Raw genomic sequence first — 131,208 nt, 5'->3', positions numbered from 1 at the left:
CTCTTTGCAGGTAACATGATACTTTATGTGGAAAACCCAAAAGATTCCACCCCAAAACTGCTAGAACTCATACAGGAATTCAGTAAAGTATCAGGATATAAAATCAATGCACAGAAATCAGTTGTACTTCTATACAACAACAAGACAGAAGAAAGAGAAATTAAGGATTCAATCCCTTTTATAATTACACCAAAACCATAACATACCTAGGAATAAATCTATCCAAAGAGGCAAAGGATCAGTACTCAGAAACTATAGAACATTCATGGAAGAAACTGAGGAAGACACAAAGAAAAAATGGAAAAAAATTCCATGATCATGGACTGGAAGAACAAATATTGTGAAAATGTCTATGTTACGTAGAACAATCTACACATTCAATGCAATCCCTATTAAAATACCATCAACTTTTTTTTCACAGAAATGGAACAAATAATCTTAAAACTTGTATAGAATCAGAAAAGACCCTGAATAGCCACAGCAATGTTGAAAAAGAAAACCAAAGCTCGTGGCATCATAATTCCAGACTTCAAGCTCTATTACAAAACTGTAATCATCTAGACAGTATGGTACTGGCACAATAAACAGACACATAGATTAATGCAACAGAATAGAGAACTCAGAAACGGACCCTCAACTCTATGGTCAACCTATCTTCGACAAAGCAGGAAAGAGTATCCAATGAAAAAAGACAGCCTCTTCAACAAATGGTCTTGGTTAAATTGGACAGCTACATACAGAAGGAATATGGACCATTTCCTTACCCCACACACAAAAATAGACTCAAAATGGATGAAAGACCTCAATGTGAGACAGGAATCTATCAAAATCCTTGAGAAGGGGCGCCTGGGTGGCTCAGTGGGTTAAAGCCTCTGCCTTCCACTTGGGTCATGATTCCAGGGTCCTGGGATCGAGCTCCGCATCGGGCTCTCTGCTCAGCAGGAAGCCTGCTTCCTCCTCTCTCTCTCTGCCTGCCTCTCTGCCTACTTCTGATCTCTGTCCAAAAAAAAAAAAATCCTTGAGAAGAACACAGGCAGCAACTCTTCAACCTTAGCCACAGCAATTTCTTCCTAGACACATCATCAAAGGCAAGAGGAGCAAGGGCAAAAATGAACTACTGGGATTTCATCTACTATTGGTAACATTCAAAAAGCAAGATAAAATGCTTTTGCACAGCAAGGGAAACAATCAACAAAACCAAAAAACAACTAACAGAATGGGACAGAATATTTGCAAATGACACATCAGATAAAGAAAGGGCTGGTATCCAAAATCTACCAAACTCAACTTATCAAACTCAACACCCAAAGAACAAATAATCCAATCAAGAAATGGGCAGAATACATAAACGGACATTTCTGCAAAGACATGGCCAACAGACACATGAAAACATGCTCAATACTATTAGGCATCAGAGAAATACAAATAAAAACCACAATGAGATACCACCTCACACTAGTCAAAATGGCTAAAATTAACAAGCCAGGAAACAAGACACTAGCAAGGATAGGGAGAAAGGGAAACCCTCCTACATTGTTGGTGGGAATGTAAGCTGGTGTAGCCACTCTGGAAAACAGTAAGGAGGTACCTCCAAAAGTTGAAAATAGGACTATTCTATGATGTAGCAACTGCACTACTGGGTATTTACCCCAAACATAAAAATGGACTGATCTGAAGGGGCATCTGCATCCTAATGTTTATAGCAGCAATGTCCACAATAGCCAAACTATGGAAAGAGCCCAGGTGTCCATCAACAGATGGATGAAGATGTGGTACATATATATATATGGCAGAATATTATGCAGCCTTTAACAAAAACAAAATCTTGGAGCACCTGGGTGGCTCAGTGGGTTAAGCCTCTGCCTTCAGCTCAGGTCATGATCTCAGGGTCCTGGGATCAAGTTCAGCATCGGGCTCTCTGCTCAGCGGGGAGCCTGCTTCCCCTCTCTCTCTGTCTGCCTCTCTGCCTACTTGTGATCTCTGTCAAATAAATATTTAAAAACAAAAACAAAACAAAACAAGAAACCCAAAATCTTGCCATTTGCAATGACATGGATGGAACTAGAGGGCATTATGCCGAGGGAAATAAGTCAATCAGAGAAAGACAATTATCATATGATCTCACTGATATGTGGAATTTGAGAAACAAGGTAGAGGAGAAGACAGCAAAAAATGAAATAAGAAGGGAGACAAACCATAAAAGACTCTTAATCTCAGGAAACAAACTGAGGGTTGCTGGAGTGAAGGGGGATGGGAGGGATGGGGTGGCTGGGTGATGGACATTGGGGAGGGTGTGTGTTGTGGTGAGCACTGTGTATTGTGTTAAGACTGATGAATCATATCTTAAAAAATGGGGGAGCTGTGGGTGGCTCAGTTGGTTAAGCCACTGCTTTCGGCTCAGGTCATGATACCAGAGTACCAGGATCGAGTCCCACACAGGGTTCCCAGCTCCGTGGGAAGTCTGCTTCTCCCTCTGACCTTCTCTCCTCTCATGTTCTCTCACTCTGTCTCAAATAAATTAAAATCTTATTTAAAAAAAGACTGATGAGGGGCGCCTGGGTGGCTCAGTGGGTTAAGCCGCTGCCTTCGGCTCGGGTCATGATCTCAGGGTCCTGGGATCGAGCCCCGCATCGGGCTCTCTGCTCAGCAGGGAGCCTGCTTCCCTCTCTCTCTCTCTCTCTGCCTGCCTCTCCATCTACTTGTGATTTCTCTCTGTAAAATAAATAAATAAAATCTTTAAAAAAAAAAAAAAAAAAGACTGATGAATCACATACCTGTACCCCTGAAACAAATAATATATTATATGTTAATAATAAAAAATAAAATAAAGGTCAAGTTTAATGTATGTTATCTTATTTTCAACTTATGCTCGGAGTTCACATAAAATGGATTCAGTTATCCACACAAAGAGAGCATGCAAACAAAATGTTAAAAACGGGTGAAACTACTATAATGTACATTCACTGTACTGGATGTTCAAATTTTGTTCAAAGTTTCAGATTTTACAGAAGAAAAACTGAGGGGATAAACCACACTCAGTCCAAACATCCTGTTAAGGGTAAAGTCAGTTATTCTGGACTAGTGCCACAAGGCCCCCACCTTTTTCTCCTGGAGGCCCTTCTTGTGATGGTTTGTGGGGGATGCCGGGGCCCAGGATGTTCAGAGCACGAGACAGCGGAGTATTCTTGCTTTCATTTAGAAGAATGGCTTGTGGCCCATACATGTCCCTTCTTATACACAGAAATACACACACCCTTGAACCTAAGTCTCTTTTCTTTCTACCCATAGGTAACGTTCAAAAAGAAAAACAGGGGGCGCCTGGGTGGCTCAGTCCTTAAACGTCTGCCTTATGCTCAGGTCATGATCCCAGAGTTCTGGAATCGAGTCTGGCCTAGGGCTCCCCGCTAGGTGGGGCGCCTGCTTCTCCCTCTGCCTGCTGCTCCCCCTGCTTGTGTTCTCTTTCTGGCTGTCCCTGTCAAATAAATACATACAATCTTTTTTTAAAATTAATTTTTTTTTAATTTGACAGAGATCACAAGTAGACAGACAGAGAGAGAGAGAGAGAGAGAAGGGACTCAGCCTCCCCGCTGAGCAGAGAGATCGATGCGCGGCTGGATCCCAGGACCCTGAGATCATGACCTGAGCCAAAGGCAGAGGCTTTAACCCACTGAGCCTCACGCGCCCCTAAACACATAAAAAATAAAGAAAAAATAAAGAAAAATAAAGAAAAAATAAAGAAAAGAAAAAGAAAAACAGACAATGCCAAGGCCAAACGCTAGCAAGAAACTTTCTCTTGCCTATGAGTAGAGGAAAGGCCCGCTGAACCAAGGCTCCGCCGGTGCTCACCACAAGGGCCAGGATTGCCAGCGTCGTGAGAACCGCAGGGCACCGGGTCGGGACAACGTCCCTGGCTCGTCGGAAGTTCACTTCCTCCGGGAAAAGAGTCGCAACGGTTACTTGAGGCGTCTGAACCGGGAGGCACCGTGGCCGAAAACACTCCGCAGGCGCGCCCTCACCGCACCTCCCGGCCCGGCCCAACGCGGGCACCAGCGACCGCGAAGGGCACGAGCTCAGGGATTCCTCTCCTCTCAAGAGGCCGCTTGGAGACTGGGTCGCACCTGTATTTTAACGCCCTCCGCGCATTCGGGCTTCCTTTTCACGCGGCCTCGCGGAACACAGGCTCAGCCCTCCGACGACTAACCTGAGTCGCCCAGGGAGACGCTGAGCATTGCGGCAAATACCGCCGCGCGCGAGTGACGCCACTTCCGCTTCCTGCCTTTCGCCGTAAGGGGCGGGGCTCCAACTAGAACGGCCGGACTCGTTGGACCACTTCTTGCTGGGAACCCGTAATTTCCTCTCCAGTGGGTGCTGAGGGTCTTCGAGTTGGGCCAGCGTGGGGGCAGACGGCAGGGACAGACCCCAGAGACTAAGTGGGGTTCGAGCCAGGCTTGTGCTGTGTTTGGAAGTCAGGAGGGCAAGGCTGGGCATGGGGCGGGGGGCGGGGTCTACCCTCAGAGGATGCTTTCTTAACAAGTAATTTTGAGGGTTCCCCCTTACCCTAAAAATTCTCTTCAAACTCTAGAGTCCAACAGATTTCCTAATTTTCTTCTAAATGCATTGTTTTTAGTGACATTTTAAGAATGTAGTTTCATGGGATAGCAGTGTGGAATAGTAGATCTATTTTTCCTTTCCTTTTTTTTTTTTAAAAATTTTATTTATTTGACACAGAGAGAGAGAGATCACAAGTAGACAGAGAGGCAGGCAGAGAGAGAGGGAGGAGCAGGCTCCCTGCCCAGCAGACAGCCGGATGTGGGGCTTGATCCCAGGACCCTGAGATCATGACCTGAGCTGAAGGCAGAGGATTGACCCACTGAGCCACCCAGGCCCCCTCATTTTTCCTTTTTCTTCACAAATAAACCGTACTGTAGTAGGACCTATTGATAAACTATCCGTGACATGCGGATTTAAAATCCCACTTTTGTTATGTACTAAATTCCTCTATATACACTTGCATTGGCTTCAATTTTTTTATTTTTCAAAAATTTCCATACAGTCCAGGGCTCCCCATTCTAAGTTGTGGAACAGCACCTATAACAGGCATTTTCAGTTATTCAGCAATGGTTCTAAAGTTCCTACCAGTGTCGGGTGATGTGGATTTCAGTGGGTGGTCATGGTGGAGTTCATAAAGGTTCTTTTAGATCCCAGTTTATTAGCACATTACCGAGAATGGTTTATGTGCATTATCAAATGTGTCTTACTCATCCCTTGAATTCATAACTGTTTTGCTATGTTCATGTTTCTGTATAACATATTTCATTTTCATGTAGCCAAAGGAATCTTTTGAAAAAAATCTGGTTTTTTTTTTTGCCTTGCCTTGAAAAATTCTCTTTGAACTCTAGATTACATACATGTTTCCTACTTTCTTTCTTAGTGTATGTTTTAATGACATTATAATGTTTATCCTCCAAGAATGCAATTTATCATGTGATGTTGGAGAGTGGATCCATTTTTGCTTTTTCTCCAGAAACATAGTCTTCTGTAGAATGATCTACTGATAAGCTATCCTCGACATACTGATTTGAAATTCCACTTTCATTAAACAGTGAATTGCTCTATATGCACCTGTATCAGGTGCATATATCATATTTCTAGACTTAGGGTCATATCATACTCTCTTTTTACAGTAATTTTATACTATATTTTAGCATTTAGTGGTAAAACTATTATGGCAGCTAATGGTTATTACATCTTTTTGCTCAATGTTCTTCAGAGACAAAATTTTTTATGAATTTACTTATGTAGCTATTATCATGATTTTCCCTTTGGTCTGTGTTTTGCAACAGCTATTATTGAGATATAATTCACATATCATATGATTTACTCTTTTAAAACTATACCGATCCACTTTTTTTAGTATATCACAGAGTGGTGCAAACGTTACATTTTAGAACCTTTGGATCACTCTGCAAGCACCCGTGGCTGTCCAACCCTTATTTTCTTCCTCCATCAACATTTAAGCACCCACAAATCTATTGTCTTTCTCTATCAGTTTGTATTGATTGTATAGTCATTTCATGGAAATGAAATAATATAATTTTTATTAGTGATTTTTTTCACTTAGTGTGCTTTTCAAGGTTCATATGCTTTGTAGTATACATCATTTAAAAAAAGATTTTGAGAGAGAGAGAGAGAGAAAGCACACTTGAGTGGGGGCGTGGCAGAGGGCAAGGGGGAGAGAGAATCTCAGGCAGACTCCCTGAGCACAGAGCCTGGCTCAGAACTCAATCCCAGGACCCTGAGATCATGGCCTGAGCCAAAATCAGGAGTTAGCAGCTTAACCAACTGCACCATCCATTCACCCTCATCATGTTTTTTCTTGGTGACTAATATCCCATTGTATGAGTATATTACATTTTATTTACTTATCGGTTGATGAATATTTGGATTGTTTCCACTTTGTGCGTATTAGGAGTGTAGTTGTTGGGGTTTTTTTTTTTTAATGTATGCTCTATGCCCAAGGTGGAGCTTGAACTCATGAGCCCGAGATTCATGTTTGTTTGTTTTTTTTGTTTTTAAATATTTTTATTTGTCAGAGAGAGCACAAGCACGGGGAGCAGCAGGCAGAGTCAGAAGCAGGCTCCCCACTAAGCAGGGACCTTGATCCCAGTACCCGAGGATCATAACCTGAGCCAAAGACAGACGCTTAACTATCTGAGCAACCCAGGTGCCTGACTTGATACAATTTATACAGGAATTTTACTCAGGGCATCTTAGAGATGAGGGCATCAGCTGGATGAAATCCAGGTGCTACGCACCTATTCTTTGCAAAATCCAGAACTTACTCCACAAATTTTATAGATCAAGAGGATGCCCTGGCTTTTTTACCAGGGAGAACTGTAGGGAAATCAAAAGTTTCACATGCACACAATTGACAGATAACATTTAAATAGATTTTGTGGTGCACCCTGTGTGTCACCAAGGGGAGAAACTATGTTATCTTGAACAAATTTATAGAGGACCAAAGCAAGCCTACCCCCATCCTGGCCTTGGCTATATTAGTCTACAAGGGGCCCAAAATAGGTAGCCCCAAGAGAGGTCATCATTTGAACATGAGCAAAAAGGAGGCTTAAAGCTGCAGTCAATATTGTCAGTGATCCTACAGTCCTTAGGTTCTCACTGTGGCTCCCACTTCCTAAGGACAGCCCTTCCCAACTACTGACTCTTCTACATCAAAAATAAACTTTTATGGACACTGTACATATTGTTGCAGGTCATGAACCAAATGTTAATGGACTGGACTGTAGTCAACCCCGTGTTGGGTCACCCATTTCTTCTTTCAAAATTAAGGGCTTAACTCTCCAGGTTCAGGGACTACAGCCATCTGACAACCCTCAGCCTTTAACCCTCTTGGAGAATTGCCCGCAGCTAAAGAAAGCTGACTCACTTACCCACACAGATCTCCTGCTGCAGGAGCATAACTGCCTGACAGCCATCTGTATCCACCACTGTATTTGGTCTGAGAATCCTCCTGGGCTGCTCCCATCCACTGATTGGTCACAGGTGGATACCAGAGCACGCCCACTGCCAGGCTCACGCAATGACATTCATGACGACGGTCAATTAACCCTGCCAAAATGGTGTCTCCTCCTTCTGGCTTAACAGATCTCAAATTCCAGGCATCTGGAAAACTTCAATATGACCTTGGCCATGTTTCTGGAAGTGCTAACCTTGTAGGTGTCAGGAGCTCTAAAGCTGCTGAGGCCAGAGTTGAAGAGACCTGAAGCAAATACTGCCCAATTGGCTCACTGGGCATGACATTAGACAGGGCTGCTTCTAACAAGCCTTGATTTCTGGACCCAAGTATCCCATATATTTGAGTTAGGGAACATTATGATTGTCACTGACTTAGAGTGTATATGCATCCTGTGAACTGTGTAGTGAGAATATCTACCGTATGCAAAAGTCTGCTCTAAATGTCATCATACTTTTTGAAATTAAGCCTGTTGCATACTTCCCATTAAACAAAATTTTCAAAGATTTTATTTATTTATTTGGGAGAGAGAATGAGAGAGACAGCGCATGAGGGGGAGAAGTCAGAGGGAGAAGCAGACTCCCCGATGAGCAGGGAGCCTGATGTGGGACTCGATCCTGGGGCTCCAGGATCAAGACCTGAGCTGAAGGCAGCTGCTTAACCAGCTGAACCAACCAGATGCCCCTAAACAAATTTTTAAAAACTAACCATACTCACCATTTTTCATCTGCATAGTTTTGCCTCTATCCTCACACTCTGTAACAAAATTTAGAGGTGGTTTATATTGGCACCTCTGTTTCCTCAATACTCACTCATCAACCCACTCTACCTGGATTGTTTATGTCCCTCTCCCTCATGTTAGAGGTAAAAAATGGAGCCCTCTCTAATATCAACAAAGGCCTCCATGTCACCAGCAAATGTCAAGGGATATTTTTAGTCCCCATTTGGTTAGTCCTTTCAACAGAATCCAAACTATTAACCACTCTGCTTTTCTTCAGAAAGGACCTCTTTGCCTCCATGACACTGTGGACTAAGTGATCTTTGAAATCTCCAGAGATTCTTCAAGGAATGGGTATTCCACAAAGTTGATTCCTGGTTTTGGTTCTTGTAGAAATTAAATGTTTCTTAGGGGATGTTTTCTCATTTTAAGTCAAACCAAAGAAAAAAGAATTTTTTTTTGAGAATATACCTTCACCTTTGCCCACTGTTGCCTACCCAGACATGACTGTAAAATTCCCATTCCTTCATCTTTATATCCCAGGGGACCTGAATTGTTTGCAGTGAGGAAAGTCAGAAGAACAATTTTTTCAATGAGGACCTTTGAGAATTCAGCCACTGTGATAATAACATGTCCCATTCCCCCTTTCCTGTAATTCTCTGAGGGCAGCTTAGGGGTTCTCCTGGGACAGACTGCTGAGAAGAGAAAGCTTCCATGATAATCATCAGAGAGGGTAGGATCATTGCTTCCCAGTCATGGCTGGAGGAGTAGGGGGAAAAGGGGTGAGAAAGGGGGAACTGGATTTATCTCTAGAGTAATGAGTTAGGTTCAGTCCCATATTTAGTCAGTCTACAAAGCTGAAGTCGCTGTAGTATGAAGGTGCTTTACTTGCTTAAACCAGTCTTCCCCAGCTCTTGTTCTGTTTCCTTCTCTTTCAGAATCTAGAGACACTCTTCAGTAAGTTACTTTCCAGTGAGTCTCATCTTTATCATTTCCCATGGATTCTAGTTCCTGCTCCATCACTTATTATTAACTACTCACTCGATACATGTTATGCATGATATGTTGTCCTCTTTATTCCTCAAGTGATTAGATTTTTAAAAATTATATTCACTATTTCTGCTGGCAGATTTGCCTTAAGTGTCTGATCACACTTAATAGTTCTGTATTGTCGTTGTTTTCCTTTAGTGTCCACAATATGTCTACAAATAATGCAATCATTTCTGACATTTGGTATTCAGGCTAATATCCACTCCCTATCTTACTAATCTCTATAAATATTCATGAGAATATGCAGTGATTGAGTTGAAGCAGATTGTCTTGACCTGCTCACAAATTTAAGAGAAATAATTTAGTGTATTAATGTAGAATACCCTGTTGGCTGCAGTTTTTTTTTTTTTTTTTAATGTGACCTCTGTGCTGAGCATGGGGCTCAAACTCACAACCCAGAGATCAAGAGTTGCATGCTCTACTGACTGAGCCAGCCAGGTGCCCCTTGGTTGCAGTTTGAAACAACTATTCTTTATTGTGTTAAGAAACTGACCAAAGTTCCTTCATGTAGTAAGAGACTCTTTCCAGGCAACTAAGCACAGGAATGACTATTACATTTTCTCAAATATTTTTTTCCATTGTGATTATGGCTATGTTCCTCTTCATTTCTTTATCTTTGTGATGCAGACTTTTAGCAAACATTGTAGCATTAAGGAACTTTCCATTCCTAAAATACTTGTTTTACTTGTTTAGGATATACTACTCTTCTTAAATAGGCATGACTCATTGTATTTAACTTTACTATTCCAAGTTGTTGTTGTCATTGTTTTTGTCTACATTTAGTCATATGATGAGCTTGAAGATTCCTTTCTTGCGTTATAGTGGAAGCTTTTGGTCTCAATCTTTATTATACACATAACATGTCATGTGTGGAACACCTAGTATGTGCAGACACCATGTCTTTAGAAAGACAACGGAGAGCAAAAACAGTTACAACCTCTGGCCCACAAATAAACATAAAATCACCAATGTGAGAGGCACATTAAGGAATAGTACAGGAAGCTCCCTGTGTGCTCCTCACATACTCTGTCCCTCCTGAACTTCACTGTCTGCTCTCCATCTCACTGGCCTCTCAAATCCCTTCCATTACTGAGCTGACCCAACCACCGAGAAAGTGCAAATTCTGTTCTCAGGACCTGAAGTACGTGCTCTTTCCTTATTTCCCTTGATTAACCATTACCCATCCTTCCTCTTGCAGCTCAAGTGTACCTATTTCAGAAAAGACTTTTCTATGTACCTCCTCAGACTAAATTGGTTCTCAGTAATTTTTTCTCTTTAATTGCGATCTCTAGACATTAGGAATAACAAGGACCTCCTTTTTGTCATGGATAATGTAAACATTTATTTTCATGTTAAATTTGCCTTTTAATTTTTTTGCCTTTTAATTTTTTAAGGATGATTTCCTTTATAGAAGTTTTTGAATATTTTAAATGAAATCTACCAGACATGTCAAAAATCAGCAATGGAAGTGCTGATTTTTAATACAACAGACACCTGCTCTGGAGTGGCCCACAGGAGCACACACTCCCAAACTTTGTATTTTACTTTAGTGGTTGTGTGCTTCTGTTTCACCCTATTATCTATGTAGTCCACCTGCTCATCTCTGTTCTTAGAGAAATCCACCTGGCAAGTGGTATCTGAAAGAGGGAGGTATAGGGTATTCATGGATGAGAAGTGCTTGAAGGTGGTCAAAAGAGTTACCAGACCTATTGTGTTTATAATGATCAGAATTCCATCTTTGATGGATGTCTCAGTTTAATATTGATAAGTGATAGCTATACAAGGCAGATCTATTGTGATGGTAAGGGCAGAAACTCACATTTTCCAAGTGTCCACAGAATGTCACAAGAACTACAGTAGAAACATAACATGCATCTTTTCATTTAATTCACTAACCAGGCTTACAGTGTAGGGAATAATAACCACTCCTATTGTAGAGGTACACTATCTGCAGCTATAAGAGATTAACTTTCTCCAGGTCACACACAGGGAGTACATTGGTAGACCAAATTTCTGTTCTAGAAAGACTGACCCAAGATCTCATATTTGGAATAGCAGGTCTATACTGAGTTTGGGGATATTTGTCTACCAAAGGAATTGACAAAAATAGCCATCATTTATTGCCATCCTACTGTGTACAAGAGCATTCTGAATCCTCACAAAGAAGTTAATAGCAATAACTGCATATTTAGAATGAAAAATAATGACACATAATAATAACAGATAGTTAACTGTCATGTTGATAGGCAGCATCACCTCATCAAAGAAAGGCTATTTGAGTTGAGAATCCACATTGTATAACTAGTATAGAGATATCTGAATAATGGAGATTATCAAAGAAGACATTTGATGTCTTCACTTCCTTTGAATGATCGTATCATAGAAGAAATTGGCTTATGTCCATGGCCTCAAATAGAATTAGACCAGTGAGTAGGAAATTTAAAAAAATTAAAAATTTAAAAATGTTTAAATTTAAAAAAATAGAGAGATGTCTAAATTTTTGAAAGGATACCTAAGTACATTTAGATTGAAAATGAGCTACCACTTGGGTGAGTGAATGAATCATTGCCTTTGGAAGGACTAATGGAGGGTGAAGGATGTCCACCTAAAGGTGGTTATTAGAAATATGATGACTGGCTGCTGTGCCAGTTGGCTAGTCACTGAATATTGCTTTCAACCCCTGCTCTAGCAGGCACATTGGCTACATGGAAGCAGGAAACCATACCAGAGGATCCGAATTCTTCCTCCAGGGCCTCTCAGATGACCCAGAACTGTAGCCCCTCCTCTTTGGTTTGTGTACTTGGTCACCATGCTGGGAAACATGCTCATCATTCTGGCTATCCTCTCTGACTCCCATCTCCACACACCCATGTACTTCTTCCTCTCCAACCTGTCCTCTGTTGACATCTGTTTCATCTCCACTACTGTCTCAAAGATGCTGATAAACATCCAGGAACAAAGCAAAGACATCTCCTATACTGGATGCCTCATTCAGGTGTATTTTTTTTTTTATGATTTTTGCTGAAATGGATGGTTTCCTCCTGACTGTGATGGCTTATGACCAGTTTGTGGCCATCTGCCACCCCCTCACTACACAGTCATCATGAACCCACGCCTCTGCGGCCTGCTGGTTCTGGTGTGTTGGGTCATCATTTTCTAGGTCTCCCTGATTCATATCCTACTGATGAGGTGGCTGACCTTCTGCCCAGGCACAGAAATTCCACATTTCTTCTGTGAAGTGGTTCAGATTCTCAAGGTGGCTTGCTCTGACACCCTCACCAATAATATCTTTTTATATGTGTCCACTGCCATACTGGGTGTGTTTCTTCTTATTGGGATCCTCTTTTCATACTCTCTGATTGTCTCTTCTTTAATGGGAGTATCCTCTGCAGCAGGAAAATATAAAGCATTTTCAACCTGTGGGTCTCACCTCTCTGTGGTCTCCTTGTACTATGGGACAAGCCTGTGACTTCATTCTTCACAGAGTTCCTCTGCGACTCATTCTTCACAGAGCTCAATTGGCTCAGTGATGTACACTGTGGTCACTCCCATGCTGAATCCCTTCATCTACAGCCTGAGGAATAAGGATGTGAAGGGGACCCTAGGAAGACTCCGCAATCCAGGAGCCCTTTGTCCATGACAAACGACTGGCCTAAGAACCAAGGGGACATTGTGGGCTCCAAAGGCAAATATTGTGCGTGTAAATCTGGGTTTCTTCCCTCTCCTAAAAGACAGGCCTCACTTCTTCTATTTCTAAAGTACTCACAAGTTTGTTTTTGTTAGGTTTTGTTTTTGTGTTTCTCCCTAACAACTTCCTCAATAATTTTTTCTCCTTTTTCTTCCCTATTTGGAGCCTATAATATTCTTTGGTCAGCTTTCCTACAGCCATTCCTGAGATTTTCAATATTACATGTGAAGTACTTATATCAAGTGCTAGCATGGTTTCCCCCCCAAATTGTCCTCTGGAATGCTGATATCCTTCACCTTAATTTGGTTATATGTTTGTTTTAACCTGGAAGAAATGGAATGGAAATCATACAATAGTCATAACCAAAGTGCTTGCCATATTGAGATTGTACTTATTGCTCTACATCTGCAAATTTATGTATCTTGACATTTCCTTAAGATATTTTCTCTCTTTAAAAAAGGTTGGCATTGGGGTGTGGAAACCTGACTCTGAGCTCACACTCCTAAGTTTGCTACCATAGTGTTCCTGAAAACACTGGTCTCATTTTCAACTTCAACAGTGGGAATGTTGATTTGAAACCTTGTTTGTTCAGGTTTTTTTTTTTTTTAAAGATTTTACTCATTTGGAGAAAGAGTGCAAGAGCACACAAGCAGGGGAGTGGTAGGCAGAGGGAGAGGGAGAAGCAAGCTCTCCACTGAGCAAGGAGCCCAATGCGGGACTCAGTCCTTGGACCTTGGGATCATGCTCTGAGACAATAGCAGACACTTAACTAAGACACCCCGGTGTCCCTCATTTGTTCAGGTTTGTAGGTATTATAGTGCATTGCATATCACTGAAATATTGCCTACTTGTCTTCTTCCTCTTCCTTCTTTCCCTCTACATACTCTTTGTTCTATTGGACCTTTATTTCTCATGTCAGGCTCTCTGCTCAGTGGGGAGCCTGCTTCTCCCTCTCCCTCTGCCTGCTGCTCCCTCTGCTTGTGCACTCTGTCAAAAAAAAAAAAAAGTCTTCAAGAAATAGTAAACAAGAACAAAAAAAGAATTTTGATAGAAATGAGTCTGCAGTGAGGAGTATATTTGTCAGCATTTCTCCTCCATTTGCAGGGATCCTTTCACTTTCTCCATTGCATACCAACCTGCCAATCAGTGTTCAGCAACAGGTGCTCAAGGTAAGAAGTAACAGGGAATTATGCCCCAACAAGGATAGCTCTCTCTCTCTTTTTAAAAGATTTTGTTTATTTATTTGATAGAGAGAGAGGTGGGGAGCACAAGTGGCAGGCAGAGGGAGAGGAAGAAGCAGGCTCTCTGTCGAGCAGGGAGCCTGATGCAGGGCTCAATCCCAGGATCTAGGATCATGACCCAAGCTGAAGGCAGCTGCTTAACCGACTGAGCTCTTGGAGCCCAAGGACAGCTCTTGATGGAGAGGTGTGAAGTATACCGTCTTCATCATCAATTAGCTGGCATAATTCTCATATCTCTGTTTTGCACCACTTTCCAATATTTCCCCACAGGAAAAAAACTGTTGAATTGCTGTGGGAGCTGACTTAGGGCACATTTTATTGGATGTACTTTCTTCCCTGTTTCACTTCCCCTCTCCCTAACCCATGTCCTTCTTCCTTGCTTCTTCCAGTAATGGGCGTGCCAATGAATCACTGGCTCGGTGTCTTCTTCTGAGGAACCCAAATGAAGTGATGTAGTAAAGATTGTTATGGGTATTAAAACAATTATCAGGGATGGAACTAATAACTTTTGGGACAAAACCAACCCGAACAAAAAACAAGTATTCCATATATAATTAGATCTTCAAATTACTGGAAAAAAGACATATTTCAGCAATATGGGGTGGCTTAAATTCATTTTCAGTCCATTAAGTTTCAAGCAATGTTTAATTATTGTCTATGTGTACAATATGAGGGTACCAAAGAGGTAAATATGATTGCAATACAGAATTATGAGCATAATAATGTTGGTGTGTAATAGAACCTGTTGAAAAGAAAGGTAAAAGTTTACGACTCAAGTAATTCCAGAGAAAACATTTACTTAATGAAATTATTGAGATATAATTTGTATACCATAAAATCCATTCAAAATGTAAATTCAGTAATTTTAGTAAACTTATAGAATTATGTGCCTATTACAATGCAATTTTAGAACATTTCTATCACCCAAAAATTTCCCTTGTCTCCAGTTGCAGTTACTGTCCACTCTCACCTCAGTCTTAGGTAACACCATATCTGCTTCCTGTCTCTATAAATTGGCTTTCTCTAGATATTTTATGTAAATGTAATCATACAATATATGGTCTTTTGATTCTCACTTCTTTCACTTAGCATAATTATTTTTGAGGGTTATCTATGTGGAAAACTTATATCAGTATTTTGTTTCTTATAATTGCAGAATAATACTCAAACATATAAATATACTTCTATTTGTTTATTCATTTATCAGCTGGTAGACACTTGGATATTCCAGCTTGGGGTTATTATGAATAATTCTATTTTGAACATTTGCATGTGTGTCCCTGTGGTGACATGTGTTTTCATTTCTTTGGAGTAGATAACTCATGGTGTAATTACTGAGTCACATGGTAAACTGATGTTCCATTTTAAAAAATCTCCTAAACTGTTTTTTCAAAGTGGCTCCACTATTTTACATTTTTACATACATTCCCTTGAGCAATGAATGATGGTTCCACAGTTTCCACATCACCAACACTTGGGATTCATCAAAAACTTCTTAAAAAGACTTTATTTATTTATTTGACAGAGAGAGAGATTACTAGTAGGTAGAGAGGCAGGCAGAGAGAGAGGGGGAAACAGGCTCCCTGCTGAGTAGACAGCCCAATGTGGGGCTTGATCCCTGGACCCTAAGATCATGACCTGAACCGAAGGCAGAAGCTTAACCCATTGAATCACCCAGGTGCCCCAAAAACTTTTTAAAAAAAGATTTTTATTTATTCATTTAATTGATGGAGAGAGAGAGAGAGACAGCGAAAGAGGAGAGTGGATATACACAAGCAAGGAGAGTGGCAGAGGGAGAAGCAGGCTCCCCACTGAGCAGGGAGCCTGATGCGGGGCTCAATCCCAGGACCCTGGGATCATGACCTGAGCTGAAGGCAGACGCCTAATGACTGAGACATCCAGGTGCCGCTCATCAAAAACTTCTAATGGGACAATACACTTGAGCACTGCGTAACAAATAATGAGTAGAAATTTAACTAAAGAATGGTTTGGGTAGGAAGTAGAGAGAAGAGTCAGAACTAGAGCAGAAAGGAACCACATACACATAAACATGGAAAATTCAAGACTAAGGCATTTCAGGATGATATATAGAACTGTTGACTGAGTTATTAGAAATAAACCTAGAGGGGAACCTGGATGGCTCAGTGGGTTAAAGCCTCTGCTTTCAGCTCAGGTCATGATCCCAGGGTCCTGGGATCAAGCCCCACATTGGGCTCTCTGCTCTGAGGAGAGCCTGCTTCCTCCTCTCTCTCCTTGCCTGCCTCTCTTGCCTACTTGTAATCTCTGTCCGTCAAATAAATAAATAAATAAATAAATAAATAAATAAATAAATAAAATCTTTTAAAAAAAGATATAAACCTAGATATGTAGATGAAGGACAGACTATTAAGAATCAAATTTGAAGGATGCCTGGGTGGTTCAGTTGGTTAGGGATCGGACTCTTAATTTCGGCTCAGGTCATGGTCTCAGGGTTGTGAGATCAACAGGAGCCTGCTTGAGAGTCTCTCCCTCTGTCTTCCCCACTCCTCCCCGCCTCTGCTCTAAAAAGAGAGAGAATCTAATTAAGGATTTTGAAAGCAATGGAACACTAGGGCCATGCTGTAACCACAGATGTATTACGAAGACTTTAGGGTTGCTCTGAGTGGGAAAAACTGGAGGCAGAAGTAATATTTAGGAGACCCTTGAAGTAGTTGAGGGGAAAAGATGATGGGGACCTGACCTAACCAGTGGCAGTAAGATGGGAAGATTTTGGAAGAGAGATATATTAATTTCCTATTGAAGCTATAACACACTGCCATAAGTCTAGTGGCTTAAGATGACACAAATTTATTATTTTACGTTTCTGGAAGTCAGAAGTCTAAAATGCATCAGCAGGGCTACTTTCTTTCTGGAGGTGCTTGAGGAAATCTGTTTACTTGCTCTTTCCAAATTCTAGAGACCTCCACCATTAGTGGGAGTTTTGGTATTCAGGTATAAGACTACAAAGCCCCAGCAGAGCTCAAGAACAAGGAGGGACATTTTGAGAGGGCAGACCTATGCCCAGATGGTTGGCTAAATATAGTCCCAGCCACACACTTGGAAACAGTTTTATCCTCATGTGGACTTGGATATAGCTCCATTTGGCTCTGGCACCATCCCTCAGCCCCCAGAAGAAGACACAACCACCCATACCTTTCAGGTTAACAGGCTGCTGACCTCACTTTGAGATGCGGACTATGAGCAGCCAGCCTGTGATCCAACTCCAGTCTCTATGATCTGGGGTCTTCTGCACGTAAGAATCCAGAAGGACATGTGCCCGTCTGTGTCTGTGCCTGCCAGCAGGTTTGCCTCCAGACCTGGTCTGACTGCAGATCTTGAAGCAGCCCACAACCCAGCTCCAAACACTCTGAGTCCCACCCAAGGGGAGACTCGTCCATCAGTGCCCACTGAAGCAGGCCTACAGAACTCAGACATGGAGGGGACCCTAACGCAGGACATGGCTCCAGCCCCTCTCAGCTGTGCTATGGGGCCATTCATGCACGTCTAGTGAGAGAGCCATACTTTCCCACACAACTAGGAAAATAGCTCTGCCGCCTGCGGATCCTGACAAGAATCCTTGTGCGGGGCCAGCCCTACTAACCAAGGTCCTGGAGGCGGTCCTGTCTACCCAGGGACCAGGCAAGGTTTACTGCCCTACTAACAGGATTTTCAAACAGACTGTTACAGATCCAGGAGCAGCTGTATTACATGGCTCCAACCCAGCTCAACTATGATCCTAGAAGCAAACCACCAGGCCTGAAACCCAGCAGAAGGTCTTTGAGTGAAAGCAGCTTCTAAAGACTGAAAGAAGTGTTTGCTCCTTCAAATGCACAGACCCTAATACCAATACCACTTGTCTGCATACTCTACTAGCTGATCTGTGAAGGATGTCAAGCTGAATACCTACTGCGGTTATATGCAACAAATATCACCTACCATTATATATTTACCATGAGATATTAAAACATATAAGCCTACCATAATCAAGAGTGAGATATGTTTATATATAAATACATTACTAGTACACAAGAGTTTTAGAAACTGATACAGGTATTTATAAGAATTGTTTTTTAAATAGGGGTGCAATTCCAATTCAGTGTGCCAGTTAATTTATCAGTAAGTGGTACTAAAACAATTAGCCATGTTTTCTGGGGGAAAAATGTGCCTGGATCCACTACCACACACTCTATGTCAAAACACATTCCATGCAAATTAGAGATTTAAGTGTCTTTAAATATATTTAAGAAGAAAATGATAAAATCCAAATACGATCTGTTGTTTGAAGAGACTTTTAAAATTAAAGCAGGATGGGCGCCTGGGTGGCTCAGTGGGTTAAAGCCTCTGCCTTTGGCTCGGGTCATGATCTCAGGGTCCTGGGATAGAGCCCATCGGGCTCTCTGCTCAGTAGGGAGCCTGCTTCCTCTTCTCTCTCTCTGCCTGCCTCTCTGCCTACTTGTGATTTCTATTTGTCCAATAAATAAGTAAAATCTTTAAAAAATAAAATTAAAGATAGTCTTTTTGCGGGTGCTTGGGTGGCTCAGTCGGTTAAGGGTCCAACTCTTGGTTTTGGCTCAGGTTGGTGATCTCAGGGTCGTGGAATCATGCCCTCCATTGGGCTCCTTGCTGGGCAGAAGTCTGCCCAGTCTCTCCCTCTGCTCCCCATACTCTCTCATAAATAAAATCTTTAAAAAAAAACACCCCTAGACTTCTTCATCAACATAACACTTAGACCTTTGTACAGATGGCCTGAAGGGCAGGGCGTGAGGCGTGCAGGAGGGAGAGCGCCTAGGCTGGGGCAGTGCTCAGGAGCATGAGGGTCACAGTACTGCAGTCCTGGCATTTTTTAGCATCTGTGAAAGCTTCCTTGTAATTCATTTCCTCTCACTACAGTATTAAGAATTATACCAAATTGAAGGGCTCTTGGGTGGCTTAGTCGTTAAGCATCCGCCTTCAGCTCAGGTCATGATCCCAGGGTTCTGGGGGTAGAGCCCCACATCAGGCTCCTTGCTCAGCGGGAAGCCTGCTTCTCCCTCTCCCACTGCTTGTATTCCCTCTCTCGCTGTCTCTCTCTCTGTCAAATAAATAAAAATCTTTAAAAAAAGAATTATATGAAATTGAAAAGATATGAATGAATATCCTAAAACAAGAAAATGTAAGACATTACACTATTCTTGTCACTCACATTCCTCTGGAATAAGCAGAATTGCAGACGAATTCAATGGAATTTTTTCTGTTCAGTTATAGTATTTGTTCTATGAGAAAACCAGACTAAAATATTTTGACAACAGAAAGGATGACTCTGATAAGAGACATCAAATGATTTGCCAAAATTTACAGATGTAATCAAGACCAGAAATAGAAATTCTAACTACCTTGTTCCCAGTCCTGTACTGAGAATTCTAGACCAAACTGCCTTTTGTGGAAAAAAAAAAATCTGCTGATACTGAAATTTGTGATGAAGGGTGTGACTCATCTGAATTGGCAACCAACAAACTCAAGAGGAGAGTCCTATAGGGGCACCTGGGTGGCTCAGTGGGTTCAAGTCTCTGTCTTCAGCTCAGGTCATGATCCCAGGGTCCTAGGATCGAGCCCCACATCGGGCTCTCTGCTCTGCAGGGAGCCTGCTTCCTCCTCTCTCTCTCTCTGCCTGCCTCTCTGCCTACTTGTGATCTCTATCTGTCAAGTGAATAAATAAAATCTTTAAAAAAATGTGGGGTGCTTGGGTGGCTCTGTGGGTTAAAGCCTTTGCCTTCAGCTCAGGTCATGATCCCAGGGTCCTGGGATCAAGCCCCGCATCAGGCTCTCTGCTCAGCACGGCGCCTGCTTCCTCCTCTCTCTCTCTCTCTGCCTGCATCTCTGCCTACTTGTGATCTGCCTGTCAAATAAATAAATAAAATCTTTAAAAAAGTGCGAACTTTGTGAGTTCAATAGCAAATATTTTTCTGCTATAAAGCAGCATATGATGCTGAAGCACAAAGGTACTAATTCAAATGCATTGAATATGCAAGGAAAGTTTCTCTACCAACATGCTTCTGATTAAACACATCAAACTGCATGAAGAGGATCCCTACATTTGTAAATACTGTAATAATAAAACATTGATTTTTGAGAATAGCCAGCACATTGAAGATACCCATTTAGTGACTTTTACTGCTGTGAGCAGTGCAATGCAGAGTTATCTTCAAGCAACGAAGGCTACCTACATTTCCAGGAGCATACTATTAGTGTCAGTTTTGTAAACATGAAACCAATGATCCAGGAGACTTGCAAAGCCATGTGGTAAATGAACATGCATGTAAATCAACTGAGTGCTAAGTATTAACAATGGAGAACATGGATAGTACAGCCTCTTTAGCAAAATAATCTTTTCTAAAAAATATATGGGGCGCCTGGGTGGCTCAGTGGGTTAAGCCTCTGCCTTTGGCTCAGGTCCTGGGATCTCAGGGTCCTGGGATCAAGCCCTGTGCATCATGCTCTCTGCTCAGAAGGGAGCCTGCTTCCCCCCACCCCGGCCCCCCCATCTTGGCCTGCCTTTCTGCCTACTTGTGATCTGTGTCAAATAAATAAAATCTTTTAAAAATATATTTTATTTATTTATTTTGAGAGAAGGCATTTTGCGGGGAAGGGCAGCAAGAGAAGGAGAGAGAGACTCTCGAGGAGACTCCCCACCGAATGCAGAGCCAGATTCACGCTTGATTTCATGATCCTGAGATCAGGACCTGAGCCCAAATCAAGAGTTCGATGTTTGACAGCTATCCAGGTCCCTACAAAATTCCCTTTGACAAATATAAAAACTTCTTTGTATGTCAAGTATGTGGTTTTCAGAGTAGACTTAATATGAATGCTAACAGGCATGTTGCTACTGAACATACTAAAATTTTTCCTCATGCTTGTGATAACTGTGAAAACGAGTTTTCAAGTATGTGAGAATACAGCAAACATAAATTCACATTTATCTGAAGGGATTTATTTATGTCAATACTGTTAACATTCAACAGGACAAACTGAAGATCTTAAAGTCCATTAGATTTCAAGCAATCAGCTGACTCACTTTTAACCCTAGTGACTGCTAGATGGGGTTTGGAAATGAATGAATGAATAAGTCACCTTCCCATCCGTAAGACAAATTAATTATTTTCTTTAACATCCATAACGTTGATGTAAACTAATAAATTTGGCATTTTTGGTGATGTTAAAGAACAATTAAATATTTGTACAATTAAAGATGAAACATTAACACAGCAACAGAGGTTATCAATTCAGTCGATGCATAAAACACAGTTGATGATGCGCAAGAACAGGACGTTTCTCTTTTTATTGATGAACAACTGACATACAATAATTGATTACTTTCAGGGGCACACAGTGATTTGACACATATACACGTCATGAAATGGTCACCACAATAAGTATAGTTAACAGCTGTTACCATACAAAGAATGGTGAAATATTACATTGACTATATTCCATATGCGGGTCCATGACATCTCCTGTCTTACATATTTTACAACCGGAAGACTGGACTTCTTATCCTCCTTCACATACTTTGTCCATTACGCCTCCACTTCCCTCCTCTAAGTCCTGAATAGATGGGATCACCCAATCGTGTTAAAAAAGAGCTCTATTTACTGCAAAAACGCCACCCAATAACACTCAAAATAAAGGCCTAAAAATGGGATGGACCGCTGGGTTCTCGGGCTTATCGGTAAGGAACGACGACCGTACAGGCTCTAGGAACTGCGGGGAGGGAGACACGAAACCTTTCACTGAGCAGGCCCTTGGGTTTGCCCAGGGGTGTCCTCCCACCGCGCAAACTGCAGCTGGGGCTCGCCCCACGCCACCCCGGCCCACTCAGCGCACGGGTCCCGCCGTCCGCCCGCAGCCGCGCCCAAGTACCTGGGTCCAGCCCTCGCTGTGTCCTCCCGGCCGCATCCCGGCCTCAAACCTAGCGCAGCCCATCCCGCCATTCAGCCGGCGAATGAGGGAGCCACAGTTCTGCGGTCTGAAGTGGAAGCCCCGCCCCTCGACAGGAAGCGGAAGTGGCGTCACACGCCCGCCGGGGTCTCTTCCGGCTGCTTCCTCTGGACCGCGTTCAGCGCTTGGGGATGGTAGTGGTGAGCTGTGGGCTGGCTGTGGTAAGGACGGCGTGAAGGGGAGTGAAGGAGGAGGGAACGCAGGGACGGGTTTAGTCAGGGTCGCGGATGGGCCCGCTGAGGGGCCGAGCCGCGCGGTGCGCATCCGCCATTGAGGCCGGCGGTTCCCACCCCGAGCCGTTGTGGACCTGCTGTGAGGCCGCTTCCCTGGGGTCTTTTGTATCCACTGCGCAGGCAGCCTTTGTGACTTTTCTCAAGGAGGTAAAGAATTTCAGCTGTTGGGAGTGACCCAGACCCCGCCTCCTCGGGGACCTGACTGGTGAGCATTGGGAAAGCTGGTTCACAAGGGCTTGCGTTTTCTTTTCGTGCGGAAGAGAATGTGGCTTTGTCACGCTCGTCCTTTATTTTGGACGCACCGTGTCTTAGTCGGAAGGTATTTTGTTTTCTCGGTCGTCAGTAGTGGGCATGTTTCAGAAGCCAGTGATACACGCGTGCACCGCAAGTGTACTACAGAGAAGCAGATTTCACCTACCTTAACATCCTTCCCTCCTGAACCCGTCCATCCCCACCAGGTTTCAAACTAGGGGACCCCTGGAGAAAAGAATGGAGGCTTTATTACCCCACTTTTAAATAATTGAATTTCACAATTACAGGACGTGTATTTTCCCGACATTTTTGTTTCCAAAGATCTTAACCTAAAGGAAATGTAAATACTACTGCTATGAATGTGGTCGAAGTAGGTTCGCCCATTTTCGCATTTTGCATGGTTGCGCTCTCTGGATCACGACATGTATTGAGAGTAAAAAGGAAATAAATTGCAGGCGTGATACTTGACCTTTATTTTTTTTTTTTTTTTTTTTTTTTTTTTTTTTTTTTTTTAAGATTTTATTTATTTATTTGACAGAGAGAGATCACAAGTAGGCAGAGAGGCAGACAGAGAGAGAGAGGAGGAGGAAGCAGGTTCCCTGCTGAGCAGAGAGCCCGATGTGGGACTCGATCCCAGGACCCTGAGATCATGACCTGAGCCGAAGGCAGCGGCTTAACCCACTGAGCCACCCAGGCGCCCGTGACCTTTAAATACTCGGTAGTGTTGGCGCCTGGGTGGCTCAGTTAGTTGGTTGAGCGTCTGTCTTCGGTTCAGGTCATGATCCTGGGGTCCTGCGATCGAGCCCCACAGAGCAGGGAGTCTCCTTCTCCCGCTGCCTCTGCCTGCTACTCCCCCTGCTTGTGCTCGCTCTCTCTGTCAAATAAATAAATAAAACCTTTTTAAAAAGTTAAAAAAAAAAAGACCGGTGATGTATCTCGTAAGTATAAGGACATTTTGCTACTAAAACGATAATACATTGATTTCACCCCAGAAAATTAAAAATGTTAACTGATACCTGCTCCGTGAAAATAAAATCCTATACATTGTCTCAAAATGTTTTTGGACATTTTTGGATCTAGGACTCAGTTAAGGTTTATATGTGACAATATATATGTTTATGTCTCTTAGTCGCTTTTAAGCTAAAGCAGAGCTATTGTTTCTTCAGAATACTGACTTGGAAGAGTCACATGTTTTTTGAGAAACTCATACTTTTGATATTCGTGATTTTATTTCCATGATGTGTTTAAATGCTTTGTTCATCTTGTAATTTTGTAATATGGTCATTGGGTCTGGTATAGAGGTTGGTAGACTTTGTATCAGAAAAGGCCAAGGTAGTAATGTAACGGGGGGCTCAGGGGTGCAAGAGCACCTGTTTCTGGGGCTCTAAAACAGACCAGGTTCCGCCGCTAGTTGCTGACAAAATCAAAGAGGAGAGGGGTGCCTGGGTGGCTCAGTGGGTTAAAGCCTCTGCCTTCAGCTCAGGTCATGATCCCAGGGTCCTGGGATCGAGCCCTGCATTGGGCTCTCTGCTTCCCCCTCTCTCTCTGCCTGCCTCTCTGCCTACTTGTGATCTCTCTCTGTGTGTCAAATAAATAAAGTCTTTTAAAAAAAGGAGTTATAATGTACATCAAGTATGTTATCTCCCTCATGGTCCATAGTAACTACTGCTCAAATTTAGTTTTAATCTCACAAAAATCAGTTACCTAAAGACTAAATTGTAAAGTTATCCTGTAATAACTTGTGTATTAATGAAAACGGGAAGGATATAGATGCAACTAATCTTTTGAAGCATTAATCTTTGTATCTCCTCCTGCAATGTTGGTATTGTTTCTGGATTATATTGTCCAGTGGTGGGGAATTTCAGGATACTCCTTTCAGCTTTTCCTACCATAATGGTCCTTACCCTGTGGGTCAGAGATAAGGAAATTCTGCTAGTTGCCAAAAATTCCAATTATATATTTAGGTTTTAGGGAAAGAAATAAACACAGGGTGGGTGCTTGCTACAGCTGGGTCCAGTCTGCGTTCACTGAAGGTTAAGATTTAAAAAAAAAAAAAAATCTCCTCCTAAGTCTCTGCTTTGGTGGTGTGCCAGAATGATATTTTGGATCCTCAGGAATTATTGTCCTCTTAGAGACTGTCTGAATATTTCCTTTTCCCCCATGCATAGTCACTTGTAAATGACTGTACATCCTTTTATGAAGAGCCTGTAGGAAGGTTTATAGTGTGACTAGTGGTGATGATGCAAGATCCTTCCTTTGCTGAAGGAGTCCCAAGTTTGTGATACAGCCTATGTCTTGAAGTTGGGTAGGTGGCTGTGATTTTCCACAGTGGTCAGTCAAATCTGAGTTTTGGTTACTGTACTTGAGGTTTCTAGTTATAGACATCAAATCAAATTCTAGTACATAGGTTGGCAAACTGAACCCTTGGCCAAATCTGGCTCTCACCTTTTTCTGTAAATACAGCTTTGGACAAACTTAACCATATTCATTGGTTTACATTTTTTAAAAAATATTTTACTCATTTATTTGATAGAGAGCACAGGCAGAGGGAGAAGCAGGCAGAAGGAGAAGCAGGCTCCCCGCCGAGCAAGGGAGCCTGATGCAGGGCTCAATCCTAGGACCGTGGGACCATGACCTGAGCCAAAGGCAGATGCTTAACTACTGAGCCACCCACGTGCCCCCGGTTTACATATTTTCTATGGCTTCTTTGAAACCACAGAGACAGACTTGAGTTTATATAGCACAGACAGTATTTGGCCTGCTGTGCCCGCAATGTACTGTATGGATTGGTAAAGCAGGTTTGTTGAGCTCTGCTAGAACAGGCTGCATATCTGTTTCATTGCAAGGGACCAGTTAGGCTGGGCTCAGTTAGCCACTGCTAGTGATTTCTGCAGGCCAGAGCACTCTGATTCCTGTTTCATTCCCACTGCTCTTGACAGTTCACATGCTTACTTTGTCTGTGGCAATTAAGTGCTGCCTACTTGATTTCTGCCTCTATGGCTTCGCATCATCCCCACTGAAATCAGGGAACTCAGTGATCGTATAGCCCCAACAGTTGTACCTCACCTATCATGGAGAATAACCACAGAGGCTTCTAGGATGGAGGCCATCTACTTACCTGTTTTCTATGGAAAACAGGGTCTCTTGTGGAGACCCTTCTGTTCCCTCAACATAGAGTGGGAAATGGGGCTGTGTATCACACAGGATAAATCCAATGCCACATTGCTATCTCTCTGGGATTTGCCCCTTCACATTTTATGGTGGAATTTCTGACATGTGAACTTGTTACTGTGGGTCAACATTGAGTCTATGGTACCATCCAAGCAAGTAAGCTGTTAGAGCTTTCCCTGCATCCATGAGGTAGTATATATTAAACCCAGACTGTCATTATTATAAGTGCCCCCATGTCAATGAATTTGGCCCAGTTTATTGTTATATCTACACTTAAGGGTCTGGCATGCTTACAGTTTATTCCCCGACAGGGTACTCGGGTTTCTTCTACATATCATACTAGTTGGAATTGTTTTGTTGTACAGGCTATTTTATCTTGCATTGACTTGTATCCCTGTTACCCTGCACTATGAATTCATTATGTAACTAGAGGCAGTAGCAGGTTTGGGTGGATCTTGAAGAGAAGGAGCATTTCCTTCTAAGACTTTTGCCCCAAGTGAGAGTTCTTCGGTATTTTTAAGCAGAGGAAGGCTCATCTCAGAAACCAGAGGGCAGGAGACTTCCTGATGACGGAGAGTTGGTGTCTTGTGGATTCAAGATTGTGACTTTCATCTTGGTCTGACTCAGTGTCCCCATTCGTTTTCAAATCTCATTCTGCCCTTATCAGTGCCCTAATTTTCACATGAACAACTAGTTGATATAGACACTCTAATTGTGGTTGTAATTTTACCTGTGCAGTTAAATTTCATGTTTGATATTCAGTGGTGTCAGTCCTATGGCCACAAAAAATGTCCTTTTTAAGAGTTGTCTTGATGCTTTGTGATGATCAGACCTTGATACGAGCATGCCATTTTCTGTGCAACTCTAGTCATAAGACTCTGTCTCTCACCACAGTCTTTGTAATCATTACTGAGGTAACAGCTAAGCCTTGCATTCACTTGGATTCCCAAGGCAAGTGCTTCTGTGTACATCTTCCGAGTGATAGCACTCATAATGCAGCTGAGTGTCTTTCAAGGAGCTTGGCATCTCGCTCCAGACAAAGACTTGATGAAATCAACCCCCACATCTCTATTGATACTCTGCTACTCTGTAGATAGCATTTGGGCTGCTGTTCTCTTTTCAGTTTATTAAAGAGAGTCAGTAATGTTCAACATAGGAGTTGTCCTTTAAACTCTATCAGGTTAAAAGATAGAAGGAAGCCTTATTAAGAAAGAACTAAAAATAAAATAAAATAAAAGCTTGGTGAAAAACAGAAGTTATAATAATAAGGAAGTTCTGGAAAGACTCCTAAAAATAGATCACTGTGAAGGACAGGCTGATTGGGCATTGCTCCTTTGCCAGGGCGAGGGGCAGACTTTGATTGCTTTGAGCCTCAGTCAAGACCCTCCAGAGGCTGTTGAATACTTGGAGACTCTATTGAGTTTTCTAAAATACCTTCCAGCATTATTTTTCTTAAAATTTTGGATCCTATTTAGAACCGCCTTCCCTTTTTCTGTCATATTACCCAAGAAGCAAACCAAAATACTTGTGTATACATTTGTATTTGTATATAGGATACTCCTTATTTTTTCATCTATTTGAGTTTTTGCTTCAGAAGCACCAATAAATGGATGTGTCCATTAATAATTGAATATCTTGTCCCTTGGGAATAATGGGCCATTAAGCCCTGGGACATTTTCTGTATATTTCACCGTTTTCTGCATAATGCCTAGGACAGGGCCACAATTTTTTTTTTAAAGATTTTATTTATTTATTTGACAGAGAGAAATCACAAGTAGACGGAGAGGCAGGCAGAGAAAGAGAGAGGGAAGCAGGCTCCCCGCTGAGCAGAGAGCCCGATGTGGGACTCGATCCCAGGACCCTGAGATCATGACCTGAGCCGAAGGCAGCGGCTTAACCCACTGAGCCACCCAGGCGCCCAGGGCCACAATTTCTTAATCATTTGTGGAAAGAAGGAAGGAATAAGCCTATTAGATAAATTAAAAGGAGGTGCAGGGCTCCAAGCCACTCTCAGCTCCATGAAGCGAAGCTCAAGTGTGTTACCAAATTAAACGCTTCATTTTGTTCCTCTTCATAATATCCAGCAGTTTTCTAGGCCAGTGCTGGTGAATGGAAATATAATGTGTAGGCCAAGTATATGATTAAAGCTTTTCTGTAACTGCAATAAACAAAAAAGAAGGAAATCTTATGTAATAATATACTTTATTCCATCTATTGAATATATTTCAGCATGGAAACCCATATAAGAATTGAGGTATTTTAAATTCTTCTCATCATACTAAGTATTCAGAATTCACTGGACACAAAATTTTCATCAGATGTATTTTATGTGTTTGGATCACGTAATAAATACAGTTGAGAAAGATGTATTTAAGTTTATGGAAACATTTAAGTTTTCTAATAAACCTGCCAAAAGTTTAAAATTTAAAATTTAATTAAAAATAAATAAAATCGAAAATCCTGTTTTTGCTAACTGCGTATCAGTTACTCAATGGCACATGTGGCTGCTGGCTACCAGAATGGACAAGGCAGGTCTAGAATGACGTCTGCTCATATTGGAATAAGAACCTCAGGATCTCAAACATTTGAGAGAATCCTGTCTACATTCAATTGTGGATCTCTTTTTTTTCATAATTGGATAGTATTGGACCAGTGATTAGTGTTCTGTGAATCTAGCTTTATCAGCTATTAAATAGGGCAGACGATATCTACTGTAAAGGGTTGTTACAACAATTAGGTGAGCGGATACACATACAGCTCCTAGTAAGACAGATATCTGTCATATGTCTGTTGTAAGGAAATGGTAATAGCTATTACTGACTTTCATGCCAAAGGTTATAACATTTTTAGTGAATTTCCCGTATACCTCTACTGAGAGAGAGCTAATGTATGATGTTTGATAATGGATTAGTAATGCTTACGGATTGATGATTGATATGAATGAAAGATACTCTGGGTAACATTGTGCCAGGAGTAATGAAGACTGCCATATTTACTCACATTTTTAAGTTGCACTGAAGTGATCTTGGCGTCAAATTTCTCATCAGGCATATTTCATCACTCTCCCAGGATGGCAGCCATTGATCTGACCCATGGTAAGTCATTGTTGATTCTCATTTTCAGATGATTCTTAAAGGTCACCCCTACCCAGTATAGGGCAGGATCTGGGTCTAGGCAGTCAGGCTGCCGGTTCACTTAGAAAGAGCTGAAATAGGCCAGAGAATGCTGTTACCTAAGTCAGCTTCCTGGTGTGTATGCTTTGGGACTTGGTGCTGCATAATCCCATAGATGAATTTTATTATCTTGGACAAATAAAGAATTGGATTTCCCAGGGACTGGGTTTCCATATCTGTAAAATAAGGCGATGACCCCTTTCCCTGTGGGTGGTATGTCTAGCATGTCCCTTTTATGGCTCTGGGTGAGGGAGGGCTACTCTGATATTTTATGGCAGTAGTGTGTATTTCTGTGAGATTTCTTGAGTGTACAGGAATATATGGAAATCTCAAACTAGGATGGAATGATTTTTCAGGTAGGTGATTCTGGTCATGCTGCATTCTTTTTTTTTCCTCCCAGATCTTTCTAGAGATCCTTTTTATCTGCCTAAGGAAAAAACAGAGGCAGAAAGGATGGTAGCTGTCTGGCTGAAAAATTATCAACAGGTAATAAAAAAGCATATGAATCAACAGAATACCATACTTACATTCACCAGGTGGATACATTCCTTCTAGGCACATCTGTGTTCTGAGCTTCCTAAAGCAAATTAATCCCCATACAAGGACTGAGTTCCCAGTTGCATTTTCCCTGGAAGTGGACACTCATATTGAAAAGGGATTACTCGGGGCGCCTGGGTGGCTCAGTGGGTTAAAGCCTCTGCTTTCGGCTCAGGTCATGATCCCAGAGTCCTGGGATCGAGCCCCACATCGGGTTCTCTGCTCAGCAGGGAGCCTGCTTCCTCCTCTCTCTCTCTGCCTGCCTCTCTGCCTACTTGTGATCTCTGTCTGTCAAATAAATAAATAAATCTTTAAAAAAAAAAAAAAAAAAAGAAAAGGGATTACTCTGAAAATAATCTTAGTATTTCACTAATCACCTGTGAACCTCATGGATAACAGGTACATATTTCCACCTTGCTATGTGTTCTGACGTGGTAAGGAGGGTGTAAGTATCTTTTTCAATGGATTTAGTCATTCTGTGCTATTTATCAAGGATCTTTAGTGTGCTTAGAAGTCTACTGCAATGGAGGGAAATAAGAACTCCTACTCTGGTTTTTCTGAGATAAGCTTAAAAGGTGCCATTAAAGCCATATGAGTGGAGATGAGCAGTGAGTGAGTTTAGATGGGAAGAAGAGGACCTAGGACCACAGAACCGTGGGAGGATAAAGAGAAATCTCCTAGACCTGCATAAGTATTGAATCTCCCGTCCTCATTCTCCCATGAACGTTGGTGGAGATGTTTCTTGTCTCAAGCCAACATGGGTGTGATGGTTTAGATTGCAGTGACCTTCGAGGATGTGGCAGTGGACTTCACCCAGGAGGAGTGGCTGTTACTGGACCTTACTCAGAGAAACCTATACAGAAACGTGATGCTGGAGAACTACCAGAACCTGGTCGCAGTAGGTAAGTCTGCCAACATTCCAGATGTGTGTCATATACTTACTGTGTTTCCAGCTTTGGTGATGCCCTCTGAACATAATCGGAAAAAAGAGATACATAGTCCCTGCACTAAAGGGTTATCGTCTGCAATGCGTGTTCTGTCAATGTGGCCCTCTATTTGGAATTTACATTCTTAGACTCCACTTCTGACATTCCGAATTATAAAGCTGGGGTTATCGCCCCATCTTCTGTGTTTCAGTAAGCCATCCTGCTGATTGTGATGCACTCCAGCGTTTGAGGACCACTCCTCTAGTGGTTTCCCCATCAGAATGAAGATCTTTCATCATCTTAATTTCCTATTTGAGTACCTTTATGCTCTGTAAATATGTATATACATTCAAAATTGGCTTTCAGGTGTCAAGAGATAACTTATCTCTTGTCACAGAAGGGGAGTACTTGCCTCTTTTGGTCCTTTGGGGATAATTTCATGGCTTTCATTAGAAATATAGTTCTAGATTTATTGGAGGCTTTGTCTTCTCTTGCATGAGCCTCTCCTGTTAATGTACCTTTTCCTGTGGACAGAGTATCAACTATCGAAACCTAAGCTGATTGCTTGGTTGGAACAACAAGAGCTGAGGACAGTGGAGAAGGGAGTTTTCCAAGGTGAGTGCTGTTAACAGTCCTAACTGGTCATTCTGAAGGATGGCATCTTTCAACTTTGATGTGTAAAATTTTAAGATACATTGGTCTCAGAGGGATGAAACCATTTACCTCTGATGTTTGGGATATCTTCAGGTTCCTTCAGTCTTTTACTTAAAATTCCTATGATCTCACAAATGACCTGTTCTGATTCTTTAAGTTTATCATTTTGGTGTATCCTCCTTGTCCAGGTATTTTTCACATGTCTACTTGGTAATAATTTATTACCTTGATAATATTTTGTTTCTGTTTGACATCTTGTTTGATTTTCAGAAAATTATTTTTTAATAAGCCACTGAAGTCTCTCCCTACACACTATTGTCATATATTCCCCATAAAAAAACAGGTGTTTTTTTTCTTGTTATTTCACCATTTTTGATATGAAAATAAAGAAAAGTGAGTCTTAATTTAAAATTGTTTAGTGGTGCCTGGGTGGCCCAGTCATTAAGCATCTGCCTTTGGCTCATATCATAATCCCAGGGTCCTGGGATCGAGCCCCACAGAGGGCTCCCTGCCCAGCAGGAAGCCTGTTTCTCCCTCTTCCATTCCCCCTGCTTGTATTCTCTCTCTCTCTTGCATGCGCTCTCTCTCTGTCAAATAAATAAAATCTTTCTTTTTTTTTAAGATTTTATTTATTTATTTGGCAGAGAGAGAGAGCATAAGCAGGGAGAGCTGCAGGCAGAGGGAGAAGGAGAAAGCAGGCTCCCTGCTGAGCAGAGAGCCTGACATGGGACTTGATCCCAGGACTCTGGGAGGATGACCTGAGCCAAATGCAGACACTTAACTGACTGAGCCACCCAGGTGCCCAAATAAATAAAATCTTAAAAAAAAAAAAGGGAGAAAGAAAATTGTTTAGCCTATGATTTCTTCCTGCAAATATTTAAATTTGTGTTTTATTTTACTTTAGAATGGGAAACACAGCCTCAAACGAAAGGATCAGCATCTCACCAGGAATTTTTTGGAGGAAAAACAGCCATTGAAATACAGAAAGTAAGATTGATATGTGATATTTCTTATATTCCACATTCAAAAAAGATTGGTGGTCCTGTTATAAAATTCAGTGCAAGTGTGAGATCCTTGAGACAATTGGCATTCACCAAAGATAGAGTAATTCGGAGATACTCTGAATATGACGACTTGGCATTTATAATCCAAATCTATCTTGAAAATTGTTGCTCTCTAGATGCCACAGGTACACATTCCCAGATATATAACTTGTGATTGAATCTTTAAACATTTTCGTGAAATTTTAACGGAATGATCTTAAGAGTAGATGGCATCAGTTTTTGGCAGACAGGTTCCCTGGTTTAACTTGAAAGAAATCAACAGGACCTGTATTTATGTAATGAAAATGCTAAGAGTCATATCATCACCATGTTTCTTGCATTGTAAGGTTGAAATTTATCATCAGTCTGAAAATCCTGTCATCATCTTTCATCCCTTCCATCAACAGGAGAGGAACCACCATGGAGCAGAACTCTCTGGCTGTGAGCAAGGTGGAAAAGTCTTGAATAAACATTTAAACCTTAAGACACACATGAGAACTCAAAGTCGAGGGAATAGTTTTGAGTGTAATCAGTATCACAGTGGACTCCTTAATCTGCAGAAGAAAAACTCTACTAAAGAGAAACTTTCTGAGTTTAATCAGTGTGGTAAAGTCTACAGGCGGACTCCACATGCAGTGTGTGAGAGAACCAGCGTGGCCGATAAGACTTTGGAATGCAGTGACTGTGGGAAAACTTTCATTAGTCATTCACACTTTCAGGCACATAGGAGAACTCACAGTGGAAGAGATTTCAGTGAATGGAAGCAATTTATAAAAGCTTCAGTTTTCTCAGCAGGCCAAAAGGAGCATGTACAGACACAGGCTGCTCACAAACCCCATGAAGGTAAACAGTGTGGGAAGTCTTATGCAGATTCCAAGTGCCTCGATAATCGTATCATTCGACTTCATGGTGGAAGAAAACCCTTTGAATGTAGTGAATGTAGGAAAGCCTTCACTACATCCTCACGCCTTTATGTGCATTTGCGAATTCACACTGGAGAGAAACCCTATCGATGTAAAGAATGTGGGAAACACTTCCAGTGGCCCTCACTCCTTCGTAAACATGTTCGTACTCACAGTGGTGAGAAGCCCTATAAATGTAAGGAATGTGGAAAAGCCGTCAGTCGTTCTTCAGTTCTTAATGAGCATTTGAGAATTCACACTGGAGAGAAGCCCTATAAATGTAAGGAATGTGGGAAACACTTCGCTTGGCTGTCAGTCCTTCGGAAACATGTTCAAACTCACAGTGGTGAGAAGCCCTATAAATGTAAGGAATGTGGGAAAGCCCTCAGTAGTTCCTCAATTCTTAATGAACATTTGAGAATTCACACTGGAGAGAAGCCCTATAAATGTAAGGAGTGTGGGAAAGCCTTTACTAATTCCTCACGGCTTAGTGTACATTTGAGAATTCACACCGGAGAGAAACCCTATCAATGTAAGGAATGTGGGAAAGCTTTTGTTTGGCCCTCAGTCCTTAAAAAACATCTACGAACTCATAGTGGAGAGAAGCCCTTTGAATGTGGTGAATGTGAGAAAGCCTTCAGTAATCCCTCATATCTTAAGGAACGTTTGAGACCTCATACTGGAGAGAAACCCTTTCAATGTGGTGAATGCGGGGAAGCCTTTAGGACTTTCTTGTATTTTAATAGCCATTTGAGAAATCACTCTAGAGAGTAATCCTGTGAACTTAAGTACTGTGGGCTTTCACTAGTGCTCTCCTGATTTGACATTTAAGTATTCACACTGGATAGAAACCCTATTAATGTAGGGAATATGGGAAAGGCTTCACTTGGTCTTCCAACCTTCATAAACATACACGGATTCAAAGTACAGAGTGACTCTATGACTGTTAATGGACTGTGGGAAAGCCTTCACTACTTCCACATTTGAAGTCACACTGGAGATAAACCCTATGAATGTAAACACCAAGGAAAAGCCTTTACTGTTGCCTCAACCTGTAAAATTGTAAAAATTGATACCAGAGAGCAACCCCTTGAACGTAAGGAATGTGAGAAAAACTTAACATTGAAGTCATGACTTAACACCTTAAAACGCAGAAGAGATTGAAGACTTAATTTATGTAATAAGAGTGACAAGGTCTTTTATTCCAGTGCATTTCAAAAATCAAAACAACCCGCATTCGAGGGAAACTATGAATATGAGGAATGTGGAAAGGTCTACAGGTGTCCCGTTGAATATGTGAAAGAACTCACTAGTTAGATGCCTATGAAGTTAAGCAATGTGGGAAAGCAATCAGTGTCCCCACAAACCATGTTGGAGGAACACAGTGAAGTTCAATGTAAGAGCTGTGTGGGGCCCGTTTATAGGCTGACTTCATGGATCTATTCTGAATGTTTGTCACTCTGCCCTGATCATTTGTGGGAATGGTCTGGCTTTCTGCCCTTGAGAGCAGTGCTAGTCCAGTCTAGTTTCTAGTGCCTGGTTTTCAGCCTGCCCCCACATGGGACTACCACCGTTAGACTTACTGCTGTGCAAGCCACCTGGATCCTCTAGTTACACTGACCTTGTCTAATACTGTGAAGATGGTGAGCATGTGTATCAGTTCAGTGCTCGTAGTCCGTCTGCAGTGCCTCATGCTGGTGAAGGGGGAGGACATAGGTCTCTAAATTTCCTGAAAATGTTCTCTCTCATACCTGCTCTTTCTGGGTTAGGAAAGACTTAAGAATTAACAGTGAGATTATACACCCTGGTCTCATAGCTCTCAGAAGAGAGCAGCACACCTAGTACTAGGTTAGAAAATACCTTTAACCTCGGGCAGAACACGGTGAGGCTGATAACAGAATGTTCTCTTAGTTCCCAAATCACCAAGGCCTGGAAGAACAGTTATGTCCTTTGTGTTCCGAAACAGCTGCACCTGGCATGTGACGTGCTGATTTGTTTACATCACTTCAGATGCTGTGAGGTGGGAAACCTTGTGAATAGGACAGGTCCTGATACTCTTGTCATACTTGATGTCCCACTGGCAGTTCTTGCAAGTGGCCTTTGGGCAGAGACACAGAATCTATCAGAACCCTGGTTTAATTTTGAGTTAACACATTCATATACTTGTAATACTTGAGCAGCCTTTAGTTATGTCATGGGTGGCCTTGGAGGCTACAGCAGCTTACTGTCACTTCCCTTCTAGCTTAATCGGATCAGTGGAATACACTCCAGCCAATCAGGTTTAATGATAATTTCTGATCAGACGTGACCTGGATAGGGGCACCTGCGTGGTTCAGTCAGTTAAATGTCCAACTCTTAATTTCAGCTCAGGTCTCAATCTCAGGGTTGTAAATTCAATCCCTGCATCGGGCTCCAGGCAGGGTGTGGAGCCTACTTAAAAAGAATTGACATGGGTACATTCCTGTATGTTCGTGTTTGATTGAGATAGGGGTATGAAATGAGTCTCCTGAGTATGGGTGTAGTCTTAACTGCATTGTGTATATTGCAATATATAATACACTGGCCTTAAGTGACGTTATCTCAAAACCCACAAGTCCTAATTCCCACAATCTGATACCCTCATCAGTAACCTCTATATGTTCCAGTAAGGATGGTAGCTGACTTCTGTCTCACCAGGATCCTCTTTTCATACTCTCGGATTGTCTCCCCCTTAATGTCTTTTATATGGGGAAACATGAAGCATTTTCCACCTGTGGGTCTTACTACTCTGTGATCTCCTTTTCCTGTGGGAAAAGCCTGTGGCAGTCTAGCTCAGTTCTGCTGGAGCCATTCTAACCAGAGAAGCTTGATTACCTCAGTGACATGCACTGTGGTCACACCCATGCTGAACTCCTTCATTGACAGCCTGGGAAGCAAGGATGTGATGGGGTCCTGGGTTCTCCGCCTGGGAGAGATGATGGTCCATGATGGGATGCTGGCCTCAGAGCCAAGAGGACATTATGGGCCCCAAATGCAAATATTGTGAATTTAAGTTTTCTGGTTATTATTCTCTCATAATGGATATATTTATTTTACTCTATTCCCAAAGCACCTATGACTTGCTTCTATTTGTCTTTGCTTCTCAACAACCTCTTCAGTAACTACATTGTTACCTTTCTTCCCTAATTAGAGCACCAAATTTCTGTCCTGGTCAGATTTCCTATAGCCATTCCTCAGATGTCCAACATTAGATATGAAGTACCACATCAAATGTGGCATGGTTTTCTCAAAAATCATCCTCTGAAATGTTGATATTTGCATTCATTTACTTTGGTGTTTTTTTTTCATATAAGTGAAACGAGAAGGGTACTACAGTTGTAATTGAAGCACTTGCCATATAAAAACTACTGTTTTATGTATATAATTTGATGGAATTCTTGGAGATACTTTCTCATTTACCCCATTTTTCATAAAAGTTTGTGATTGCAATGGATTCTACCCTGGACACAGAGACATAATTTTGAACTTCCGGTGTGTAGGAATCTAGATTTGAGTGGTAGTTTGCTTAGGTGTTTTTATGTGGTATATTGCATAGGGTAAATCTGATATATTGCCTCATTCTTTGCCTTCTGTCCTCTTTCTTTCATCCCCCCTTTCCTTTATTATCTTTGTTTAATTGCACCTTTATTTTCTGTTACTGCCAACAAGACCCAGGTGGAAACTGCTTTATCAGTTCATGACTGGTGGAAGAAAGAACAAAAACAATGAATGTTTCATGGATAGAGTATTTGTTTGGGAATATGAAAACATCTGGAAATGGACAGTGGTAATGGTTGCACAAAAACCAGTGTACTTGATGCCAACTGATTAGAACTGTACACCTAAGTGTTTAAAATGGTTAATATTGTTATATGTATTTAAACACAATAAAAAAGTGACAGTGGAAAGAGATTGTGAGATTTCTTTCTGGTAATATCCTTTAATTCCATAATGTAATTGATGACTTGTTAGTTTTTAGAGAAATATTTTTTTTTAAAGATTTTTATTTATTTATTTGAGAGAGACAGTGAGAGAGAGCATGAGCGAGGAGAAGGTCAGAGGGAGAAGCAGACTCCCCACGGAGCTGGGAGCCCGATGCGGGACTCGATCCCGGGACTCCGGGATCATGACCTGAGCCAAAGGCAGTCGTCCAACCAACTGAGCCACCCAGGCGTCCCTAGAGAAATATTTTAATATTGGCCCTCAACAAGTCTAGACCATAAAGGAATCCAGAAGGAACTTGTGTCCAACTGGTTCCTCGAGGTGGGCCTGCTCACTTTGGTCTCCCTGCCGATCTTGAAGCAGCCCACAACCTGGCTCCAGACACTGAGCCACAATATAGGAGGAATCCTGCCCACCCAGAAGAAGTCTTGCCCTTCAGTCCCCTCTCTGAGGCAGGCCTGCAGAATTTGAGTCATGGAGGTGAACCCTAAGTTAGCCTTGTGACTTGTTTCCAATCCCTTTCAGTTGTGGTTTGAGGCCATTTATGCCTGCCAAGTGATGTGTTATGAGCCCTACCTATCCACATAACCAGAAATACTACTGCTATCTTTGGATCCTGAATTAGTACCTTGTCCTAGTGTCAGCCCCACTGACTAAGGTCCTGGAGAGATGTCTCTTCTGACCAGGGTGAAGACAAAGTCATTTGCTTTGGTAACAGGATTGTGTACCACAGACTCAATGCAGAGCTGGCAGCAGCCAGGTCTGGTCTCAATCCCTCCCACTTGACTATGATTCCAGAAGCAAAACCCATCACCCCAGAGACATGACATGAGATCGTTTTTATCCATGAAAACAGTCTATACAGTCTGAAAGACATTTGTTTAATTACAGAGACACAAATGACAAGCCCAGTTGCCTGCAGACACGGCCAGCAGACCATTAAGTAGCCTAAGTTGAGCTGACAGATGAAGGGCTTTTCTGTACTGATGTGCCACTAAAGACTGGAAGAGTGATTACTCAAACATATAGAAATAGGCAACGATCACAAGAATTAGGCAAACATGATATCATCAATGGAAGTACCTTAAGCCGAGCACCTACTGTGGTAAATGTAACATTCCCAACCTTCTTATATTTACCACAAAATATTAAGACTTACAACACTGCTATAATCAAAATGGATAAGAGCATAAGCAAATGCAATACTAGTGCAGGACTTTATTTAATAAAGTCGGAGTTTTTTATCTGTAGGTCAAAAATAATTTATGATTGGTACTTAATCAATTGGCCATCTTTTCTGGGAGAAAGAGGGATTGGATCCACTACTCATCTCATATGTTAAAATATATCCTATGAGGATTAAAGACGTCGGTGTTTTTAAATAGATTATATTTAAGAAGTAAACTATAAAATGCGTATATAATTGAGAGTTTCAAAGGACTTTTTAAAGCAAGTTAGGAAATGCAGATACAACTTTTATTTTTTAAAATTTATTTACGAGAGAGCCCACACGTGGGCTGGGGGAGCAGAGGGAGAGAGTCCCAAGCAGACTCTGTGCTGAGTGCAGAGCCCAACTCAGCTTAACCCATGACCCTGAGATCAGGACCTGAGCTGAGACCAAGAGCTGGATGGCCAACTAACTAACTGTGCCACCCAGGAACCCATCCAGTTACGATTTTTTAAAATGCTTCTTTGCCTACATAAAAATCAAAGGATTTGTGCAGTAAAACATGAAAAACTAATGTAGCAAAATAGGTTATCAATTCAGTAGATGCACACAAAACATTTAATGATGCCCATGAACAAGTCTTGATAAATATGTTTTAAATCGGTGTTTTAGGGGCTCCTGGGTGGCTCAGTCATTTAATTGTCTGCCTTGGGCTCAGGTCACGATCCCAGGGTCCTGGCATTGAGTCCCTCATTGGGCTCCCTGCTCAGCAGAGTCTTCTCCCTTTCTCTCTGCCTGCTGTTCTACCTACTTTTGATCTTTGTCTCTTTGTGTCAAATAAATAAAATCTTAAAAAAATTTAAAAATCAGGGCACCTGGGTAGCTCAGTGGGTTAAAGCCTCCACCTTCAGCTCAGGTCATGATCCCAGGGTCTTGGGATTGAGCCCCGCATCCAGCTCTCTGCTCAGTGGGGAGCCTGCTTCCTCCTCTCTGCCTGCCTCTCTGCCTACTTGTGATCTCTGTCTGTCAAATAAATAAATGGAATCTTTAAAAAAAATTTTTAAATCAGTGTTTTAAAAGATCTTTATTAACTGCAAAGACAGTTTTCCATTCAAAACAACAGCAAACATGATTAATGGAGTAATTTTATATTTTTTAAATTTTTATGTTTTTAAAAAAGATTTTATGTATTTATTTGACAGAGAGAAAGAGATCACAAGCAGGCAGAGAGAGAGGAGGAAGCAGGCTCCCTGCTGAGCAGAGAGCCCGATGCAGGGCTCGATCCCAGGGCCCTGAGACCAGAACCTGAGCCAAAGGCAGAGCCTTAACCCACTGAGCTACGCAGGCACCCCATATTTTTTTTTTCATTTTTAAAACAATTTTCCAACGTCAGACAAGATTGGGCGCATTCAGGGTAGTATGGCCGTAGACTTTAAAAAGTATTTATTTATTTGACACAGAGATCACAAGTAGGCAGAAAGGCAGGCAGAGAGAGAGGGGGAAGCTGTCTCCCTTTTGAATAGAGAGCCCGATGTGGGCTCAATCCCAGGACCCTGAGATCATGACCTGAGCCGAAGGTACCCAGGCGCCCCTAATGGAGAAATTTTAGAACCATTCCTGAATAAAGCAGGAATCCCCAGTGTCAGTGTTTTTTTTTCCATAAAATGTGAAAAAAATATGAAAAATTTATAAAATGTCATGTCATTACATTGAAAGCAAGGAACCGGGGGGCCTGGGTGGCTTGGTGGGTTAAAGCCTCTGCCTTCAGCTCAGGTCATGATCTCAGGCCCCGAGTCGGGCTCTCTGCTCAGCGGGGAGCCTGCTTCCCTTCCCCTCTCTCTGCTGCCTCTCTGCCTACTTCTAATCTCTGTCTGTCAAATAAATAAATAAAATCTTAAAAAAAAAAGAAAAGAACCAGTGATAAGAGTTTACCATTTTGTCCAATATAAAAAGAAATGAGGGGGAAATAAAGGCCTATATATGGGGTTGATGGAATAGGGGCAATATAGCAGTTTACAAATTAGGGGGAGATAAATACTGGAAAAAATGACATGCGAGACATAAATCCATTTTTATTAGTAATGACATATTATGGGCTAATGTTCCAAATGAAAGCAAAGGATTTTAAAATATTTCAAATAGATAAGCTCCATAAACAGTATGTGTAAAAAGAGACTATTGAAAGGGCACAAGATTAACAAATTAATGAAAAACAAGTTGATGTAACTACAGTACTTTACAAACTTCATGAAGAAGCAGCAGAGTAGGGGCACTATTCCCCTCTTGCTCAGAGAGGAAACCTCCTGCGGAAGAAATTTCATTACTGCGTTGCAGATACTCAGCCTGGCCGCCACTGTTCTCCCTCTACCAGAAAACCTTGACTCTATTAGAATTGCTTTCCATTTCCAAAAGTCTTGAATGTGTGATTTGATTATTCCCTTCTTCCAAGGTGTTAGGTGAACCTGTCACTATCTCACAGGTGTTGGCAGAGGAGCTGAGACTGACGTTAGAGACCAGGGCAATAACTGACTCATGGTATAGCCAGTAACATGAGCAGCAGCATGTGTAAATTGGCTTCATTGTCCCGTCTCACAGGGGTTCCAAGGGGCCCAGGTGCTGGAGAAGAACGCTGAGCTTGCAGAACACGGTTTATTTGAAGCAGTCAGCAAGCAGGCTCTTTATCTTAACAGGACAGATGATCTCATCTCTCAAGATTCCACACTGCAAAGGCACATCTAACAAATGGCCCAGTGGAAGAGTGATCAGGGATTTGCATTCTTCCCAGGTAAAAAAGTGAATGAGAGCAAGAGAAAAAGGTGAACAGATAATTCCCACCGAAGCTGTAAGACATGTGTGAAGTTTGATTTGGATTATTAGAATGGTTTCATTAAGCCTCAAAAAGTGTCATCAAGCAGCTGCAGCCCTGATGGCCACACATGTCATAAACCAACCCAACACTGCTCTGCATCAGAGCTGTATGAATTTGTATCACTAAGGCTGTTTTCACAGCACATGGATTGAATGATTAGCACAGAGCTAGACCCCATCACCACGACTCCTTGGAGCTTGAGCTCCAGATGGTAAGGATGTTTTGCCAGGCTGTGGTGTTGGGTATAGGAACGGAAGAGCACATTCATTGTCCTCACTCACCCTCCTAATACACAGCTTGAATAGAAGGCCTTCCCAGTTGGCAGGGGTGTGTTCATAGGGCATGTACTCATGCTGCCTCTTGGTACAAGGTGTAATCTCACCTCTTCTCCACTCATTCCATGCATCATCCTGAGATTCCATGAGATAGGATCAGACGAGAGGGGCACAAGGTCTTCTTTCCAAAATTACGACATGTTTTGCATACCCTACCCTGGCCAGTATGATTCAGTGTAGATGGACTCCATGAGCAGTTTGAACAGTGATGCCCTGAGGCACTGTGCTTGAAATGTAAGACCAAGTCAATCCAGTAAGAGTATTCAGGTGGGTAGAAGACAGTAAGGACAATAAAGTGTGAATCATGTAGGCCCACTTTTGGGCGGGCTGCAACATTTAAGGTGTAGCCACTAGACTGGCCTGGCCAGGCCAATCAGGGCAAAGATACATCATGCCCCAGAAAAGGTTGGGACACAATGATAAATGTTTAAAACAGACCTTACAACCACCCACAAGACTAATGCCTGTCAACAGACATAAGATTCTTGTTTTTAAAAATATTTGAGAGAGCATACAGGAGCAGGGGTGTGGGGGCATTGGGGAGAGAAGCCCCAAGCAGATGCCCTGCTGAGTGCAGAGCCCAATGAGAGGCTCAATCCCAAGACTCATGAGATCACGACTTGAGCCGAAACCAAGAGTCAGACACCCAAACAACTGAGCCACCAAGGCGCCCCTCTCACATTCTTTATATCCATAGTGTTTTAATCCAGTTTGAATTCAAATGGGATTTTTAAAGACTTTATTTATTTGACAGAGATCACAAGTAGGCAGAGAGGCAGGCAAGCAGGCTCCCTGCTGAGCAGAGGGCCCAGTGCAGGGCTCCATCCCAGGACCCTGACATGACCTGAGCCAAAGGCAGAGGTTTAACCCACTGAGCCACCCAGGCGCCCTTCAATTGGGATTATTAAAACAGAAATAATTTTGGAAGGGTTTTCTACATTCCTTACATTCGAAGTACTTCTCCAGAGTTCAATGTTTTATGTTTACCAAGAGAAAAATAACTAATGAAGGTTTTCCCACATTCCTTACATTTATAAGTGTTTTATAAGGGTTTTCTCCAGTATGAATTCTTAAAGGTTGTGCTACTTTTGAGGCAACAATAAAAGCTCTCCCACTTTTATTAAACAATCGTAGTATTTCTCTCCAGTGTGAGTATGCATGTAAGTGATAAAGTGGAAACTGGCAAATGATTTCCCACACACAGACTACACTCAGTTTCTCTCCATTGTGAGTTCTGAGAGGATTAATAAAACATGAAGAAGCAGTAAAGGCTTTCCTGTTTGTCACATTTAAAAGGCTTCTCCATAGTGTGAGCTTGTAGTATGTTCCGTATGTTTTGAGAGTGCAGTATAGGCTTTCCTACATTCCTTACACTGGTAGTACTTTATTCCAGTGTGATTAAGACATGAGGAAATCTTTCCACATTCTTACATACAAAGATACTCTCTTCAGTTATCAGATCTTGTATATCTCTTAAAATTGGGAGATGTAACAAAGGCTTCTCACTCCCTGACATTTATAAGGTTTCTCTCCTGTCAATTCACATGTGTATGTAAAGGTTTGCACAAGAAGGAATATTTTCACCACATTCCTCACATTCATAAATCTGTTAGCAGTGGAAGTTTCTTCAGGCACTCGTGAAGAACGGGTGTCTCACCTTCCTTGCTTTCACAGGATTTTCTTCTCCATCATGAGCTGTCATTTGTCCTTTGAAGTAAGACTGATCAAGGAAGGCCTTCCCACATCACTGCACGTGAAGGTTTTCTCTTGGGTGTTGGTTTTCCAGTCCAAAATATTTGGAGTCTGTCGCTCTCGACCCGCAAGAACGACCCGTAGGCGAGGTGAGTGGCAAACTTCTTTATTCACAATCTTCAGCCGGGGACCCCCCATCCAGTCTAAGACCCCCAAGTATATATCCACCAAGTGCGAACTATATCCAATCAGAGTATACCACGACTAACAAAACTACCAATCAGAAGGACTATCTATGTGCATGCATCGTGCTCAAAACTACCAATCAGAAGGACTATCTATGTGCATGCATCGTGCTCGTGAGCACGTACGTGACTCCATAGGTTTTCTTTGTTCTACAGATCATGCGCCTTTCCCTTGACTCCTGGTATCTATCAAACGTCACCCGCGAATGCACTCACAGTCCTTGGGTTAATCTCTCACTCCTCCCACTCCTCAGGCCTCGCTTAGTACGTGACTCCCTGCATCTGCTCGCATTCCTTAGGCAAACTATCTACAGCCCTGGCCCCTCATGCCTTGCTTAGTACGTGACTCCTTGCTCCTGCTGCATGGCTCTCCACAGGAGTCAGATGGTTTTTTCCGTGTTGTTTAAACCCAGGAAGTCTGTCTCCACTTACAGAGAGAAAGGAAGCCTTTTCCATATTCCTTACTCTCGAAAGTGGTCCCTCCATTCTGAGTTCTCCTGTGTCTAAAGGTATGAGCATTCACTCAAGTCTTTCTGGCACTGCTCACAGAGAGTTCCCATTCAACATGAATTCTTGCCTGTAGGAGAATAGATGAATGATGCTTCAAAATTTCTGAGTCATTAAATTGATGCTACCTGTATCAAAATAGAAATAGCATTGCAGTGCTGATTAGGATTCATACCATTTCCAGTGCATTTATATACCTCCTGCCCTGTTCGTTTCTTTCCAGCTGGGATAACAGATTCCTTCTGCCAGCACAGTGGGCCATCTTTTAAAATCCTAGAGGGATTCCTTTTGTTTCATGGAATTTCAATTTTTTTTTTTTTTTAATGATTTCATTTGTGAAAGAGAGCAAGCACGCACGAGTGGGGTGAACAGCAGGCACAGGGAGAAGCAGGCTCCCTGCCGAGCAAGGACGCCAATGTGGGACTCAATCCCAGAACTCTGGGATCATGACCTGAGTAGAAGGCTGATGTTTAACCGACTGAGCCACCTAGGCGTCCCTGTTTCAGGGAATTGTTTTCAAAACTCAACATCCATTTATATATGTGGGAATGAATCTTGTTGGAATTGTGAAGTGACAAGTTTCGAGGTAGATTTAGTATATCCCCAAATTCATCACACTGAGAATATCTCACAAGAAAAATTGCTTTATCTTTGGAAAATGTCCCTTATCTCAAATATCTATCACTCATGCTAATATTCTAGCTAAGGAAAAGCTCAATCTTTTCCAAGTATGGGAAATAAAAAAATACTTTATAAACTTTCAATATAAACTTTATAAAATACCACTTTATAAAATTTCAGTGTTTCTATCCTATTGCATGTTTTTTTTCTCAAAATATTCTGCCAAATTACTGAGTATTTGGTTTTACGCTGCACTTTGTTTGAAAGTATGAGAGAATAACAAATATAAGAAATTATCAAAATACATGTAGGTTAAAGGAGTTAAAAATAGTGAGGTTCATTTGAATCTGTTACAAAATTAAACATGCCAGGGACGCCTGGGTGGCTCAGTTGGTTAAGCCACTGCCTTCGGCTCAGGTCATGATTCCAGGGTCCTGGGATCGAGTCCCACATCGGGCTCCTTGCTCGGTGGGGAGCCTGCTTCTCTCGTCGCTGCCTCTGCCTGCCTCTCTGCCTGCTTGTGTGTACTCTCTCTCTCTCTCTCTGGCAAATAAATAAAATTAAAAAAAAAAATTAAACAGGCCAAAAACCAGTACAATGGATTTGAAGAGTTTGGCTATGTCAACTATTTATTTTTTTAAAAGATTTTTATTTATTTATTTATTTAACAGAGAGAGCGAGCGAGAGAGAGCGAGAGAGGCTGACTGAGAGGTCACAAGTAGGCAGAGAGGCAGGCAGAGAGATGGGGGAAGCAGGCTCCCTGCTGGGCAGAGAGGCTGATGGGCCAAAGGCAGAGGCTTAACCCACTAAGCCACCTAGGTGCCCCAACAATTTAGTAATGATGTTAGGAAGTTGGTGAAAAAAACGACTCTGAAATTAAACAACATGATTCTCTTCAAGGGCAGTATCGCTCATGATGCCCTTCTCTGACTACAGCTGAGTGAGAATCACTGTGGCACTGTATGGCAACAGTGTCTGTTCACGTGGATTAACTTGAATGCAGAGAGATATTCGGGAATTTCAAGCTAGAATGGAATGAATTCCAGTCAGGTAAATGTGGCAATTACAGTCATCTCTGGTATTCAGTCTTCTTTCTTTTCTCCTAGGTTTTCCTTCTAAGGACATGTTGTTCTTTCTTGAAACAAGGATAGAAGCAGAAAAGATGAAGACTGAATGTTTAAAAGGTTCTTCTTAGGTAAGAAAAAAGTTGATCCTTCAATAAAAATGACATGCTACATCTACCAGATACATGTATTTCCTTATAGGTAGACCTGTTTCCACAGCTTCCTAAAGGAAGAGTCACTCTGAGCCCTGTTGAATTTTCTCACAAAGTACAGCCTATCAGAATGAGAGAATACCAAATAAACCCAGTATCTGCATTTCATAAATGGCAGGTGCTTATATGACGAGACTCAAAGTGTGCATTCCTTGGTTTATAAATTCATCAGTGCTTACAGGCATCTCTTTTCTCAGGAGTTTGCTGCAAGAAGAAAACTGGACAAGAGATTTTATTATTTATTTAAAAAGATTTTATTTATTTATTTGAGAGAGAAAGAGAGACAGCATGGGAGGGGAGAGATTCAGAGGGAGAAGCAGACTTCCCACTGAGCAGGCAGCGCGATGTGGGACTCGATCCCAGGACTCCAGGATCATGACCTAAGCCGAGAGATAGGACTGTGGCACACATTCATTCTGAAACATTCCTCTCTTGTGTGGTACCCCAGCATGTACTCCCAGCCTCTAAGGCTATATAATAACACATCTTAAGAGTCATAGGGTTGTGGAGATCTTTCTGTCTTGTGGCTACCTAAGCCATACTTCTGTCTGTGAGTCTCCTTAATAAACCATTTCTCATCAAACTACACTTGTTTGCCTTCTTTGGTCTTATATCTCCTTTGGCTTTGGAGTTTGTTTTGCATATACCTTTCAGAAAACAGTGCTAAACACTCTTCTCTCTGTTGATAACTCACTCATGGTTGATACACTTCATTCCTGGCTTCAGTGAAGCCTCTAACACATAAACTTAATACAAGTCTAAAAGCTCTTGTCCAGGGGCACCTCGGTGGCTCAGGTTCCGACCTCAGGACTCTGTATTGTGCAGGCAGAACCTAAAGCAGTGTCTCTGAAAAAGGGCATCAACAAGGACTTATTATGGGACATATTCTAGGCCATCATCCTGCAAAGCTGAGGGTGAAATCTGCTGGAATGCTGCACTATATGAACCAAGATTATTTCAGAGCAGATCAAGAATGATAAGTGGACAGGGCCTTCTCCATCTCTCTGGAGATCAGGTTATTTGAAGTGGGGTTCATATTAATCAATAAATCAATCAAAAATATTGATTAGTAACAATTTAACAGGATCAATTACTTTTTCTGTGCAGATGACATGCATGAAAGCTACTATAACAGGACGGTGTACAAGAGATTATTAATATCAACTGCCAATAACTGAGGACTGTTACATATCAGATGTCTCACTAGAGTTTTGAGCTCACACATATGTGGAAAAATTTGTGTATCTGAATCTGTTTCTTTTAACGATTTTATTTTTAAGTCATCTCTACACCCAACATGGGGCTCAAACTCACAACCCTGAGATCAAGAATTGCATGCTCTACCCACTGAGCCAGCCAAGCATCCTTCCCCACCTTTTCTTAAAAAAAATTTTTTTTTAAAGATATTTATTTATTTGACAGAGAGAGAGAGAGAGAGAGCGGTCACACGTAGTCAGAGAGGCAGGCAGAGAGAGAGGAGGAAGCAGGCTCTCTGCTCAGCAGAGAGCCTGATGCAGGGCTCAATCCCAGGACCCGGAGATCATGATCTGAGCCGCAGGCAGAGGCCTTAATCCACTGAGCCACCCAGGTGTCCCTTAAAAAAGATTTTAAGTGTGAATCTATTCATTCAACTGTAAGGATCTAAACACAAATAAAACATATCTGTTAAAATTTAGTGTCCAATGAATTTTTAACTTTGAATGAAGAAAATAATGCAAAGCATCTAAATTTTTGGTACTGACTGCATACTGCAGTAACTACTTTATATAATAAAGAAGTAAAATATTCTTCAAAATAATATTAGCTTTTTCATTTTTGTTCATTGTAGATACTGAAAATAATTATGTTCATGGTCTACACATACTTTTACTGGACAGCACTGGTCGAGGCTGTGGCTGAGTATATAAAGGAAAAAAAAATCATTTCTGTCAATACCACTGAGCTTGCCTCCTTGGATGGGAAGCTTGAAGCTTGTTTATTTCAATTCTTACTGAGGATTTATTCCTTTCTTCTGTTCAGTAAATAGTAAGTTATGTCTGTGGCAGATACTCATGAGAACAGTTACATATAGAGAAAATGCCCCAGACATAAAAGATCCAACATTCCTATCGTAGAAGATAGACAATAAAGTAATAACTGACTTATCAATTCATAAGTGACATGGGAAAATAAACAGATGGGGGAAAAAAAGGGTGTTCTATATACACACCCCACATAAATTCTGTTGGTTTCTGGGCAAGACAATGGAGAAAAAGAGAATCATTAGCTCTTCCATATTTAACCTAAAAAGATTAGAAAAGGAATGCCAAAGTTTTTACAAAATAACTCAGAACATGTTAAAGTGCTGAAGCTCCCACAGGCGTTGGTTGGAACCTCCGATCAAACAGATGTGTGCTTCCCCTTGCCTTGACAGAGGGGCAAGTCCATGCCACACTTTGCTCAACATGTGTGCATTTTGTGTGTCTTTTCAGACAACCGCCATTTCATATTTTGTATCTGTTCCGTTTTCTATTTAATTTGCCTTTATGTTTCTTCATTTTGCCACAGACTTCCTTTATGTTTGTTTTTTAACTGTCTATATTTTATGCCTAACTTTCTAAAAAAAGATTATTTCTTTGAGAGAGAGATCACAAGTAGGCAGAGAAGCTTCCCTCTCCCCCCGCCTGCCTGCCTCTCTGCCTACTAGTGATTTCTATCAAATAAATAAAATCTTAAAAAAAAGAGAAAGTATATTAACTTCCTACGTGAACGTAATGCATCAGAAGCAAAGAACGCGCAAAAAATAAAGTCAAACCGTCAGATAAAACATTCCTTTGCATCCAAGAGGGAAACAGGCTCATGGGAACCACCTGCCCCCCCACAGTGCTCACCCGAGTGCGCCGGAACCGCGTGGTCCGTGAGGACGCGAGGACACCGCCAGAATCTACCAACTCGGCGGATGAAGCTCTTTTCCCCCTGCAGAAAAGTAACAAAAGTTGCTTCGCAGGCTCCTGAAGAGGGAAGCAGTGTATGAACCGACCCCCCAGAAGCGCCCTTCTATTTCCTGAGAAGCTACTCCCGAGGCCCTCTTGTTTGTCATCCCTACACCCAAGGTAAGGCCTGAACTCACCACCCCAAGATCGAGTGGCTCGCTCCACTCACTGAGCCCGCCAGGCTCTCCACGGGCCAGGTCTCTTTAAGCAGGCACCTGGGAGGCCCGAGACACTTGTCCTTTAAATGCCACCTTCCAGCCCCCCAGGCCCTTCCCTCTCCCTCGTGTTAGCTTCCAGACGCTGGCAGGCGCGCACTCACAGCCAAAGCGAAACCAGACCAGCGGCGGAAAAGACCCCGGCGCCTGCGTGATCTCACTTCCGCTTCCCGCCTGAGGTCGGAAGGGGCGGGCCCCCGCGGGCGGCCATCAGCCTGGTCGGACCACCTCAGGCGGGAGAGCGCTGGTTTCCTCCCGCCTGGGTGTGGGTGGGCAGGGCTGGGCGAGGCCCCGGGGCGGGGACAGAATGGGATCCAGAGACTAGGCGGAAGTTAGGACCCGCACCATGGGCGGGGCTGCAGGGCCGAATAGACCCAGTGCCTGTCTGCACTGCTTAGTATTTACGCTGAAAGGGCGAGTGTGCGGGGCGTCGACCCCACAATAAGCTCGGGAGAACTGCTTCCCCTCCCCTTGTTCCTGGACACTTTACAAGGATTCTCCCCTATCTAACGTTCTTGCCAATCCTTAAAGCGGTCTAGCTCCTCCAGTCAGTCCCTTCTTTAGGTCTTTGAGCACCATGCTAAACTCCAGTAAGTGATTCCTTTAGATTTTCAATGTAATGGCATTTTCTGCAAATGTGTTCCTCCCCGCCATAATAATTCTTTTTATTTATTTATTTTTAAATACAATTGATACCGGACATTCTTCACTTCTCAGGAATATATCTGAAGTTTCTCCAGTAATCATGTTCTCTGTGGTTGCTGTGATTTTCAGTGGATGACCTTTACGGAGTTAATAAAGATGTTTAAGCCCTGATCTTAATGACATTTTATTGAGTTGTTCATGTGCATTATCAAATGTCTTATACATCTATAACTATTTTGCTAGGTTGTTTCATGTGTTGCTGTACAGAATACTAAATGTATGTAGCCAAATCTATTTTTTAAAAAATATTTTAAGATTTGAGAGAGAGAGAGAGAGAGACAATGAGTGGGGAGAAGCAGACTCCGCAGTGAACAGGGAGCCTGAGATGGGGCTCAATCCCAGGACCCTGAGACCAGGACAGGAGCTGAAGGCAGCTGTCTAACCGACTGAGCCTCCCAGAGGCCCCAAAATAATTTGTTTCTTGCCTTTAAATGTCCAAACTATATACTGAATTTGTTTCTCACATTTATTAAAGACATTTTTTTAAAGATTTATTTATTTGAGTGAGCGAGAGAGGGAGAGAAGGAACAGGGAGAAGGACGGAGGGTGAGGGAGAAGCAGGTTCCAAGCTGAGTAGGGAGCCCCTGCTGGGCTCAATCCCAGGACCCTGGTATCATGGGAGCTGAAGGAAGCCGCTTAACCGACTGAGCTTCCCAGGTGCCCCTATTAAAGACACTTGAATTTTTAATCCTCGTGGAGTTGATTTCACCATGTGGTGTGGGGTAGTGGATCTGGTTATTTTATTTTCTACAGAAAACATGGCCAGTTGTGGTACCACTTACCAGTAAACTTTTCTTGACCTAGTCATGTGAAATTCCATCTCAATTAAATAAATTACTATATGAATATTTAGTGGTAAAAATATAAGAGCTGCTAATATATGTTGCAACTTACTGCTCTAGGTGCTTCAGAGATAAGACTTTTTTTTATGCTTTTAATGATACAGCTATGCCATGATTTTTTTTGTTTTTTTTTTGAATAGCTTTATTGACCTATAATTCACATAACCTACAATTTGTGCATTTGAAACTTAAACATTCAATGTTTTTTTTTAAATTAAATTCCAGAGTTGTGCAACTAGCACAATTTTAGAACTTTTTTGTCACTCCAAAAGAATCATTCCTTTGGCTATCATCCCATTTTCTTCCTCTCTTAGTGAGTAGATTACCATGAATGTATTTTCTCACTCTAAAGATTTGCCTTTTCTGGACATTTCATGTAAATGAAATCATAAAATCCTTTGCTGATAGCTTCTTTTCACTTAGCATGTTTTCAAGGTTCATATGTGTTGTAGTATGCATCATTTTTAATTGCTGAATGATATTCCTTTGTATGGATATACTACATGTTATTAATATATTTATCAATTGATGCACATTTAGGTTGTTTACACTTTGTGGGTATTATGAGTACTGCTGCTCTGAACATTCACATATTTTTGTGTGTCTGCAGACATATTTTAATTTATCCTGGGTATTGTATTAGAATTCCCCAGAGAAATAGAACATATAGCCCTGAAATTTATGGTGAGTTCAGAAGGATCTATTATATATACACACATACAATGGACACAACATACTTTATACGTACTTATACACATACAACATGACTTTTTATATAAGGAACTACTTACATAACTATGAGAGCTGAGAAATCTCTCAATCTACGAGAACTATGAAAGTAGGTGGTACCTTTCAAACACTCCAGAGCCAGACTGCCCACAATGTAGATTTCAGTCCCTGTCTCAAAGCCCAAGAAGAGGAATACCAAGAGCAGGAGAAGATCACTATCCCAGTTCAACAATCAGACAGAAAAAGAGAATACAGTTGTCCTCTGCTTTTTCGTCCATTCAGGCCCTAAATCGTATTGGATGATATCTGTCCATGTTGGGGAGGGTGATATGCTATGCTTAGTCTATTGATTTAAATGTGAAACTCCTGGAACATGCCAACAGGCACTACCAAAAATGACATTAATGAGATATCTAGGTATTTCATGACACAGTCTAGCTGACACACGAAATTAATTAATAGGTATCTACCTAGGACTGGAATTGCTGGGTCAAATAGTAATCATATATTTGACATTTTGAAGTACTATCAGACTGTTTTCCAAAGTGGCTGCACCATTTTATACTTTACCCATCAGTATATGAGGTATATGAGCTATTTCCCAATGTCATTTGTTAATTTTTTTTTATTAGCCATTCTAAATGGTAAGAAGTGGTATCTCCTGGGACGCCTGGGTGGCTCAGTTGGTTAAGCAACTGCCTTTGGCTCAGGTCATGATCCCAGCGTCCTGGGATCGAGTCCCGCATCGGCTCCTTGCTCAGCAGGGAGCCTGCTTCTCCCTCTGCCTCTGCCTGCCATTCTATCTGCCTGTGCTCGCTCTCTCCCCCCTCTCTCTGATAAATAAATAAAATCTTAAAAAAAAAAAGAAGTGGTATCTCCTTGTGATTTGGGTCATTTTTCTACCAGTGATGTTGATGACTAGTGGTAACTTTTCATGTATTTGTTGCTATTTGTTATGTCCTTGGAGAAATGTCTCTTCAAATCTCTTGTCTCTTCTAAAACTGAATTATTTGTCTTTTCATTGTTTAGTAAGAGTTATTTATATATTCTGCATGGAGGTTTCTTTTTGCATATATGAATTGAAAATATTTTCTACCACTCCATGGGTTGTGTTTCACTTTCTTGATGTGTTCTTTGGAGTACAAAAGTATTTAAATGTTGATGATGGACCTCTTAAGTACAAAAGATCTTAATTTTGATAAACTACAATTTATCTATTTTTTTCTTTGATTGCAAGTGTTTTTGGTATCACATCTAAGAAACCATTGCCAAATTCAATGTCAAGAAGCTTTCCTCCTATGCTTTCTTCTGGGAATTTTGCAGTTTTGTCTTTGGTTGATCTTTGGTCCATTTGTTTTTTTTTTTTTTTTTATAAAATAAGAGATGGAAAGCAGTAACATTCCAGTGCTTCGTCACATATGGCTGGCAGTTCCATTTGCATAGTCCAGGAACTCTCAACTGCTCTTTACTTGGTTAATACCAAAAGATAAGATATAGCTATTTATCCTAAATTTTTGAGATAGCCAAAATGGAATTATTAAGTGGAGAAGCAGTAGAGATAAGTACCTCTTTATTATGCTTATATAATAAGTTTTATTTTTTTTAAGATTTTATTTGAGAGAGAGATCATGAGAGGGGAGAAGGTCAGGAAGAAGCAGACTCCCCGCCAAGCTGGGAGCCCAATGTGGGACTGGATCCCAGTACCCCAGGATCATGACCTGAGCTGAAGGCACTCGCTTAGCCAACTGAGCCACCCATCCACCCCGAATAATAAGTTTTAAATCCTGAAAGCCAGTTTTTACACCTACTGAGCCATATTAATTTTTTTAACCAAGTATCCATAGAATCATTTTGTCAAGGAATAAAGCCAAAGACCTTAATTTAAATTTATTTTTCATGGTTGTCAGGGCCTTGATGATTAAGATGGGATAATTTAGGGTGATGGTTACAATACTTATGGGAAATTTAGACATTACTACAATTACAGTGGGGTACACCTATTTTCTTCTATTTTAATTATTTTTTTGATTATAGGAGAAATGTTTAAATTTAGTGGGGTCCCCAAGTATAGCTATAATTTAAGCCCTAGTATTGATAACAATTTATGAAGCCCTGTCAATTAGTGTATTTTAGCAATGTTATATTTAATTTAGAACTTAAATTTTGGAGGTGCAAAAGCCTTGGTGACCCTTTTATCTTTGTAATATGTAAATTCTTTAATATATAAATTTTATTTGTTGCATATATAGTTATATATAAAACTTATGTAAGTTTTTAACATATAAACCTTAATATATAACTAAGTTTTCAATTGATTCAAATTATGGATCTTTGTTTTAGTTTAGTCGTGTGTAGTGTATATTTATAATTTACATATATACATATCTATATTAAATGTTGGAAATGTACATAATTTACTTTACCTTTTGTTTTCTCCCCTGTATCTATGGGTTTATTTTTTGTTATCATTTTTAAATGAGTAAGCAATTGAAGACTAACATTATGTTTATAGACCTGACAGTTGCTTGGTACAGAAGACTTAAAGTTCCTGTTCTTTGGGAAGGGAGGGATTACTTGTAGTCACATAGAGCCCCTGCTGCTATACCTTTTTTCTTCTGGTCTCTCACCTTTCCCTATTTTTTTTTTTTTTCTTTACGTATTCACCTATAAGCTCCTGATGGTATTGAGTGGACCTTTGCTATGCGCAGTGACCTCCCTTTCTAGACTGTGCCTTTCAACCTCAGAGGGACTGGAATCTCTCTCCAAGAGAGCAATATGGGGGAATCCCAATTTTATAACATTCGGTTTTCAAGAAGATGCTCTTACATGTTGATAGGCAGTGGCACTTGAGAGCCCATGTACATTGACCAGGAGATTTACAAACGGGTTTGAGTTGAGAAACCTCCCGACATTTTTTAAGGGGAGCAGGGAAAAATGTTCTTACCCTTTTCCCTTTTTCATGAAACATGGATCTCATCTCCCACCAGGTAGGCAGGGGAACAAATCACAACAGAAGCAAAGTGAGGAATAACAGGGACATATGTGATGGCTGCTGAGGACCTCCTGATCTCTTTGGCCCCCACAGGAGATATAGTGGCTGAGGAGATCCCCCTTGGTGTTGCAGGGACTACTACTCCACAGTGCTGAGGAGAGGTAAGTCGTTTCTGGTTGTCCTCACATACTGGTAAGGAGAAAATGTTATCAGCTAAGTCAATTGTTTGCATTTATACCAAGTGAATTAAAACATTATTAGGGGAGCAAAGTGGGGAGAATATAAGAATGAAAGGACAAGGGTCCCTGGGTGGCTCAGTTGGTTAAGTGTCTGCCTTCGGCTTAGGTCATGATCCCAATGGGATTCTGGGATCCTGGGGTTCTGGGATCGAGCCCCACATCAGGTTCCCTGCTCAGTGGAGAGTCTGCTTCCCCCTCTCCCCACTGTTCATGCTTTCTCTCTCTCTAATAAACAAATAAACCTTAAAAAAAAAAAGAATGAAAGGACAATTTATCAGAAATATAAAATGAGGGGCACCTGGGTGGCTCAGTCTGTTAAGCATCTGCCTAAGATTCAGGTCATGATTCCAGGATTGAGCCCCACATTGGGCTCCCAGCTCAGCAGAGACCCTGCTTTTCCCTCTGCCCCTCACCCTCCTGTGCGTGCTCTCTAATAACTAACAATAAAATCTTAAAAAAAGAAATATAAAATGACCACATTTGTATGCATCTAGCTATAGTGCCTAAAAGTAAGACAGAATTAAAAAAAAAAAAAAACAGGGCGCCTGGGTGGCTCAGTGGGTTAAGCTGCTGCCTTCGGCTCAGGTCATGATCTCAGGGTCCTGGGATCCAGTCCCGCATCGGGCTCTCTGCTCAGCAGGGAGCCTGCTTCCTCCTCTCTCTCTGCCTGCCTCTCTGCCTACTTGTGATCTCTCTCTGTCAAATAAATAAATAAAATCTTTAAAAAAAAAAAAAAGTAAAAATAAAATAAAAAAAACCACAATCTGACTACCCCCAGTAATAGTGACACATTTAACATACATCTCTCAATAAAGGACAAATGAGGAGAGGTTTGTAATAATAAAAATTTTAAAAACAAAAGATTCATACATCAGACACACTGATCATACTGAATAATTACAGAATAGGCATTGCTTCCAACCATATTTAAAAGATTCCTAAGACTTGACCACATAGGAGATATTCTCAGTTAACTGAAATCCCTTGAAACAGAAGCTCCCTCCAGAGTGGTTTACATCAGTTAGTTTATTTTTCTTGTGTTAGATGAAGCCCAGAAATAAGCAACCTGAGGTTGGTACAGCCAAATGATACTGTATATCCCTGTGGTATAATCAGTAGCCTCTGACTATCATCCTCTTGGTCTATTTTCTAGGAAAGAAAAAGAGATGAGACACAGGGCAAATGTTGAAGAGAAGATGCCAACTGAGATACTCCCATTGCCACAGCTTCTTTAGAACCCACGAGTAGTGACCTCTACCTATTTCTCACTGACCAGAACCAAGAGCTTATGGGCGCTCAAAGCAGCAAAGTAAGTTGAGAGAGTTCCTTAAAAAATTGTTCACACTGTCAACTTGAATATAACTATAGTTTTGTTACTATAGGAAAGGGAAGGAGAAATGGATCTGGGGATACTCGCTGTATCCGACACATTGGGCCACACAGCAAGTCTCCAATAATTTTGTTTTAAATAATGTCATACAGAATCTATATCATAAAGACCATGCATCTGTGTATAATCCAATTAAATTAGAAATCTACCAAAAATAACTAAAATATGCAGAGTCTGCACACTGAAAATCCATTTCTAAATAACCTACAGGTCCAAGACATCTTGATGAGGATTGGACCACATTTAGTACTAAATTATGGTGAAAACATTATTTATCAAAATTTTGTGGTATAGACTAGGGAGCATTTAGAGTGCCATATAACCTTTAATTCTCATCAGTTAACAAGCTGTCACACTTTCAGGATGAGACACTCACTGATAAAGACAATCACAGAACGATAACATTCGTAAGATTGTTCTCAGTACAGCGTAAGTCAAGAGTTGTGCCTGGACTTTCTACATTGGTCACAGCAGGGCTGCTCTCTTGTGTGAGTTCTAAAATGAGGAATGAGGGGTAAAGGCCCAACAAAGGCTTTCCTGTAGTCATTTCACTCATACTTTCTGCCCAGCATGTATTCGCTTGTGCATTATAAGGTTAGTGCTGGTGCTGAATGCCTTTCCACACTGAATGCATTGATAGGGCTTCTCTCCTGTGTGAGTTCTCACGTGTACCCTTAGGCACGAGGAATTCCTAAAGGCCTTCCCACATTCTTTACACTCATAGGTTTTCTCTCCAGTATGAGTTCTCTTGTGCACGATGAGGTAAGAGCCTGTACTGAAGGATTTTCCACACTGACTACACTCGTAAGGTTTCTCTCCAGTGTGAGACCGAGTGTGTTTCTTAAGGGATGACTGATCAATGAAGGCTTTCCCACAGTCACTGCATTCGTAGGGTTTCTCTCCAGTGTGGGTTCTCATATGCTTCTGAAGGGATGAAGGAACAGTGAAAGCCTTGCCACATTCCTTACAGTCATAGGGTTTCTCTCCAGTGTGAGTCCTTTTGTGCACATTAAGATGAGAGCTCTGGCTGAAGGATTTTCCGCAGTGATTACACTCATACGGTTTCTCTCCCGTGTGAGATCTCACATGCTTTTTAAGGGAAGACTGAAAAATGAAGGCTTTCCCACAGTCACCACATTCATAAGGCTTCTCTCTGGCACGAGGTCTCACACATTTCTGAAGGGACGAGTTGCTGGTGAACGCTTTTCCGTGCTCCTTACATTCTGAGCTTTCCTCCATGGTATACATTGTTTTGTGGACACCAAGGGAGGCTCGTTCTCCATGATCATGGCATTCACAGAATTCCTCTCCAGTAGGTATTTGCACATGTACTGAAAAGGAAGGGTGTAAGCTGAAGGACCTAAGACACTGATTACACGGATGAGATTTCTCTCTTGTAAGAGTCCTTAAGCATTTCCTAAGGGATGCCTCTTGATGGAAAGCTTTGCCGCAATTATTAAACTCACAAGTTTTCTCTCCACTGTGAGTACTTACATGACTGCTAAGAGTTGAGGGGTGGCCAAGGTCCTTCCCATATTCTTTATAATTGAAGCATTTCTCTCCCTCACAATATCTTGTACATATAAAGTGATAGTTCTTTCTGAAGAATTTTCCACAATGATCAAATTCCAAGGGTTTCTTGCCAGGTTGAGTTGGTACCTGCAGAACAAGTAAGTGGTAACTAAAGACTTTCTCACTTTCTTTACACTCATGGGAATTCTCTTCTGTGTGGATTCTGCCATATATAGGAAGTACATGATTATGACTGACATTTTTACTATTTTCAGTGCATGTATGTGATTTTTTTTTCCCCTATTAGTTCAAGTTGAATCAACTGAATGCTCTAACCCAGGACTCCATCATTCTTAACAAAGGGCATCCTATATACAGAATTTTGCCAATAATGAGTGAAGAATGAATTAACCATGTATTAAATACTTAACAATGGAATCACATTTAAATAAATGTTTACCTTTTGGTATTCTCTGTGGGGCAGCAAATATTGAGCTTGGTTTAGAGATTTCTCTAATTTTATGAGATTCAGGAAGATGTTTCTGAGACAGCTTTCTGGTGAGTGAATGCTACCTGCCTCACTGTCTCGCCTCATTTGGAAGCTGGTGCTTTAACTCAATAGCATCAAAGACTTCTCCTACTTTAAAAATAATCAGAAATCATTCCTGGTGAATCTTACCATTTTTATGCTATTGCAAGTTTTTCCCCCAGAAGCATTCTTCAGAGGAATCCCATCTTTTGATTTCAGTTGAATATCCCAATCTGAAATTGAAAAATTTTGAAACTATTGGGATAAAAAGTAAGGATAACAGAAAAAAGGAGGTGGGCAACCTATGAATTGTTTTCAGGAACACTAAATATGGAATGGAAATGTGAAAGAGAAGATATAACCTGTGACCAGAGGACCTGTTCTAGGAAGTTGGCTCTGGGAAAAGATGCTAATGATAAGAATAAGCAATGGAAATGGGAAGTATTTCATTTAGAAAGGATTCTGGAGGTTTGGAATAATAGGAGAGTGTATTATCTGGAAAGCAAAGTAGGGAAAATGGAACAAAAAGTATTCAAGGAAATGTCAAATTTAAAGAGGAATTAAAACAGCTTTTTCTCTGAGACCACATGAAAACGTGAATGAAAGGCAAGGTGGTGAAAGACGGAAAGCTCACATAATGGCTTGGTTCTTCCACAAACTGACAGGCCCAAATGGACCATCCCCCACCAAGTCTCCTCCACACAATGACTCCTTTCTGCTTGGGGCTCACCTGTAAAGGCCCCTTGGAGAATTGCCCCCTCCTCTGTCCCCAGCACTTCCTGCTCCACCTCCGTGATCAGACTGTGTTTGCAGAGAGGATATCCTGCTCACGGAGAAAGACACATGAGGTGGGGAACTGTGAAGGACACAAGAAATCTGTCCACAAAACTGATTCCAATACTTTGATATTAAGGGATTCTGAAGATAGACAAGTAAAACTTCAGGAGTGACCAAAGAATCAGATCTGAGCTCTTTTACAAGGCCCACAAAACAGACACCTACATATGCCCTATCCACAGGGAACTAACCCTCGAAATCCAAGTCTAAGAGCAGAGACATACTGCAAATCACCTAAATTTTACAATAATAATGAAAATGAAATCAGTGTGTTTTTATGGAAAGCCATGAGACTGCCCCATAAGGGCAGAAGCTATTCTTTTTGTCTTTACCATGTATTGTCATTCTTTTCACATATCCTAGAACATGGTATGTGAGGAAGGACCATTTGCTTCATGAAGAAATGAGAGAATGAAGGAATGAGGCCAGTCTTACCCACGGAGGCCAGGTTCCTGTAGTTCTCCAGCATCACGTCTCTGTACAGGGTTTTCTGAGCAGGGTCCAACAGCGCCCACTCCTCTTGGGAGAAGTCCACTGCCACCTCCTCAAAGGTCACTGAATCCTGAAACATCACATGCATTGTGGCTCAGGCAAGGCTCATCTCTAACAATGTAGGAAAAGAATGGTGGAGAGGCTGCCAGCACTGGGGAAAGAGACTAGCACACAGCAGGCCTGCAGGTGCTTCAGAGGCCTCCCAGTATCTCATTAACTGAGACTCAAGGCTCAGTTCTTAGAACTCTCCTCTTTCGCTCTCCCTGCCTGGATCATCTCATCTAGACTCATGCTTTAAGCATCCTGTCTAATATATAGTTGACCTGCTCTTCCCACTACTAGTCTTACCCAGTCTTAGCCAAGATTGAGTACAGATTGACTGTACGGCAGGATGAGAAAAATACTTGGAAAATGAATGATTTTCCTAGTGAAAAATCTCTCTTGTCCTGCACAGCACCCAGCAGAATATGGAACCAATACTCAACTTAGAGGAAGATCTTGGGAAAAAAAAAATTAACAAATGATGTAGCAATAGAAGTCTTTCCTACTGCATTCTTTATCTCATTGAGAGGCCCAGAGAAGTGGGGAAGACTGAGGCCAGCTCAGTTGAAATTGTAGGTCAGGGGCAAGAGATGTCTCCTTTGGGAACAGCAATGTTTTTTGGAAAGAGAATAATTTCCTGTATACCTGTGACCTGGTTGTCAGAAATCCTGCAGCCATTCTTCCTCCTGTGTGTCTCCCTCCTTACCAGACAGGGTTCTAAGCAAGCAGACCTAGAGAAGAAAGAAGCCACCAGAGTCTGGGTTGGACAGATATTCAACACTTACACCCTAGAAGCTTCCACATACTAGCTTCAGAAGGAACACAGACACATACACACACACACAAACCCACAGTACACTTCCCTGTTAGGATTTTACTTTCCTCTCCTAGAACAAGTAGGAATCAGGAATATAGGATTTATTTTTAGCTTTTACACTTTTTTTCTAGACTGAACTACTAAAAATGTCTAGAGTCAAAAGGCACTGTGAGAAGCAATGTGCCTTCCTAAAACCACCATGCCTCTAAATGTCATTTGCCCAGGAAAGAAACAAGGGGGCTCATTTGAGAAACAGCTGAGTCCAGTGTAGAACAGGAAATGTTCAAGGTGAGTCTGAAACATCATATAGCAGAAACCAAGAAACCCAACAAAGGCTAACAGGGTTGTATCAAAAAGACAAAGGGGGAAATTAAAAAAAAAAAAAAAAAACCAGCTCTCCTTGGCTTAAGATGGAACAGTTTACAAAATGACTGCAATATGTTGAAATCATCAAATCTAAAACAAAATAATGAGTTCATAATGATATTAAAAAAAAAAAAAAACCCTACTGGTCAGTGTTGGAGGGGGCCAGGCTATCAACTCCTAATTCTGAAAATTCCGAAAGGAAAGAATCAAGCATATATCCCTCTCTCTTTTGTGAAAAATATTTTTATGATTTCCAAACTGCTGTAATGAGGTGAAGTTCTTTACAGAAGAATTGTACAAGCTTTATAAGAAGCTTCGTTTATCATAAAGAAAACGCTAGAGTCAGAAAGTCACCATTCTAAAGCACTAGTACATTAATGGATCATGGCAATGACCACCAACAGCTACTAAGTTATTAGGTGAAAAGTAAATGGGGATGTTTATTTCTGACTTTTAATTCTGAAAAAACTTTCAAACTGAAAGCAAATAATCGTGTGAACATGAACTTCCACAGACTCTTCACCATTAAAGTTTTCTTTCTCTCTCTACCCCTGCGTTCCCTCTCTGTTTCAGCAAGAATGTTAAGGAAAGTCTGTTCGAGGGAAAACAGCAGATGTCATGACCCTTTTCTCCTCTGTACTTCAGAGTGACGCTGGAACTTGGATATTCTCCAATGTAACCACAATGAGCAAAATCAGGACTATTTAATATGGATTTAACACTCCATATGCAGCATTTCACTAACTGGCCCAATAATGTCCTTTATAGCAATCACTTTGTAAATTTCCCATACAGGACCATGCCCTCAAACCATGGTTCTTTACTCTTCTTTGATCTGGACCTATTCCTTGGCCTTTCATCTTTCAAGATATGAAGGTATCTGATCACGGAAGTTCTGATATGATGTAAGAAGAAACAGTACCATCTGTGAAGTATTTTTTCCAAAAAAAACCCCCTGACAAATCCTTTCACATTAGCAGTTTATAAAAAGAGGAAAGAGGAAGGACTGAGGGACCTGTTAAAATGACATCATGAAGGGACACCTGAGTGGCTCAGTACTGTGATAATGCTAAAAACTTCCTGTTAAGCCTAAATCTAGCCAAGTTTCTAAAGACTTTCAGGAAATACAGAGATAAAAAAGTTAAACACCAAGAAGCAGCAAACAGCCAAACCTACAATGCAGAACACTTTAAAGACAAATGACTTAGTATCTCCAATTAGTTGATTAACAAAAAAAGGAAAAAGGGAGATGAAACAGGTACTTAAGAGATCTATACCTCAAAAAACAATGTGGGAGCTCTGATAGGATCCTGACTTGAGCAAACCAACTGTAAAAAGATATTCTGGAGACAATCAGGGAACTCTGGAGTCTGCCAGGTGAGAAAATGCTATGGTGGTATGTACCAGCTACAGATTCATACTTAAGTATTTACTGATGAAAGGACGTGATATCTACAATGTGTTATTTTAAAAAACCCTCCAGAAAAAAAAAAAAAAAGAAGCAGGTGGACAGGCTACTAGCACTATCCCAGCACTATTACCTCAATAGTACAGGAGCCACCACTCACATAAGGCTGTTGAGCGCTTGAAATGAAGCCAGTGTTAGAATTTAAATTTAGGGGCGCCTGGGTGGCTCAGTGGGTTAAAGCCTCTGCTTTCAGCTCAGGTCATGATCCCGGGATCCTGGGATCGAGTCCCGCATCGGGCTCTCTGCTTCAGCAGGGAACCTGCTTCCTCCTCTCTCTCTCTCTGCCTGCATCTCTCCTACTTGTGATCTCTGTCTGTCAAATTAAAAAAAAAAAATCTTAAAAAAAAAAAGAATTTAAATTTAAATTTAAATGGCCATATGTGGACAGTGTATTAAACAGTCAGGCTATGATGATCCAAAATTGGTAAAATATTGATAAATGTCAAAGCTGAGTGTTGACAACATAAGGATTCACTATACTGTTCTATTCTTATGTGTGCTTGAAATTTCCCTATGAAAAGCTTAAAAATTTAAAAGGATAAAATAAAGACATTTTTAAGTAAAAACTTGAGAGAGTTTACCCATCAAAGGATCACTAAAATAAATTCCGAGTTTGTGCAACAGAAATGTTAAAAAAGTAGAGTGAACAATAATCAAATGGGTATGTAAGGGCCTATTTAGCCATAGTGGCCCTACCTCAGTTGAACAGCCATTTTGTTGTTTATGCAGTAAAACTTAAATTGACCCTGCCCCCCCAGGGGAACTTACTTAAAAGCAAGTCCGGGAAACCAGTCCCAGGTAATGAATGAAGCCCAAATACAAGGGTGGGTCAGGTCAGCTGGAGATAACAGCCCAAAGGCAGGGATGAGTTGGGTCAGGTGGAGACATCCAATCAGTAGAGCACACATACTGTCTCCCTAGCTACCAAGGAGTGTGGGCCCTGCCCTCTGGGCGCCTTTTAGGCGCCAATTCTGACCAAGGTAAAAGGCTAGTTCAAATGTCTACTATAGGGCAAATTGTAATTCAATTGGTCACTTATGTGTGACCTAGCATGACTGTGCAGCTTTCTCTGTGTATTACAATTTCATTGGCCACCTGTGCGTGGCCAGGCCCAACCACATGGCCTTTGCCCTTAAAAGCTAGTCTGTAAGGCAGAGAGGGGTCGTCCTCTCTGTAAGGGGTGGCCCCGACGGTCTGTTTGGCGGTCGGTTTGATTCTTGATGCTTGGCGTGAAATAAAGCTTTGCTTGACCTTCACTCTGTATTAGTCTCGCTCCTTTGACCATGGACCCATTATTGGGGGACGCAACATGTAAAGTAAATGAACCTTGATCATATAAAATGGTAATAACAGTCTAATTTGTGAGAAGGAAAAGCAAGCTAGAATCCTAATACTGAATAAAAAACCACATAAATTTGGAGGGAGATGACTGCAGTTTTACGCTACTTGTATTCTTGCAGAACAAAATAGAGATGTTGATTAGCTTTTGACTTTAAGTGTGCCTGATAAAGATACTAGGGTGACCACTAAGTGAATGGACTCACAGGTTTAACTCACAGTCTAGAAGAAAAAAATGGAACAAAACCCCCCAAACTCTCAATTATTCCAAAAGTAAGGAAAATATATAATAAGCAGAGAAAAGAAACAAAAAAAAAGCAGGTAAAGTAAAAAGCACAATGCAAGACAGTAGAAAATATTGATATCAATAATCACAATTAATATACAAGTAAATGGATTAAACTCTACAGTTTAAAAACAAAGATTGACATGTTAGATTAAGATGAATTCCAGCTCTATGCTCTTTCATGAGATGCATTTAAAACCAAAACAAGAGCATCTGGGTGGCTCAGTCAGTTACACATCTGCCTTTGGTTGAGGTCATGATCCCAGAGTCCTGGGATCTAGCTTCACGCTGGGCTCTCTGTTCAGTGGGGACCTGCTTCTCCCTGTCCCTCTGGCGCTCCCCCTGCTTGGGCTCTCTCTAATAAATAAATAAAATCTTTAAAAAAACCAAAACAAAACCAGAAAGACTGATGGGACACCTGTGTGGCTCAGTTGGTCAAGCTGATGCCTTCAGCTCAGGTCATGATCCCAGGGTCCTGGGATCCCAAGTTGGGTTCTTTGCTCAGCAGGGAGCCTGCTTCTCTCTTTCTGCCTCTGCCTGCTGCTCTGCCTGCTTGCGCGCTCTCTCTCTGACACATAAATAAATAAAAGCTTTAAAAAATAAACCAGAAAGACTGAATCTCAAAAATAAAAATGATACACCAGGCAAATATATATTAACCAAAATTGTTTATTTTCACATTAAAAAAACAAAACAAAACAAAAATATAGGCTCCATGCCCAGGATGGAGCCCAACATGGGGCTTGAACTCAAAAATGTGAGATCAACACCTGAGCTGAAACCAAGAGTTGGATGCTTAACTGACTGAGTCACCTAAGTGCCTCTTGATTTCACACATTTTAAAACAAAAGGCATTATGAAAGACAACTACATTAGAAGAGGTTCAATTCACTAGACATAAATAAAGATTCTGAAGTTGCGCAGACTCACACCGTCATAAAAGCTAAGAGAATTAAAGGAGAAATACACAAATCACCATCAATGTTGAAGACTTTAACATACTACTGTCAGTGATGTAGAGGTCAGTGGGGGGCGGGGCGGGGAAGAGGAAGTAAAGATTTGAATAAAATGAACAAGCTTCACCTGTAAGGGCCAATTTGGTCAGTACTGGCTTCACCCCCATAGAATAGCCATCCCCGATATATAGGTAGTGAACTTAGATTGAACCTACCCCTTCCCCCAGGGAGAAAGCACTTAAAAACAAAACCGGTGAAATACGGCTGACTGGTGAAACACGGCCAAATAGTCCCAATAACGGAGCACAGATACCAGGACATGTCAGGCTGACCAGAGATAACGGAGTCCAGATACCACCAGGACGTGTTCGGCCAGATGGGAACGTCCAATCAAGGGAAAGCGCACGTATTACCTCCCTACCCGCCAAGGACATGTTCAGCCAGGTGGAGTTGTCCAGTCAAGTAAAAGCGCACATAATACCCACCAGGGAGTGTGAGCCCCCGCCCTTTGGACATCAGACCAAGGCGCTAATTCTAGCCGAGGTCATGGGCTGAGTTAAGTGACTATCATGGGGTAAAATGTAATCTAATTGGCTGCCAGTACGAAACCCAGCATGATTGTGTGACATTTTCTGTGTGCAGCATTCTCATTGGCCAGGCTCAACTATGTGGCTTTTACTCTATAAAAACTAGCCTATGAGAATAGAAGGTTGTCACTTTCCTTTGTGAAAGGTGACCCCCAACGTTTGGTTCTGGTTTTTGATGCTTGGCACGAAATAAAGCCCTGCTTAACTTTCGCTTTGTATCGGTCTCATCCTTTTGTCCACGGACCCTTTCACACCTAAAACACAAACACTACACTCAATAAATGGAGAATACACATATTTTTTTTCAAGCACAAGTGGAGTATTTATAAAAACTAGCTCTCTTCCTATAATATACAGCCAGTCTTAAAGCTTTCAATTTTAGTATATATGCTGCGATGTGAGCACTAGTTTTAAAGCTTTTGAGGGATTTATATACAGATATGTTCCTTGACCAAAATGAAATTCAGTTAAAAAAGAAGACTATTATGTTGAGCCATATGACACTGACATTTATTTATTTATTTTTAAAAAGATTTTATTTATTTATCTGGCACAGAGAAAGGGAGAGGGAGAAGCAGGCTCCCCACTGAGCAAGGAGCCTGATGTGGGGCTTGATCCCAGGACCCTGGGATCACGACCTGCGCCAAAGGCAGACGCTAAACCAACTGAGCTACTCAGGCGCCCCAACACTGCCATTTCTGTAGATAAAAAAATGGTGGAAACTTAGCAGGTTCACATGGTTTGATCTAATATTAAAAGCCATACATTTGGAGTTTAGAGAACATCATCTTTATGAGTAACTCATGAATAAAATATATAATTGATAAATTAAACTGGAATTAGAAAATATGTAATACTATGATTATCGATCAATTCTAACTACCAAATCTTGTAAGCTGCAGCTAAAGCAGGCCTTAGGGAAAAAAAAAAGTAGGCTTTATATATTTACATTAGAGAAAAGTGAAGAATTAACCTAAGTTTCCAGTTAAAGAATTGAGAAAAAAAATCCCAAAAGAAGAAAAGTTAAAGGAAAAAAGATAGGAAAAAGAAATGAAGAACTAGAAAACAAAAAGTAGGGGTACCTGGGTGGTGCAGTCAATTAAGCAGCCAACAACTCTTAGTTTCAGCTCAGACTATGATCTCAGGGTCGTGAGATCGAGCCCTGCCTGGGCTCCACACTGAGCATAGAGTACGCTTGAGATTCTCTCACCCTCTGCCTTTTGCTCCTCCCACTTGTGCATTCTCTAAAATAAATAAATTAAAAAAAAAAGTAGAGATCAATCAAGCAAAAAAAAAATTTTGGCCTTTTGAAATTGATAAAATAGGAAGAAATCATGCAAGATTATTCAAGAAGGGAGAAGGCTCAAAGAAAATTAAACACCCCCCCATACAATTATAAATGCTACAGAGATTAAACATATAAAATATTATGATTAATTTTGCCAATCGAGCTCAAAACTCACAGGAAATCCATCAATTTCTTGAGACATAAAATTTACAAAAAATGCCTCTACAGAAATAAACAAACCAAGTAGTATTAAAATTACAAAAAATGAACCAGGCATTGAGGGCTATGCAACATTGTGAATGTCATTAATGCCATTGAATTTTATTTTTAAAATGCTTATAATGGCAAATTTTATGTTTTCATATATATGTATGTAACACACATGTGATACATGTGTACACACATACATGCACACACACAGATGTATACACACGTGTATGTATGTATATATTTTAAAGTAGGATCCACATGCAGCATGGAACCCAAGGTGGGGCCTGAACTCACAAATCTGAGATCAAGACCTGAGCCAACAATCAAGAGTCAGACACCCAAACAACTGAGCCACCCAAGCACCCCTTGTTATATATATTTTTCTTCACAATAAAAAAAAATGCAGAAAAACTTGAAATAACTGGGGCTATTGCTGACCTCCTCAGAGAGATTTCTCACCTCCCCAGCCCCAGAAACTTACTGCCTGGACAGATATCTTAAAACAAAACAAAATATAAAACAAAATGAAGAGCCAGACATTTAAATTTCACCACACAAAAAACCCTACTAGGCTTGGATTGTATAAGTTGGTTCTGCCATTTGAAGAGGAGAGAATTCCAATCGGACTCAAAATTTACAGGAATCAGACATACTCATGAAGACTCTGGTTACATCACATATTTGTATATTACTAAACATTAGCAGAGATAGTAACTTACTGACTCTATAAAGAAAGAGTTATATATTTAGAAGGTTTTATTTAGAAATTTAGGCATCATGCAAAACTCCAGAATTCTGCATGACCCCAAAATGTCACGTTTGCATTCTGATTATTCTATTACAATACCTTATACAATTACCACAAGGGAGAAAGGAGGAAACGGATACGCCTCTTTTTTAAACAACTTTACAAAACAGTCTGTGTTACTCAAAGGGATTACCTTGACTAAAGGTATTAAAGGGAAGAACATTCTTTGTGACTGGTATAATGTTGACAGTAAGCATTACACAGCCATAGTAAAAAAAAAAAAACCTAAATGATAGGCAATTTCATTAATGAACAGATATAAACAACCTAAAGGTCAAACCAAATACATCAATAAATGATGTTAATACATCACAACCAAGTTGCGTTTATTCCAGGAATATCAGAGATGCTTAACAGAAAATCTACTAATATTTGTCTAATTCATAGATCAAAGAAAACTATGATCATCTCAGTGACACAGTATAAATGTCTTGCAATAGTCAACATTTCACAGAACTTAAAAATAATCTTAGCCAATTCTATAAAACAAACACAATTCAAGGGGTGTCTGCATGGCTCAGTTGGTTGAGCATCCCACTCTAGACTTCACCTCAGGTCATGATCTCAGGGTCCTGGGATGGGGTTGTTTCCCCCTCCCCCCCACAAACATCTAACTTCCTAGCGATAAGCAGAGGGCCTTTGAGACACAGAGAAAGGCAGTGGTGGCTCCTCTAGTCGAGTTTTAAGTCTTAGCCAGTGTTGTGTATTAGGGAGTGTTAGGGAAAATGTGGGATGGGGTTGGGGGGACAAGGATAGGGAGACATAACAGGTTGTAAGATTACAGAGGAAGAATAAACCTGTCATTATTCACAGATGACATGACTGTTATAATGTAAACATCCAAGAATCTACAGGTAAATTATCTGAAAACCAAAGAGATCTACAGCTTGCTGGATGGAAAATAAACACTCTGAAGGTTCAAAACAGACGAAGCCCCATGGCCTGGGGTGGTTGACAATACCATTGGACATTCTACACATGACCCCACAACTTTACCTCTAAATACGACCTGGCGCAGAAATGGGAAGAAACATGCACAACCCCATAGAGAGGGGAGCAATTCAATCATCCGTCTGTCTACAGGGGACTAAGATCCATCTGCACAAATCCAAGCCAGGTCGGGGTCCGGGGTGGGGGGGGGTAGGGAAGATCTTAGTGATAAGTATTTCAAGGTAATGCCGTTAACGCAAAAAGTGAGACAGAAAAGAGCATTTTCTTGAGGAAAAATAACTCTTAATTTGGGGGAGAACTTTAAAGAGAGGAGTACGGGGGATGGGTTGAAGTCCTCGCCGGCACGCCCTGACCACATCCCCACCCGCCTCCTCTCGGCCCGATGTCCCGAGTGGCCACAGATGGAAGGGGGTCAAGGCCCAGGTAGGAAAGAGAGGGATGGCCGGGAGTCCTGGTGCGGAGGGGCACCATGAGGCCCAGAAGTGCCGTGGCCTCGAAGCTGTTGGCGCTGGAAACCGTCCACTTGACCTCGCCGCAATGCCGCACAGCCCCCTCCAACCCGCAGACCCACACCTGGGCTACAGCCAGGGTGCACTTCCGCTTCCGGCCTCAGGCTGTGCCCGGCGCCCTCAGAGACTGTGACTTTCCACTGATCCACCCTGGGGCGCTGCTGTGCAGAGAAGGCAGGGGCTGGGAGATTGGCCAAGGAGGCGCTGCAGGGTAGAAGGACAAGGGGAGTTTTTGTATTCCTTTAATAAAGGGGGGAACTCCTGGCTGGCTCAGTCCGTAGGGCAAACCACACTTGATCTGGGATGGTAAGTTTGCGCCCCATCTTAGGTGCAGGGATTAAAAAAGAGTAAAGGGGCAACGCGAAGAGTGGAGCAATTTGATCTCAGAGCCGTCCTTGACGCTACACGATCTCTCCAAGGGGAAGAGGAGGAGTTCCCCCAAACCGAAAAAGTGACTGAGCGACAAAGGAAAAGGGGCATAAACCTCACTTCTAAGCCATTATGGATTCACATGTGAGGTCACTAGCCCTCCTATCTTCCTAACCAAAATAAGTCCCCACCGAGGTCAGACTCAATTTTAATTAATTTTGCATTTTTTGGGAAATTCCTGAAAACCAACACATATAACTGTGACAATCTGAAATTAAATCATTTTTACTGTTACAGGTGCCGAAACAGTGGAGAAAAATATCCCTTCTATTTGTGACTCTGAATTTGAAGAATGATTACTAAAAAGCAAAATGAGAAGCAAAAAGGTCAGCCGTATTCTGGTATGATTAAATCATAGTAAAATCGTACCAGAATAAGGTCTCTGGTGCCAGCCACGGGGGTTTTCATGTTCATTTTTCGGATCTGCAGAGTAAGTGGCTTAAGAGTAAAGTCATGTGCTTAATTATTATCATGGTTATATTCCGAATATCTGATGCCTAACAAGACTATGCACAATGTGCATGTACAATTGGAAGGATGAAATTGCCTGTGTAATTTCCACAACGAGAGGGAAACGAAATGGGAGAACTGAAAATGAGATAAAAATTATTGAAATTATTAAAAAAACTCATAAAAATTATTCAGTCACAGCTGCAAAACCATGGGCTAGTTTTCACTCCTATCAAGGCCCAGCCTATGACTATCTGCTATCACTTTTGCCTGAATGTATGTTTCACATTCTTTGCAATTAGTAGATGGCCATGTTTTGAGAGGAAGGGCAGATTCAGTTCTGCTGGCAGTTCTGGGTCAGCTGCAACATCAACAGTGGGTTTCTGTGTGGAATCTGTGTTCTAATTGAATTGTGAGTTCTCTACTGAGGGGAACACAATAATTCCGAAAATCTGGCCACTTGTAATACAGAACCCAGAGGAACAGAATTTAGCTGCTGCTAATCTCGATGAGACCAGAAAGCCTGGAGTCAGTGGCTAGGGTTCCTCTGTTAGCTCAAAACACTGGATGCTTTAAACTGAAAACACTGAGCTAGAATCCACCAGAAATGATGGTGCATATTTCATGTCACATAAATCACATAAGTAGAATAAGAACAGTGGCTCCTCAGAGTTGTAATGAAGATGAAATGACTCAATCCATGGAAAGCCTTCAGGGCATTTCACAGCATACAGTAAGTGCAAACTAACTGGGAGCTCTAACCAGCCCCTGTTGAGGGCATGACTGTTAGAAAGTTTCCACTGACATCTGGTAACCAATCATTTCCCTTATTAATGATCTCATTTAGCAAATGGAAATGAGGCTTAGGAGAGGCTAAGGTAAATACCCCAAACACATAGCTCAAAGGCAACAAGGGCAGGATCCACACTCCTGCAGCCAGGCTTCAGTCTGAGGCCTTAACACCCAAGCTCTACCTAGGCAAAAAGCAAGCCAAATTCTGAAGCACAGTGGGACCCTGGAATTTTCCCAGTTAGCTGTCTAAACCACTGAAGAGACTAATCATAAAAAAGAAAAAAAGAGAGTAAGTCTGTTATGATTATTATTGCTGTGTAACAAACCACCCCAAACATACTAACAGCAGTTCTTACAATGTTGTTGCCAGACTGAGAGACCCCAAGACACTTTCAGGCAGTCTGTGAGGTCAAAACTATTATTATAATAGTTCTATGATTTGCCATTTCATCATGTTGACGTTTATATTGATGACACAGAAGCAATGGTGGATAAAATGCTGGCTCCTTGGCAGAAATCAAGGCAGTGGCATCAAGTGCCACAAACACTGTATTCTTCGTTGGCACATACTCATGATAAACAAAAAGCCCAATTTTCCTTAAAAATGCCCTTGAGGCATGAGAAAAAATCTGGAAAATATATATACCTGCAACCATAATGTTGGCAGTTTATCAACATTTACAAATCTTTCTGCTATGATCAAATTATACTACTGCATGATGCTTGATGCTGGATAGCAAGTCAACATTTGAAAAATATGCATAATGTAGTGAACTATTTTCTATACAAGTGACACATGAAGGTACAAAATCATGTATGGGTAAAATATCCAAACTGCAAAAAAAAAAAAAAAATCAATGGATTTTAATAGAATAGGAAGAGTTCACTCATAGAATTTCATACTCCACAGTGCAATTAAATCCTTAAGAAACGACTATTAGTTGAATTTTGGGTATCAAAAGGTATCAAAGAGCCAAAATTATCTGAAATACTTTTTTCTACCTATGTATCTCACTAAAGCCAAATTTTCTATATATACTTCATCTAAAATAAGGCAAAAAACTGAATGCAGAAGCGCCTATGAGACTCCAGTTCTCATTAATTAAGCTAGATGAAATGATCTTTTGGCCAAGCTTGTCACTCATCTGGAAAGGAAAAAAAAATACTTAATGACACCTGTTAAAAATGGTGAGGCAGACTTTGCTTCAGCCATCGTGACAGGTACAGGGACCACTGCAACAAGACTTCACAGTGGGGGAGAATGGGCTCAAGCTCAAATACAGCATGGTAAGTGGGAACTTACAGGCAAGGAGCAGAATAGGGGTCAGAGGATGGAAAATTACTAAGAGGAAACAAGAGGGGTTTAGGGATTCTGGCTGAACTGACCTAACAGAATCTTTGCTGAAGACAGGCCAGGGTGACTAGAAATCACCTGAAGGATAGTGGAGGATGAGGGAAAGCTTGCTAAACTGACTCAGCAGGGTTCTTGTTAAAACTGGATTTGGTTAAGTGTACCGACAGACGTAGGAAAAGGTTCAGGAGACTTACTCAAGTTTGGTTAAGAGAAGACTCTCACTTCTCACATTTTTTTGGTTTTCAACTCCGTTATTTTTCATAAATATGTACATTATGAAATGAATTATAAATATTTGAAAAATCTGTCTTAAATTCTAATATGTCAAATACTCAAAAGATACAATGTTTTGTATGCTCAATTTTAGAGTATGCGAGAGTCCCAAGATCGAAAACTTGAAAACTGCTGGTGTGGACTCCCCACCATTCTATTTTCACAGATCATGAGTCAGGAATTTGGACAAGATACAAAGGGAATGAATGGATTATCTCTGCCCTACAAAGACCAGGGCCTTACCTGGGAAAACTCACACAGCTCAAGGTGGCTCCAAAGACAAAGGCCCAGAGATATCTGTAGACTCACACCTGCATCTGGTTTAGTAATTTAGTAATATGCACTTCAGGTACTTCCAAGTCTTTTCAAGGCCTGTTAGCTCATTCCTTTTAAGTGCTGGATATTCCATTGTCTGGATGCATCAGTTTATTCATTTACCTACTGAAGACATTCATTCACCTACATAAGTTTTGCAATGAGGAATATAACTGCTATAAACATTCATGTGCAAACAAAGAAAAACCCCTGAAACAGCTTGCATGTGTTGGTTTCTGAATGAACATAAGTTTCAACTTCTTTGGGTAAATACCAAGGACCATGGATACTGGATCATCTGGTAAGAGTATGTTTAGTTCCGTAAGAAACCACCAAACTTTTCTAAAGCAGCTGTACAATTTTGTATTCCCACCAGCAAAGAAGTTTTTGGTGCTATTAGTGTTCCAGATTTAGGGCATTCTCAGATATGTGGTGGTATCTCATTTTGACTTGTACTTTTCTGTATGATATGATGTGGAGCATCTTTTCATAAATGCTTATTTGCAATCTTTACATCTTCTGTGGAGGAGTGTCCGTTAAGGTCTTTGACCCATTTTTGATAGGCTATTTCTTAGTGTTGAGTTTTAAGACTTCCTTGCATATGCTGGATAATGGTCCTTTAATCCAAATGTGTCTTCTGCAAAGATTTTCTCTCAACCCGTGCTTGTCTTCTCACTCTTAACAAGGGCTTTCATAGAGCCTAAGTTTTTAATTTTAATGAAGTCCAGTTTATCAATTATTTATGGATCAAGCTCTCAGTTTTTTATTTAAAAAGGTATTGCTACATCCAAGGACACTTAAGATTTCTCCTATGTTATCTTCTAGGAGTTGTGTATTTTCCACTTAGGTTTACAATGCATTTTAATTTTTGTGGAGTGTTCAGTGTCTAGATTCATTCTTTTTTATGTGCATGTCTAATAGTTCCAGTCTCATTTGTTGGAAAGAATTATCTTCACTCCATTCTACTGCCTTTGCTCCTCTGTCGAAGATAAGCTGACTACTTATGTGGGCCTATTTCTCAGCAATCTGTTGTGTTCCATCAATCTGTCTATTCACTTACCAACACCAGCTGACTTGATGTAGGTTTCTATTAAGTCCTGAAGCCAGGTAGTTTCAGACCTCCAACTTTGTTCTCCTTCAATATTGTGTTGTCTATTCTGCATCTTTGCATCTCCATATAAACATAAGAATCAGTTTGTCAATATCCACAAAATAAATTGTTGGAATTTTGATTGGACTGAATCAATTAGATTGGGAAGAACTAACATCTTGACAATATAGACCATATCCATGAACATTAAATCTCTCTCCATTTATTTGGTTCTTTGATTTCATTCATGACAGTTTTGTAGTTTTACCTATATAGATGATGCACATATTTTGTTGTGCTACTATAAATAGTATTGTGTTTGCAATTTCAAATTCTATTTGTTCATTGCTAGTGAGAGATTTCATGGATGCGTGTATGTATCAAAACTTACGTCATACACTTAACATATGTAGACTAATGCATGGCAATTATACCTTAATAAACCCTCTAACAACAAGAAAAAAGATATTTGAACATACATTTCACCAAAGATAAATGGATGACAAGTACGTGAAAAGATGTTCAACATCACTGGTCTTTAAAACTACTGGTCTACTTTGAGAAAAGATACACACACACAGACACAACTCATTTTAAACAATGGGCTTTCTTTTCCAGTATCAATTTTTCTGTATGCAGTAACTAAAGATTTGTACTCTAAAACTTTCCCCAATTTTTTTTAACATTTTTTTATTTATGGATTTTTTATTAAAAAATCTTTTGTAACAAAACGATTTTTAAAAAGATTTTATTTATTTATTTGAGAGAGGGAGTGCACAAGCAGGGGGAGCGGCAGGCAGAGGGAGAAGCAGGCTCCTCGCTGAGCAGAGAGCCTGATATGGGACTTCTGATCCCAGCACCCTGAGGATCATGACCCGAGCCAAAGGCAGACACTTTACTGACTGAGCCACCCAGGTGTCCCACAAAGGTTTTTCACTTATAAAACCCTTTAGGACTTTAATTTTTATAAATATATGTAAGATACTTACTGAAAACAGTTTTTACATTCACAAAGAATCTTATTATGTAACATCAATTGGCATAGTCTTTTCCACATTCCCTACAATTATACTTTACAGTTCCTCTCCAGTGTAAATTATGTTTCCTAATAAAGAACAATCAAAGGCTTTTTTATAACCCTTTCATGCATGGGATCTCTCTTAATGTGTGCTTTCATAGCTTCCCAAAGTGGGGGGATGAAAATTTTTTTTATAGAAGATTTTTCATACCTGTGAAATCACAGCCAAATTAGTAAAGTATAAGGCAGAGCTAAAGGTTTCCTACATTCCTCATTAATAAGGTTACCTTCACTGTGAATTAGTCTGTGCTTTCTAAGAGAAAGTTTAAAGACTTGCCCATATTCTTTGCAAGCATAAGCTTCTCTCAAGAGTGAAATATTATACATTCAGTAAGGCATGTCGTAGTTAAGGGTTTCCCACATTCCTCATCTATGCATGGATTTTCTCCACTGTGAGTTCTTAAATGTTGATAAGATATGTGGACTGAGAAACACATGGGTGGCTCAGTTGGTTAAGTATCTGCCTCCAGCTCGTCATGATCCCAGAGTCCTGGGATTGAGTCCTGCATCAGTCTCCTTGCTCAGCGGGGAGTCTGCTCCTCCTTCTGCCGGCTGCTCTCTTTCCTTGTGCTCTAACAAATACTAAATAAAATCTTAAAAAGAAAAAAGGTATGTGGACTGAGTAAAGGCTTTCCCACAGTCCTTACATTCAAAAGGTCATCCACCAGTGTGAGCTCTCATTTGTACTATAAGGCCTGATGAAACAGTGAAGGCTCTCTCACATTTTTTACATCTACATGGCTTCTCTCCAGTATGTGTTTTGTTGACTGAAGTATGAGGAATAGCTAAATGATTTCCCATATTTCCTTACATTCAAAAGGTCTTTCTATACTGTGAGTTCCTAAATGTTGAATAAGAAATGAGGATCAAATAAAGGCTTTCCCACACTGCTTACCATTACAGGGTTTTAGAGTTTGCATGTGACTTTTAAAGCAAGATGAGTTACTAAAGGCCTTCCGACTTTCCTTACAAACATAAGGTTTCTTGCCAGTGTGAGTTCTTAAATGTACAGTAAGGAACTAACAAAGCCTTTTCCACATTCCTTACATTCCTAAGTCTTCTCTCCAGTGTGAGTTCTTTTGTGTTTTATAAGACCTGCAGAATCGGTGAAGGTTTCCAAGTTATTTACTACACTCATATGGTTTTTCTCCAGTGTGAACTCACATGTGAGTATTAAGTTTTGGGAAACAAGTAAACTCTTTACTACACTCCTTGAAAACACAATGCTTCTCATATGAAGTTGTATAATTTAAGCAAGGTTTGGGGAACAAGGAATGGCTTTCTCAAATTTCTTACATTCCATAGGCATCAGTTCACTATGAGTTCTTAAATGATGAATAAGACAAGATCAAATAAAGGTTTTCCCACATTCTTACAATGTTTTAAGACTTTTTTCTATTGTTCATTTGCGTATGTACAAAAAAGCTTGTAGAATGAGAAAAAGCTTTCCTACATTCTTTAAGGGTATGTGGCCTTTCTTCACTATGAATTCTTACACATTCTCTAAGGTGTAAGGAAGAAGGAATGCCTTTCCCACAGTCTGTGCATTTATAGGGTTTCTTTTGAGTGTAAGTTTTCTTGTGAACCAGATATGGATTTTGGCTGAAACCTGTTTCACACTGATTACACTTAGGAGGCTTTTCTCCATTATCGGTCTTATTGTGTAGATTAAGGGCAGAGTTCTTTGTGAATGCTTTTACACACTGGTTGCACTCACAAGTTTTCTTTCTAATGTGAGTACTCTATAAACCTTAAAGGAGTGTTCACTCAAGGCTTCTTCCCAATGGTGAAAATTCAACAGTTACTCTCCAATATGGCTTCTCTCCTGTTGATGAAGAGATTAGTCACGACTTATGAAAGTTCTCCAGCTTTATTACACTCAGAGATCCTCCCCTCTGCCTTGAATTCTGTTATACTACACAGGAAATAAATGAGTATGACTGAAGTTTTTTGTATTTTTTTCTTCCATTTTCACTGCATGCAATGCATGGTTCCAGACCTCAGTGCTTTCAAGCAGAATGAAGTGACCATTCTGCTAAAAAGTTCTGTTGTAGTCTTTACTTTCACAAGGATTCTTACAGAGTTTAGCTGTAAGCTGTAACCACTGAGACGAAATTACTTACCCAAAACTTTATCTCAATTATGTATTTAAAGGGTTTGTCAAATTCTTAAGGCTCAGAAACCTGTGAGGAAAGTTTCTTTTGGGATGAGTAACACTAGCTGTTACAGTTATCATGTTGCTTTTCTATCTTATGGAATTTCCAATCTTCCACTGGTGTGGAAGGCAAGGAATTACACACTGTCGATCTTACCATTTCTACCACATTGGGTGTTTTCCCCTGCAAAATATTCTGCTGAGGTGCTGACCATTTGGTATTAAGACAAATCTCCCAATCTGAAATAAGATTAAAAAAAACATTAAGGTCTTGGAGAAATAAATGATGGAAGGAAAGTGTTAGGAAAAAAAAGAAAAGAGGCCAATTTCTACTTACTTTCGAAGACTGACTTGAAATATAAAATAAAAAGAAATGAATATACAGAGATTGAGAATTCTGACTATATTAAGAGTTTGGCAATAATAAGGTGCTGGTGAAGTTGGTAGGTGATTTTCTAAGAAATGATTCTATAAATGTTGAAACTAATGGTGAACAGAAAGCAGTGTGACCAGGAAAGCAAAGAATGAAAGGAAATGAATAAAGAGCTAAATGCAAAATTTAAAGAAGTAGATCCGTCAGGTCAAAAGGAAGTTTCAGAAAAGTGGACGAAAAGTTAAAGTCTAAAGTACCCAAGGAACCACAGAAATCAAAGGGACCAGCATTCTCAGGAAAAATCCATCTTCAAAAGCTTCCTATTTAATGTTTCCAAAAAGACTGCAGGTCTCATGGACTCCTGTTGTTTTTCATAAAGAAATCATCTCTCCCTTTTCCTTTACCCCTCAGAACCCTTCCTACTACCCTCTGCTCTCCTTTTTGCTCCACCTGAAAGATCAGACCTGGTCTGCACGTATGGTACCTGGCTCTCAGAGAAAAAAGCTTGATACAAGAACATGCAAGGGATGACAAATCCTTAAGTCAGGACCAAGATTCTGCTCTCCAGGGATACCAAATACTGTCAGGTATAACTTGAGAAACAATACAATGTTTGTGACAACCTTTTCAAACCAATAAACTTTGTTTTTCAGACCAAAAAACTTTCAAATGAAACTAAAATGCAAACACATACTCTCTCACTGTTCACCAAAAGGGGTGCTGATCTTTCCCCTGAAACCCAGGCTCAAACTTGTATTCAGAAACATTTTTGAAGTCCTAAGCCTTTCAATCCATAGAGAAAATAAAACCAGAGCAACAAACAAATTTTCATTTTCAAGAGGAAGCCATGTCAAGGTAAGATCTACAAGAACAGAAACAATATCTGCTCTTTTTACCACTGCACTCCCATTAGTCAGCACAGAGCCTAGAATATAGTCACTTAAGAAAGATTTGTTCCAGAAAAAGCTAAACAAAGGCATGGCACCAACCTTACCTATTGTAGTCAGACTGTTGTAGTTCTCCAGCATCACATCGCTGCACAGCCCTCTCTGGGTTTGATCCAGCAAAGACCACTCCTCCTGGGTGAATTCCACAGCCACATCCTCAAAGGTCATGGGTGATGGGTCCTAAACCCATCACAAACATCCCAGCATCAGGTAGTTGCCATCTAAACCCATGTTCACTGGAGAAAGAGAATGGGAGACCCAAAGCTTAGATAGTGTTCCATGTTCTCCCATCATCTCTCCCAGGGCTTCTCCTATCCACACATATTCACTGGGGACCTCATCCAGTCATATAACTTTAAGAGCACCTCTTTCACCCAGCTGAAGGCATCTCACCACAAATACACTGTACACTTTCTAATCTTCCCTATTGACTGAGTACATTACAGACACCATAAATGCTGGCAAATAAATGAATCATTCCTCTAGCAACAGCACACATTCTGAGAAACACATGTCCACTCCCTTACAATGTATCACAGCACACTGAGAGCACACAATCAGCATGGATGGGAGCTGGACTGAATTAGTAAACACTGGGATAACAGTATCATTTCCCTACGTCTCTGTCAACTGCATAAAAAGTCCTAAAACCTGAGAAAATGTAACTGGCTACTCAGTCCCTAGACAGGCCCTGTATACATAAAGAAACTGTTCCATTACAAGAAAACATATCTACCTCGTAGGAAGAAGCATGTACTTTTATAAAAGAATAAATTTCCTACTTACGCGAGAAAAATTTGTTAGACACCTGGTCATTATCCTTTCTCCTTCTGACTTCTCCTCACCAAGACAGAAAAAGTCTTGAGAAAGGTGACCTTGGGGAGAGGAAATAAAACCTGAGAACCTAGGCTCCCGAAATTCCCACTTAGGCTAGAAGCTACTCCACACTGATTCTAAATTGACACACATGCTGTTGCCATGAAATACCGAAGCAGCCTGCTTCATCTGAAGTCGGAAAAAGGGTTCTCAGCTTTGGAAGGAGAGTTTAATAATTCCATTTTATGGAAAAAGAAATTTAAAGTTCAGAGAGGTAAAGCTGTTGTTTTCTTTGGCCAACAATAGTGAATCTCATCATGTGATTAAGCAGACCCTCCCCCACAAAAATACCCATCCTCACCCCTGCTTCCCAAATCTCAGGATATAGACATCAGGATGTTCTTATCTACTCAAGCCCCTCTCCTAGACAGCATAGAAACAGGATTGCTTAGACCCTGACCACAAGACAGGCTGTTTATAGGCCCAGTAAAACAGTCTCTGACAGGAGCAACAATAAGGACTTACCACAAGAGAAAAGATCAATGGCTGGCATCCTGTAGGTAAGACAGTAAAATCTGCCTGAACCCTTCTTGTTCTCAAAGTCCTTCAAGACAGTGTCTGAGTTTAGAGGCCAATCTCAATTCTTCTTTATTAAGCAGCAGTGGAACCCTGCCACACAACATCAGTCTTTAAGAAATAAGCATTAGTCAGCTTTCATGAAGCATCATTTATTAGCTCTCTGTAGAAAATGAAATTACATTATGTGAAAGCCATTAAAAATTGTAGAGTTTACCACATGAATACAAATAACAATCGTCATTTACTGAGTACCTATCATGTGCCAGAAGCAGTGGTAGCTCATATGATTATCAACACAATTATCATTACTGTCATTCCACAGTTGAGGCAACCTACACTGAGACAGCAGCAGTCAGTCACTGGCCCAAGATCACCAATTAGGAAGACCAGTAACCTGAATACAGGTTACTCTATATCATAAGCCTGAACTCCCGAGCTTTTTGTGATTTGCCAACATACCTGGACAACGATTATAAAATGGTGTGCAAGAAATGACTAACTCAGCAGGTCTGGGTGCTCAAATCCTGCACCTTCCTGAGAAAAGCTGTCTTCAGACCTACTCTTGGTGGGGCTGTGGGAGACAATCCGAGTCCATGGAATACCCAGCATGATAATGTTTTCGTCTGCCAGTTGGACTGATAATTTATGCTAACAATGTGATTTATGGTGAACATCTGTTTTATGCCTGAGGCTCTGGGCAATGTTCTAACAGTCTGAATTCCAGCTGGAGCTTAAGTGGCTGCAGTCAGTCATTTGGGGGTGCATGCCTACAGGACTGACCCACAATAAAAACCTGGACACCAAAGCTCAGGGACTATAGACTGAATGTCTGCACTTCCCTGCCTCTTCATACATTGAAACCCAATTCCCAATGTGATGGTTTCTGGAGATGGGGGCCTTTGAGAGGTAATGATGGGATGAGTGCCTTTTATGAGAGACCCCAGGGACCTACCTCGCTCCTTCTGCCATGTGATAACACAGTGAGAAGACTGCCTTCTATTAACCAATAAGGAGATCCTCACCTGACACCACTTTGCTGCCATTTTGATCCTGATTTTCCCAGTCTCCAAAACTGTGAGAAATTTCTGTTGTTTGTAAGCCACCCAATCTATAATATTTTTTGTTCTAGCAGTACAACTGAATAATCTAATATACTGTGTGAGCTTCCTTGGTTGGCCATATTTCACATGTGATGTTACACATTATTACTAGGAATATTGTGCAATGCCCATTTGACTGTGCTGGGGAAAGACACTTGGATGCTTATGCCTGTCTTGTTCTGGAATTAATCCCACATGTCTCATCCCTCTGCTGATTCTGATCTGTATTTTATAAACTGTCATGCTGGGTTTAATAGCATGAATCTTTTCAGTCCTACTGCACTGCTGAGCACTAGGGTGTTCATGAGGATCCCTAGCACAAAATGTTTAATTCAGACATCTTTGCACTCCTCCAGCTGGCAAAATCACATAGGCCCAGTTGCCTTCCTTCAAGTCTTTATATCGGCTTTTGCCTTCATTCATTAAGCAAATTTTTATGAAGGTCCTTCCCTTTGCTACATAATACACTAGGCACTGAGGAGAGCACAGTGAACTAACAGAAAATCCCCAATACCTTACATTTTTCACATTCTAAAGGTAAGCAGATACTAAACAATAAATCCACATCCTATTAGTTGGTGTTCAGTGCTGGGGGAAAATAGGAACAGATAAGGAATATTATCCTCTGCCTTCCCCAACACACACAGAGATACACCCAAGGATTTCTAGGCAAACTCAGTACTAGCTCTGCAAAAAATAAAGACAGAATAGAAAAATAACCATTTCAAAAGGCTCTTAAAAAACTGACATCTGATTTGCCTAAAAAGTGATAGTTAACTTTTGATCCAAAGCACTGGAACAATTCCATGGTAAACAAAATAAACTCAGTATATATTTCAGATACTGCTCTATTTCACTGGCAGCTTAGTAACACTCATGCAAGCGATCTGACCAATCCCCTAAGTTTTACCAGAGGGTATAAAATGTTGCGTAGGTAGAATGCTAAATCAGATTGTGCCCAAAGTTTATCTTTTTTTCTTAAAAAACCTCACACCTCTTAGTTTTCCCCTAAATTCGCCTTTTAAAAATTCCTTATTTATACTATTATTTTTTTTTTACTTATGCTTTTGTTCATTTTGTTGATCATTTCAAACACTTGGAAATTATAGAGTTCATTTTTCAAACATTTTGTTGAATTATTCAAACAAGTGTAGAGTTACAAGTGTACAGTACATTATCATGAATTTCTCCACCCCTAAGCACTCATATGCCTCATCTAAATTATTCCTTTCTCCTCACCAAATGGAAGCATTATTCTGACTTCTAACACTATAATTTTGCCTGTTTTTGAACTTCATATAAAATCATGACATGCATTAATTTGTGTCTAGTGTCTTCCATTCAACATCCTATTCCACATGCTTCTCTCTTTCCCTCTGCCCCTCTTCCTTCTGTTCTCTCTCAAATAAGTAAGTCTTAAAAAAAAAAAAAGTACAAAGTGAACTGGGGATTTATCTTACACCTAAAGACTAATAGGGTTTAAAGACTAAAAGGATTCATGTTGAAGGAACACAGGATTCAAAAGGACTACCCTTGGGCAAATGTGCGACAGTTTCAGTGTCAAAATAATAGTGAATGAAAGAAAAGTCCAAGAATATATTGTGATATTCCAAAAAGAAAAAAAGTAGAGGATAGGGGAGGTGGGGAAAGAAAGCTGCATAGCTAAAGACTGGAGAAGGAATGACAGAATTAAGAAAAACCTGGCCCCCCCGCCCCCCCCACGTAAAAACAGACTGAGGCAAAGACTGACAAACGAGGTGAGACCTTTGGATGAAAGGCTGTTAGGAAACAGATTACCCTGTTGCCAAGTATCACCCAAGGATTACCTCAAAAAAATTTGTGACTATGAGAGAAGTGCACCTTGACTAAATGCTTCTCATTCCTAATAAACAATGGGACAACTTGCACTTCCCCACCTCCCGATGAGCTACAACACAAAGTATACAGAAATATTCAAATGTGGGACGCCTGGGTGGCTCAGTTGGTTGAGCAGCTGCCTTCGGCTCAGGTCATGATCCCAGCGTCCTGGGATCGAGTCCCCGCATCGGGCTCCTTGCTCCGCAGGGAGCCTGCTTCTCTCCCTCTGACTCTGCCTTCCACTCTGTCTGCCTGTGCTCGCTCTCACTCTCTCTCTCTCTCTGACAAATAAATAAATAAAATCTTAAAAAAAAAAAAAAGAAATATTCAAATGTCTAAATTTGCAGTCTAAGCAGTTAGGCACTGGCTGGTTCTTTGGGTACTGAGAACATGAAATGTGGCTAGTGTGACTGAAGGACTAGATTCTTAACTTATTTTAATTAGAATTTAGAAATAAAATTGATTCAGATACTCAAAAAAACTCTTCAGAATGTTTGATCAATCTGGATTTGGAGATCTTTTTCTAAAGCAAAACAGTAAGAGCTAAATACAGATGGCGAGTTTCTAATGAAAACTCAGCATCCACAGTGAGATCCACATACACACTGGGTTTTCCAGCAACTTATTACAAAAGGAAAGAAATGTAAAATTTCTCATTAATAGTTCTCTATTAACTACATTAGTCATTGACTTCATTATAAATTTATATTGATAATTGGATAAGTTGATTAAACACACTAAAAATAATTTCAGGGCTTCAAACTGTTCTTGGTTGGCTACTCAAAATTATTAAAAAATTACATCTGTATAATCTGTACCTCACTATATATACGTATTAGACAGTACTGCTCTAGCCCCAAGTCTACTTTACAAGAAACAATTAAATGAAATCCTAGGAAGGGACCCCTGGGTGGCTCAGTCGGTTAAGCCTCTGCCTCCTGCTCAGGTCAGGATCCCAGAGTCCTTTGCTCAGTGGGGAGCCTGCCTCTCCCTCGGCCTGCGCTCTCCGACATAGAAACAAATAAAATCTTTTTAAAAGTAAGTAAGTATATGAAGTCACAGGAAAACATCATCATATTGGAATGCCAACATCTTACAATAACACTCTTCAGGAACGTTCAAGAACCAAAATTAACTTTTTTTTTTTTTAAAGGCAGGCAACTTTAATAGACACTTTCGGAAAAATGGAACTACTTCCTTGGACCGGCAGTGGAGCGCCGTCCTCAGTAGAAGGCTGTCCTGATGCATGCTTACCGCGAAGGGGTGAAGCGAATGTCTGCCATTTGCCGTTAATCGGTTCATCACAACACCCAGGACGGGAGACAAAATCTCAGCCAGGAGTGAACGCGGATGAAGGTTCCACGGATGCTCATTTTACTGCCGCCACAGATTTAAGGACGAATTTCCAGGTGAACAGCCGAAAGAAAAACCCACCTGTCCACACTCCTCGTACTTGCGCTCAATTCAGTTCCAGCTAACGGCAACCGGCCCGCCTCCCACTGCCCCCCAGGGGCTCCAGCACTCGAAGCTCCGGGCGCTGAGGTACTTCGGCGAATCTCTTCACGCCTGCGTTTTGTGTCCCACACGCGTGCTCCCTCGGAACCTGCAGAGGTCCTTCTCTCCAGCGGAGAACTTACCGAACTGCCATCGCCGGTGCCCACGCGCGCACCCGCCCGCAGGAAACGCAACCGCAGGCTGCCGGGCGCGGGGGACGCCGGAGCCGGAGTCGCCGCGGCCAGGGAAGGCCTAGCAGGCACGCCTCCCCCTGGGGCTACCGTTGCCGCCCCGGCGGCCCAGCCTGCCCGGGCTCTCGGAAGAAGCGACCCTCAACACCGCGGCTCCCTCTCGGGATCCTCCTTTCCCGCGTAGGCGCTCTGAGGTAGGGCGCTGAGAGCCGACGACTTTCCCTCAAACGCGGGAGTGGCGCGCGGCCAACATGGCCGCCGTCCTGCGCATGCGCTCTTCCGGTCTCCGAGAACAGGGCAAGGGGCGGGGCCTCGCGGGAAGCAGGGATGACGCGGGCTGCTGGGTAACCAGCGGTTTACTTTCCTCTCCAGCCTGGTGCTCTTACACGTCTTAACTGAATAATACTTGCTTTCAAATCGTGGTGTATACGTGAACGCATCACAGTCTTTATTGCGCAGCTGCCAATACCTCTCGCTGCACCCAGTTTAGTGATTTAATTGGCTTGGCTCTGCATGGGGAGCCTGGCTGAAGTGTATCCTCCATGTAGCCCTCATCATGCTACTGGACTCATGGCCCCGGTCGGTCTTGTCTGAAGTTCCCGAAAAGAACAGAATCAGGAGCACCTGGGGGGCTCAGTCAGTTAAGCGTCAGACTCTTGGTTTTTGGCTCAGGTCATGATCCCACCACCTTGGGATCAAGCCTCTTATTGGGCTCTGCGCAAAGGACAGCGTCTGCTTCAGATTCTCTCTCCCTCTCCCTCCTCCTGCTCACTCTCTGTCAAATAAATACATAAATACAATCTTTAAAAAAAAAACAATTTTGGTATAAGCCCCTATGAACACAATTAATTACAGTATCTGTGTTAGCCTCCTATTGTCGCTGTAACAAGTTACCAGAAACTTAGTAGCCTAAAACAAATTTATTATCTCATAGTTGTGAAGGTCAGGCATTTGAAATGGGTCTCACTGGGCCAAATTCAGTGTGTCCACAGGGTTGTGTTTCTTCTGGAGACTGTAGGGGAGAATTCATTTCCTCGCCTTTCCAGCTTCTAGAGGTTGTCTCCATTCCTTGGCTCATGACCATAAATCACTCTAGTCACTGCTTCCATTCTCACATTTCTTCCTGACTCTGACCCTACTGCTCCCTCTTTCACTTATAAAGATCCTTGTGATTACATTGGACCCACCTCAATAATCCCCCCATCTTAAGAACCTTTATTTAGCCATACCTGCACAGTCCCCTTTGGCATAAAAGTAATACACTCACAGGTTCTGGGGATTAGGACTTGGACATCTTTGGCAAGGACATTATTCTGTCTACCACCAAAAAAAAAAATCTAAAAATAATTCTTAGCTAGATACATAAAAAATCAGGGGCCAGAGCTGTAGAGAAATGACTGCTGTGGCACTCTGAAACTTTGTATCTATCTACATAGGCCATGCAGGCAAAGACTTGACTTGCGGCCAGTCTGAATGTTGGCTGAATGCCTTGTGATTCTCCCAGAACATGAGAGGATGGGAGGCCTGGAAGGAGCAGCTATGAGGCCATCTCCCACTCGCCTCCCCTGGGAAACTGTCAGAAGACAATTTCTCATTGCCTCCTAGGTTCTGATGAGATAAGGGGCTTTTCCCCCTGCCCCTTCAGAAGAGAAATGCAGAATATATGCTAAGCTGCGGTCTAGATTGGGCTCTTCAGCTACTGGGAAGAGTCACAGTCACAGAGCACAGGTTAAAGCTGATGGTCATTTGTGGCTGGCGTTATCTATTTAGTCGGAGGGGATTCATTCTACTTCTTGGGTACTGGGAGCAAGTCCAAGTTTGTTCCACAGTGCCTTTAAGAGAGCACAGCATGGGTGGGCCTGGGTGGCTCAGTTGGTTAAGCATCTGCCTTCAACTCGGGTCATGATCTTGGGGTCTTGGGGTCGAGCCCCACATCAGTTTCCCTGCTCAGCGGAGAGTCTGCTTCTCCCTCTCCCCAGGTAGGACCCCTGCTCATGCTCTCTTTCTCTCTCAAATAAATAAAATCTTAAAAAAAAAAGTGAGAGAGCACAGCATGTGGGCAGTGGGTGAGGATGCCTTCCTCCCCTTTATTGAGTAGAACATATTATTAGCCAAATTTATAACTTTGGCTCAAATGTCAATAATTAAGGCAGTGATATCTGGTAGGGGAGCTCTAATGAAGGGAATAATCATGTTTCACTATAGTCTATGGTGAGCTTCATTTATGCTTAGTGGTTTTAAGCACAGGCTGCACCAGGAACTGGAAGGTGAAATGGCAGGAATTGGTATCCCTTCTTTCACTAAATCAGCGAGGATGGGCCAAACTCCTTTAGTGCCTTTCCTCAGTCAATGGCTCCTGGGGCATACTGACATCTCCACTGATAGGGGAAAGTTAAGTCATTCTGAAAGGCTGGTGCCCACCAATAGCAAAAGTTCTTGGCTTGTTTCATGAGGTTTGCTCAGCAGGTCCTATTCCAATAATGGAAAAGGGACTGTCTGGGAGGAATATCCAGGACAGAATCATCTTTTAGCAAAAGTGGGCCCATTTTATTAGTTAAGCTGATAATTGTTAATCCTCCTCCCAGATATTCATTTCCTGGGGTAGGGGAGAGGGACTGCTTTCTTGGGTTGGGTCCTTAGAGATGATGTGTATTTCATCCTCCAAGAGTCAGCTCCTCCTTTATTTATTTATTTATTTATTTTGCCTTCCCCTTTGCCTTTTTTGTCTTTTACTACTTTTTGGAAGGTCAATGGCAAAGCAGAGGATAAATCATCTCAGTTCTTACAGTGGTGACACTGTACTTTTTTTTTTTTCCCCCAGCAAAGGGACAGTCCTTTTTCCCCCAGGATCCTGTACCCTGTCATGTCTCATCTCCCCCAAGAGTCTGGGCTCTTTCCTCCTCTGGGTGGCATCCTGGTGAGAAGCTGTAGTTAAGTAGGACCCAACACCCATCTTGTGGTCTAGAACATTCCTCTAATAAAATAGCCACCTTCGTTGGGCCCCTGGGAAGGGTTCGGATATAAACTTCTTTGACTTTAGCTATTTTAAGTAATGTTTTAGCTAGCTGGGCCCAAGAATTGGGGGTCTCGATGTTCTTCTGGGGAGGGACTGGAATGCCATCCTTGACAACAGATCTGAGGGGGGACGACAGCTAAAGCCTGCTTGTTGTGCTTGGGAGACCTGCCATCTTGGCCTTATGGGCTTATTAACTTGTTGTATTAATGCCCAGGGACATGGACATCCTCTTGTCCCAGAGGAGCCCAAAACACCAGCCTGGTCATGGGGACCTCTTCTTGCTATAGCCCATGATGGGGTCAGGGGCAGGCCACCCCTGGTCCAGAGGTGGATACTCCTCCCCTTTTCCTATTTGGACCCATAATTCCTAGAAGGCCCAGCAGCTGCTTAGTGGGGGACTAGACAGGCAGGCTGACCTCTTTCCCCAGGCAGCTATACCTCTAACCACAAAAGTCAGTTCCAGTAGTGTAGGTTCACTGAAATACCCAGGAGGTAGGGAAGCTGAAGGGACTCCATTTTATTATTTAAAAAATTAAAAAAAACTATTTTGTTTATTTAGGGGGTGCCTGGGTGGCTCAGTGGGTTAAAGCCTCTGCCTTCGGCTCAGGTCATGATCCCAGGGTCCTGGGATCAAGCCCCGCATCGGGCTCTCTGCTTGGCAGGGAGCCTGCTTCCCAACCCCCTCTGCTGTCTGCCTCTCTGCCTACTGGTGATCTCTTTCAGGCATCTTTTAAAAAATTTATTTATTTATTTATTTATTTATTTATTTGACAGAGATCTCAAGTAGGCGGGGGTGGGGTGGGAAAGCAGGCTCCCCGCTGAGCAGAGAACTTCATGTGGGGCTCCATTCCAGGACCCTGGGATCATGACCTGAGTCAAAGGCAGAGGCTTTAACCCTCTGAGTCACCTAGGCACCCCTATTTTTATAAAAGAAATTTAAAAAAGATTTTATGTATTTACTTATTTTTTAAAAAAGATTTTATTTATTTGAGAGAGAGAGAGACCGAGAGAGAGCATGAGATGGGAGAAGGTCAGGGGGAGAAGCAGACTCCCCGCTGAGCAGGGAGCCCGATGTGGGACTTGATCCCAGGACCCCAGGATCGTGACCTGAGCCGAAGGCAGTCACTTAACCAGCTGAGCCACCCAGGCACCCATATACTTATTTGAGAGAAAGAAAGAGAGAGTGAGCATGAGTGGGGCAAAGGGCAGAAAGAGATGCAGACTCCCCACTGAATGGGGAACCTGGTGAGGGGCTCAGTCCTGGGACTCTAGGATCATAACCTGAGCAGAAGACAGATACTTAACTAACTGAGCCACCCAGGCACCCCTGACTCCATTTTAGATTGGTTCTATCTCTGCTATTTTGCTGTTAGGCCCCATTTACTCATGTTCAATATTTTACCTTTGAATAAGTCATAAAAGCTATACTCCTACTTCAAAGGGGATGCAAGGAAGTTGATCATTTTTTGAGTTTTGTCCTAGGCCCCAAACACCTGATCACACCTAAGCAGAGCCAGATCCCAAACACATTCCAGGACATTCGTTTTGAAGAAGCCTCAGCTGATACTGGCATCAATACCCCTACCTATTGCCATGATACCTATTGTTCACCTGACACTTACCTTTGAATGGACCTCATCCTGGTCCCCTCAAGAGACATGTACTCTGGACCCCTTTCCAATATCAACCCCTAACCCCAACCAACCAAGGACAAGACTCATTTACTTTTCCTTTTCAAGTCTCCCATACACTCCATTTGTTATTTTCTGTCACTCACACTACTCAGTAAACTCTGCTTTCACTTTTTCTGGCTTGCGTGTGATTTCTGTCCTTCGAGAAGCCAAGAACCAAGGGACCCTCTTCCAAGTCCTTGGACCAGCCTGCCTGCTTCACCTGTACCACCACTTGGTGAGGCTAATGAGACATAGTGGGAGATCACAAAAACTGTACAGAGTAAAACAGCACAGAGCAACACCAAATAGACAACAGAGGTGTTTCAGAGTTTCAACCACTTGAGGCTCTCCAGTATAGCTTTGCTGATTGATTGCCCTATTGAGTGTGGTCCCTATACCTCTTTCCTGATTACCTCAGTCCTACCCTGATCACCAGATTCCTGTAGGGAATCTGAGAGATTTGGAGGCAGATTTAGGAAAAAGATAGGACCACAAGAAGCCGTAACATCCAATGAGCTTTACTGGGTTGACAAAGATTCTCTTCTTCACCAAACTCTACTCAGGATCTCCTGAACTCCCCTGCCACTAGATCTTGGCTTTTGGACTTCTCTGTATTGTCTAATTTTAGCAAGTCAGTTAGGCCAGAATTTCCCATCCTCTATATCTGATCATCCTTGATATCTACTCAGTTTCCTCATCCCTTAGGGGATGTCCAATCATCTGGCCTACCTTCAGCAAGAGTCCTGTTAGGTTGATTTAGGAATCCAGGAACCCCTCTTATCTCTGATGTTTCCCCTTACTAATTTTCCATCCATCAACTTCCAACATGCCCCTTGGCTATGAATTCTCATTTGCCCATGGGATATTTGGAATTGAACCTGGTTCTATATGGAGGTCTCTTTTTCCATGATGCAATAGTACTGAATAAAATGTTTTACCACCTTAAATCCACCGCCGTTTTTCCTTTGACAGGGTGGCACTTGGACAGAGTTGCATGAAAGGGAAAGTCCCAGCCATGGGACCATCCAAAGGCTTATGGCTCAGGAGCCACCATCCAGAAGGGAAGAGAGCAAGGCAACCCCTGAGGCAGAACAGCATCTGGGAGGGAGTGTGCTCTGACAGGTCACAGCAGCTCAGTGTCTTCTAATCACAAGTCTCTATTTTACCAATGTTCAGTAGATGCTGGGAGATGGTTTCACAGAGTATGTAAAGCAGAAAGGCTCTGAATAGCTAAAAATGTGCTTGTTTAGGCCATTTTGGATATGTACAAGTTTGAGTTTGAGTTTGGCCCCAGGCTTTTGAGTTAATGAGTCTTAGCCTATAATGAAGAAATAAACCTAGGGGCCAATATACAGAGTACAGGTGTGCTTGTTAGCGTAACGAATGTCCACCTCACACTACATGCCAAAATGCATTCCTGGAAGAGTAAAGATTGAAAAGTTTTAAAAATAATAAAATGTGGAAGAAAATTAGGAAAATACTTTTATACTCTAGAGTTTGTGAAGACTTCTATAAAAGCAAGCTAGGAAACCGAGAAACCAATTTTTAAAAGGTAAAGATTCATTGAGTTATACAGAATTAAATATTTATACAGATACGATATCATAAAGAGAGTTAAAGGAGCAAAATTACATTACCAATTCAGTAGATGCATACACATTTGATGACACTGATCAAAAACTGGTATAACGTCTTCATAAAGCCAGATTTTAAAAGGGACTTCATTAACTTGATAAAGAACACAACCTAGCTTACCTAGGATTCTTGATAATCATTACTAACAAAGACAAGAATGCTTGATTTCTTTTCGACTTTATGACAATTTGAGAGGCCCTGCACAAACAAGAAGAAGAAAATTAAAGAGTTAATAAGAACAGAAAATGTTATTTATATGGAAAGTCAACATAACGGACTGACAAGTATTACAGGAGAGCAAGGTTTCCACGTAAAGGGACCTACATCAATCGCCTTTCTCTGCAAGAGCAGTAATCGATAAAACAATGAAAAGGAAAACTAAAGACCTAATGAGAGGACAAAATGAATGGGAGATCCTAGGAATTGGTATAGGCTCAAAGTTCTAAGTATTGTGTCCTGTGTACGACATCGTGGAGAAGCGTATAAATGCAATTGATGAGTGTCTGGTTTTCTGACTCCTGAGCCGGGATGGGAGGCCCTAACCCTATACCCGCCGCTAGCCCTAATCACCACGGCCACCCCCTACACCTTAACTCCCCAAGAATTTTCAACCAAGTCCCGCCCCTCGCACTGGTCCCACCCTAAAGCCTGCCCCTCGGAATACACAACTAAGCCACGCCCCTAGGCTCTGTCTCGCCCCAGCTCCGCCCCACAAGCCTAAACAACCAAATCCCACCGCTGACCGGAGGCCCCTGGGAGCCCCGTCCAACCCCAAGTCTTGCGCTGATCCAGCCTCAGGCCCCAAACGCGTCTCTCTGCAAGAAGGAACTAGCATTTTTCTCGCACTTGCGGCTGCCAGCAACCTCCTCCCGTCATTGCCCCCGCGGCCCTCTGCCCCGCCCCGGCCCGCCCCCTGACTCGCAATCCTTATAGCTCAGCTCACTAGGCCCCGCCCCTCACGTTGTGCGCGGCTCAGAAACCGGAAGCAGAAGTGCGCTCCTGCGCGTGCGCGAGCTGGCGGCCATAGCTTCACGGGGCCACACTCGCGTCTGGGGTAGTTTTTTGCTCTGGTTCGCCGCGTCCTTCCGGACTCGGTCTGGCCAGCCCCAGGTCCGGCCTCCGGGAGGGGGAGAGGTTGGCACTGGGCGGACGGCCGCTCTGGCCGTGCCCCCTGCCTCAGCCGGAACCCAGCACCGGGGGTCCCCCCCTCTGCCGCGGCTGGTTCCAAACTCACTGAATCAGGAGCTGTGGGCTGCGTCTAGCAGCGGGGGTGAGTCGGCTGCAGGCTAGCGTTAGCGAACCACCTTCCTCTGTAGTCGGCCTTCCAGAGCATCCTCTGCTGTCTTTTCGGAAAGTAAAAGCATCCCTGCCATTCGGTCACGGGGACGAGCGCCTCCACCTCGTCTGTACGCTGGTCAGTGGATTTCGGCGTGTTCGGTGAGCGCGGGGTGACGTTTGCCTCCACTCCGTTCCCATCTCCCCTTCTGGTGCAGATCTTTGATCCGTGAATTTTCCCTTGCCTGTGGGCATCAGTTTGATACATTTTATTCAGGTACATAAACGTGAACTGATTACTTAGTATCTCTGTAACCCCCTTCAAAGTCGAATGCAGCTATAAATTTTAATCATTTATCTGTAGGTTATTTTGAATTTCACACCGAGAATGAGATCATGTGTCATTTGCAGCGTTTTCTCTTTTATTCCAGTACCGTGCTTTCTTATTTCTTTAGTGTGTTTGCTAGTGTCCATCAGTGGAGAGTCAGTACTAGAATAGCATATAACTTGCATCTTTGCCTTGTTCCTGATCCCAGAGGGAATTACTCTATCATTTCAGCATTTACATAGGATGTTTGTGGGGCACCTGGATGGCTCAGTTAAGTGAGCACTTGTTCATTTTTGTGATTCTTTTTATTTTTTTTTTAATATTAATTTTGTCCTACTTTCATTTCCCTAGACATTTATGCTGTTCTTTTTCCATCCTTAAGTTAATGATTAGCCGACTCGTACTGATTTTATTTTCTCTGGGAGTTGATGATATTCACATAAATTCATGAATATATGTACCACACCAACTGTGGATTTCCAGTGTTATCTGAAACACTTCTTTTAATTTTCTGCTTCCCTGCCACAAAAGTATTCCTAACTGGCTAAAAATAAATGTGTGTGTGCCTCTTTATCCCTGTAGAATACTGCATTATTGTGTATCGTATACCACACCTTTTACATCTTGTTCATTTACTGCTCCCTCTCATGATTATAACATCCGTGTCCTTCATGTTTTGTTCTGTGCTATATCCCCTGTGACTGTATGTAGTGGGATTGGGGTAAATATTACCTAAGTAAATATGAAATAAAGGAGCAAGAGGTAAAGGCCTTAAGGGAAGCTTCCTTGACCAAAAAGAGAGCCTAGTCAAAGGAGCTCGAAGATAAAACATTTATTTATTTATTTTAAAGATTTTTAAAAAATTAATTAATTAATTAATTAATTTATCTCTCTCCAGAGAGAGAGAGAGAGACCAGAGGGAGAGGGACAAACAGACTTTGCACTGAGCACAGAGCCTGATGCAGGGCTTGTTCCCACGACCCTGAGATCATGACCTGAGATGAATTCAAGAGTTGGACACTTAACCACCTGAGCCACCTAGGCGCCCCAAGATAAGACATGTAAATAGAATACTTCATCTGTCTACTTTCCGTAGTGCACAGTAGAGTTCTAGGCTAGACTCTCATCATGTTAGTTATAACGGCCTCACTAACAAATAAAGTGTAGGGTATATGTTCAGAAATAGACTCATTGGGAGTTTAGGCTCTGAAGCCAGACAGGCCTGCATTCACACGCCCATCTGTGTGATACATCCTATGTTACCTACACCTTAGCAGCTTTCTGACTGGATAACATTGAGTGTATGGTTAATTGATTCTCAGATTTCTCAGCTATAACCTGGTTGTAATAATACCTGATTTGCAGAGCTTCTCTAAAAGAAAAGCTCTCTGAAGATCATTCTCACATCACAGTTGCTCAAATGGCACCTTATTAATTTAGTAAAGGATGTTGTGATTTTTATCGGTTTTAAAATGTACTACTGGGGGACGCCTGGGTGGCTCAGTCAGTTAAGCGGCTGCCTTTGGCTTGGGTCATGATACCAGGGTCCTGGGATTGAGCCCAGGATGGGCTCCCTACTCGGCTGGGACCTTGCTTCTCCCTCTACCTCTGCCTGTGCTTGCTCTCTCTCTCTGACAAATAAATAAATAAAGTCTTTTAAAAGAATGTCCTACTAGATCCACTGCCTGGGAAAAACTGTTGTGTTTTTATTATTTTAAATTTATGTACTAGAGCTGCACATGCCGCTGTCAGAGATGACATGTTACTAACTTCACTTCTGGTGTTTTGCTCTGCTTTTCTGTACAGTGTAGGCACAGTTTAGCAGGAGAGTCACAGCTTGGCAGTCTTCTCTGCCTCCTACATGTGGAGTTTAGTACATTGGTGCTTTTTCGCAAAAATCAAGTTTCAGAGGCCCTGCAGCCCATGAAGGGGTCAGTGGTCAGGGGCTGAGCAGTAATTCCTGTTAGCCTGCCAGTGGTGCAGAAGTAAGAAATACTGGGAGTGGAGCCATCAGACGTCACAGCTATAAGTGCCTTTTGGGATTTGACACTGTGTATTTTTATGGTGGCAGGCATTGTCTGCTGTTTTTTGTTTTCCATTATCATGGGAAAACTGACAGCTCAACTTTTTTAGATTTCAGTTAACTTAGAACATGGGACTTTTAGCCATTTTTAACCTTTTTAAATTATCAGGGACCCCAGCAATTTTTTTTTTTTTTTTAAAGCTCTAGTGGAGGTAAGATTATTCCACCTCCTTAAAAGATCAGTGTGTGTATTTGGTTGGGTGTCTTGGGCATATGCTTTATACACGTGCGTGTGTGGGTGTGTGTTTTGAGGGAATCAGCCCCTCATAGTGGATGTGCTGTAGCATCCAGGCTCATGAGTTGTGGAAATTGTGGGGAGACCTGGATTCTCGTGTTTTCTTTCTCCTGCTTTAGCTCTAACCTCTCAGTGCTCTGACTTTCTTCATGAAGGGAACATGGAAGAAGAAAAAAGGGCTGCTGAGTTACAGAAAAATATGACACAGGTAGGTAGAAGCTAATGATTCTCCAAAAGCATTTTCCATCCCACCAAGTCCTTGACCTCCTAATTGTTTAAAGCAGTGGTCAGCAATCTATTTCTCTATGGGGCCACATTGTAAGTATCTTAGACATTGAAGGTTCTAGAGTTTCTGTTGCAATTAAGCCGTGAATTTAGTTTGAAAGCAGCCACAGGCAGTACATAAACAAATGTTTTATTGTGTTCCAATAAAACTTCACTTACACAAGCAAGTAGTAGGCTGGATTTAGCCCATATGCTGTAGTTCGCTGACCCCTGGCCTAGAGTACAAGCCAACTGTGGGCCTGAGTTGCAAGTTGTATTTTTCCAAGGCTCCTGGGCCTCAGGTTTGTGGGAAGGGGAATGCTCCCTGTTCCTCAGTGTATTTTTTTTTTTTTTTAAGATTTTATTTATTTATTTGACAGAGATCACAAGTAGGCAGAGAGGCAGGCAGAGAGAGAGGAGGAAGCAGGCTTCCTGCTGAGCAGAGAGCCCGATGCGGGGCTTGATCCCAGGACCCTGGGATCATGACCTGAGCCGAAGGCAGAGGCTTTAACCCACTGAGCCACCCAGGTGCCCCCCTCAGTGTATTTTTATGCATTTAAATCTCACTTGTATTTGGCACAGTCTTTTATGTTGTGCTGATTGCTGTGGTGGGAAAGAAGGAAGCAGGTGAAATTGTGTCAGTGTGGAAATTATTTCACCTCTAGAGCATTTCTGTCATTTCTGCTATTGGCTCTGGACTGTCTTGGATCATTATAAGACTGGAATTGGTCACCATCAAACCGTGTGAGAGATAAACTTGGTGTTTTAGAAGTGTGGTTAGATCCATGAGATAGGATGGGGTCAGTTAGGAAGGATGTAATGATAGAAAGAGAAAGATCAGATGTCTGAACTCTAGGGTAGATGTTGGGAGACCATAAAATCTTCAGAACTTCCTATGAATTGATTCTCAGTTCCCTAGTGTTAGCAGCCTCATCAGTCTTCTTGCACATGTGGGGAGAATAGGCACCTTTCTGAACGGATATATTTGGGATGTTTTAGGACTCCGTGGTCTTTGAGGATGTGGCTGTGGACTTCACCCAGGAGGAATGGGCTCTGCTGGATCTGGCTCAGAGGAGCCTCTACAGAGATGTGATGCTGGAAAACTTTCAGAACCTGGCCTCACTAGGTAAGAATGGCAACATTCCTTCATTTAGTTGTTTAGAAAATAATTTCACTAATTGATCTTGTTCCAGGAGTTAGGCTGAGGAATTGGAACGAATTGGTAAATAAGACCAACATTGTCACAGGCCCCAAAGAACTTAGAGTCTAATGGCTTCACCATCACATAAACGTGTATAGTGAACTGCCTTTTTCTTTTTCTTTTCTTTTTTTAAGATTTTATTTACTTATTTGTCAAAGAGAGAGAAAGCGAGTGAGCACAAGCAGGGAGAGCAGCCGACTCCCTGCTGAGCTGAGAGCGAGATGTGGGACTCGATCTCAGGACCCTGGGATCATGACCTGAGCTGAAGGCGGATGCCTGACTGACTGAGCCACCCAGGCATCCCTGTCTTTATTTTTCTTGTGGCTAAAAGTCTTGAGGGTTATTAAGTGTTAGAAGTGCGGGCACAGACTTCAGGGGTCACTTTGGGCCTTAGGGAGGTTTGTGGTTTGGGTCCTTATGAGAATTTTACTGACATCAATGCTCTTTACTCAGAAAGATACCTGTAAACAAGAGGGGTTATTACTCAGTGCACAGAGAGAGAACACATGACATGAGGAGCTGTGGTATGTTTCAGAATAAAGGTGTTAAAAAGTACATATTATTGGGTTTGTACTTTGGGTGAGTGCTTTGGAGATGGGTCTTGGAAGCAGGCTGTATTGGTTTCCTAGGCCTTTCATAACAAAGTACCCCAAACTGTGGCTAAAAACAGCAGAAACTTACTCTTTCACATTTCTGGCAACTGGAAGTACAAAATCTGGGTGTCAATAGGGCCATGCTCCTTTTGAAGGTTCTATGGCAGAAGTCTCTCCTGGTCTCTCCCTAGCTTCTGGTGGTTGCCAGCAATTGTTGGCATTTCTTGGTTTGCAGCGATACCTTTTTCTTTCTTTTTTTTTTTTTAGGATTTTATTTTCAGGTGATCTCTACACCCAACGTGGGGCTGGAACCCACTGTCCTGAGATCAGGAGTTGCGTGCTCTACCGAATGAGCCAGCCAGGCACCCTGTGCAGCTGGATCATTCTAATCTCTGCCTTTATCTTCACATGGCCCTCTTCCTCTGTCTCTATGCCTTTCCTTTAAAGGACACTGCTCAGAGGATTTAAGACTGACCCTAATCCAGTATAACTCCATCTTTACTTGATTATAGCTACATATTTCTAGATAAGATACATTATTTCCAAATAAAATAACATTCTGAAGTTTCAAGAAGGAACAGGCTATTTTATTTCAATACACTTTTTTAGAGCAGTTGTAGATTCCGAGCAGAAGTGAGTGGTAGATAACAGGGACTTCTCCTGTACACCCTGCTCCCATCCAGGTATAGCCTCTTCCACTATGCACATCTCCTGCCAGAGTGGTACATTTGTTACAGTTGATGAGCTGGAGCTGACACATCACCATCATCACCCTGAGTCCATCATTCAACACAGAATACATTCTGTGCTTTGGACAAAGATGTAATGGTACATATTCATCGTTAGAGTATCATACAGAGTACTTCCACGGCCCTAAAAGTCCTCTTTGCCTTGTCAGTTCATCTCCTTCCCCACTAACCTGTGGCAACCACCAATCTTTTTACTCTTTCCATAGTTTTGGCTTTTTTTTTAGAATGTCTTGTAGTTGGAATCATATACTATATAGATTTTTTTTTCAGTGGCTTCTTTCACTTAGTAATGTGCATTTATGCTTCTTTCGTGTCTTTTCATGGCTTGATAATTCTTTTCTTTCTAGTTCTGAATAATATTTTATTGTCTGGGTGTAACGCAGTTTTATTCCTTCACCCTCTGAAGGACATCTTAATTGTTTCTAAGTTTGGGCAGCTGTGAATAAAGCTGCAGTAAACATGCGTGTGCAGGTTTTTGTGTGGACGTGTTTTCAGCTCCTTTGGGTAAATTCCAAGGAGTGTGATTGCTGATCATATGGTAAAATTAGTTTTGTAAGAAGCTGCCAGACTATCTCCCCAAGTGCTGGACCATCTCACATTCCCTGCAGCAGTGAATGAGAGCTCCTGTTCACAGTCTTGCCAGCATTTGTTGCTGTCGGTGTTCTGAATTTTAGCTGTTCTCATAGGTGATCTAAGGTGTGGCGGTTTCTCATTGTTTTAATTTGTATTTTCCTGATGACATGTTCGGGTATCTTTTCATATGATGTTTTCTTTGAGGAGTTTAAAAATTTTGCATTTTTATTTAGCTCTTTGATCCATTTTGAGGTTTTTTTTTTTTTAAGATTTTATTTATATGTCAGAGAGAGCGCGTGTGCAAGCAGGGGGTGCGGCAGGTAGAGGGAGAACAGGGTCCCCGCTGAGCAAGGAACCCGATGTGGGGCTCGATCCCAGGACCCCAGGATCATGACCTGAGCCGAAGGGAGATGCTTAACCTACTGAGCCACCCAGCTGTCCCCATTTTGAGTTGATTTTGTGAAGAATGTAAAAGTCTGTGTCTAGATTCATTTTCTTTCATGTTGATGGCTTGTTTCAGTCTCTTTTGGAAAGACTATCTTCTCCACATATTGCCTTCGCTCCTTTGTCATATATCAGCTGACCATATGTAGGTCTATTTCTGCCTCTCTATTCTGTTTCATGGCTTTCTTTGGCCATAACTTTTCAAGGGACACTGCTCAACCCAGTCCACAGGGGGTCACTTTAGGTTGGATGCTGCCCAAATCTTTTTTTTAAAGATTTTATTTATTCATTTGACACACAGAGATCACAAGCAGGCAGAGAGCAGGCAGAGAGAGAGGAAGGGAGACAGGCTCCCTGCTGAGCAGAGAGCCCGATGCGGGGCTTGATCCCAGGACCCTGAGATCATGACCTGAGCTGAAGGCAGAGGCTTTAACCCACTGAGCCACCCAGGCGCCCCAAGGTAGACATTTTATTATTAAGTATTTCGTCAGGGGCACAGTGACTGGGTGAGTCATCCTTAGATTAAATTATGTAGTGGCCTTAATTTGTTTAATTTTATCATGGTCTAGGGGTGCCTGGGTGGCCTAGTAGCTAAGCATCTGTCTTTTGCTCAGGTCATGATCCCACGGTCCTGGGATCAAGCCCCACATTGGGCTCCCTGCTCAGCAGGAAGCCTGCATCTCCCTCTCCCACTCCCCCTGCTTGTGTTCCCTCTCTCGCTGTATCTCTCTGTCAAATAAATAAAATCTTAAAAAAAAATTATCATGTTCAGAGTAATCTTGTTTAAGATTGGTATTCTGTGAGATTACTAATGTGCAACAGGAGAACAGAATGGCCTGGCTGTATCACATGAGCTTCTAACATTAAAGTTTAGATAACGAATGTCACATCAGTTCTAGAAATCAGAGGCTGTGTCATTGTCTTTGTCATTGTCTACTCCCCCACCCAGCCCCTGGTTAAAAAAACCTTTTGACATTTTGTAGAAATTCAGTTTGCTCTTTCCCATCGTTACAGTATCAGGAGAGCAAAATTTTGACCCTGTCTCATGGAAGTGTTTATGGATCATCATTGTTTTTCCTCATGATGCGCCTTTCTGCATTAACAGGGTATCCACTACACACACCATATCTGATCTCCCAGTGGAAACAAGAGGAGGACCTGGAGACAGTGGAAGGAGGACCTGTCCAGGGGGAGCACCAGGAAGGCAAGGGTCCTTGGGAAAAACTCTCCTGGTTGGGGGAATATTAGGTTTGGAAAAATCAAATAAAAGCAAAGCAAAACTTTGCTTTGTTTGAGGAGTCTGATCTTCCAGCTATCTTGGATTACTATTTTGACTTTTATCGGTATTCTCACCCTTCCCTTGTTCCTGAAATACTGCCCGTATTTCTTCTTGTAAGTTAGTATTTGGTCATATGCACTTTAGGAAGGAACTGGTTCCTTTTTATTTTGTTTTCCTTTTTTTTATTTATTGAAGCAATCTCTATACCCCACGTAGGGTTCAAGCTCATGGCCCCAAGATCAAGAGTTGCATGCTTTTCCAACTGAGCCAGCCAAGTCCCCCTTGTTTTCCTAATAGTACCTTATTTGTGCTACTGTCAGTCTCAGTCTCCATGGAATAATTTCTTGCTTACTGTTTTGACCCTTCTGCATATTACCAAAGTCCTGAAACAGCCACATTGCCAGAAGTGCCTTGCTTATAGGTACCTGTACTTTTTTGTTTCAGGTTTTGAGATTCAGCCTAAAACCAGTCAATCAGTAGCTCCACAAGATATTTATGGACAGGAAATATCCAATGAACAGAAAATAGTGAGATTCAAAAGGAATGATTCTCGCTCATCCATTTTACCCAAAAACTGGGAATACCAGGGTGTTTGTTATCAGAACAAAAACCATGAGAGACATTTGAGGTGAGTGCCATTCATAAAAGAAAAAGTAATGCCTCAGGAGAGAATCTTAAAATGTCATAAAACTTAAAAAATGTTTATCTAGAATTTGTTCCAAAATTGTGATTTCATAAAGAATTTTTTCAAGATTTTTTTCCCCCAAAAGACATTGCAATCTTCAGTGTTTGACACAGAGTTCAGTTGTAAGCAATTATCAGAAAAATTGTACGTCAAGAAAACCTCAGTGGTAATATTGGGTATCGTAGACCCTTCTGTGAGAACTTTGAACTTGTAACTTGACAGGGCAGAAAATGTACCTAGTCACTGAAAACGATAAAAGTTTATTTATTACTAATAATGTGCTTTTATTTTTAAAAGAAGTCCAGTTGTGGAGAACATCTATGAATGCAATGAAGAGAATCGGTGTGGACAAGCCTTGGGCCAAATTTCACATCTGAATGTACTCAAGAGAACTACTGAAGTAAAGTCCTATGAATGCCATGAGTGTAAAAAGGCCTTCACGGATCATTTGTCCCTTAAGAATCACATCAGGTCTCACACTGGAAGCAAACCCTATCAGTGTAAAGAATGTGGGAAAGCTTTCCATTTTCTTGCTTGTTTTAAGAAGCATGTGACAAATCCCACCGAAGGGAAACCCTATGAATGTAAAGACTGTACAAAAGCCTTCAGTTGTTCGTCCTTCTTTAGGGCACATATGAAGATTCACACTGGAAAGATGAACTTCGAATGTAAGGAATGTGGAAAAACCTTTAGCTGTTCTTCGTCCCTGACGGAACACAAAAGGATTCACAGTGGAGATAAGCCTTATGAATGTAGGGAATGTGGGAAGGCGTTTAGTTGTTCCTCCTCACTCTCCAAACATAAAAGAATTCACAGCGGAGACAAGCCATATGAATGTAAGGACTGTGGGAAAGCCTTTAGTTCTTCCTCTCACCTCATAATACATATACGAATTCACACTGGAGAGAAGCCTTACGAGTGTAAAGAGTGTGGGAAGGCCTTCAGCGAATCCTCAAAACTCACTGTCCATGTCAGAACACACACAGGCGAGAAACCCTATAAATGTAAGGACTGTGGGAAAGCCTACAACTGTCCCTCCTCCTTAAGTATCCATATGAGAAAACACACTGGAGAGAAACCCTATGAATGTCTGGAATGTGGAAAAGCCTTCTATCTTCCCACTTCCCTTAATACACACGTGAAAAATCAAAGTAGGGAGAAACCCTATGAATGTAAGGAATGTGGAAAAGCCTTTAGTTGTCCCTCATCCTTCAGAGCACACGTGAGAGATCACACTGGGAAGATACAATATGAATGTAAGGAATGTGGGAAGGCCTTCAGCCGTTCCTCGTCCCTCACCGAACACTTGAGAACTCACACTGGAGAGAAGCCTTACGAGTGTAAAGAATGTGGGAAAGCATTTATTAGTTCTTCCCACCTGACAGTTCATATACGAACTCACACTGGAGAGAAACCTTATGAATGTAAGAAATGTGGCAAAGCCTTTATTTACCCCTCAGCTCTGAGGATCCACATGAGAACACATACTGGGGAGAAACCGTATGAATGTAAGGAATGTGGGAAAGCCTTTCGCCATTCTTCGTACCTTACTGTCCATGCAAGGATGCACACGGGGGAGAAACCCTTCGAATGTCTGGAATGTGGGAAGGCCTTCAGTTGTCCCTCATCCTTTCGAAGACATGTAAGAAGCCACACTGGAGAGAAACCATATGAATGTAAGGAATGTGGGAAAGCCTTCGTGTGTCCTGCCTACTTTCGAAGACATGTGAAAACTCACACTAGGGAAAATGTGTAAATGGTAAGAAATGTGGGAATGTCTGCCAGGCGTTTTCACCTCGTAGCATAGCTGGAACGTTGTGGAGATGCACCGTGAATGTAAGAAAGCAAAAAAGTGTTGCTTCTCTGTTTGACAACTTGAGAACTCACAGCTGAGAGAAACCCGTGTCCGTACGCCCTGTGGGAATGCCTTTGTGAATGTCACTTCCGGTGTATAAGAAAATTCACAAGAGAAGCACAGATCAGGACCTCACTTATAAAGTGGACTGCTGGCTCATTGATAGTTAGTTTCTGTTTTCTGATATGAATTATTTCAGATGATAAATTTTCCTCTAATACCTTTTTAGCTCTAACCACATTTTATTACAGGTACCTTTATTTCAGCCGAGATGTAAATGTTCTTTATGTTACAGAATCTTTTGGACCCATAGGGGGTTTAAGGTGTTTTTCATCAGGCAGGGGTGGTTTTTTAAAAAAAATTAATATCTAATTAATGCTCATTGTTTGCCGGGTGTGCAGTCATAATGGTATCAATGCTTTGGTATTTGTAATTTCTTTTGTGATTTTTTTTTCTTGTAATTGGTAATTTCATTTTGATCTAGTATGGGAGATTACTGGAAATTGCCTACCCAATATATTTTTTCTCTCTCTCTCTTTTTTTTTTAAGTAAAAGAACCTAAAGTTTTTGAGATTATCAGTTTTTACTATTAAAACCTTTTTCTGTCTAATAAGTTATTTCAACAGAAATTAATAAGTGCAAAGATCTCAACAGAGAGTCGTATCTAATACGTTGTTTTTGTATTTTGTTCTTTGTCCTCATTAGTGGCTGGGAATTGGACCCAGTATTTTGAGTTTAAAAACGGACCTTGTGACAAGAAAGCTAGAAGTAAAGTTGATTGAGCTGGCTTGTGTATGTTAGTTTGGACATGGTTAGGACTCCATTTCTCAGAATTGTTTTCTATCCAGTCCCAGGTTAGGGCTGTCTGAAACAGAGAGTTTGCATGAGAATTGGAAGGCAGTGGGAAGAAGCTATTATCCTTCATTTAGTGGGGCCACAAGATGGAGACACACATAGGGGCCTGGTGGGCTTCTACATCCAGCTCATTTTCACCAGTCAATACTGGCTTGAAACAGAACATTAAATGCTTTAACCTCAGTAACGTCAGAGGCAGCAGCTCCGTAGACCTCTCTGTAAGTTCCCCTGTCAGGGTCATACACAGCTTCTTAGGTTCTCTGGCAAGTTCCGGCCTTGTCATTTTGCTGATAGGACAGCCCCTCTGGCACGTCAGCTGGCTCTATAGAGGGGCCCGAGTTCAGAGCAGGATTGTTAATCTGTGTCGTGCAAGCCCATCACGTCATTTTGCTGCAGGGCACAGACATCTCTGCAAGTCCTCTGGCATCTCGGGCAAGAAGGGCTGTGGACAGTAAGGAAAATTAGGTACCAGGGCATCATCCTGTTTTAGTGGAGGAAGATTTACATTTGACACCTTCCAACAGATTTTTCTGCTCTTTTATTTGAGAAAGATGAGAGCTGATTGGTTTGTGCTTCTTCAGTACATCTAGCTGCACTTTCCCCTTACCATCATATTTCCCCTTTATCCCTTATCATTTTCTGCTGTTTCAGTAAAGCAAAAATACACTAATATGCGCGACATGTGCTAATCTTCAGTGTATAACTTGATGGAATTTCACTTACGTACATACCGCGATGAACAGAGGTTCCCAGGATTCAAGAAGGCTTATTTATCTGACTTCTCAATAATGTCCCACAGAGGAACCACAGTTTGACTTTTATTCAGTTTATTAGGTTTGTTTCTTTTTGATCCTCTTGGTCTTTATCTGAGTGCTTAAACACAATACGTACAATTATGTGTTTGGCTTCTTTTCTCAGCATGATGTCTGGTTAGCCTTTTAATTGCTCTTTTTTTTAATACTTAAATTTAAAAAATTTTTTAAAATAAACATATAATGTATTATTAGCCCCAGGGGTACCGGTCTGTGAATCAACCAGGTTTACACACTTCACAGCACTCACCATAGCCCATACCCTCCCCAATGTCCATAATCCCACCTCCCTCTTCCTACCCCCCTCACCCTGGCAACCCTCAGTTTGCCCTGTGAGATTGAGTCTCTTATGGTTTGTCTCCCTCCCTTCCTACCCCCAAACCCCGTCACGTTGCATCTCCACTTCCTCATATCAGGGAGATCATGTGATAGTTGTCTTTCTCCTTAATTGCTCTTTTTGCTGGTTTACACTTACTTCTCTTGGTGTATGTTTTGTTTGTAGGAATGAGATCCCTGGCTCATAGGGTTGGCTGTAGCATTAGTTTCAATAGGTATTCCCGTTTTTTGAAAAGGTGGCTTCCATCTATCCTCCTAAAAGCAATGCATGCAAATTCCAGTCATACCACCTAGTTGGACAGCCTTTTCTAATCTTAGGCATCCAGCAGAGGACGTGGTAATATCCTGCTTTGGTTTTAGTTTGCAGTTACCTGACATGTAGTGATGGTAAATACTTTTTATGTGCTTATTGGCTATTTGGATATCTTAAAAAAATTTTTTTTTTTTTAAGATTTTATTTATTCAATTGAAAGAAAGAAAACATAGGCAAGGGGGAGGGAGTAGCAGGCTCCCCACTGAGGGGGGATCTCCCCAGGCGGGGCTCCATTCCAGGACTCTGAGGTTGTAACCTGAGCCAAAGGCAGTGGCTTAACTGACTGAGCCACCCAGGTGCCCCTGTTTGGTATCTTTTATGAGGGCACCCTGTTGAAGCATTTCACTCATTTTTGGTTTTTATTTTATGTGAAGGGTTTCCTTCTACTTACTTGTCCTTTATTGTATGTATGTGTATTTCTGTGTCTAGTTACATACATGTACATTTATAAAACCATGTGTTACATATCATATATATTCATAACTTACGTGTATTATATATACATACATTGCAGATTACTTTTCCCTGGCTCTGGCTTGTCTTTTCACTCTTCTCTTTGGTGTGAATTATAAAGGGAATTTATTGGTTTGATTTTTGATAAGTCCTCGGGTACAACTAGTTTCAGGGATGCCTGGGCTCCTGGGGCTAAAAAGCTCTTACCTGGAGGAGTTCTGTGTCCGTGTCTTGGCTATGCATCTTCTTGCATTTAGCTGTTCTTCATGGCAGGTTCTTTCTGTTGTGGGTCCCAGAAGATCCAGGCTGCTTTTTCTCTAGGTTGAAGTCTCAGAGAGAAAAGAGCAACTCCAATGTGATCATTACAATAGAATCTGATTGGCTCACTTGTTACCGAATCACTGTGGCCAGAGGAATGTAATACTCTGATTTGTTCAGGACTGGCTGGAGTGCTCATCCCCAAACCAGAGTAGAGTTTGCACCAACCCAATCAGAGTCCTGACCATTGTGATATATGGCGAGGGGAGGAGGCCCCAGTGGGCAAGTGGGGTAATACTGTGAGCTAGCTTGTTGTGGCTTTACTGGGGTCTTAGCAACAGGAGGGAACTGAAGTCTGGTAACTCAGCAGGCCCTGAGACAGGTCATCTGCCATCTGTTAATGTATTTTTAGAATGCTAAAGATGGCTTCTCAACCTTTATGTTGCTTTGCGGTACATTTAGAAATCTGGTTGTGAGAGACTTAACAGCACTTAAAAAAAAATTATTTATTTATTTGACAGATAGAGATCACAAGTAGGCAGAGAGGCAGGCAGAGAGAGAGGAAGGGAAGCAGGCTCCCTGCCGAGCAGAGAGCCCAATGCAGGTCTTGATCCCAGGACCCTGGGATCATGACCTGAGCCGAAGGCAGAGGCTTAACCCACTGAGCCACCCAGGCACCCCTAGCATTTTTATTCTTTAAGATTGTCTTGCCTTCTCTATTCCTCATTTGTTTCTATATTATTTTTAGAGTTTCCTTATCAGTTTTCACAGGTAAGCTGAGAGTATGCTGGGAATTGCATTGACTTGATGCCATAACCTGAATGAAATTGACATCTTTACAATATTGAGTCTTCCAATTAAATGTAATGTAATCATCCTTTTACCTGGGTTGTCTTTAATTTGTCTTAACAGTGTTTTTTAGCTTAATTATAGAGGTCTTGAATCTCTTTAATTTATTTCTAGGTATGTGGAATGTTTTGCTCTGTAAATATTTTTATTTATTTCCTTTTTGATTTTTCAGCTAGCATGAATTACAATTTCTTTTTGTACATTGATCTTTTTACCCAGCGACGTTTATAAATTAAATTATTATACTTGAATTATATTCAAATAGTTCGTGGATTATTTTGGATTTTCTGTGTACAATTCTGTTGATAACAAAAGAAAGTCTTACTTGATTTCTAAATTTTATCTTTTACTTTTTTTGCCTCACTCGTTTACAGTGATGAATAAAAATGACGAATATGAACATCTTTGCCCTGTTCCTGATCTTAGGGGAAAATGTTCCATATTTCATAAATATAATAATAGCTGCAAGTTTTTCATAGATTACTTTTAATAATGAAAAGAATTGTTTTATTCTCAATTTGCCAAGTTTTTTTTTTATTGGAAGTGAATATTTTATCCAGTGCCTTCTCTGTGTGTGTCATTGTCTTAAAAAATCCTTCAGTTTGTTAACGTGAATAACTACATTCCTTGATTTTTAGATGGTAAACCTTGTCTTCCTGGAATAAACTACACTTGGACATGGTAGATATTGGCTTATTAGCTTTCTCATTTTGCTAGATTCAGTATACGACTTAAAAAAATTATTTTTGTGTCTGTTAATTAGAGGTTTGTCTTATAATTTCCTTTAAAGTACTTGTCTGTGTTCTATGTAAAATTTATGTGGCCCCAGAAAAGCATAAAAGCAGTTGGAAACTGTTCTGGAAGACTTTATATAAAATTTAAACCAGTTAGTGCTTATCTGTTTGGAATAGTTCACCAGTGAATCTGTCTTCTGGGTTTTCTCCCCAGAAATCTTTTGTAAGATAGTTTCTTTGGTGAGTTACACCAAATATAAGGAGACAAAAGATTAGTCAGTTTTTTAATTTGTTCTTGCATTGGTTTTGCTAAATTGTGCCTGTCCATTCCATAACTTTTCAAACGTGTTGGCATAAATTTTGTTGATAATATCCTATAATTCTTTTTTTTTAATTTATTTTTTATTTATTTTCAGCATAACAGTATTCATTATTTTTTTCACCACACCTAGTGCTCCATGCAATCCGTGCCCTATATAATACCCACCACTTGGTACCCCAACCTCCCACCCACCCACCAATTCAAACCCCTCAGATTGTTTTTTAGAGTCCATAGTCTCTCATGGTTCACCTCCCCTTCCAATTTCCAACTCCTGTCTCCTCTCTAACTCCCCATGTCCTCCATGCTATTTGTTATGCTCCACAAATAAGTGAAACCGTATGATAATTGACTCTCTCTGCTTGACTTATTTCACTCAGCATAATCTCTTCCAGTCCCATCCATGTTGCTACAAAAGTTGGGTATTCGTCCTTTCTGATGGAGCCATAATACTCCATAGTGTATATGGACCACATCTTCCTTATCCATTCGTCCGTTGAAGGGCATCTTTGTTCTTTCCACAGTTTGGCGACTGTGGCCATTGCTGCTATAAACATTGGGGTACAGATGGCCCTTCTTTTCACTCCATCTGTATCTTTGGGGTAAATACCCAGGAGTGCAATGGCAGGGTCATAGGGAAGTTCTATTTTTAATTTCTTGAGGAATCTCCACACTGTTCTCCAAAGAGGCTGCACCAACTTGCATTCCCACCAACAGTGGAAGAGGGTTCCCCTTTCTCCACATCCTCTCCAACACATGTTGTTTCCTGTCTTGCTAATTTTGGCCATTCTAACTGGTGTAAGGTGATATCTCAATGTAGTTTTAATTTGAATCTCCCTGATGGGCTAGTGATGATGAACACTTTTTCATGTTTCTGATAGCCATTTGTATGTCTTCATTGGAGAAGTCTCTGTTCATATCTTCTGCCCATTTTTTGATATGATTGCCTGTTTTGTGTGTGTTGAGTTTGAGGAGTTCATTATAGATCCTGGATATCAACCTTTTGTCTGTACTGTCATTTGCAAGTATCTTCTCCCATTCCGTGGGTTGCCTCTTTGTTTTCTTGACTGTTTCCTTTGCTGTGCAGAAGCTTTTGATTTTGATGAAGTCCCAAAAGTTTATATTCACTTTTGTTTCCTTTGCTTTTGGAGACATATCTTGAAAGAAGTTGCTGTGGCTGATATTGAAGAGATTACTGCCTATGTTCTCCTCTAGGATTCTGATGGATTCCTGTCTCACGTTGAGGTCTTTTATCCATTTAGAGTTTATCTTTGTGTATGGTGTAAGAGAATGGTCGAGTTTCATTCTTCTACATATAGCTGTCCAGTTTTCCCAGCACCATTTATTGAAGAGACTGTCTTTTTTCCACTGGATATTTTTTCCTGCTTTGTCGAAGATTATTTGACCATAGAGTTGAGGGTCCATATCTGGGCTCTCTACTCTGTTCCACTGGTGTATGTGTCTGTTTTTATGCCAGTACCATGCTGTCTTGGTGATCACAGTTTTGTAGTAAAGCTTGAAATCAGGTAGCGTGATGTCCCCAGTTTTCCTTTTTTTTTTCAACTGCAATAGAATTTTTAAGTGGAAATTAAAGATTATTAAATTAAAGATTTACAGAAAGAGCCTCCCTTGTGGGTATGTGCCTAGAGAACGCCAAATGAACTTCCTTTTGGGAGGAGGGGACACTCAGAAGTCCTTGAGCAAGAACAAGGACACTTTTTCCTCCTATGGTTCTCCAAGATAGTGAAGTCTTCAGGGAGTGGAGTTCATGGGCCAGTTCAGCTAATTATCAACTCTGCTTGCATGTCTCCAGGTCACAATTCCATAATCAGCCTACGTCTCCAGCTTTCAGGCTGCCAGTCCCTGTCAAGTGGGTTTCATACCTCTGTCTCCTCCCAGAGTAGTGATCTCCACCGGGAAGCCTGGCCCAAGTCTGCCTTTCTGCCAGTCCTGGGGACAGAGCCTCAGCCATTGTTGCTCACCAAGCAGGGGAGGGGCAGCCCCCTTCCTCCTTGCTTATGCACCACCAAAGCCACAGGGCAACCAGTGAGGGCCATGGGAGACAGTGGATGGAGGAGGGCCTGGGGGATCATTGTTTCCTTATTGCCAGGCTAGCAGGACCCTTGGGTTACACATGGTAGGGTGTGCAAAGTTTTCACTCCAAGCACTGTGAAGTTTATGTTCTTGATTCTAATGAGAGTCTAAGGACTCACTGAGAATTCTGCTTTCCTCCCACACTGCTTCTAGCTCTACAATGGCAGGAAATCAGTCTCTGAAGTGTCCCAGAGTACGCCGATGAAGACAGTAAGCATGAGATCATTAAATTTCATTGGCTTCCTACATGACAGGCTCAGAGCTAAGCGTTCTGTGTAGCTTGCTTCATTTCATCTGCATACCCCCCCCCCAAGGAAGAGGACTGCACATGATCGTCATTTTACAGATGAATAAGGGAGCACAGCATTTAAATATAACTTGTATTCAGTCATGGGATAAAATGGGTATGAATTCAGATTTGAATCCTCACATCCAGATTCCAGACACAGGTCATCTAGCCATCTACCTCCTACCAACCCAGTCTGTCATTTTACCTGCCAGGTCCCTTTGGAGGTTTCCAGTAGCCCTCAGTGGGGAGTAATAGGTACTCCTTGCACCAGCTAGACTATAGTAATAGACTAATAGGATGACAGATGAGATATGGATCATAGAAGATATGGATCATAGAAGGCTCAGCCAGTTACAGGTCTCTCTTGTCCCCAGTCCTACATTTTCCTTATACTGTCTTCCTTCTTCGTTCTAATTGCAAAGATTAAACAGTATAGTGGAAACTGTGTATGTGATGAATGTACACAGAAAGTACAAAATAGATTTCCTATGTTATTAATAGGCTTGGCTCATACTCTTTGATTAAAATATCCTGTGATCTGAAGGCACAATTTCCCTAGATCTTTGAACAGGACATTTTATTTTGTCCTTACACAAATACTGAGTGGAGGGAAATACTGAATCTCACTCATTTCTGATTTCCCAGAGCCTATACTATCCTTGGCACAGAACAGGCAACACAAACAAAAACATCTCTGTTAAACGTTAAATAGGCCCTTAATTTTTAAGTTAACAAACATGTGAGTTTAATCTGTCAGCAAATGCATTCGAGCAATTTAAGGAGAATTAGGACTTCTATATCAAGAATCTGGGAGTATTTCTATTTTCTCAGTTAATATTGTGGGTCTCAGAACATTTAACATGAGCTCTACTCTTCCTTTTTTTTTTTTTAATTTATTTATCTGACAGATCACAAGTAAGCAGAGAGGCAGCCAGAGAGAGAGGAAGGGAAGCAGGCTCCCCGTTGAACAGAGAGCCTGATGCAGGGCTCCATCCCAGGACGCTGGGACTGTGATCTGAGTGGAAGGCAGAGACCCAACCCACTGAGCCACCCAGGCGCCCTGAGCTCTACTCTTCTAACAAGTTTTTTTTTTTTTTTTTAAGATATTATTTATTTATTTGACAGAGATCACAAGTAGGCAGAGAGGCAGGCAGAGGGAGGGAGGAGGAAACAGTCTCCACACTGAGCAGAGAGCCCTGTGTGGGGCTTGATCCCAGGACCCTGGGATCATAACCCGAGCTGAAGGGAGAGGCCTTAACCCACTGAGGCACCCAGGCTCCCTTCTTCTAACAAATTTTGAAGTGATTATATATTACCATTGACTTTAGGTACAATGTTGCACATCTCTAGAACTTCTTTTGCTTGACTGAAATTTCATGCCCTTTGATTAGGAACTCTCCATTTCTCCCTCCTGCCACCATTCTACTCTGACTCTGAACATAACTGGAATTATGCATTATTTGTCATTCTGTGATTGGCTTATTTCACTTAGCATAATATCCTTAAGGTTACAAAATGGGAGAAAACATTTGCAAACCATATGTTGTTTCAAATGACAGAATTTCCTTCTTTTTTCAGGCTGAATAGATATGTCGTATACTAGATGCATAGTAGAATATACTATGCAATAATAGTATATATACACTTTTGTATATATATGATTTGCATTTCTATGATGAATAGTGATACTGAGCACCTTTTCATATACTTGTTAGCTATTTGTGTATCTCCTTTGCGAAAATGTCTGTTTAAGTCCTTAACCCATTTTTTAAAAATCAGGTTATTAGTTGTTTGTTTGTTTACCATTGGGTTATTGGAGTTTCTTTCTTTTTTTTTTTTTAAGATTTTATTTATTTATTTGACAGAGAGAAATCACAAGTAGATGGAGAGGCAGGCAGAGAGAGAGAGAGAGGGAAGCAGGCTCCCTGCCGAGCAGAGAGCCCGATGCAGGACTCGATCCCAGGACCCTGAGATCATGACCTGAGCCGAAGGCAGCGGCTTAATCCACTGAGCCACCCAGGCGCCCCAAGAGTTTCTTTTTTTTTTAAATTTTTTATTTCTTTTCAGCATAACAGTATTCATTGTTTTTGCACCACACCCAGTGCTCCCTGCAATCCATGCCCTCTGTAATACCCACCACCTGGTACCCCGACCTCCCACCCCCCGCCCCTTCAAGACCCTCAGGTTGTTTTTCAGGGACCATAGTCTCTCATGGTTCTCCTCCCCTTCCAATTTCTCTCAACTCCCTTCTCCTCTCCATCTCCCCTTGTCCTCCATGTTATTTGTTATGCTCCACAAATAAGTGAAACCATATGATAATTGACTCTGTCTGCTTGACTTATTTCACTCAGCATAATCTCTTCCAGTCCCATCCATGTTGCAACAAAAGTTGGGTATTCATCCTTTCTGATGGAGGCATAATACTCCATAGTGTATATGGACCACATCTTCCTTATCCATTCATCCGTTGAAGGGCATCTTGGTTCTTATTGGAGTTTCTTTTACTTTTTGAGATTTAGCCAATTATTAGACATGTGGTTTGCAAATGTTTTCTCCCATTCCACATGTTGTTTTTTCGCTGATGAGGAACTGAAGTGCCCTGATGTGCCACAGGTCTTAAATTGTTGCTGAGATCAGGTGGAATTGTGTCTTTAAATCCCATACCCTTTCTATTATCTGTGATGCCACTCTTGTACCAAGGATATTAGCACCACTCCTAGACAGCTACTGTGGACTTTCCTGGGATATTTCCATTGAGGCTTTCCCCTCAATTAGTAGCACTCATCCAAAATTTTGGAGTTTGATGAGGAAAACGAAAGTGTCACCTGGTCAAAGAATGTTAAATGAGATAGCAACAGCAATATTAATATATTTGGGTTCCTAATAGGATATGTGTATATTTATATAGAGATTTAAGAAATTGGTTCACATGATTATGGTGACTTGCTAAGTCCAAATGTTGCAAGGTAGGCTAAGCAGGGAGGAAATACAGGAAGAGCTGCAATTCACGTCCAAAGACAGTCTGATGGCAAGATTCCTGCTTTCTCTGGGATGTCAGCCTTTATTCTATTAAGGCCTTCAACTGATTGGTTAAGCCCCACCTCTGTTATAGAGGGTAATATACTTTACTCAAAATCCATTGATCTAAATGTTAATCTCAGCCAAAAAATACTCAAAAATACTACCAGATTCTTGATATAGAAGTCCTAATTCTCCCTAAATTGCTTAGTCATTTGATGACTGATAAACTCACATGTTTATTTATGTTAATTTAAAATTTAAGTCTGGGTTTTTTATTAAGATGTATGAAAGTTGAAAGTCAGAAGAAGCACAGGTACCTCCACTCCTGAGAAGTGGAAGGCCTCAGACCCTACAAAGGACATTTGCTTTTCTTCTGATCCTTGTCCATTAATATTAACAAGCCCTCAGAGATTGGGAGAGAACAGAGATCAATTTGGTTAATTATGAGCTCTGTGCATTGAGCTTTCAAAGCCCACACAACTGTAAATAATTGGCTTGTGCCCTGCAAACTTTCAGTGGCCAGTGTGAGCATAGTTGGCTCTGTATGTGCGTCTTCTCTTCCCTGAGTTGCTTATACACCAAGGGTTCCACACCTGACTCTGTCTTCCTACCCAACCTGAGAACAGAGCCCAAGTCTTCACAACTCACAGGCATAAGAAGAGTGATGGACCGTCATTCCTTTGTCATGCCCCATCATAGAGGACCCATAGTCCAGTGAGTGATGTTGGAGATACTGGATACAGAAGAAACTGGGGGAGCATTGTCTCTTCATCATCAGGAGAAGCAGGGGAGTAGGTGTAGCTGTATGGAAGGGCACAGATATACAGGTTGAGCTCAGAGGCCTGTGAAGTTTGTATTCTTGGTTCTAGTGGGAATCTGAGAATTGTCATTCAGAGTTCAGCTTTCCTCCCACACTGGTTCTAGCTCCTGTAGGAATCTCCCTCACCAGAGCAGAAAATAAGTTCCTCTAAACTGTCCCGTAAGCACTCCAAAATCACCATGGAAGTGATGATGAAGGCGAGCAGGGGAATGATACCAGATGACCAGATATATGACATCATGACCCTTTACTAAGGATTCCAATCCTAAGCTCTGAAATAAGTGCTTTATGTAGACTGTTTCTTTTCATCTGCCTAGTTACCCCTAAAATACACGGGTACACATTATTGTTCTTTTACAGAGCAGAAGAGGATTATAGCCTTTTAATATAACTTGTCCCAGGTCATGGGATAGAATGGGATGAAGCCAGGTTTGAATCAAAGAGTCTGACTCCAGGCACATGGCACCTGGCCGGTATTCTCCCTTTCCGATGCAAACAACCATTTCACTTAACAGAGTAAAGAAGTTAACTGCATGTGCCTCAGATTCATGATATAATTTTAAGTCCTATCTTCTTATTATGGAATAAGCGGAAGCAAGTTCTTAGTATCTCTGAGCCTCAAAACTGTTGTCTAACTTGATTCCTAGTTGATACCACTCCATTAAGTAAGGACTAAATAGATCTGAATACTACAAATGTGGTTAAAAACATTACAGATGCATACAGTAAGGGCAAAAATTTTAGATATTATTATTGATAATATTGAGTAATATTGTTAATACCAACCTTTATGTCCTTCAACCAATATATCCTGTGATCTGATTGGTTTTCAATGGCTTCCTGACAAAAAATTTAATTTTTACCCCTATACAAGGTAAGTACTGAGTGCTTAGAAGGAAATGACTGAATCACATTATTTCTATTTCCCCAGATCTTGTATCATCTTTGGTACAGACTAGGCAACAACAACAACAAAACCCCCCAAAATATTAAATATTGAGTAGGGCTTTCTCTGAGTCGCAGGAACAAAGGATAGTCAATATGGCTTGCACACACTGGTCTTTTCCTGCCTGTGCCTTCATTCATTTTAGGGATAAGAGATAAGATAAAATAGCACTTGGGGGAACCTGGGTGGCTCAGTCATAAAGCAGCTGTCTTTGGCTCAGGTCATGATCCCAAGGCCTTGGGATCGAGACTGGCTTCTGGCTCCTTGCTCAGTGGGAAGCTGGCTTTTCCCTCTCCCACTGCTCCCACCCCCTGCTTGTGTTCCCTCTCTTGCTGTCTGTCTCTTTAAAATAAATAAATAAAATCTTAAAAAAAAGATAAAATAGCACTTGTTTGTATCTATGTCATAAACATTCAATAGGATCTTTCTTTCTTTCTTTTTTTTTTAAAGCAGTCTCCACGCCCAGCATGTTACCCAACACGGCCTTGAACCATGACCCTGAAATCAAGATCCGAGCCTGGGATCAAAAATTGGATGCTTAACCAATTGAGCCACCAGGCACCTCTCTATTATTTTCTATTTAATAGCATCTGCAATGTTCAGTTGTTCAAAAATCATCACAGTGCTTTTCATAAGTATGAAAAAGAAAAGTCAGAATGAGAAGGGGAAGATAAAGTTAACTGTGTAGGTTTAAACACTTTTTCGGATTTCTAGTGACCTGAGACAAGAGAGCCTCCAGATTCTCTGCCATGTAACACAATGAAAGGTTATTAAGACTTCTTAGAATTGCATTTCATCAGTAAGCCCATAGTTACAATAATGATTCAAATTCTGGTTACATAGGTGTGTGGGGGGCTCAGTCAGTTAAGCATCTGCCTTGGGCTCAGGTCCTGATCCCGGAGTCCTGGGATGGGCGAGTCTGCTTTTCCCCTTCTCCTCTGCCCCTTCCCCTGCTTGTGTGTGAGCGTTTGCATGTGCACTCTCTCCCTCAAATAAATAAATAAAATCTTAAAGAAAAAGCCAAGAAAAAAAATTCTGGTTACAAAACAATGACCAAATATTTATTAAGTTCCACTTCCCTTAGATGCCACGCATCTCTGGAGATGGCTTATCTTTCGATTTTCAGAGATGCGAGGCAAGCACACACAGGTCGAGGGATTTACACATCTTCCTGTGAATTAGGGTACTGGACCAGGGATTTTTCAGGAGCACTTACGGCAGTAAAATGGTGGATTATAGGATTTCCTAGCAACAGTAATGCACTTTACAGCCGAGTTTGAAAATCCGAGATATGGAAATATTATCCCCTACATAAGATGTGAATTTTTATATGGAGCTATCACAGAATGACTGTAACTAAATACTTGAGAAATATTTCTGATTGTATACTTTAATAATAGCATGTAGTTGATAGCAACTAATTTTTCTGGGAAACAAATATAGGCAATAAGTAGTGAAATTGAACTTGCATTGATTTTTATAACACAATATCCTCCGTGCAGCTGTCATATAGAAATTCTTACTTGCATGATATGCAGAAAGGATTTTCTGCATATCATGCAAGGGTTTTCATCCTTGATTTGCATCCTTGATTTCAAATCAAAAGGATTTTCATAGGGTTGTTGAAATAAGGGATCAATAAACAAAATGAAGTTAATTCCTCAGTACTTTGTATCACTTGAGGTGTTATTATCTAGATTTAAACACAATGTTGTAGTAAACAAGGACACTTTACATGCAGTGTGCCTAGTCACACACTGTTTAGGTAAATTTTCAAGAAAACCCTTTGTAAATACATAAATAATTACATCATGGAAACACCCAAAGAAAATATACCCACCTAATTAATGACAGTGATTGCTTTGGGGGACAGATGTGCAGGGCAATGAGATCATGCAGGAATTTAAAGAAAGCTAAAATTTTATCAGTAATATTTCAAATCTTTGTAAAATATGAGTTTGGAAGCAAATATTAGTAAATGCTTATATTTTAATATAGTTTTTGGGCATTCATTATAGCAATAATAGGTAATATTCACTGACCATATTCTAAGTGCCTGGCAATATCTTAAGGCATTGTTTTTGACCCTGGCTGTACATTAGTACGACCAAGAATTGTGCAGGTAGAGATTATTATTTAATTGGCTCTAGGCAGTGAGCAGGATGTCAGTACATTTTATAATATTAATGGGTAAGTATAATAATCAACTAGGATTGAGAACCACAGGTATGAGCACTTTACGCTTTCTTTAATTTCTTCAAACAACCCAATAAGGTAAGTTCAGTAGTTATTACCATTTTACCAATGTGGAAACTCCCCAGGTGTTTGTTATGTTAGTCTTTGTACTTTTCTCTTTGGATTTTTCTCTAAATTAAACTATAGTGTGACCTGTCAAGAGAAATGAATATCAGAGTTGCCTTCAGGGAATTTATTTAAAAATAATTCTATTTAGGGCTGGCTGACTGGTTTAGTCAGTGGAGCGTGTGACTCTTGATCTCAGGGTCATAGGTTTGGTTGGCTGTGGAGTTTGCTTCAAAATAAAATCTTAAAAAATTATTGTATTTAAGGAGAATTGATTTTATTGTTTATTAGGTATTTACTTATTTCTTTATTTTCAGCAACATGGATGGACCTAGAGGGCATAATGCTAAGTGAAATAAGTCAGAGAAAGACAAATACCATCTGATTTCATTCATAAATGGAATTTAAGAAACAAAAGAAATGAACAAATAAAAAAAAGACAAACAATCCCAGACTCTTAAGTGGAATTAATTTTAAAAAGAGTGAATTAAGGAGAATTCTCCTAGTTTCAGTAAAGATTGAAGTTATGGAAGCATAAGAAGGCTAGATTTCAGACCTGGTTTGGGGGGTCTTGTATGGTCCTAAATTCCTTAATTGTAAATGAGAGAGTTGGATTTCATGAGGACAGGGCACTTCCAAATGCTTGGGTTTAGAAATACATATAAACACTTTTACCAATGCCAAACCACTGCAAAATAGGGACCAAAACCCCCCCAAAGAGCAGAGTCAAACACCAGTGTCAATTTCCCTGAGATTGTGTAAGGTTGATATTTAGTCCTGTGTAAGATGAGAGATAGGAAGAAAGTACTTTTTACAAATTAATTATTGTTTAATGATTCAGAGCTGCATTGTAAATGAATGCCATCTATGGGGTCAGTGATACGACATGATTTTGTGCATTTAACCCAAACATACTCATCAAAATTTGAAGTCTATCAGGCCACAGTTAAAAGTTATATTTGAAAAGACTTTAAAAAGACAACCCACATATTTGAGTGAGCATGTATTTCCATGGAGAGATGTAAAAAACCAGAGACTGATGAAAACCCCTGAAGATAATGAACACATTAAAAAAAAACTTTCTGATTATAAACATTTGACTTTAATTTAGAGTGTCAATAATGTAGTTCTAGCAATTATACAGCTTATCAATATTCTAAAGGGAATTTATTGCACTTATTTGAATAAAATAAGGCTGTTTCTAAGTGTCCTTTAATCAGAATGATTTTTTTTCCTTAAAGGGAGAAGAATGTTTCCTATTCAGTATGATTCTTTAAGAGTATTTTATGGTAATGATGGATTTGTCAGTTATCTCCAAATGTTCATGCTCCTCTAACATTCTTTGGTTGAGTGTTTTTAAAGCATGTATAGAGAGATGTGGATAACACAGAAATCAATGAGGAAACCGTTCTAAGAAAATTAGATCTAAGACACAGAAAGATTGCTGAAGACACTGGAATGTATGGCCCTGTGTGTGAATATTTTACTTGTGAATTGCTCGAATACACAATGGGGACACAGTACTGGATGCCCATTCACTTGATCCACTTTTCCAACCCTCTTTTCTTTTTCAGAAGGTGTCCAAGCTACATAGAACCACAAAATCTAACACGTGTCTCAGAATTCTTCCTCACGGGACTCTCAGATGATCCAGAACTGCAGCCCCTTCTCTTTGGGCTGTTTCTGTCCATGTACCTGGTCACAGTGCTTGGGAACCTGCTCATCATCCTGGCCGTCTGCTCTGACCCCCACCTCCACACCCCCATGTATTTCTTCCTGTCCAACCTGTCCTTGGCTGACATTGGTTTCACTTCTACCACAATCCCCAAGATGATCGTGGACATCCAAACTCAGAGCACAGCCATCTCCTATATGGGTTGCCTGACTCAGATGTCTTTTTTTATGCTTTTTGGATGTTTGGATAGTCTCCTCCTGGCTGTGATGGCATATGACCGGTTCGTGGCCATCTGTCACCCCCTGCGCTACTTGGTCATCATGAACCCCCGCCTCTGTGGCCTGCTGGTTTTGACATCTTTTTTCATCGGCCTGTTGGTCTCCCAGATGCACAATTCAGTTGTGTTGCAACTCACCTATTTCAAGGATGTGGAAATTTCTCATTTCTTCTGTGACCCTTCTCAGCTCCTGAACCTGGCCTGTTCTGACACTTTCACCAACAACACAGTCATGTATTTTGTTGGTGCCATCTCTGGCTTTCTCCCTATCTCAGGCATTCTTTTCTCTTACTATAAAATTGTCTCCTCCATTCTGAGAATCCCATCCACAGGTGGGCAACACAAAGCCTTCTCTACCTGTGGCTCCCACCTGTCAGTTGTTTGCTTGTTTTATGGAACAGGCCTTGGGGTGTACCTCAGTTCAGCTGTCTCACGTTCTCCCAGGAAAGGTGCAGTGGCCTCAGTGGTGTATACTGTAGTCACCCCCATGCTGAACCCTTTCATCTACAGCCTGAGGAACAGGGACATCAAAAGGGCCATGTGGAGGCTCTTCAGCAAAACCATCTGGTTGTAGCACCTGTGCCATCCATTTGGAGTGTAGGTTGGAAAGTGCAGCAAAACTAAGCACCTAGACCTGAAAATCCTACCTCTCTCACCACATCATTTTTGTAGTTGTCATGGCTTTCATCTATCTCCTCGCTTAACATCTGAAAATTGCTTTCTTCCCTATGTCTTAAATGGGACTGAGGGAGTATTCTGGGGTCCCTTGTATATCATAATCACTGCATGACTAAATCTTATTGTATCTACAGAGACTCTGTGCTTTATCATTGGCTACCCAAGCATCCCAGAAAGATGAGCAATTTTCCTTTTATATATTTCAAATTCACATATTTTCCACAGTTCTTGTGTATTTTCCATACAAATCACTTATTTATCCAATTGGTTTGTGCAGGTTATGTGGGTGGACGTATGTCACTGGTTCTCAAACTTGGTATTTATCTATTTTATTTTCAAGTACAAGTAAGTATAGTGTTTTATTAGGTTCAGGGGTACAATATGATTCAACAGTTCTATACATTTCTCAGTGCTCATCAAGATAGGTGTACCCTTTTAAAAGATTTTATTTATTTATTTATTTGAGAGAGAGAGAGAGAGAGAAACACACATAGAGAGGGGAAGGGCAGAGGTACAGGGAGTCAGACTACCCACTCAGTGGGGAGCCCAACTTGAGGTGATCCCAGGAACCAAAGATCATGACCTGAGCCAAAGGCAGACACTTAACTGACTGAGCCTCCCAGGCACCCCAAGAGAAGTGTACTCTTAATCCCCTTTAACTATTTCACCTATCCCTCCACTCATCTCTCCTCTGGCAATCACCAATTTGTTCTCTGTTTTTAAAAGTCTGTTTTTTTGTTTGTCTCTTTTTTTCTTTGTTCATTTGTTTTGTTTCTTAAATTCAACATAGGCATGAAATCATACGATATTTGTTTTTTTCTGACTGACACATTTCACTTAACATCATAGCCCATAGGTCCATCCATGTTGTCAGAAAAGATGCATAGATAGGACTTAGAAAGTTATGGTGTACAACTATCCACATCTCTGTTTATCTACTAGAAAAAACAGATAAACCAAAACCATAGTTTGTTTGTTTTCAAGGGCTGAGAACCCCACAGAAATCTAAGAAAATATACTCTGGAGCGAGTTGATTCCTTTCTAGTTAGCAGAAATCACAACCACTGGGGACATCTGTTAAATTTGGGAATGGAGGGACGCCTGGGTGGCTCAGTTGGTTGGACGACTGCATTCGGCTCAGGTCATGATCCCGGAGTCCCGGGATCGAGTCCCGCATCAGGCGCCCAGCTCCATGGGGAGTCTGCTTCTCCCTCTGACTTTCTCCTCACTCATGCTCTTTCTCACTGTCTCTCTCTCAAATAAATAAATTAAAAAAAATGGGAATGGAATGGCTACGAATTGGCTTACCAGTGGTGGAGGGGCTCTCCTGGTATAACAGAAACCAGGGAGTCTACTTGAGCCTATGTCACCAGAAGCAGTAAAGTGGGATCTGCTGAAATACCCAATGGAGAGAAAGTTCTACCCATTTCCAATTTGTCTAGGAATTTTTGCTGTGTGACAAATTCGGGACTATGTTGGAAAGCAGACATATATGACATGAGTCTTGAAGTGCTTGGAGCACAAAGTTCTTGTAGAGGATGAGACTTGTGTGGTGGGCAGTACCTGAGAGGCTCCCAGTGTTCCCCAACTCCTGGTTTTCTTGCTCTTGTGTATGTCCCTCTTATTGAAAGTGAAATAGACACAGTGACTTGTTTCCAACAATGAGAACGTGGAAGAAATCCTGAGAAATCACTTCCAGGAATAGAGTGGGGGGAGGGTGTGAGGGAAGGCAGCTTTCTTCCTGCTGTCACCTCTCTCTTACTCTCTTCGTTGCTCAGGTTGATGGAACTCAATTGCCATGTTATAAGCTGCCCCATCAAGGGTCCACGTATCAAGGAACTGAGGAAATTCTCTGGCTAATAACCTGAAAACATGTGAATTCTACCATCAGCCCCAGGAGTGAGATTGTAAGTGGACTTCTGCTAGTTGAGCCTTGGGATGATTACAGCCCTGGCCTGTACCAAAGTTACCAAAAATATGTGAAAATCAATAGTTTTCTAATACCAATTAGAGAAAAACAGAACTGAAGCCCGATTCAAATTAGCCAAAAAATAAACAAAACAGATGAACATAAGAGAAGGGAAGGAAATATAAAATATAAATAAGATAAAAACAGAGAGTGGGGCAAGCCACAAGAGACTCTTAACTATAGGGAACAAACTGAGGGTTGCTGGAGGGGTGGTGGGGGATGGGGTAATTGGGTGATGGGTATTAAGAAGGACACTTGTAATGGACACCGGGTGTTAGATGCAGTTGATGAATCACTAAACTCTATCTCTGAAACTAATATTACACTATAAATTAACTAACTTGAATTTAAATAAAATATTAAAAATAACCTGTGAAGGGCGCCTGGGTGGCTCAGTGGGTTAAGCCGCTGCCTTCGGCTCAGGTCATGATCTCAGGGTCGTGGGATCGAGTCCCGCATCGGGCTCTCTGCTCGGCAGGGAGCCTGCTTCCTCCTCTCTCTCTGCCTACTTGTGATCTCTCTCTGTCAAATAAATAAATAAAATCTTTAAAAAAAATAACCTGTGAATCTCCAACATATAAAATGCCAACCCAAGCAAGAACTAAAGAAATGAAAATAGAAAGTTATCCTTAGAGCAAATATTAACTGAGAAAATGGAAATGGTATCACATTCTTTGTACAGAAGACCGAATTCTTCCCAACTTCATGATTCATACAATCATTTTACAGATATCAAAGTAACACACCAAAGGATCAATTGAAAAAAAAGTCTTAAATGTACAAGCATTATTTCATTAGAGCAATAATGTGTTCTTTAATACTCTATTTCTAAATAATTTGTTCTTTAATATTCTCTATTTCTCTATTTAGTATTCTCCATTTCTTTAATATTCTCTATAAATGGCAACCCAATATAGTGACAACTCTCTCTAGAGTAATAAGCTTTTGGATAAGAAGTGTCCTTACAGATCATTATCCCTCTCATGTGCAGTTCATAATATAAAATTGGAACCCGAAATACACTCACTTATATTAGCTGAAAAACAATATTTCAGACTGTTTATTATCTAGGCTTTATAAAACACATCCAGGCAAACTAAAGGTAGACCATCTTGACATAAATGTGTGAAATAACTAAATAAATTCCTTAGTTTTGATATAACATATATACTTGTAGACTTTAAACAGTGGAGTTTAAACATGGGAGTAAAGAGGGGCAAAAAGAAAAGGAGAAAGTTGACATTTGACATATCAAGTATGTAAAATACTTGATACTTTTATTTTATTTTATTTTTTTAATTTTTTAAATTAATTTATTTATTTTCAGAAAAACAGTATTCATTATTTTTTCACCACACCCAGTGCTCCATGCAATCCCTGCCCTCTATAATACCCAGCACCTGGTACCCCGACCTCCCACCCCCCTGCCATTCAAAGCTCTCAGATTGTTTTTCAGAGTCCATAGTCTCTCATGGTTCACCTCCCCTTCCAATTTACCCCAACTCCCTTCTCCTCTCTAACACCCCTTGTCCTCCATGATATTTGTTATGCTCCACAAATAAGTGAAACCATATGATAATTGACTCTCTCTGCTTCTTATTTCACTTAGCATAATCTCTAGCTAATTATTTTTAAAACTGTATGATTGTATATAGCATTAGTGGTTATATAAATCAATTAATAATTTTCTACTAAACACCTAAAAAAGGGCACCTGGGTGGCTCAGTGGGTTAAGCCTCTGCCTTCAGCTCAGGTCATGATCTCAGGGTCCTTGGATTGGGCTCTCTGCTCAGTGGAGAGCCTGTTTCCTCCTCTCTCTCTGCCTGCCTCTCTGCCTACTTGTAATTTCTCCCTCTGCGTGTCAAATAAAGTAAATAAAATCTTTAAAAAAACACCTAAAAAAAGGAAAAGAAAAAAGAAAAAAGAAAAAAAGTCTGCATTTTATGTCACAATTCTGCAACTTGGAAGGAAGAAGCAAGGAATACGGCTGAATTTCTTCCTGAGGAGAGAAAGAACTCAGACCCTTCCCAAAACATTCACTTGTTTCCCTTTCCTCTTCTAATAACATTAGCAGGTCCTGGGGCATCTGGGTGGCTCAGTAGATTGGTTTCTGATTCCTGGCTTTGGCTCAGGTTGTGATCTCAGGGTCATGGGATGGAGCCCCATGTCAGGCTCCATGCTCAGTGTGGAGTTTGCTTGATATTCTCTCTCCCTCCCTCACCCCTCCCACTGTTCTCTCTCTTTCTCTCTCTCAATAAACAGATAAAATCCTTAAAAACACGTGCTCATGCACACACACACACACACACACACACACACACACACACACATTATCAAGTCCTCAGCAGTTGGGACAACATGGAGCAACTAGCTAATTATGTGCTTTGTGCATTGAGTCTCCCAAATCATACAATTGTAAATAATTGGCAGTTGCCTCCAGGTTTTAGTTTGAAGGTTCTAATACAGTAGCTCCATACCTGTGTCTCCTCCCTTTGTGGGCATCTGCATCAGAAGGTCTCAGACTTCCTGCCAGTCCTGAGGAGGGATTCTGAGCCTTTATCACACATCAGACAGGTGATAAGTACTCCTTGGTCATGTTCCAACAGAGATGCATCCCAGCCCGGTAAGTTCTGAGGGGGACAGTGATTGGAAGAGGGACTGTCAGGAGCATTTTTTCCTATTCAACAACACAAACATGATGATACCAGGTAGACAGATGGGAGGGCATCGGTTTCAAATTTCCAGATGAGAGCCCTGTGAAATTTGTTTTCTTGGTTCTGGTGAGGTTCTGAGAACTCTCATGAAGAGTTATGCTTCCACTCTCACTGCTTCTGGTCTGGTTGGCATCTCCCCCATCACAACCACTCATGGATCTCTTTAACCTTTCCCTAAGCTACTCCAAAATGATCCTGAAGTAAGATTATGATAACTGGAAGGAGGAAGATGACATTGACCATTATCTACAACACAATGTACTTTTATTGAGGGCTTCCTAAATGTCAGGCTCTGAGGTATGTGTTTTACTTAGCTTGTTTGATTTCATCTGCATAATCTATCCCAAATTGTAAGTGCACACATTATTATTATTTTACATAAAATGAAAAGAGTGTAGCATTTTATGTAACGTGTGCCAGGTCATGACTTAGAAAGGGTTAATGTTTGAATCTGGGCATCAGACTAGTCTTCTCCCCTGCCAACCCAAAATGGTTATGTCACTCCCTCTAGGGGTTTCTGGCAGACCACTGCTGGAGAGCAGTAGATAGTACTTCCTGCATCAACTATAGGAATAATGGCTGAAATCATAGGCAGTGATCATTGACACATGATTATTTAGGGAGATCTCTCTCTCTCTCATCCCTGCTCCTGGATTTTCGCTTCAACTGTTCCCTCACCTCCTCCTCCATCCTTTCTTTAAAATATTTTATTTATTTATTTGAGATAGAGAGCTAGTAAGAGAAAGAGGAGGATCAGGGAAGCAGAGGGAGAGGGAGAAGCAGAATCCTCACCGAATAGTGAGCCCAAAGTGAGGCTCTGTCCCAGGACTCAGGATCATCCTCAGCTGGAGGCAGATGCTTAACTGACTGAGCCACCCAGGCTCCCCCCGCCTCCATTCTTATAATCAGCCTTCTCATTCACAAAGGGAGACACAAAAGGTCCATTTCTACTCAGGAAACCAAATAGGGTTTAAAATGTATCTCAAATGTACCTGTAGTTAAAACTTCTGTACCTCTGCTTAAAACTTTCAGAAATTCTGGAAACAAGGAAGTTCATGGGACTCAGAGTATGACAATTTAATTTTGAAACTTGTCTGCTCCACTTATTATTAGTGTGCTATGCGGCAAGTCCCTGGTATCTCTGAGAATTAGGGCTATCATCTAAGTTGATTCCTAGTTGATACAGCTCAACTGAATAAGGATTTTTGAAAAAAGATTTTATTTATTTGACAGACATAGACCACAAGTAGGCAGAGAGACAGGCAGGAGAGAGGGGGAAGCAGGCTCCCTGAGCTGAGCAGAGAGCCTGATGCGGTGCTCAATGCCAGGACTCTGGGCTCCATCCCAGGACCCTGGGATCATGACCTGAGCTGAAGACAGAGGCTTTAACTCATGGAGCCACCCAGGAACCCCTCAACTTAATAAGGATTAAAATGGATGCCTTCCATGCAATAAATATGTGATGAATGCCTAAAGTAGAGCATAATAAAATTTTTAAAGATTTTATTTATTTGAGACAGACGAGAGAGAGAGAACAAGCACAAGCAGGGGGAGGGGCAGAGGGAGATGGAGAAGCAAACTCCCTGCTGAGCAGAGAGATCCAGGCAGGGCTGGATCTTGAGATCATGACCTGAGCCAAAGGCAGGTACTTAATCAACTGAGCCACTTAGGTGCCCCCAAAGGCAAACTAAATTTTAGGTATTTTATTACTAAGAATGATAAAACTAATTCTCATGTCATTAGACAATATCTGGTGACCGGAAATTATGATTTCCCTACAGCTTTAGCAAGACTTTTCACCTTTGTTTATACAAGTACATCTTTAGCATATGGAGGGAAACAACTGAGTCTCATTTATTTCTCAATCCCCAGAGCCTATACTTTGGCACAGAGGCGGCATCAAAATTTTAAAAATCTCAGTTCTTGGTGCTCTGAAACCCTTCAGGAGAGTTTCTCTAGGGCAAATGTGTATGGAGAGAGGTGAATAATGAAGAAACCAATGAGAAAATGAGTTCTACGAAATACGTGTCACACTGAGAAATACCCCTGAAAGTACTAGGGTATATGACCACAAGTATGAATAATTTATTTGTGAATTGTTTGAATAAACAATAGGGACACAGTGCTGGATGCCCATTTGTTTCATTTTTCCAACCCTCTTTTCTTTTTCAGAAGGTGTCCAAGCTACATAGAACCACAAAATCTAACACATGTCTCAGAATTCTTCCTTATGGGACTCTCAGATGATCTGGAACTGCAGGCCCTTCTCTTTGGGCTGTTCTTGTCCATGTACCTGGTCACAGTGCTTGGGAACCTGCTCATCATCCTGGCTGTCAGCTCTGACCCCCACCTCCACACCCCCATGTATTTCTTCCTGTCCAACCTGTCCTTGGCTGACATTGGTTTCACTTCTACCACAATCCCCAAGATGATTGTGGACATCCAAACTCAGAGCAGAGTCATCTCCTATATGGGTTGCCTGACTCAGATGTCTTTTTTGATCCTTTTTGGATGTATGGATGGTATGCTTCTGACTGCGATGGCATATGACCGGTTTGTGGCCATCTGTCACCCTCTACACTACTCAGTCATAATGAACCCCCGCCTCTGTGGCTTTTTAGTTTTGTTGTCTTTTTTTGTTAGCCTTTTGGACTCCCAGTTGCACAATTTGATTGTGTTACAACTTACCTGCTTCAAGGACATGAAAATTTCTAATTTTTTCTGTGACCCTTCTCAGCTCCTGAACCTTGCCTGTTCTGACACTTTCACCAATAACATAATCATGTATTTTGTTGGTGCCATCTCTGGTTTTCTCCCTATTTCAGGGATCTTTTTCTCTTACTATAAAATTGTTTCCTCCATTCTGAGAGTCCCATCCATAGGTGGGAAGTACAAAGCCTTCTCTACCTGTGGCTCTCACCTGTCAGTTGTTTGCTTATTTTATGGAACTGCTATTGGAGTGTATCTTGGATCAGCATTGTTGCCTTCCCCCAGGAAGGATATGGTGGCCTCTGTTGTGTACACCATAGTCACTCCCATGCTGAACCCCTTCATTTACAGCCTGAGGAACAGGGATATCAAGAGTGCACTATGGAGGTTCCTCAGAAGAACAGGCTAATCTCAGTATGTGCACAATCCATTTTGAAGTGTGGGTTGAAAAAATCAGCAAAACCAAACATGTTGACCAGCAAATACTGCTTTCTTGGTACTGCTTTTTTTCTTTTTTTCAGTCTTATAGTTCCCATTCCTCTTCATGTTTCATATATGAATATTACTTTTTAAAATTTGTTTTTAATTGGGTTGCAGGAGTATTCTGGGATGCCTTGTACATCATAACAAATGCATGAGAGGTTCTTCTCAATGACCCTGGTATCCAGGTGAAATGTATAACTCTCTATCTCTCTTTTAAAAGATTTATTTGTTCATTTGAGAGGGGGAGGAGGGGCTTAGGTAGAGGGAGAGAGAGAGAACATCAAGCGGACTCCCCACTGAGCTTGGAGCCTGTCACAGGGCTCTATCCCATGATCCTGAGACCATGACCTGAGCCAAAACCAAGAACTAGATGCTCAACCAACTGAGCCACCTAGGTGCCCCTACAAGTCTCTTCAGATACTTAAATTTTATGTTCTTTTCCATGGTTCCTGTGTACTTTCCATACCAATCTTGCATCTCTCAAAGCTGTTTATGTGGGTAGAGTCTAAGGATGTTGTTTACTGGTCCTCAACCATGGATTTTGTTAGACTTTCCTGAGGAGTCTTATAAATAATGATGACTGAGTCTTATCACCAGAGATTCTGACTTAGTTGGACAGGTGTGTGTGTAGGTATGAGGATTTTTAAAAACCACCCAAGATGGTTTAGATGTGAGTTCCTAAAGAGATCAAGCTCAAAAGGGTAAGTTGTGAAAAAAATTATTGTAGTTCCAGGCAATGGTTTCTTTTTCAAATGTTTTCTTCAAATAATTGACCTCTAATACTGTAAAATTTTTTTGTGTGCTGGTTGGTTAAGTCTCTCTACTTCAAACTCATCTTTCTATACTTATCTTGTAATACTAAGGGTGAGTCTCTTGAAATCACGGCTTTATTTTCCCTCTGGCTTTCTTGTTATATATATATATATACACATTTTTTCCTTTCTTCAAATTTTTACTTAAATTCCAGTTAGTTAACATACAGTGTAATATTAGTTTCATGTGTAGAATTTAGTGATTCATCACTTACATATCACACCCCATGTTCATCATAAGTACCCTTCTTAATACCCACCACCCATTTAACCTATCCCCCTGCTCTCCTCCCCTCCAGTAACCCTCAATTCATTTTCTGTACTTAAGAGATGTTACATATTTTTAATAATGGCCAGCAAATGTCTTTCTACTCTAAAATTAAGTAAAGTTCACTACTCCCTTTAAACCCCTAGGCCCTTGGTATTTACTGGCTTCTTGTTTTTCACCACATTGTTTCACTTTATGCTTTGTCCTACAGAAGCTATTTAACCAACTACCTACACTCAATTCTCTTTATTAAAATAATTAGCTTGAATTCTTTTTTCTATTTATTTATTTGAGAGAGAAAGAGAGAAAGAACGGGAGTGGGGGGAGGGGCAGAGAGAGAGGGAGAGAATCTTAAGCAGACTCCATGTTGAGAATGGAGCCCACAGGTCATGATCCCAGGGTCCTGGGATCGAGCCCTGCATCAGGCTCCCTGCTCAGTGGGAAGCCTGCTTCCTCCTCTCTCTCTGACTGCCTCTCTGCCTACTTGTGATTTCTGCCTGTCAAATACATAAATAAAATCTTAAAAAAAAAAGAGAGAATGGAACCCAAATGGGGGCTCGATCCCATGATCTTGAGATCATGACCTGAGCTGAAAACAAGAGTCAGGCATTTAAACAATGGAGCCATCCAGGTGCCCCTGATATCTTTTTTCTTGACTGAGCCCTGAATGTTAAATTATAACATGAGGAGAAAGGTATGTTATGAGTTGTGTGCAGTTGGAACATTACAAAATAAGCTCATAAAATAAAGGTGGTTTTAAAGATATATCTTTGTTAGGAGTGTACAACTGAGATCTAAGTACTAGATCTCAGTACATATTTCCTTTAGATGGGTGACTCTAATGATACCTGAGGATTACTAAGTCACAAATTTCATCATAAATAAATAGTGCTTTGTCTTCATTTAAAAATTCCTCAGCAACAAAGGTTTATATTGTTAACAAAGAGGAATTCTTTTCTTTCTGTAGTAATGGCCTGTTTAGAACTTCACTTTGTTACCATGCTTCCTTGTCTTCTGTCATTGGTAAATCAGTCTTTGGGCTCCATTTGGTTCTTATTCTTCTTCTTTCTCCTCCTCCTCCAACTCCTTCTTTCCTTCTTCCACCTCCTCTTCCTCCTTTTCCTCTTTCTCTTCTTTTACTCCTCCTCCTCCTCCTCCTTCTTCTTCGATTTAATTTATTTATTTGTGTGTGAGAGAGAGCATAAGCAAGGGGTTAGACAGAGGGAGAGAGAGAAGCAGGGTCCTCACTCAGGGAGGGATCCTGACATGGGGCTTGATCCCATGACCTGAACTGAAGACAGATTCTTAACTGACAGAGGCACCCAGAAACCTCCATTTGGTTCTTCAATAAGAGTATCCATCTTTCTTTAGAAATGTCATATATAGTTTTTTGGTTGTAATCTGTAAACTGTGGAAAGAACCAAGATGCCCTTCAATGGACGAATGGTAAGAAAGATGTGGTCCATATACACTATGGAGTATTATGCCTCTATCAGGATGAATACCCAACTTTTGTATCAACATGGATGGGACTGGAAGAGATTATGCTGAGTGAAATAAGTCAAGCAGAGAGAGTCAATTATCATATGGTTTCACTTATTTGTGGAGCATAACAAATAACATGGAAGCCATGGGGGAGATGGAGAGGAGAAGGGAGTTGAGGGAAATTGAAGTTGAAGGGGAGGTGAACCATGAGAGACTATGGGCTCTGAAAAACAACCTGAGGTTCTTGAAGGGGCGGGAGGTGGGAGGTTGGGGGAACCAGATGGTGGGTATTAGGGAGGGCCCATGTTGCATGGAGCACTGGGTGTGGTGCAAAAACAATGAATACTGTTATGCTGAAAAGAAATAAAAAAAAAGAATAGGAAAGAGAGATAGTAGAAAAAAATGCGAGATAGGAAAATACTCCACTTCCCAAATATGGGCTCAAAAATTTGAAAATTTTAGCAACTCAAAGTTCATTTCTGAGCCTCAGAATTCTCAGCAGCAAATTAGGTGCAATAGAGCTTATCTTCCAAGGCCATGCAGTAATTGTAAATAATTGTGCCATGGTTCAATCAGATGGTAGTTTCCCATCAAATGGTAAATCCTATTATAACATTAAGGAAGTTAATTTAAATAAGCATCCCAGTAATTTATAAGTAAACTGATGTGTGGCTTTGAATATGATACATAACATTTTTCTATTTAAATTTCTCATCTATAGAGTTATGACAACAAGAACACTTAAAGGAAAGGCTGTTTGAGAAGATATATTAAATGTGCTTAACATAACATGATTTAGCATATAGTAGCAGATCAATAAGAGCAAACTGTCATAATCAATATATTAACAGGCCATTGTATGGTTTGAACATATAGGCTTTGTGGGCCAAAATCTGATTTGCAAAATTAGCTCTTCTAACTCATTACCTGAATGCTCTGGGATATATTTTTAATAATTTTTTGGCCTCTAATCATTCATTTTAAATGATATTTAGCTGAAAGCATTCTAGGATTAAAAAGACAATGTGCAGGGGCACCTGGGTGGCTCAGTGGTTTAAAGCCTCTGCCTTTGGCTCAGGTCATGATCTCAGGGTCCTGGATCAAGCCCTTCAGTGGGAGGCCTGTTTCCTCCTCTCTCTCTCTGCCTGCCTCTCTACCTACTTGTGATCTCTCTCTCTGTCAAATAAGTAAATAAAATCTTAAAAAAAGGGCAATGTGTACATGGTAAGAACCAAGTAAATATAGATCCCATCATCATCATCATCTACCCTGTGGTTGGTATATTTATATTTCAACTTTATTGAGAATATTTGATAGGCAAAATTGTGTAAGCTTAAGATGTACAATGTGTCAACTTGGTATCCTAATATATTGCAAGGTGATTACTACCATAGAGTTAGCTAACACTTCCATTATGCCACATAATTACAATTTCATTTTTGTGGTGAGAACATTAAGGATCAACTTTCTTTCTTTCATTTTTAAAGATTTTATTTATTTATTTGACAGACAGAGGTCACAAGTAGGCAGAGAGGCAGGCAGAGAGAGAGGGAGGAAGTAGGCTCCCTGATGAGCAGAGACCCTGATGTGGGGTTCGATCCCAGGAACCTGGGATCATGACCTGAGCCAAAGGCAGAGGCTTTAGCCCACTGAGCCACCCAGGTGCCTCTAAGATCTACTTTCTTAGCACCTT

General features: G+C 41.3%; 4 protein-coding genes, 1 long non-coding RNA gene and 2 pseudogenes across 19 annotated transcripts; 5 read left to right on the top strand and 2 right to left on the bottom strand.

Annotated features, from left to right (window-relative positions):
• The first annotated feature begins 12,004 nt into the window (after window positions 1–12,004).
• On the top strand, window positions 12,005–12,939 carry LOC116600287 (annotated as a pseudogene).
• Window positions 12,940–19,099: 6,160 nt separating this feature from the next.
• LOC116567979 lies at window positions 19,100–21,344 on the top strand (annotated as a pseudogene).
• Window positions 21,345–22,285: 941 nt separating this feature from the next.
• On the top strand, window positions 22,286–37,039 carry LOC116571757 (zinc finger protein 501-like). 4 transcript variants are annotated; one of them, XM_032310091.1, is made up of 7 exons: window positions 22,286–22,360; window positions 28,924–28,971; window positions 29,450–29,535; window positions 30,362–30,488; window positions 31,047–31,127; window positions 32,071–32,153; window positions 32,617–37,039. In XM_032310091.1, exons 2-7 carry the CDS (start codon window positions 28,947–28,949, stop codon window positions 33,883–33,885), a joined length of 1,671 nt encoding a protein of 556 aa, XP_032165982.1. In that variant the 5' UTR covers window positions 22,286–22,360; window positions 28,924–28,946; the 3' UTR covers window positions 33,886–37,039. The 4 variants fall into 4 exon arrangements, with proteins under 4 accessions (XP_032165982.1, XP_032165972.1, XP_032165964.1 ...); XM_032310081.1 differs by having other exon boundaries at window positions 22,286–22,381; XM_032310073.1 differs by lacking the exon at window positions 22,286–22,360 and adding an exon at window positions 22,574–22,658.
• Window positions 37,040–43,767: 6,728 nt separating this feature from the next.
• Window positions 43,768–49,226, bottom strand: LOC116571894. Of its 2 annotated transcripts, none has more exons than XR_004278035.1 (3): window positions 48,894–49,226; window positions 48,655–48,739; window positions 43,768–43,957 (listed from the first exon to the last, which is right to left on the bottom strand). It is a non-coding gene; the product is annotated as an uncharacterized LOC116571894 (long non-coding RNA). The 2 variants fall into 2 exon arrangements; XR_004278038.1 differs by having other exon boundaries at window positions 49,076–49,226.
• Window positions 49,227–55,518: 6,292 nt separating this feature from the next.
• LOC116571775 (zinc finger protein 177-like) lies at window positions 55,519–84,449 on the bottom strand. 11 transcript variants are annotated; one of them, XM_032310127.1, is made up of 11 exons: window positions 83,727–84,449; window positions 79,462–79,605; window positions 78,907–78,995; window positions 78,168–78,356; window positions 76,958–77,040; window positions 72,406–72,603; window positions 59,926–60,011; window positions 59,182–59,308; window positions 58,640–58,732; window positions 58,060–58,142; window positions 55,519–57,527 (listed from the first exon to the last, which is right to left on the bottom strand). In XM_032310127.1, exons 7-11 carry the CDS (start codon window positions 59,956–59,958, stop codon window positions 56,421–56,423), a joined length of 1,443 nt encoding a protein of 480 aa, XP_032166018.1. In that variant the 5' UTR covers window positions 59,959–60,011; window positions 72,406–72,603; window positions 76,958–77,040; window positions 78,168–78,356; window positions 78,907–78,995; window positions 79,462–79,605; window positions 83,727–84,449; the 3' UTR covers window positions 55,519–56,420. The 11 variants fall into 11 exon arrangements, with proteins under 11 accessions (XP_032166018.1, XP_032166009.1, XP_032166034.1 ...); XM_032310118.1 differs by lacking the exon at window positions 72,406–72,603 and having other exon boundaries at window positions 79,462–79,675; XM_032310143.1 differs by lacking the exon at window positions 72,406–72,603 and having other exon boundaries at window positions 79,462–79,623.
• A 10,113-nt stretch (window positions 84,450–94,562) lies between these two features.
• Window positions 94,563–103,589, top strand: LOC116567971 (zinc finger protein 699-like). The gene is made up of 8 exons (XM_032303376.1): window positions 94,563–94,610; window positions 95,666–95,792; window positions 99,332–99,430; window positions 99,950–100,133; window positions 100,488–101,194; window positions 101,297–101,832; window positions 103,195–103,351; window positions 103,552–103,589. The coding sequence occupies exons 1-8, from the start codon at window positions 94,563–94,565 to the stop codon at window positions 103,587–103,589; spliced, it is 1,896 nt and encodes a 631-aa protein (XP_032159267.1).
• Window positions 103,590–117,972: 14,383 nt separating this feature from the next.
• LOC116601099 (putative gustatory receptor clone PTE01) lies at window positions 117,973–118,971 on the top strand. The gene has a single exon (XM_032361776.1). The coding sequence runs from the start codon at window positions 117,973–117,975 to the stop codon at window positions 118,969–118,971; it is 999 nt and encodes a 332-aa protein (XP_032217667.1).
• Window positions 118,972–131,208: the final 12,237 nt, after the last annotated feature.

The sequence above is a fragment of the Mustela erminea genome, chromosome 1, assembly GCF_009829155.1.
Source record: "Mustela erminea isolate mMusErm1 chromosome 1, mMusErm1.Pri, whole genome shotgun sequence".
Classification (NCBI taxonomy): domain Eukaryota; kingdom Metazoa; phylum Chordata; class Mammalia; order Carnivora; family Mustelidae; genus Mustela; species Mustela erminea.
The sequence above is the reverse complement of the archived record's forward strand: the minus strand, read 5'-3'. Positions and strand labels throughout refer to the sequence as shown.

Excerpts from the sequence above, each read along its gene's own strand:
- LOC116567971 (XM_032303376.1), top strand. The coding sequence starts at position 94,563 with ATGGAAGAAGAAAAAAGGGCTGCTGAGTTACAGAAAAATATGACACAG. Across the intron at positions 94,611-95,665 it reads TACAGAAAAATATGACACAG|GACTCCGTGGTCTTTGAGGA; the intron begins GTAGGTAGAAGC and ends GGGATGTTTTAG. Across the intron at positions 99,431-99,949 it reads CCAGGGGGAGCACCAGGAAG|GTTTTGAGATTCAGCCTAAA; the intron begins GCAAGGGTCCTT and ends TTTTTGTTTCAG.
- LOC116571775 (XM_032310118.1), bottom strand. The coding sequence starts at position 59,958 with ATGGCTGCAGGATTTCTGACAACCAGGTCACAG. Across the intron at positions 59,309-59,925 it reads TTCTGACAACCAGGTCACAG|GATTCAGTGACCTTTGAGGA; the intron begins GTATACAGGAAA and ends GTGATGTTTCAG. Across the intron at positions 57,528-58,059 it reads CTTGCAATAGCATAAAAATG|GTACCAACTCAACCTGGCAA; the intron begins GTAAGATTCACC and ends CTTGTTCTGCAG.
- LOC116601099 (XM_032361776.1), top strand. The coding sequence starts at position 117,973 with ATGCCCATTCACTTGATCCACTTTTCCAACCCTCTTTTCTTTTTCAGA.
- LOC116571757 (XM_032310091.1), top strand. The coding sequence starts at position 28,947 with ATGGCAGCCATTGATCTGACCCATG. Across the intron at positions 31,128-32,070 it reads GGAGAAGGGAGTTTTCCAAG|AATGGGAAACACAGCCTCAA; the intron begins GTGAGTGCTGTT and ends ATTTTACTTTAG. Across the intron at positions 32,154-32,616 it reads CAGCCATTGAAATACAGAAA|GAGAGGAACCACCATGGAGC; the intron begins GTAAGATTGATA and ends TTCCATCAACAG.